Raw genomic sequence first — 141,619 nt, 5'->3', positions numbered from 1 at the left:
GGGCTCTGTGCTGACAGCTCAGAGCCTGGAGCCTGTTTCAGATTCTGGGTCTCCTTCTCTCTCTGACCCTCCCCCATTCATGCTCTGTCTCTCTCTGTCTCAAAAATAAATAAACGTTTGGGGCGCCTGGGTGGCTCAGTCGGTTAAGCGGCCGACTTCGGCTCAGGTCATGATCTCACAGTCTGTGCGTTCGAGCCCCGCGTCGGGCTCTGTGCTGACAGCTCAGAGCCTGGAGCCTGCTTCCGATTCTGTGTCTCCCCCTCTCTCTGACCCTCCCCCGTTCATGCTCTGTCTCTCTCTGTCTCAAAAATAAATAAATGTTAAAAAAAAAAAAATTAAAAAAAAAATAAATAAATAAACGTTAAAAAAAAACAGAAACAGAGAAAACAAACAAAAAACACATTAGCATGGCAGACTTACACTCTAACATATCAATAATGATCTTAAATGTAAATGATCTAAATTCATCAATTAAGACACATTGGCAGAGTGGATTAAAAACATGACCAAATACCATGCTAGAGGGGCACTTGGGTGGCTCAGTTAGGTAAGCTACCAACTCTTGGTTTCAGCTCAAATCATGAGCTCATGGTTTGTGAGATCGAGACCCACGTCGGGCTCTGTGCTGACTGCTCGAAGCCTGCTTAGGATTCTCTCTCCTTCTCTTTCTGCCCTTCCCCCACTCACACTTATGCTCATGTGCTCTCTCTCAAAATAAATCAGTAAGAAAAACTTAAAAAAACAACAACAAATAACATGCTAGAATAAAGAACTCCCAAAAGTCAACAATAAAAAAAACAAGCAATCCCATTAGAAAATGGGCAAAAGGTATGAAGAGACATTTCACTGAATGGGATATGCAGTGGCAAATAAGCCACGAGATGTTCAGCCCCATCGTCCATTAGGGAAATTAATATTGAAACCACAAAGAGCTATCACTGCACACCTGTCAGAATGGCTACGATCAAACACACAAGAAACAACAGGTGTTAGCGAGTACCTGGAGAAAGGGACCCCCTCCTGAACTGTTGGGCATGCAAACTGGTGCATCTACTGTGGAAAAGAGTATGGAGGTTCCTGAAAAAGTTAAAAACAGAACTACTCTACCATCCTGCAATCACACTACTGGGTATTTACCCCCCAAATACAAAAACACTGGGGCACCTGGGTGGCTCAGTCAGTTAGGTGTCCAACTTCGGCTCAGGTTACGATCTCACAGTTGGTGAGTTCGAGCCCCACGTTGGACTCTGTGCTGACGGCTAAGAGCCTGGAGCCCGCTTCGGATTCTGTGTCTCCCTCTCTCTCTCTGCCCCTCCCCTGCTTGCGCTCTGTGTCTCTGTCTTTTAAAACTGAATAAATGTCAAAAAAAGTTTTTTATTTTGTTTAATGTTTATTTATTTTTGAGAGAGAGAGGCAGTATGAGCGGGGGAGGGGCAGAGAGACAGGGGGACACACAGAATCCGAAGCGGGCTCCAGGCTCTGAGCTGTCAGCACAGAGCCCGATGAGGGGCTCGAACCCATGAACTATGAGATCATGACCTGAGCCGAAGTCGGCCACTTAACCGACTGAACCACCCAGGTGCGCCCCCCCCAATTTTTTTAATAACTCTTATAGACTAAAGATGAAGACAATGAAAGCCTTTTTCTCCCTTACCAACTTGGAAGTTTTGATGCCAAAATAGCATGTATTTCCAGGTGCTGTGGCTTCCCCCTATTCAATTAATGCCCTGGCATGGTTCTGGTTTGGGTGGTGATTAGTTTAATTGCTTCTTGTATGGCATTTTCTTCCTCTACGTCTCACTGCTTTTAAAACTGAAGATATTTGGGGCGACTGGGTGGCTCAGTCGGTTGAGCTTCCGACTTTGGCTCAGGTCATGATCTCACGGTCTGTGAGTTCGAGCCCCACGTTGGGCTCTGTGCTGACCGCTCAGAGCCTGGAGTCTGTTTCGGATTCTGTGTCCCCTCTCTCTCTGACCCTCCCCCATTCATGCTCTGTCTCTCTCTGTCTCAAAAATAAATAAACATTAAAAAAAAAACTTAAGATATTTAAAGGGTTCTGAGATTTTCCCTCGATTAAAAGTTTTCACTATTTTTTCTATATGCTATTTTTGACAAATTCTGATAAGTTTCAGATATTTCTAGGGTATCTAGTAGTTATTTGGGGAAAAAACAAACATTTGTTATCTATCTTACTCCTTATGCCACAAGAAATTCCTTCTGGATAGAAGCTTTAAATGCTAAAAACAAAACAACACAATACAAACCCAGACAAACCTAAAGAAAAAAAAAAGACATTGGGAGTATTAAATTAAAACAAAGGCAAATACATGTTTTTAAAACTCAGGTTTGAATCCAGGTTCTTTTTTTTAAGTTTATTTATTTATTTTGAGAGAGAAAAAACACAAATGGGGGAGGGGCACAGAGAGAGGGAAAGAGAGAGAATCCCACTGTTAGCGCAGAGCCCCATGTGGGGCTCGAACTCACGAATCATGAAATCATGACCTGAGCCGAAGTCGGATGCTCAACCGACTGAGCCAGCCAGGCACCCCAAAGGTGAATATTTTTATAACTGACAAATCAGATGTCATGAAAGAAAAAGAATTGACAAATTAAACCTCCTAAAAATATAATTGTGTATGCTTCTGAACATTTTGCTATTCTTATACCAACATATTTTTTTTTTTACCAAAAATGAGTTCAGTGAATGCTTATTGCTTTGCAATTTATTTTTATTCACTTGGCAATAAAATAATGGTGTCTTTCCAAAGTAGTGCCTTTGTTTTAATGGGTGTATAAGTATCTCATTATATTGAAATCGAGAATGTATTCTCTTTCATATTCTTCTCTTTTGTAAATGTCTTAACTGACTAGGTTATAGGAGAAGCAAAGAATAAGCCTACACCAATATTTATAATGCCTAGAGATTCTTTTCAAAGGGTTTCAAAGCACCTAATCCAATGTTTTTTTGTGACATCCTCTGTTCCAGTGTGTGACTGGACATAAGTGATTCTGGAAAAAAAAATGGTGAGTCACAGGACATATATTTTTTTTTCACCACTCCCAGGTGGACATGAATCTTAATATTAAAAAAAAACAATAGTAATTAAGATTCTGAAGACAATAAAGTTATGGATGTTGGAAAATTGAATCGTTTTTGATGAGGGAAACAAAGGCATTGTAGATTAAATTAAAATCTCCTCACAGCTTGCAGCCCACTGAGAGACACTGGAAATGTGCAGAGCGTGACCTTCCTAGAGGAACTCATGGCTGCCTTAGTGCCTTAATGTTTATATTTTATTAACAACTAAAAGTAACTTTATCTTAACAGCTGAAAGCCTTGCATCAAAATTCCTTGGAGACTTACTTGATCACTATTCCCCCTCCCTCCACAAACTTAAAATTACACCATCAGTCACTCCTCACAACTGCAGTGCAGCTATTTCTGCCCACGGGGTCCTGTCCCTGTGATATAATAAAATCACTTTTTGCACCAAAAACGGCTCAAGAATTCTTTCTTATCCATTTGCTCATGAACCCCACTTTAAATTTCATCAGTTTTGCTTTCCAGAGCGATGATAAAGATGTGCCATTTTAGTTATTAACTTTAAAAAATAGGGGCGCGTGGGTAGCTCAGTCAGTTGAGCATCCAGCTCCTGATTTTGGCTCAGGTCTGGATCCCAGGGTTGTGGGTTCGAGCCTCTCGTCGGGCTCTGTACTGACAGCTCAGAGCCTGGAGCCTGCTTCGGATTCTGTGTGTCTCTCTCTCTCTGCCCCTCCCCTGCTTGCACTCTGTCTCTCTCACTCTCAAAAATAAATTAAAAACAACAACAACAACAAAATAAGAAATTTTCCCTTACACCCTCCGTGGCCTGTTTCCTTCCAGAAAATTCCGTGGACAGGATTTTGCACATAGCCCGGTAGAGGGCCCTGTGTTCTGAGCCACAATCAGGCATATGTAGGAGACACTGCAGACCCAGTTAGGACGGAAATCAGGAATGAGGGCTTCTAACCTCCCACATTCCACCCACAGGGCTATCAGTTTCCATTTACAGCTGTTCAGGCATGTAATATAAGAGCTTAGGAGAAACACATTCAAAAGGAATACATCACAATGGTAAAGGATGGTTATTACTGATGAGATGATGGCTGATTTTGCCACATTCTTTTATTTTCCTGATTTTAATGGTAGCACATGTATTTTGTTTTGAATATTCCACTTTCAAAAAGAAAATACAGAAGAAAGAAAAAACAAGAGACAGGAAGTAAATATATGCTTATCAAAAAGATTCAAAACATTTAGACCCACTTTTTAAAAAACTTATTAAAAGCATTTTTAGAACAGTATAAAATAACGTAGGGGCACCTGGGTGGCTCAGTCGGCTAATTGTCTGACTTCGGCTCAGGTCATGATCTCGCAGTCTGTGAGTTCTAGCCCCACATCAGGCTCTGTGATGACAGCTCAGAGCCTGGAGCCTGCTTCGGATTCTGTGTCTCCTTCTCTCTTTCTGCCCCTCCCCTGGCTCTGTCTCTCTCTCAAAAATAAATAAACATTAAACAAAATTTTAAGTAACATACATGAGAATGACCCATTTAACCTTTATCTAATTGGTCATTTTTATCCTTTCAGCAAAAAAAGTGGAAGAATTGACTTATGTGAAGAAGGCACGGATCATGTTTCCAGAAACAAATTTTATCTTGATCTCAAGGAGGAAAAAACTGTGATGACTTTCTGTCATTCAAGTATATTTTGAATTAAAGGGTCATTTGTGTATTTATTCCACAAATATTGAGAGATTACTTTTATGTACCAGGCATTTTTCATTCCATAAACTTCCTCCCCACCCCCACCCCCAATAGGTTTTCCTGCCTAATCTAGATCACAAGCCCTTCTCATTAGGAAACTAGCATGGTTACTATTTTCATTCCGTCTGGTAGATCTTTGTCTCCCCAACCCCACCTGTCACTTGGGTAAGGCCCCTTCTTTCCTTAGTTCTTCAAGTATTTTTCATGGAGAACTTCTCGTCCTCCCACCACAACTGGCTTCTGCCTGTGGGGCAGTCCCATCCTCAGGACCCCTGGATGGGCGCCTTCATCAGACTCTTGCAGACACCAGGTTTTCCGCTTAACTGTGGGGACCAGGAAGGAAGGCCAGGAAACCCCTGAGCCAAATCTGCTGACATGGAAGTCCCCTGTATGCAGAAGTGGACTGTACTTAAAGATTAAGTAGGTTTGTAAACATTCTCTAGTTTCAAGCCAGGGTTATTTCCTCTTTCCCATCATATTTTATTTTACATTTTTAAATGTTTATTTCGAAATTATTTTATTTGTTTACTTTTTAATGTTTTATTTATTTTTGAGACAGACAGACAGAGTGCGAGCAGGGGAGGGGCAGAGAGGGAGATAGAGGATCTGAATGAATCAGGCTCTCCACTGAGAGCTGAGAGCCCAATGCAGGGCTCAAGTCACGATGAAATCATGACCTGAACCGAAGTCGGAAGCTTAATCGACTGAGCCACCCAGGTGCCCCTACTCGGAAATGATTTTAAATTTAACAGAAAACTTGCAAGAATAGTACATAGACACTTTTATGATGAATAGGATATTTTGTAGACTCAAACCCCTCCCATCCATTTAATATTCGTTGATTACTCTTGCCTAAATTAAGAATGATTGAAAGCGGAGATTTTCTTTCTTTTTTAAAATGTTTATTTATTTATTTTGGGGAGAGAGAGCGTGAGAGAGCACACAAATAGGGGAGGGGCAGAGAGAGAGGGATACAGAGAATCTGAAGCAGGTTGTAGGCTCTGAGCTGTCAGCACAGAGCCTGACTTGGGGCTTGAACCCACAAGCTGTGAGATCATGACCTGAGCCGAAGTTGAATGCTTAACCAACTGAGCCACCCAGGCGCCCCTGAAAGTGGTGGTTTTCTAACTCTATCAATTTTTTTTCTACATTTACTAATTGTATTCTACTGTAAGGCACCTGGTATAGATTAAAAAGTTTGCATCCTTCCAAAATTCCTATGTTGAAAATCTAATAACCAAGGTGACGGTGTTAGAAGGTGGGGCCTTTGGGAAGGGATTAGGTCATGATGGTGGAGCCCTCATGAATGGGATACAAGTGACCCAGATAGCTCCCTCTCCCCTTCTACCAAGTGAAGACAGTGATAAGTTGGCAGTTTGCTTCCTGGAAGAAGGCCTTCACCAGAACCGCGCCATGCAGGCACCCTGATCTTAGACTTCCTGCCTCTAGAAGTGTGAGAAATAAATTTCTGTTGTTTCTAAGCCACCCGTTCTGTGGTATTTTGTAATCGCAGCCCAAACAAACTAACATAGCACCCTTATTTATCCATTTGTGCCTGTATGTTGTACATGTGTGTGTATGCACTTATTATGAGTACAGGTTCATGGATTCTTATTAAAATGGTTATAATCTGTTACTAAGCATTTATTTTGATACTCCAATGATCCCATTTTTGGCCAGTGGAAGCCCCTGCAAGCTGGCTTTTGTGTCCTTTTGACATGTCTCCATCAGTGAGCACATCCTTACTTAATTGCACAAAAATGTGTTCCAAGTTCATGTGTTTTCCCTGCCCTGATTCCTTCTAACGGGGAATAAAATTTAAAAACCAAGATTTGTCTGCATTTTAAAGTTTTTCATTTATGGTTTGTCAATTATAACTTACATTTTCCTTTTAACAGTTAATATTGAGTATTATTTTCCTTTTTTTAAATTTTTTATTTTTTTAAGTTTATTTTTGAGAGAGAGAGAGAGCACAAGCAGGGGAAGGGCAGAGAGAGAGGGAGAGAGAGAATCCCAAGCAGGCTCCACACTGACAGTGCAGAGCCTGATGTGGGGCTCAAACTCATGAGCCATGAGGTTGTGACCTGATCCAAAATCAAGAGTTGGACGCTTAACCAACTGAGCCACTCAGGCACCCCAATATTGAGTATTTTTGAAGCAAATCATTTTAAATGTAAACACTTTTATTCCATTATCATTTTATTTATATTGTGACAGAATATGTTAAAACCCTGTACACCTATTTCAGGGGTGCTGGGTGGCTCAGTCGGTTAAGCGTCTGACTTCAGCTCAGGTCATGATCTCATGGTGAGATCGAGCCCTGCATCGGGCTCTGTGCTGACAGCTCAGAGCCTGGAGCCTGCTTCAGATACTGTGTCTCCCTCTTTCTCTGCCCCTCCTCTGCTTGTGCTCTCTCTCTCTCTCTCAAAACTAAATAAACATTAAAAAAATTTTAAATCAACCCACCTATGTTGGTCCAAAGGTACACACTTTCAGTTATAAGATGAATAATTTCTGCGGATGTAACATACAGCATGCTGATTATGGTTAATAATACTGTATTATATACCTGAAATTTGCTAAAAGAATAAATCTGAAGTGTTCTCACTACAAAAAGATGATAATTATGGAAGGTGATGGATATGTCCAATAGCTTCATTGTTGTAATCATGTCATAATGTATAGGTATATCAAATCATTATACTGTACATTTTAAATATATGTGATTTTTATGGTCAATTATACCTCAATAAGGCTAGAAAAAAATCCCCAACTCACCTAATGGTGGATACTCTGATGTGGCGTCTAGATGTTCCTTTAAGCAATAACTTGTGGCCCCAGCTGCTGGGAGCGCTGGGAGCATAATCTTTAGCCACCAGCCCTTGCAAGGGTGGCCACAGTTGCAGAGGGACACCTAGCACGAGGCCATGCTCTCTCTCGGTCCACACCCAGTCACTGACTGATGAGGAGGTAGAAAGCCCTGGCTATCTTCAGCCCAGCTCTGGAAATCTCTGATTGGCCACCCTCCATCCAGAGCTTTCCTACATGATCAGCCAAGGCTGTCCAAGGGACTGCACATAACATCTCAACTTGCCCTGTTGTCCAATCTGGCCTCTCCCCCATTGCTTCCATGTGCACTGATGCCAAGAACATTCCCGAATAAACAGTCTGAACACTAAACTCCATTGCAGGGCCTGCGTATTAGAAAACCCGATCTGCAATATCACCTTTCTACCTTGTAGCCTACACTGTCAGATTTTAAAGGAAATGACAAACATTGTGACTATCTGGTCAGATGGATGAGTCTTTGGCTGCAAGGTATATGGTTTCAACAAACTTCTGTGTATGATATAGTTAATATTATGTGTCTAGATTGCACCTCAAGCTGCAAAGCTTCAGCCTACTGTGAAATGTGTGCCTTTTGAACGAAGATGTAAATGGAAAAAAATCCATTAACCCAGTTTAGATTTTTATTAGTGTGTACAAATCCTAAGGCACAGAGACTGTTGGATTCAACATGAAAATCTGTCTCCTAATTGTGAAAAAAAAAAAATTAGTGCTCTAGAAATGTAAGGATTTTATCTGAATTAAAACTTCATATTGAGGGGCACCTGGCTGTCTCAGTCGGTAGAGCATGTGACTCTTGATATCAGGGTTGTGAGTTCGAGCCCCACGTTGAGTGTAGAGATGACTTAAAATCCTTAAGCGATAACCCTCATATTAATGATAAAAATGTCTTTCACCATCCTGGCCTTTTTCGTTTCTTTTTCTAAAATTTTTTTTCAATGTTTATTTTTGAGCGACAGAGACAGAGCGTGAGTGGGGGAGGGGCAGAGAAAGAGGGAGATAGAATTGGAAGCAAGCTCCAGGCTGAGTTGTCAGCACAGAGCCTGATGTGGGGCTCTCGCGAACCGCGAGATCATGACCTGAGCCGAAGTCAGGTGCTTAACCGACTGAGCCTCCCAGGTGCCCCTTTTTTTTTTCTTTTGTGTCACATAAAACTTAAAATTAATCTGAATAGAAACATTTTGGGGCGCCTGGGTGGCTCAGTCGGTTTAGCATCCAACTTAGGCTCAGGTCATGATCTTGCTGTTCAAGAGTTTGAGCCCCGCATCTGGCTCTGTGCTGAGAGCTCAGAGCCTGGAGCCTGCTTCTGATTCTGTGTCTCCCTCTCTTGCCGCCCCTCCCCTGCTCATGCTCTAGCTCTCTCTCTCTGAAAAATAAAGAAACATTAAAAAAAATTGTTTTAATCTGAATAGAAACATGTTATATCAATAAAATATTTGCATCTTCTTGAAATATAATTTTAGTACAATATAAATTCAATATAAATGATACGTATTTAGTTCAATATAAATATATATTAAAAAATATAAATTTGGTGGTGCTTGGTTGGCTCAGTCGGTTAAGCATCTTACGACCTCACGGTTTGTGAGTTCGAACCCCGTGTTGGGTTCTACGCTGACAGTGCAGAGCCTGCTTGGGACTCTTTTTCTGCCTCTCTCTCTGCCTCTGTTTCTCTCTCTCTCTCTCTAAAATAAATGAACATTTAAAAAATATATATATATACATATATTTATAAATTTTTAGTACAAGTCTCTGTTGAAATCTTTCAATAATGCCACTAGAGGGCCTACATTGTAGGAAACTCTTGATACCATAAAGGTTGCTAGGTTTAGCAATTGCTGGTTTTGAGAGCTTTAACAGCTTTTTAAAAAATATTTTATTTTTATTTATTTATTCAAAAAAATTTTAAATGTTTATTTATTTTTGAATGACAGAGAGAACACAGCGTGAGCTGGGTCAAGGCAGAGAGAGAGGGAGACACAGAATCCGAAACAGGCTCCAGGCTTGGAGCTGTCAGCACAGAGCCCGATGGGGGGCTCGAAGTCACTGACTGTGAGATCATGACCTGAGCTGAAGTTGGATGCTTAACCGACTGAGCCACCCTAATATTTAATTTTTTTTTAATTTTTATTACTTTTTTATTTTGAGAGACAGAGGGAGAACAAGAGGGGAAGGGGCAGAGAGAGGGAGAGAGAGAGAATCCCAAGCATGCTCCTGTCAGTGTGAATCCTGATGTGGGGCTCGAACCCACAAACTGTGAGATCATGACCTGAGCCAAAACCAAGAGTCAGACGCTTAACTGACTGAGCCACCCAGGCACCCCAACAGCTTTAAAATAGAAAATAACTAGCGTGAAGACAGCAAGGAAGTGAGGGAGAGATGTAGAAAGGCAGACTGTGACAATGAAGCATGAGGCGATGATGGGTTACAGGAAGGATCTTAAATGTCCTAGGGCCTAACTGTCCCCATATTGCTCTTCAGAATTATGAAGTGCCATTTCCCATGGGAACTCAAAATTCTTCTTTCTTTTTTCTTTTTTTTTTAGTGAGAATATCAATGATCTTTATTTCTCTCTTGTACTTTACTATACTTTCTGAATTTTTCTTTAAAAAAAATTTTTTTATGTTTATTTATTTTTGACAGAGAGACAGAGAGAGAGAGAGACAGAGCATGAGCGGGAGAGGGTCAGAGAGAGGGAGACACAGAATCTGAAACAGTCTCCAGGCCCTGAGCTGTTAGCACAGAGCCCCACGCGGGGCTCGAACTCACAGACCGAGAGATCATGACCTGAGCCGAACTTGGACGCTCAACCGACTGAGCCACCCAGGTGCCCCTGAATTTTTCTAATAGTACATTTAAGAAAGTCTTTTTAATGTTTATTTTATTGTTATTTTTAATGTTTACTTATTGATTTTGAGACAGAGAGAGCGGGGGAGGGGCAGAGAGAGGGAGAGAAAGAATCCCAAGCAGGCTTCCTGCTGTCAGCATGGAGCACGACACAGAGCTCAGACCCATGAACCATGTGATCATGACCTGAGCCAAAACCAAGAGTTGGATGCTTAACTGAGTGAATCACCCAGGCGCCCCTATTTTTTTTTTTTTTGATAGAGGGAGAGAGTGTATGTGGATGCTTGTGCACGCACGCAGGCAAGAGCAGAGGAGGGGCAGAGAGAGAGGGAGAGAGAATCCCAGTCAGAGAGAGATAGCCCCACCACAGGGGGACTCAATCATATGAAGAGATCATGACCTGAACTGAAATCAAGAGTCCATGGCTAGGGGCACCTGGGTGGCTCTGTGAGCGTCTGACTTCGGCTCAGATCATGATCTTCCAGTGCTTGAGTTCGAGTCCCACGTCGAGCTCTGTGCTGACAGCTCAGAGCCTGGAGCCTGCTTTGGATTCTGTGTCTCCCTCTGTCTCTGCCCCTCCCCTGTTCATGCTGTCTCTCTCTCTCTCTTTCTCAAAAATAAATAAATGTTAGTAAATTTTTTTTAATTAAAAAAAAAAAGAGTCCATGGCTTAACCAACTGAACCATCCAGGCACCTCTATTTTTTTTAACTTTTTATTTTAATTACAGTGTAGTTAACATATGGTGTTATGAGTTTCAAGTGTACAATATAGTGATTCAACACTTCCATACATCACCCAGTGCTCGTCACAACTGCACTCTTTAATCCCAATCACCTATTTAACCCATCCCCCCACCCACCTCCCCTCTGGTAACCATCAGTTTGTTCTCTATAGTTAAAAGTCTGTTTCCTGGTTTGTCTTTCTCTCTCTCTTTCTTTTCCCTTTGCTCATTTGTTTTGTTTCTTAAATTCCACATATGAGTAAAATCACATGTATTTGTCTTTCTCTGCCTGACTTATTTCTCTTAGCCTTATACTGTCTAGCTCCGTCCATGTTGTCGCAAATGGCAAGATCTCATTCTTTTTTATGGCTGAATAGTATTCTGTTATATATACATACATATATATATATATATATATATATATATATATATATATACCACCTCTTTATCCATTCATCAGTCGACAGATGCTTGGGCTGCTTCTATATCTGGGCTATTATAAATAATGGTGCTATAAACATTGGGATGCGTGTATCCCTTTGAATTAGTGTTTTTGTATTCTTTGGGTAAATACCTAGTAGTTCGATCATAGGGCAGTTCTACTTTTAACATTTTGAGGAACCTCCATACTGTTTTCCTTAGCGGCTGCACCAGTTTGCATTCCCACCAACAGTGCATGAGTGGGGAAGTCAAACTTTGAAAGAGAAAATGTTAAGAGAAACTCATCCTTCTGTGGCATTCTCAAGACCTTTGGCACCATATGTTTTTAGCATCAATTAAAATTCTTCTAATGTTGGAGCGCCTGGGTGGCTCAGTCAGTTAAACATCCAACTTCAGCTCAGGTCATGATCTCACAGTTTGTGAGTTCGAGCCCCGCGTCGGGCTCTGTGCTGACAGCTCAGAGCCTGGAGCCTGCTTCGGATTCTGTGTCTCCCTCTCTCTCTGCCTCTCCCCACCCTTTCAAAAATAAATAAACATTTAAAAAATAATAAAATAAAATTATTCTAATGTTACAATACAAATTACACTGTTAAGAGCAATACTGGGCATAAAGGAGTAGACATGGGCTTAGAGACCTAGGCTGGGCCCTGCTGAGAAAGGCATGTCTAGGTCTCCTCATTCTGTCCCTGGCAAGTTCAGCTTCCTCATCTGTGGGACCAAGGAGGGAAGGAAAGGGGTGTGATTTTCTCACTCCTCTTTGCCAGCCTCTGCCTGGACTGGTCTCAAGTTTGGACATCTCACTACATTAATGCTACAAGACACCTCTTTTCCTTCTCTGTTGGAAAAGGGTGCCCATGAGAGAGAATGATACTTAGACTAGAAAAATAGGCATCAGCTATAAAATTGTAAAGATTTTCAAGTGAGTGTGCATTTTTTTATATTGTATTTATTTTTGAGAGAGCACAAGCTGGGGAAAGGGCAGAGAGAGAGGGACAGAGGATCTGTGAGCCCGATGTGGGGCTTGAACTCACGAACTGCGAGATGATGACCTGAGCCAATGTCAGGTGCTCAACTGACTGAGCCACCCAGGTGCCCCTAAATGAGTATGCATTTGTGAGCACCAAAAACTTGTTGGTTTTTTTTTAACGATTTCCTGAAAGAACCACTGATAAAAAGGCATTTTGCCTAGTTTCCTTCTGTGTCTTTTGATAATATCATCTTTGCTCGTGTAGTTATTGAGAACATGAATCTGAAACAGAAATGTGTAATCTAAAGGAAAGAGATGTTCCCAGATCCCCATTCGTGGATGAGAAATATGGTGTATCAGTCTTTTGGAGCTTCCATAACAAAATACCACAGACTGAGTGGCTTACACAACAGAAATTTATCTCTCACAGTTATGGAGGCTGGAAGTCCAAGATCAAGGTGCTATCAAAGTAGGTTTCATTCTGAGACCTCTTCTCTTGGCTTGTAGGTGGCAGCCATCTCATTGTGGGCTCACATGACCTCTTCTTTGTGAAGGAGGAGAGAAGGAAGCTGGAAAGGAGGGAGGGAGAGGGAGAAGAGTCGAGTTGGGTGGTGGGGAGAGGGAGGGAGAGAGGGAGAGAGAGAGAAAGAGAGAGGATGAGTGCATGAGTACTTTCTGGTGTTTCTTCCTATCAGAACACTAATCCATCAGGTCAGGACCCAATGCTTATGACCTAATTTAACCTTAGTTAGTCCGTTATAGACCCCATCTCTAAATACAGCCACACTGGGGGTTACAGTTTCAACACATAAATTTTGAGGGGACACAACATTCAGTCCATAACATACAGCGAAGATGCCTTCATTCTCTTCTGTAAATAAGTTGAATGTAATAGAGGTGCTTGTTCTCCCTCTCTCTTTTTAAATGTTTATTTATTTATTTTTGAGAGAGACAGAGTGTGAGCAGGGGAGGGGCAGAGAGAGGAGACACAGAACCTGAAGCAGGCTCCGAGCTGCCAGCCCAGAGCCCGATGTGGGCCTTGAACCCACAAGGAACCGTGACATCATGACCTGAGCCAACGTCAGATGCTTAACCAACTGAGCCACCCAGGTGCCCCTAGATGTTCTTGTTCTCTATAAATATATTGGTAAATCTCTTTAAATATTAAAGCCGATGATGGAATACTCCACAATATGGGAAAAAGGTTTCAGAAGGTTCAGAGAATATTCCTTCTACACCTAAAGATTTCGATTTCCTATAAAATAGCTGACAGAAAGATTTTATTTTTAAGTAATCTCTGTATCTAACGTCTGGCTTGAACTCACAACCCCGAGATCAAAAGTCACACACTCTACTGACTGAGACAGCCAGGCGCCCCTAGGCTGTTTCTATGTCAAGCCCTTAGCTGTGCACTCAGAATTAAATCCAGGGATGACAGACAGGTCTTCTCAAGAGGAAGGATGTTCTCTGTACAGAAACTATTGCCAGTGTGTGTGGGGTGGGGGGGGGGGGGGACAGTTTCAGGGAAACGGCAGCTTTTAAAGAGGCTCTGGCCAGAGTTATATCATTGTTTTGGGAAAAGCACCCAAGTCCTTGGTTTGGGGGATTGTGTGGAGTCATTAAGAAAAGGAGCAGACACTTCTATTTCCAACCAAGATGAAGTAACAGGGAATAAATATAACCTCCCATCTGAAAGAACCAAAAAATCCCAGACAATATAAATAAAACAATGGTTTTTAAGATACTGGACATCACGCAATGAAGGACAGTAATCCCTGAGAAACAGGAAATAAACAAGGACAGCCCTGTGATTGCCCCTGGCTTACTGTCTTAAGAGTTTCCAGACCCAGTAAAAGGCCAGGGAATGAGATAGAGACCAGTGGGCTCCTTGAGTCGAGGGATCTCCTGGTTGTGACAGTATACTATAATTTTGCAAGATGTTTCCATTGGGGGAAATTTTTAAAAGGGAACACGGATCTCTCTGTATTATTTCTTACAATTGCATTTGAACCTACCATTATCTCAAAATGAAAAGCTTAAAAAAAAACCTTAACTTTAAAAGTAGGAGAAATGGGGGCACCTGGGTGGCTCAGTTGGTTAAGTGTCTGACTCTTGCTACCGGCTCAGATCATAATCTCACAGTTCGTGGGTTCGAGCCCTGTGTTGGGCTCTGCACTGATAGTGTGGAGTCGGCTTGCAATTCTCTGTCTCCCTCTCTCTTTCTGCCGTTCCCAAACTTGTGCTCTTGCTCTCTCTCTCTCAAATAAACATTAAAAAAAATAGGATCTGAAAGCATTAAAAAGTTGCTTTCAGATATACAAAAGCTGGAAGAATTCATCACCAACAGACCTTCAGTACAAGAAATGTTAAAGGATGGATGTCCTTCAGACAGAAGGCAAATGATACCAGATAGAAATCAGGACCCACACAAAGGAATGAAGAGCACTGGAATCGATAACTATATAGGTAAATAAACAAGATTTTGCATAGGTAAATCTCTTTAAAATGTTCCTTTAAGCTTTTTAAATTTTTTTTAGCATTTATTTACTTTCGAGAGACAGAGAGACAGAGTGCAAGTGGGGGAGGGGCAGAGAGAGAGGGAGACACAGAATCCGAAGCAGGCTTCAGGCTCTGAGCTGTCAGCACAGAGTCCAACACAGGGCTCAAACCCACAAACCGTGAGATCATGACCTAAGCCGAAGTCAGATGCTTAACCTACTGAGCAACCCAGGTGCCCCTCCTTTAATCTCTTTACAAGATAATTGCCTGTTTAAAAATAATCATGATTGGGGCGCCTGGGTGGCGCAGTCGGTTAAGCGTCCGACTTCAGCCAGGTCACGATCTCGCGGTCCGTGAGTTCGAGCCCCGCGTCAGGCTCTGGACTGATGGCTCGGAGCCTGGAGCCTGTTTCCGATTCTGTGTCTCCCTCTCTCTCTGCCCCTCCCCCGTTCATGCTCTGTCTCTCTCTGTCCCAAAAATAAATAAAAAACGTTGAAAAAAAAAATTAAAAAAAAAAAATAATCATGATAACATGTTCTGGGGTTTATAACATAGGTAAAAATATAATGCATGACAAGAGCATAAATCTCAAGAGGGGAGAAAGAGAGGTATACTATGTGAGGTTCTTGTACTATATATGAAGTGGTATATTGTCACTCAGATGTAGATTATGATAAGTTAAAGGTTTATTATAGAGCCTAAAGCAATCACTAAAATAACAGAGTTACAGCTCAGAGGTCCACAAAAGAGATAACATAGAATAATCATAACAATACTCAATCCAAAAGATGGCAGGAAAAAAGAGAAAAAGGGCACAAAGAACAGATAGAACAAAAAGAAAATAAATAGCAAGATGATAGATTTGAACTGGACCAGGGCAATAATCACACTGAATATAAATGGCCTAAACACCCAAATTAAAGGGCACAGATTTCCAGATTAGATGAAAAGACAAGATACTACTGTATGCTTCCTACAAGAAACACACTTTAAATATAAAACCAGAAACAGGTTAAAAGTAAAAGAATGGAAACATATACACTGTGCTAACACTAGTGAAAAGAAAGCTAGAGTGACTATCTAAAAATCTCACAGTGTAGATTCCAGAGCAAAGGACATATCACAGCAAAGGTCATTACATAATGATAAAGTAGCCAAGTAATCAAGAGAACATAACACTCCTAAACATTCATTCACCTAATAACTGTGGATCAAAATACACGAAACCAAAACTTGTCTAACCACAAGGAAAATCGGAAATTTCAATACCCCGCTTTCAAAAGCTGATAGAACAGATAGGCAGAAAATCAGCAATGATATAGTAGATGTGAACAACACTGTATGGTCAGCACAGGCTGCCAAACAAAATACCACAGACTGGGTGACTTAACAGAAATTTCTTTTCCCACAGTTCTGGAGACTGGAAGTCCAAGATCAAGGTGTTGGCAGAGTTGACTTCGCCTGTGGCTTCTCTCCTTGGCTTGTGGATGGCTGCCTTATCGCTATGTCCTCACTCGGCCTTTTTTTCTTTGTGTGGTCATTCTGTGGTATCTCTTCCTCTTCTTACAAGGACATTGGTCTTTTTGGATTACGGCCCCACCCTTATGGCCTCATTGAACCTTAATGACCTCTTTAAAGGCCCTATCAGCAAATATAGTCACATTGGTGGTTAGGGCTTCTCCATAGGATTTGGGAGGGACTATGATTCAGTTTGTAATAACACTACTAACCAATTTGACCTGGTTTACCTTTATAGTCCAGCCAACAACAGAAGAATACACATTCCTCTCAAATGTACATTACATTACCAATGTATAGAACATATTTGGGGCCATAAAACAAGAATTAAAGTCGTACAAAGTATACTCCCTGACCAAAATGAAATTGGATTAGAAACCAATAACAGGTGAATCCCCTATCATAGCCAGAGACTTCAACAACCCTCTCTCAGAAATGAACAGATCCAGTGGACAGAGACCAGTAACAGAAAGATCCTTGGAAAATCCCCAAATATCTGGAAACAAACTAGCACACTTCTAAATAGATGCAAAAATTCTAAACAAAATTTTGGCAAATCAAATTCTGTAATATATTAAAATGATAATACATTATAACCACGTGGGGTTTATCCCAGAAATGTAGAATTGGATTAGCATTTCAAAATCAATTAATGGGGGCACCTGGGTGGCTCAGTTGGTTAAGCAATCAGCTCTTAATTTTGGCTCCAGTCGTGATCTCCCGGTTCTTGAGTTCCAGCCCTGCATGGGGCTCTGTGCTGAGCTTGGAGCCTGGTTGGCATTATTTGTCTCCCTCTCTCTCTGCCCCTCCCCCACTCATGCCTTTTCTCTCTCTCTCTCTAAATATTAGACGTTAAAAAAAAAAGACAGTCAATGGAATTCATCACAATAACGACAATAACAAACTAAAAGAGAAAACCATATGGTCATCTGAATAGATGCAGAAAATCATTTCACAAAATTAACACCCATTTTGATAAAAACTCTCAGAAAATTAGGATAAAAGGGAACTTTATCAATCTTCTGAAGGGTACCTTCCTTTATTTATTTATTTATTTATTTATTTATTTATTTATTTTTGAAAGAGTGAGGGGGAGAAAGAGAGAATTCCTCTGAGGTGCAGAGAGAGAGGGAGAGAGAATGCAAAGGCCAGGGCAGGCTCAAGCTCACCCAAAGTGGGGCTCGAGCTCACCAACAGTGAGATCATGACCTGAGCCAAAGTCGGATGCTCAATGAACTGAGCCACCCAGGTACCCCCTAATGGGTATCTTCGAAAAGGAAAAGAAAAGAAGGAAAGGAGTAGACCATAGCACTGGTGGAGTTGGTTACTTACAGGCCCCCAGAATGGCTAAACCATCTGTCAGTGCTGGGACAGAGCCTTCTGAAATGAAACGAGCCTCCAGGGCATCTGAGTGACTTCAACTCTTGATTTCAGCTCAGGTCACCATCTCACAGTTTGTGAGCTCGGACTCTGTGCTGACAGCTGTGGAGCCTGCTTGGGATTCTTGCTCTCCCTCTCTCTCTCTCTTTGCTCCTCCCATTCACTCTCTCTCTCTCTCTGCCCCTCCCGTGCTCGTGCATTCTCTCTCTCTCTCTCTCTCTCCCATGCACTTGCGCAAAATAAATCAATAAACATTGGGAAAAAAAGAAACTAGCCTTCATATTGGATTCTTTGGAATGTATGTTTAATCTGTTGTTCTCCTGTCAGCGTCCTTGAACTTGGGTCATACAAATTCTGCCAAGGGACAAAGATCTTTGCTTTAATACTTTAATACTATCAGTGATGATGATAGTGATAACTGGAATAGCTAGTAATTACTGCTTAGTCATTATGTATTGGGCACTGTGTAAAGTTTGATATAGATTAGTTCACAGAGTCTTACAACCTTATGACAGAAGTACTTAAAAAATATTAACGATAAGGCTGAGACACATGGTGAGAGGGAACAGCTTGTCCAAGGTCACACAGATACATAGCAGGACATGGGGATACTCTCACACTCTAACTAGACAAGTGGTTAAGTCCTAAGGCATTCTAGGTAATTCTAGAATTGATTTTCTCAGACCACATGACCATACATAATATTTACATAGGTGGCATAAAAACTATGAGGAATTCTTTTATATTTACAAAGGGCTATATATAATATGCATATTGTATCAAGAATGATACAGTAAAGGGGTGCTTGGGTGGCTTGGTCGGTTGGGTGGCTGACTTCGGCTCAGATCAGGATCTCACAGCTCATGGGTTCAAACCCTGCATCGGGCTCTGTGCTGACAGCTCAGAGCCTGGAGCCTGCTTCAGATTCTGTGTCTCCCTCTCTCTCTGTCCCTCCCCTGCTCATGTTCTGTCTCTCTTTTTCTCTCTCAAAAATAAATATTAAAAAAATTATATATATATATATATGATATAGCAAAGACCACATGTGGGTCATTTTAATTAATGAAATAATGAGAATTTACTTGGAGTACATTTGTCTGAAATCTCATTTACAATGCTTTTTTTAAAATTTTTTTTTAACATTTATTTATTTTTGAGACAGAGAAAGACAGAGCATGAACAGGGGAGGGTCAGAGAGAGGGAGACACAGAATCTGAAACAGGCTCCAGGCTCTGAGCTGTCAGCACAGAGCCCAACGCGGGGCTCGAACTCACAGCCCTCACGGACCACCAGATCATGACCTGAGCTGAAGTCGGCCACTTAACGGACTGAGCCACCCAGGCGCCCCTGCAATGCTTTTTAAAAAATGTTTATTTACACTGGGCGCCTGGGTGGCTCAGTTGGTTGAGCATCTGGCTTTGGCTCAGGTCATGATCTCACAGTTTGTGGGTTCGAGCCCCGCATTGGGCTCTGTGCTGACAGCTCAGAGCCTGGAGCCTGCCTCGAATTGTGTCTCTCTCTCTCTCTGTTCCTCCCCCACTCACGCTCTGTCTCTCTCTCCTTCAAAAATAAATAAAAACATTTTAAAAAATTTAAAAAAAATGTTTATTTATAGAGACAAAGAGACAGAGTGTGAGTGGGGAAGGGGCAGAGAGGGAGGGAGACAGAATCCAAAGCAGGCTCCAGACTCAGAACTGTCAGTACAGAGCCCGATGCAGGGCTCCAACTAATGAACCCCAAGGTCATGACCTGAGCCGAAGTCAGACGCCCAGCTGACCCGACCATCCAGGCGCCCCTACAAAGGTTTTATAAATTGACTAGAAATTTATTAAATATGTGTGACGTAAACCAACAGGTATTAAGCTTTTTTTCCCCCCACCTATGATAGGCCTGTTAAGTCAGTGTATATGGGCTTGAAATAAATGTGTTAACCTTGAGAAAATTTTTAGCAGATGTGTTTGTGATGAAATCCAAAGTAGACACTTCAGAATCACTTCCTTTGGGGAAATTACTTTTGTTTGTTTGTTCAGTTAATTAATTAAAAATTTAAAAATAATTGCTGACCATATTAAATTGTGATCCATACCAAGGAGGGCCAGAGGTGTATGTCACTGTCCATGACACGTGAAGGTGGTTCCATTGCTCAGTTTGTAGGCTTATATTGATCCTTTTACCTGACCTAAATATTTTCATACCTGAGTTTTGTTTTATTTCTAAGAAACAAGCACACTCAACAAAGGATTTCCTCATCAGAGTAAAATTTTAATAACAATTACAGGACTGTTACTTGGTTTAATTATTTTTTCCCCTTTATCGTGAAATAATTGACTATTTTTTTCCTCATCTGATCCTTGGATTTGGAGATAGAAAATATGCAAACTTGCACGTTTGTTTAATTTTATGAAAACATGGAAATGTCATACGTAGCACATCATGAACTTAAATTCTTTAAACGAAAGAATCCTGTGTTGGTTTAACGGTGTGTTTTTCATCAATTTGGATCATAGGGATAGCAAATTCAAATCACTGCTCAATGCATTTTGTTAGGAAAGACTTTTTAATAAGGAAAATCCATGTTAAAATACTGTTTTGGTTCCCATGTGAATTTCCCACACTTCTTACCCCTGGGTTGTATATTAAAAATCTCTTCAAGGAATGTTCAGAAGTGGAAACTTCCACACTCTGCTTTAGATAGAACGATTACAGCCGCATTGCCCCTAATTTGAAAGTAACATTAAGTTGCGGGTTTGCAGCTAGAGACTAGCTCGCATCACCTCCCATTGGCTGGGATGGCCCAAAGCCCACCCCCTGTGAGTAGCTATTGGTTTGCCAGTGGCTCCTCAGCGTCTGGAAGTCCCCTGTCTTCTCGCTCCTAAACGCTAGGGTTGAGGTAGAGTCTATCAATGCTCGCGGCATCCCCAAACCCTGCCTCCACTGCATTGCCATTGGCAGATCTCGACGCCTGGGGCCAGGAGCGCAGAGTGGGTCCTTGCAGACCGCCCGTGGCCCAGCAGAGCCGAGGGTTGAAGGTTCTGAGTTAGGCTTGTGGGGCGCCCTGCTAAGTCTTGGTCCTCAGTGAAATGTGTATGCACAGTCTTCTCTTCCAAAATGGGTAGCTGAGAGGGAGGCATTGCTATTGGGCCCCAGAGGTGGCATTTAACAGGTGGCGGCTGCGGGGGGGTGTAGGGGGCAAGGGTGTTGGCGTTGGGAAATGTGAGCGGCAGGTTCTAGAGTGGGCTTCAGGCATGCAGGACTGCTGGGGTGGATCCAAGATTCCTTAAGGAGGTGTCCTTGGCCTGCACCCTGTTCAGCAGTTTTTTTATCAAACTTGAATTCCTGGACTGAGTTCTTCTCAGTCCCTCCAGTTAGAGCAGCATGAACCTCAGTTTGCTTAGCTGGAAAATGGGTAGCATTACAACCGCAGTTGGTGAACCCTTAAGATTTTAGATATTTTTTAGACACGTTTCTAAGAATTTAAAATCAACAGTAATGAAAACCAACAACCACTTTAGAATCTTTTAAAAATTTCTAGGTGGGTAATTTTGAGGGAAATGTCAGAAAACCATAACCAGCTAGCTCAGCTTTTAATTTTTGTTTTAATACATGGTGCTTCGGATGGTTTTATTTTTATTTAAAAACAATTGTTAATGTTTATTTATTTTTGAGAGACAGAGAAAGAATGAGCAGGGGAGGGGCAGAGAGAGAGGGAGACACAGAATCCGATGCAGTCTCCAGCCTCTGAGCTGTCAGCACAGAGCCCAACGCGGGGTTCGAACCCATGAAACGTGAGATCATGACCTGAGCCAGTTAGACACTTAACCGACTGAGTCACCCAGGTGCTCCTCTGATGGTTTTAATACGGTGATGATGGTGGATGTTAAAAACCCAAATCACTTTAAAGGCCTTCATGGCTTGTCAGGTACTTGGCTGAAGTCATCCCAATTGGGACGGGTTTGAAGTGAAGTCCTTGGGAGAGAAAGGATTGCCCTTCCACTATCCACCCCTTCCCCCTCCCCCCGCCCCCACCTGGCACGTGTGCAGTGAGTTTATGGCAGCGGGATTTTGTTCATTTTTTTGCAAACCTTGTGCAACACAGCCAGAGAAGTCTGTCTTCAAATACTGCCTAGAAATAAAAAATTTTAAACAAATAAAATAATATGTAATTGAATAATATTTAAGTTAATTGAAATTTAAAATGTATTCCCCCAACCGCTCAAATTGTTTTTAGTTGGAGTGAGTGTTTGGAGCCCTTCACTTGAGCTCCTACAGTTGTTCTTGACCTCATGTGGCTCTGAGGTGGCCGCCAGGGCTCTTGCACTGAGAAATGGAGATTTGGGGTCCAGGGATTCAATTTTGGAAACAAGAATTAAAAAATGTTTTCTCTAACCAATAAGAATTTGTAAGAAATCAAGATGTTTGGAACTATGTTTGAAGCCATTGTTTTGCCATGCATTTTTATGAAGTATATTTTACACACAATAAAACGTCCCCAGTTTCAGTATAGAGTTCAATGAGTTTTAACAAATGCGTACTGAACAGTCCAATCACCTCCCAAAGTTCCTTCATGCCCTTCCCAGTTATTCTCCCCCAGACAACTAGCCTGAATTCCCTCATTATAGATTAGTTTTGCCTTAGAATTTCATACAAATGGAGTAACAAACAGTATTTCTCCTTCGAGTCTGGATTCTTTCGCTTAACCCTATGTCTATGAGATTCCCTTTCATTGCTGAGTAGTATTCCGTGATCCCATTGTTGTGTTTCTTGTCAATTCTTCTGTTATGGGACACCTGGGCTGTTTCCATTTTTTCGTTATTATGAATCAAACTAATGTGAACATCTTAGTGCAAGTTTTTGTGTGGACATATTTCAATAGCATGCTGTGGACGGCTCACTAGAGCCGATTTTGTAAATCTCTTCTCAACTCTTGTTCGGTGAGGTCATTATTAGTAGCTTGAAATAAGCCATGGTGGGATTATTTACACCATAGTTGGCAATGCTACAAATTAGAGATTTTTTTTTTCTTTTCCTGGAAAGCTGGTTGTTAAACATTTACCAGCACATCACTGGACATATGTTTTTATATCTTTGGAGTAAGTACCTAGGAGTGAGATTGTTAGACTGCATGGTATGTCTGTTTGACGTTATAGGAAGCTTCGAATAAACATTAAAGCAGGCTGCGATGCGCAGTTCCAGCGATGCGCTAAAGAGCTTGCGAAGACAGAAAGTAACCTCATCCTTTTATACAGCCAGGCAGATATAACCCGTTACATACATGTTCCCCAAAACGACAATAACTTGTCCTCAAGTAAGAGAACTGACAGCACCATTTGCTACACATAGTTCATCTCAAATTCATGTGGAGTTCGGGGTAGCCATCTGCCTTTACCCAAAGGAAAAATAAAACACAGATCTCTTTGACAAGCAGGTAACAAGTTTGAGCCAGGAGCCTAGGTCAAATTCCTACGGAGACGTGGAGATAAGGGTGCTAGACTCATTGATGTTTACATTTCAAAGAGATGGCTCCAAGGCCCTCAAGAACAACATTCCTGGGTAGTAAAGTTGGCAAGAGGCCTAAGTGGCTTTTTAAAAGATTTACATACATTTGGAAGAGACGGAGAAACAATTTTACAAACTTCCTAAAGGAAATGCTCTAAGAAAGGGGAGGGTGGAAAGCCTCGTTCACTTTTGACACCAGGAAAAATTCAACTCTTAAAAATTTTTTTACCCTACAATACCTTCACGTGTCTCTGCTCTGTACCCCATTCCAGGTCCACACTTCCTTCGCCTCTACACCTGGCTATCTATGACTAATCTCTCAAAATCCTTACCAACTCCATTCCTACAGTAAGCCGCCCAAAACAGCAGGCCGCTCCTCCTAGAGCCAGACCCTGCAGCTCCGGCCACACTAGAGCCCCGCCGTTATCAAAAGGTGTGACTACAAGTGTCTTAGAATTGGAAAACGTTGCAGTTAAGTGGTCTGATTCCAACTCATTTCAAAGACGGCAACACTGAGACACAGGAAAATCCCAAATGGGTACCAAGGACTCCAGTCACTGGCCAAAAAAAGGCACTTAAGGATTGCCTGGCCAGATTCAGGAACCCTCAAAGCAGAAAAAAAAAATTCCTGCTTTATTCCACCACGGCACGATTGGGGTTAAAGTACACAGCACGCAGGTCCCCACCCGACTGCGCCTGCGCGAGCCCAGACATGTGAATTTGCCCCAGACCCTGACGTTTCAGGCAGCCCCTCCTAATCCGGAACAGGACCCACATTCCGCCGGTCCTGCCTTGACAGGCGTGACCCTAATCCAATAAGAATTGAGGGCTGAATCCTGTGGAGCCAATGGCCAAAGTCCGAGGGGCCGTGGAGGCGGACTCTTCGAGGAAACAAGAAGACAGGCCCAAGATGGAGGCGGCGGTGGCCGTAGCGGCGTGACAGGTGAGGGCGGGCCCGGTGGGGTTAGGTTTCTGGAGCGACCGCCGGGCACGGGCAGGGAGCCGGGACCGAAGGCTCAGCTCCAGGATGGCTTCGCCTGGGCCCCGGCGCCCCACGCCCGGAACCGGAGGAGTGGTTTGACCCGGGGCGAGACCATCGTCGACAGCGGGGGGGGGGGGTGGGGTAGACAGGAATAGGGGTGTGTGGCTGCGGGGGATGGTTTCGCCCGTCGCGTGTGGCAGCGCGCCTGCGCAGAGCTGGAAAGCCCTTGGTAGGCGGGGCCGGGCTGAATGGGGCCTGGGTTGTGGCGTGGTGCCCGGACTCCCTCTAAACCTCCTTGAGGTCTCTTGGTGACCCTTCCTTGCAGACAACGGGGTGTACTTGGAGATGTCGTTCACTAGTCGCTCCCCTTATTCTGGATCAATGTCTGACCCACTGGAAGAATGTTTGAGGATTCCCCCTTTACTCTTGAAACCCACCGCAGCCTCCTTCCATTATCACCAGTAATATGTCTGTGACCCCTTCATTAATTAGGGGGGATTTTAGAGCCCCCCACCCCCGTTTTACCCCTGTTTATCTCACCTTTACCGTGTTGAGTAACGCACCATTATCCTCCATTCACCCCATGACAATGTCCGGTGACCTCCATTTCCGTTCTTCTCCCCCTTACCGTCCCTGCAGCATAGTGTCTGCTGAGTCCCTATGAACTCCCCATCACAGTCTGGTGACTTCCATTAGCCACATAATGCAGTGTTTGAGAGCCTACCTTCCGTTACAGCCCGGGGCTTAGGGATTCCTGCAGTGCCCTTTTGAACACTCTTTTGGTGCAGTTCCCATTGCCCCTAAGCTAAGGGCGGTATCTGATCTTCTGTTTGTTTCCCATCGCCTCTGTCATCACAGTATCTGGTAACCACCCTTTGTCCATTAAAAAGCCAGGACAGCCTGTTCAAGTCCTTTATGTACCTGACACGCCCCATTGCTGTGTGGTTTGACTTGATTGTTGGCCCCCAGCAGAGACTGGGTACTCCTGTGCCCTCCAGGACTGAGTGTGCTGCCTCTCATTGTGTCCTTACTGTCCCCTCCTCTCCACCCTCGGCCCTTAAGAGTGAGACAAACAACAGGAGAGGCTGAGCAGAGGAGGGACTGGATGAGTTCAGGGTGTTTAATAGGATCCCTTGGGCTGTTGTGTGATTAGGCGACAGGGGGTGATGTGGAGCCTGGAGATTGAATTTTTTTTCCTCCCCTGCCACTTTGCTTCCAGACTGTCATTACTGGACCTCTGAATCCCTCCTGTGTTCTAGGAGCCCCATGGCACCTGCCCAGCCCCGCCTCAGTCCGTCTTGACAAAGTCTTAGGCTCCATGGAGCCACCACGGGGCCCCCCTGCCAACGGGGCCGAGCCGTCCCGGGCAGTGGGCACTGTCAAAGTGTACCTGCCCAACAAGCAACGCACGGTGGTGAGTGTGGCAGGGGCAAAGCTGGCAGGGGGTGGGGATGGACCCCGTTGTAAGTCTTGGTTCAGAAGGGTGGCTCGGGATGGGAGGAGGCTTTAACAGAGGCGTGGGGGAAAGTTGGCTGGGGCCCGTGTTGGGCACTGACCCGCCCATCTGCACACACAAACACACACACAGGTGACTGTCCGGGATGGCATGAGTGTCTACGACTCTCTAGACAAGGCCCTCAAGGTACGGGGTCTTAATCAGGATTGCTGTGTGGTCTACCGGCTGATTGAGGGGTAAGTGTGCCACCCCCACTTCACCTCCCTCTGCTGGGCGCCCAGCCTCCCATTTCTGAGAGCCGCCTGACTCCTTCCCTCGGTCCTGCAGTTCCCATTAGTCTTCCCTTAGCTCAGTGAGTCCACTAAGAGTGCCTCCAGCTCCAGTTTCATACCTTCATTAGTTCATTGGCCTTTAAAGTCAGAGCAGCTCCTCTCGACTTAGCCTCCAAGTCCTCACCCTGCTCCCATGCCTCCTCCCAGAATTCATCTGTTTTGTTCTTTCACCATTTCATCCATTTGTCAGCTCTCTGCTGCCTCCGTTTCCCTGTTCTCTCTCTGTCTGCCGCGAGGGGCCGTGCTGGCCTTCTGTTTATCCCTGTGTCCTGGGGTGCCTTACTTTTTTTTTGTTATTCAACTCACACATGGCTTTTCATTTGTTGTTTCAGTGCCTCATCAGCCACTTTTTCAGGGGCTTGCTGAGCACTTCTGAGATTTGCTGTTTATTCACTGTCTTATTTGCTCCTCACCTTGTGGTTGAGAGCATGGACTCTTCTGGGGCACCTGGGTGGCTCAGTCAGTTGAGCGTCCCGACTCTTGATTTTGGCTCGGGTCATGATTTCAGGGCTGTGGGATCGAGCCCCACGTTGGGCTCCATGCTGAGCATGGAGACTGCTTAAGATCCTCTCTCTCTTCCTCTGCCCCTCTCCCCCACTCATGCACACACTCTCTCTAAAAAAAAATCTTTAAAGAGCATGGGCTCTTCACACTGTCCTGCCACTCACAATCCTTTGTGGCCTTGGGCAAGTCACTTTTTCCTCTCAGTCTCAGTTTCCTCATATGTAAAATGGGGACTGGGAGAGTAACTAGCTCCTAGAGTTGCCACAATGAAATTTAAACATGTCAGATATTACTCTATGGATGGTAGGCTTGGAGGGACTTTTGGGGGTTCCCTGCCTTCCACCGTCCCTGTCCACCCTCTCACTCCCTTCCATGCCCCCTGCAGGCGAAAGACAGTCACTGCTTGGGACACAGCCATTGCCCCCCTGGATGGAGAGGAGCTCATCGTAGAGGTCCTTGAAGATGTGCCACTGACCATGCACAATTTTGTGAGTGTGGAGTGGATGGTGGGGGAAGACTGTGGGCATGGGGCAGGGAGAGTCCTTGACCAGGCCTCAACCTTCCCTGCTCTGTGGCAGCAGGTACGGAAGACGTTCTTCAGCCTGGCATTCTGTGACTTCTGCCTTAAGTTTCTGTTCCATGGCTTCCGCTGCCAAACCTGTGGCTACAAGTTCCACCAGCACTGTTCCTCCAAGGTCCCCACAGTCTGTGTTGACATGAGTACCAACCGCCGACAGTGAGCCTGGCCTGGGTTGGGTTGGGGAATGGGGAGGACAGAGGCCACAAGCTCTTATAGACATTTGACCCTTGTCCTCTTGCTGTACACCCTTAATGCCCTCAAGGGTCTACCACAGTGTCCAGGATTTGTCCGGAGGCTCCAGACAGCACGAGGCTCCCTCGAACCGCCCCCTGAATGAGCCGCTAACCCCTCAGGGTCCCAGGTAGGGATGCCTATAGCTGAACGCCTGTTGTCAGGAGAAAAAGATCTGGAGGCCTTTGTAGACCACAAGCCATGCTTCATTCATTTGTTTATTTGACAAACATTTATTGAGTACCTACACCTGTGAGTAAGGGCATGGACCTTGGGCAAGTTACCCGATCTCTCTGGGCCTTAGTTTTCTCATCTACAAAGAGGAGATAATAATACTTTTTACCACATAGGGTTCTGGTGAGGATTTAAATGTGTTAAGACACATCCACTGCTTAGGACAAGATCTGCTACAGAATAAGAAGTCCTTATTAATTATAAATACATATATGAAGCATCTAACTATTTTGTTAATTCTTGGAGTATAACCATTCTCAAGCCTTTCCATTTTGAAATACATATTATTTTACCATAAATTCCATTTTATTTCTCCTTTATGTTAAGTATTATAATACTGTAGTATTTCTATATTAAAGTATATTATTCTAAGATAGTGTAAGTTCATAAAACATGCATTTTATCTGTTTATGTATTTTAGAATGTCTGTATTTGTACGGTATGCTATAAATACATCATCGTGTTCTACTTACACTACCGTCATATAACGTAAAATACACATTTTTACATAATATAAAATAGTAAAGTTAGGGCATTGTGTTATTTTTAATTATGGGTATATGTGGATTAATTGCCTATAAATTTCATTTCAGGATAGTGAAAGGAACATTTTAAAATGTGTTTGTAAGGTTTCAATATATATATAACATACATCTTTATGTATTGACACACACCTATGTATAACATATACAGCTGACCCTTGAACAACATGGGTTTGAACTGTGTGGGTCCACTTGTGGATTTTTTACATACAGTACTATAAATGCATTTCTCTTTCTTGTGATTTTTTCTTTTCTTTTTTTTTTTTTTAAAGAGAGAGAAGGGTACAAGTGAGTGAGGGGCAGAGAGAGAGAGAATCCCAGAAGGGGCAGAGTGAGAGAAAGAGAGAGAGAAGCGGGGCTCAAGCTCACCCGACATGGGGCTCGAACTCACAAACCGTGAGATCATGACCTGAGTCGAAGTCAGATGCTTAATGAATGACTGAGCCACCCAGGCACCCTTCTTATGATTTTCTTAAAAACGTTTTCTTTCTCTCCTTTTAAAAAAAATGTTGATTTATTTATTTTGAGAGAGAGAGAGAGTGCAGGAGGGGCAGAGAGAGAACCTTAAGCAGGCTCTGCGCTGTCAGTGCAGAGCCTGACGCAGGGCTCCATCTCACAAACCGTGAGACCGTGACCCGAGCCCGAGTCAGGCACTTAACCCGCTGAGCCACCCAGGTGCCCCCAAAACACTTTCTTTTCTTTAGCTTACTTTGCTCTGTAAATCTATTGTAAGACTACAGGATATACCATATAGAACATACACACTTTGTGTTAATTGTTTATGTTCTTGGTAAGGCTTCTGGTCAAAGGTAGGCTCTCAGTAATTAAGTTTTGGGGGAGTCAGAAGTTATACGTGGGTGTTCACCTGGGCAGGGATCTGGTGCCTCTAACCTCTGCATTGTTCAAGGGTCAACTGTATGACGTTATTATAATATATATATTTGGAAACATCGGCATTTTGAATACAGCTAATGTGTTGTGCATTATGTAATGATATATTTGAATAGTATGCATGGTTATAAAATATTATATATTGCTCTTTCCCCCACTATCTGTGTGGCTTGCTGTCTCTCCTTAGGTCTTTACTCAGATGTTACGTCAGAGAAGCCTTTCCAGACACCCTACTAGGGCCACTTTCTGTCTCCTCATGTTGCTTTATTTTTCTCTTTTCTGCCCCTGTCAGCAGTGGGCATATTAAATATTCTTGGGTTGTTACGGCGCTCTGTCCGTACTGGAACATCAGTCCCACGAGGGCAAGAACTTTTACGTGCTGTGCCCACAGTTTTCCTTCCACCAGCTCTAATGGTATCTGGCACAGGGTAGGCATTCAACAAGTGTTTCTTGAGGAAGTGAATCGTGATCACGTTGACTTACTCTGAGCTAGACCTACCTATACTGGGGTGGGGGGCGGCTTTACTTGTTCCCTTGTTGGGCCGACAGTGATTTCACAGGCTTTCCCCTGCCAGCTCCCGCACCCAGCACCGCGACCCTGAGCACTTTCCCTTCCCCGCCCCTGCCAACGCCCCACTCCAGCGCATCCGCTCCACATCCACTCCCAACGTGCACATGGTCAGCACCACGGCCCCCATGGACTCCAGCCTCCTCCAGGTTGGTGGTGCGGGTGTCAGTCACGGAGGGCACCGGGCGGAGGGGGGAGCCGTTCCGGTTGGCTCCCCTGTCCCCTCTCTGAGTCCCGTCCCTCTTCCTCCAGCTCACTGCCCAGAGTTTCAGCACCGATGGTGAGTCTGCCCCCCCACAGCCCTTCCGCTTGTGCCCCCCCCCAACCACACTCCACATGCCTCCACTCACATCCCTTCCACAACCGCAGCTGCTGGTAGTAGAGGCGGTGGCGATGGAGCCCCCCGGGGGAGCCCCAGCCCCAGCGTGCCCTCGGGGAGGAAGTCCCCACATTCCAAATCCCCATCGGAGCAGCGTGAGCCACGGGAGCGGAAGTCCTTGGCTGATGACAAGAAGAAAGTGGTAAGCTCCCGGGGAACCTTTGGTGGGGGCGCCACAGGCTGAGTGTTGAGGGAAGCGGGCAGGCCCCTGAGATGCCGCCGTGTGGCCCACAGAAGAATCTGGGGTACCGGGACTCGGGCTATTACTGGGAGGTGCCGCCCAGCGAGGTGCAGCTGCTGAAGAGGATCGGGACGGGCTCGTTTGGCACCGTGTTTCGCGGGCGGTGGCATGGCGACGTGGCCGTGAAGGTGCTCAAGGTGGCCCAACCCACAGCGGAGCAGGCGCAGGCCTTCAAGAACGAGATGCAGGTGCTCAGGTGAGATTGCACTCGTGTGGGGGCGGCGGGGCAGCTCTGGCCCCTCCCTGGGGAAAGGCCGGGCTTGGGGCACTTCCCGCACAGCACCCGTGTTTGTGTTGTGTTATAACCATAATCGGAAGTTGTTTCTCATCCGGGCCGTCCCTTTCCCCTCTGGGAAGTGGGTATGGGTAGAGCACAGATGAAGATAGTATTGTTTGTGTTGGGGTTGATACTGATATTAATTAACGTCTCTGCCTGCAAACCGTGGGTCTTGTCATTCGCCTGCTGTGAAATGGGTGTGGCAGCAGGCCAGGACCTCAGTCTTACTGTGTGCCCTTCCATTAATAGCATAGTGTCAACCACATTGCCAGGAAGGCTTGCGTCCCTCCTTCCCCTCTGTGTCTGCTGTATCGTTTGTGGGACGCTTACCGTGTTGCGTTCCTGTTATTAATTACAGCAATGCCGTAATTGAAAGAGCAGTATTATTTAACTGTAATGGTGACCGTAATTTAATCGTGGAGTAATTAACGATTGTAGTTGCTCTCCTTAATCTGTCTTTAATGCGATATTAATTAATTGGCACTGAGAAACCCCGGGGTTCCTTTTCTGCCTATCTAGTTGCTACCACTCCTGGGGTTGCTGGCGTGGACTTTCCCTCTGACAAATGGGCACAACTGTGTCACAGAGTTGACGTTATCAGAATTTCTTGTGCTATCTTAATAGTTATCCTCATTACAGATGCTGCAGTAAGAAAACTTTTATTCTCTGTTCCTCCCTGTGAAATTACTTGAGCACGCTCTAAATTTGCATTATGTCAATATTTTAACCATAATCCGCCCACTGTGAGGAATGCTCACGTCCTCTATCATCCACTGCGACGTGAGCAAAATGGCAGAGCATCGTTGATGTTGTGTGCGTTTGTGTTACTGTTACTACTGTGGTTACTACTTACTTCTATAAGGAATGATGGTTTTTCTTCTAAATCAGAGGGGATCTGTTCATCTGTGACAGAGCTTCTGTGAGGTAGACTCAGGTACCCAGTAGCAATAACAACAAGGACAGTGACATTTTCAGGGTGCTTACGCATTAGGTGCTCTTCTAAGTGCCTTACAGATTATTTACTAATTACTCTTCCCAGCTTCCCTATAAGGCAGCTAATCTAATTATCACAGTTTGGAAGTTGAGGAAAATGACCACAGAGAGGTTAAGTGTCCTCCCTGAGGTTGCACAGTGAGTACCTGGGGGAGCCTGGATTGGAACACAGACTCTGATCTGAGTCCTAACCCAAAGCTCTTTACCTTGAAGCCTCTCGTGGTGATTAACAGGACATAGTCACATGTCACTGGTATTTTTACCGGCATTTATCGGTATTACGACGATACATCGATGAAGAAGGTTGGCATTCCCCTTTCTTGTCTGTAGAGTGGTCACAGGCCCAGGTCATGGTCAAGGTCAGAGGTTGGCAGGTGTTGATGATGGAGAGCCACTGGTCGGCAGAGGGGCGGGGTCAGTAATTGCTCCCTGCTGCTTTTGTTGGGAGACTTGGATGAGGAAGCTTGGGATGTAAGCCCCTGGGGTGGGATCGTAGCCCATGAAACATATGTCACAAAGGCACTGAAGCTGGCCACAGCCTGGCCCTGAGCCTCCTGAAAGACAGGGTGGAAATGATGACAGAAGGCAGCAGTGAACAGCACCACTCCTGATGCTCAGAAAGTCAGTGACAGTTGCTCTTTTTTCCTTCCTGTCCTGGTACCACCTTCCCTGCCTGCAGGAAGACGCGTCATGTCAACATCTTGCTGTTCATGGGCTTCATGACCCGGCCGGGATTTGCCATCATCACACAGTGGTGTGAGGGCTCCAGCCTGTACCACCACCTACATGTGGCCGACACACGCTTCGACATGGTCCAGCTCATTGACGTGGCCCGGCAGACTGCCCAGGGCATGGAGTGAGCCTCTTGGCCTGGGGACAAAGGGAGGGGGCTGGCAGGCTTGGGGTGGGGAGATGAGGTCACCCCCAGCCAATTTGCCGCCTGCTTCCATCCCTACAGCTACCTCCATGCCAAGAACATCATCCACCGAGATCTCAAGTCTAACAGTATCTGCCTGTCCCTGTCTAAGGGCTTGGGTGGGGTGGGGGCTTAGAGGGATGGCTCTTGTTGGGGGGCCTTCTGGAGATGCATAGGGAGGGGCATGTGTCACGTGGCTTAATAGGGGCTTTAATGGGGCTCTCTTGGTCAGGGTTCAAAGTTGCGACTGGTTCAGGTGCTGTTCCTGGGGACTTTGGTCAGGGTCTAAAGTATGGCAGCTGTGGAGGACATTACAGGGAGTTCTGATCAGGGTCATGGGAGTGGCAGTTATGGGTGCCACTCGAGGGGCTTCCTGGCCGGGAGTCACAGGGGGGCCAAGGTAGGGAGCACTAATTGGAGTTCCCAGCCCGAGTCAAGATTGTGGCTAGTTTGTGTGATATTGGGGGGCTTCTGGTCAGGGTCAGAGGCACGAGTGTGGAGGCATCAGTGGGAACCTCCCAGTCAGGATGAGAGATGTGGCTATTGGGAGCTCCTGTAGTGGCCCTTGACCCTGGTGGACATCTTCCTACACGAGGGGCTCACAGTGAAGATTGGTGACTTTGGCCTGGCCACGGTGAAGACACGGTGGAGCGGGGCCCAGCCCTTGGAACAGCCCTCGGGCTCTGTGCTATGGATGGTGAGTTTGGCCAGGCTGGACTGGGGCCATATAGGGACATGGGTTGCTGGGCCACGATGTGAGGAGCTGAGTGGGAATGGGGATACTTGTGCCAGATGTGGTGTCTAGACTGCTCATGTTTTTACCTTGTGAGGGTGTTCCCAGTTGTACCCAGTGTGGCTAGTGGGATCTGGGACTCTGGCCAGCCATTTTCTGGCCTCCATGATCCCCCTGCCTGGTCTGGTCTGCCCTATCGAAGGCGGCTGAGGTGATCCGTATGCAGGACCCGAACCCCTACAGCTTCCAGTCGGATGTCTACGCCTACGGGGTTGTGCTCTATGAGCTCATGACAGGCTCGCTGCCTTACAGCCACATTGGCAGCCGTGACCAGGTGAGCCCCACACCTTACCCATAATCTCTCAGGGAAGGGAGTCCCCTCAGCCTCTAAACCTTAGACTTCCTCCTTGTAAAGACCAAGAATGCCACACTTCCCCCAGAAACCCAAAGTCTTCTGGGCTGAGAACTCCCAGAATTCTCTGGTCTTCCCTAGTCAGAATCCTCTCCTCCCCTGTACATCTATCAGCCTCTGGGTCCTTGAAGTCCAGAATCTCTTGAATCCCCTATACCCAGGATCCCACAGGGCCCCCGAGTACCCAGAAGCCCTCTGGAACTCTAGATACCTACAGTCCTCTGGCCTCAGTGCTCAAAATCCCCCAAGTCCCCAAAAGCCCAGAATTCGGTTTCTGCCTGTCACAGAAGCCATCTGTGCTTTTGGAATACTCACAGATACCCACAGTCATTCAGGCCTTGGGCATCTAGCAGGCCTTTGGGGCCCTGGAACCCATGATGTTTTAGGCCTGGACTGTCACAGTTTTCCCAGGTCTAAAGTGTGGAATCTTCCAGGACCTCTGAAATTGGGGATCCTCTAGGCTCCAAGCCCTGAGCACTCACAGTCCTACAGGATGCATGGACCCATAGTCCCTCTAGCACCCAGACACCTAGAGAAATACGAACTCCTGAGATTTAGAGTCACTTAGCTCCCTCCAGACCCAGAACTTTATGTTTCCCCTGACCCAGTACTTTCTGGGCTTCTAAGCCCCCTAGAAACCTGTGAGCCAAGGGATACCTACAATTCTTGACTTCTGAGCGTAAATTCTGTTCTGCAAGCAGAGAATCCTTGTCTTCAGAGACACAGTCCCAAGTCCTCAGAGACCCAGAATCCTTGCATCTACAAGATACCCACAGTCCTCAGACCCGAATACCCAGAGTACCCTAGTTTCCCAAAAAGGAGCCTCCAAAGCCCCTTGAGACCCAGAATTCCCTCAGCCTCTCAGCTCAGACCCCCAGATCACCGCATTCCTGCCCCCCCCCCCCCAGATTATCTTCATGGTGGGCCGTGGCTATCTGTCCCCGGACCTCAGCAAAATCTCCAGCAACTGCCCTAAGGCCATGCGGCGCCTGCTGTCTGACTGCCTCAAGTTCCAGCGAGAGGAACGTCCCCTCTTCCCCCAGGTGGGCCGGGTAGGCGGCCGGACACACTGGGGAGGGCAAGTCTGAGGAGGAGGGAGACTCCCAGGGTCAGTGGGAACGGTGCACCTTCAAGGGTCAGGAGTGTATGATGTGTGTACTTCCCCCATTAGGCCGGGGTTTGTGGGTGTCGGGGTGCCCGTGTGGCTCTGGACACCTCCTCTAACCTGCCCCTGCCCCCAGATCCTGGCCACGATTGAGCTGCTGCAGCGGTCACTCCCCAAGATTGAGCGGAGTGCCTCCGAACCCTCCTTGCACCGCACCCAGGCTGATGAGTTGCCTGCCTGCCTCCTCAGCGCGGCCCGCCTTGTGCCTTAGGCCCTGCCCCCAGCCGCCAGGGAACCAATCTCAGCCTGCCACACCAAGGAGCTCTGCCCACCAGCCAATCAATGTTGTTTCTGCCCTGATACTGCCTCAGGATCCCCCATCCCCGTCCTGGGAGAGGAGAGGGTCCCCGTGTGCTTTTCCAGTTCCTCTGGAATTGGGCCCCCCCCACCAAAGACCGAGACCCCTGCTTCCTCCATAATTTGGTTTCCTCTTGGCTTTGGGGATACTTCTAAATTTGGGAGCTCTTCTGTATCCAATGGCTGGGATTTGTGGCAGGGATTCCACTCAGAACCTCTGGAATTTGTGCCTGATGTGCCTTCCACTGGATTTTGGGGTCCCCAGCACCCCATGTGGATTTGGGGGGTCCCCTCTGTGTCTTCCCCGCCATTCAAGGACTCCCCTATTCACCAAGAAGCACAGAATTCTGCTGGGCCTTTGCTTGTTTATTTTGCTTCCCGACTCTTCTCATGGGGTTCAGAGCCGCTGAAGGGTGGGGGTGAGTCCAGGCAAGGAGTGGTTGAGGGGGGAAGTGCGGACCACACAAACAGCGCCACTGCACGCATCACCACAGGCGGCACGATGAACGAGGACCACATATGCCAAGCACGGCACAAGAGGAGGCCACGTCAGTCACAGACACAGACATCACGGCAAAGGTGGGGAAGCAGAGGACCACTGGCCCTCCATGTGCAAAGGATTCTGGGAAGATGGGTGGAGTTTGCATATTTAGAGATAGCTGTCAGAGGCAGGAAAGTGGGAGTGTGGGTCCCTGGGGAACAGAAGGGTCCTAGCAGTGGGAGGACCTCCCGATGTGATTAGTGGGGTTGAGGGGTGGTTAAGAGACATCCTTGCAGGGCTGGAGAATGGCATCTGAAGAGGTGGAACTCCAGAGATGTGAGATCCCTGAAAAGGGGCTCCAAGGTAGGGGTTTCTTTGGGATCTAGGAAATCTTGATGGGGAACAAGGTGTCCTTGAGAGATCTGGGACCAGGAGTATGGTTTCCCAGGATTTTCAGGGTTCCAGGAGGGGACTCAGTAGTGTTAGGGCCAGAACGTGTTCCCTGGTGTTTGGGAGCTTCTGGGAAGGAAAGTGCACTCTTGGGGGGGGGGGGTCAGGAGTAGAGGTTTTCAGGAATTTGGAGGTTCTAAAACTGAAAAAAAAGTCTTGAGGTGGCCGAGAGTGGCCTTTTATAGGGACTCGGGAATTCCAAAGTGAGAATTGGATGTAGGACCAGGAGTGCGGTCTCCCCAGGGACTTGGGCATTCTGCAGAGTGAGAAGAGGGGTCTGGGCAGACCAGGAGAGGACTTCTCAAGGGATCTGGAGATTCCAAAAGTGAGAAATGGATTCAGGGCCCAGAGAGGGGTTGCCCAGGAGGAATTAAGGGTTCTCAGGGTGGGGTGTCAGTCGGAGAAGAGGCTGGCGAAAGACTTCCTCAGGCTGCGGATGGTCTCAGCTTTCACCTCGTCCTGGCTAAGGCTGGGCCTGGGCGGGGCTGGCTCTGGAAGGTTGAAGGCATTGGTCAGAGACTGGGATTTGCTAGAGAGAGACAAGGTGGAGGCATGGGAGGAAGGGGGTGGGGAGGAAGGGAGGAAGGGGAGAGAAACACAATGTTACCCCAGGCCCGGCCCAGCCCTGCCCCTCTAGTCCTGGGGCTGTGCCTGTGACCCTCCCACCCACCAGCACAGGCCTGGACCCTGATGGATTCTCAGGTGGAGTGGGGGAGCCCTGGGCCAGACTGGGAGGACTTGGATCCAAGGTGAAGTCTGGGCTTAGTGGGAGGAGTCTTGGCCTGCACCTTCTCCAAATTGCAGACTAGACTGGGAGGATGTAAAGCTGAAGATTGGCAGGGAGCCTCCCAGTCTTCGTGAGGAGTCGGGGAGGGAGTGTGGTGGGGTTTGCACCGAGGACAGGCTAGTGTGGGTGGAGGGCAATCTAAGGGGGAGCATTTGGATGTGGTGGGGAGGACTTCTGAGCTCAGGCTGGGGTGGGGGCAGTCTGGAGTGGACCAGAAGAGGCAGAGAGCACCGTGTGATGATTTGGGAGGAGACTGAAATGGCCCAGAAGGGAGGCTAGACTGTAGGAAAAGCATGAGGACAAGCTGGAAAGAGCGGGAAGTGATAGAGCGGGGCTGTGAGTAGGCCAGGAAGAGTCTGGGGGTTCGGCTGGGAGGAGTCCAGTTGGGTAGGAGAAGGGTGCGTTTTGCTGCGAAGGCTCCAGTGCAGTGCGGCTGGGTGGAGGATTTGATGGGCAGGGTCAGTCAGCAAGGTGCCTGGGGGGCTGGGGGAGGGGCTTTCCCAGGGGCCTAGTGGGAAGACTGTGAACTGAAAAGGGGTTTTTCTGGGGTTCTGCCACAAATGTCTGGGATGGAGGGCAGGAGCCTCCGTGAAGTGGGGCGGCGGTGTGTGTGTGTGTGTGTGTATACGTTGGATGAGGTTCTGTCCAGACTGAAGATCGAACTCTTGGGACTCCTGTATAGGACCTGGGTCCGAGGAGCCTGGGAGCTGGGGCCACTCTTCTGGTGCAGGAGCCTGTTTTGTGAGCAGCAAGGCGAGGGCTGCCGTGGGGTCCTCTTACTTGAGCTGGGGGTGCGGAGGTCCCCCGGCAGTGGCGGTGGCGGGTGGCGGCACGTCCTGGCTGGGTTTCTGGGCCAGCTGTGGCTTGGTGGGTCGTCCAGCAGGGCCCGGGCCACTGGGCCGAGGCTGCTGCGTGGTGGGTGGCCCGGTGCGGGGCATGGGACCCGCCTGGCTGGCCTGTCGTGTGGGGCCGGCAGGGCCTGGGGGTTTCTGGGGTGGGCCCTGGCGCTGCTGACCACTCGGTGGGGCCCCTGAGGCCTTTGGTGGAGCCTGACCGGAGACAGATGTCTGACGCGTAGCCTGTGGGGGGCCCGCCTGGCGCTGGGGAGATGGGGAGGCGGGTGGGCGGGCTGCTGGAGGTGCCCCGGGGCCTCCTGCCACTGGCCGAGATTGGCGGCCTTGACCCTGGGTCAGTGGTGGGGCCTGGGACGCAGGCTGCTGGGGTGCTGATGTGGGACTTGGTAGGCGCTGGGGCAGGGGACTGCCAGCTGGGGGTCCGAGGCCCGAAAGGTGCTGCTGGCCCTGCGGGGGCGGGCGCTGCTGCAACGGGGGTCCCTGGCGTTGGGGGCCCGGGCCGGGCTGTGGAGGGCCACCTGAGGGACAGAAAGAGTGCAATGTGAGAGGTGGGGGGTGGGGGTTGCCAGTACAGTCAGGGCCCAGGAAGCCGGCCCCTCACTTACCCTGTGGTGGGGGTCGTTGCTGAGCTGGAGGTCCTGAGGGCTGCTGGGAGGTCTGGCGGCCCAAGGGCGGGGCCCCTGGGGACGGAGTCTGCGGCAGAGGAGTGGAGCAGGAGAGGTTAAAAATAGTTACCGGCCAGCCAGAGCATCAGCCAATCAAAATGACACGGGCTCCCACTGTGCTGGGTGTTGACGCGTCTGTGGCTGAGCTGAGGGGATATCAAGCTGGGGAGGGGGGAGCTCTTTGGGGGGGAAGGGTTGGGAGGCACTCGGGGAAGTCAGGGTAGCAGCCATTTTATCAATTTTTACGAGCAATTGGTAATTGCCGCCACACATGTGCACTGCCAGTGCCCTTTGCCTGCTGACTATCAGCTCTGTGGCAGCATGACCGAGGGTTGGCCTGGCAGCCACTAGCCCCCCTCTGGCCAGCTCCGCCCTCGCTCAGCACCAGGGGCCTGACCTGGCCGTGGGAGCCCCTGCCGGGGGAGGCATCCCGCTGCCGCTGCCTGGGCAGGGCCTGGGCCATCTTGTTGACCACAAGCTCTACGATGAGCTGCTTGTCTTCATCTTGGTGGTCCCCGATGAGTGGCATGGAGGAGCCCACCACCTGGGGGAGGGAAACGGATCCGGTGAGGAGAGCGGCAGGAAGTGCATGGGAGGGTGACAGCCACCGAGCACCCTTAAGCTGGGGAAAGGCACGGGCTGGTGCCAAGGAAAGATTCAGTTTGAGAAGCACCAGCTTTGCAGTGCGATGAAGGCTTGTCTTTTACAAGGTACAGGACAGCTCCTGAAGGGAGCCTACAGCTTAGAGCACAGCTCCACAAATTAGGGCCCGCGGGCCAAATCCAGCCCAGACGCCTGTCTTTGGCCCCTAGAGCCAAGGATGGGTTTTACATTTTTTGATGGTAGGTAAGAGAACAAAAGAAGATCTTGTGATATGTGAAAATATACATTTCAATTTTTATATCCCGACAGTTTTAGGGGAGCGTTTGTTTTGTACGTATTGTCTTCGGCTGCTTTTGCAGAGAAGCTGCAACAGAGACTGTATGGCCCACACAGCCTAAAATGTGCACTGTCTGGACCTTGACCGAAAACATTTGCCAATCCCTGCTTTACAGTTTGCTAGGTGTTCTGTCATTTACAAAGAACTTCGTGGTGGCTATAGTACTTTATAGTTTACAAAGCTCCTTGTCCTTTTCAAGGGACTAGGGGATATATGGTATGTTTAGACTTTAGAAAAGTGCTTTGCATGGGCGCCACTGTTTACAAAATGCCTCACCGTGTAGAAAGCGCTCCAATTTTCAAGGCATTTTATGGTTTCCAAATTGCCTTACCGTTTGCCAGGGGCACTGCTGTGTACAAACAGATTTAGAATTTTGCGAGTGCTTTGCTTTAGGAACAAGAACCTCCCAGTTTACAGAGCTCCTTTCTTATAGTTTTATTTTTCTTTTAACGTTTATTCTTATTTTTGAGAGACAGAGCAGGAGGAAGGGAGGGGCAGAGAGAGAGGGAGACAGAATCGGAAGCACGCTCCAGGCTCTTAGCTGTCAGCACAGAGTCCGACGTGGGGCTCGAACTCACAGACTGCAAGATCATGACCCGAGCCGAAGTTGGACACTTAACCGACTGAGTCACGTGGGCGCCCCAATATACTTTGTAAAGCACTCGGCTGTTCCTCAAGCACCTCCTAATTTATGAGGTACTTTACAGTTCACAGAGTGCCTTTATAGCAACCTGGGCCATGGAGAGCTTCATGGCTTATGGAACGATGCTGCCATGCACCTGCCCCACCCCGTACCCCTACCAATTCCTGGGTGCTCCCACCTCAATGATGTGATCCCTTCCATCCTTGCCATGCAGTGCTTCCACTGCGCAGATGTCCAGTCCCCCAAAAATCTCGGAGCACGTATCCACCCACAGCTTGTACCTGCCGAGATGTGGGGCAAGGAAGCCTGTCAGTGCCCGGCCGGCCTGCGTAGCCATGCTTCCCCCCTAGCGTCCCCTCCCTCTGAGTCCAGGCCACCCCCACCTGTCAGACATGGCGATCTGCTCGAGCATGGCAGAGCCGGTGTTGGTCTTCCAGTTTCCTGACACTGACGTCCTCCTGGGGGGACAAGACGAGAGAGGACAGAAGCTCAGGGAAGCCCAGGTTGCACAGGGCAGGGGGCCCCTACTCAGGCCTCGGCCTCTCCACTCACATATAGGCTTTGTAGTTCTGCCCAATTTTCTGGACGCGCACGTCATATTTGGCATCAATGAAGGGCTCAGCAGTGGCATATGTCTTGGTCAGTGCCACGACGCTCGCGATGTCCTGGAAGTCGTGCTGGTTGTCCACTTTGACCTGTAGGAGTGGGGCGGGGATCAGGACCTGATTAGGACAAGGTGGCAGCGGGCGGGGGGGGGGGGGTGTCCCGGGGCGGGGGCATGGACGTAAATGACACGGGTGAGCCAAGTACGTACAAATTCAGTGGATACGCCAAGACACTCGGGCATGCATAATTCTGGGGGTCCTAGTTTTTACACGTACACAGCAGACACACAGGTGGGGATATGCAACTTTGAACATACTAAAAACAATTGAGTTGTCCACTTTAAATGGGTAAGTTGTATGGTAGGTGGGTTATATCCCAGTAAATCTGTGGAAAAACTGTGTGTATATATGGCCTATGTGTACGGGTACCGCAACACACAATCGGTTGTATACACGATATACAAGCATACACATTACAAGTCTGCTTTCTACGCAAACAGAGACAAAATCAGGTGGACGGAATGCACACAGGACCCCAAGACGCTTGAACATAAAAGATTATATAGCGTGTGTTCAACACAGGGGCATGTGTATACACAAACACAATGCTGGCTACATGAACAAAGTAACAGGACGCATAAACCTGGTTGAATGTATGACAAACTCTAAGAATGTGAGGGAAAAAAATCCAAAAAGACAAAGACACCCCAGGACACACAATCACACAGAATTACTGGAGTGCTTTGAATACGCAATATACGTATGCACCATGCCAGGAGCACGCACCATTTCCAAACACACACACCTACACACCCCATCTGGGGACTCACCTTGCCCATCCCGGAGTGTGCATGCCCCATCTTCACAACCACAGGGTACGTCGTGCTGCTGAGCTGGTAGGGCGGAAAGGCAGAGCAGGGTCAGGGCAGGAGGGCCATCACAGGGGTGGTGGTGGGGGGCTGAGGGAAGCCCGTTCTGTGGGAGCCACATTAGAAGCCATTTCCCAGAAGAGGCGAGTCAGGGACAGTCAGCAGCGGGGGTCACACACACACACATACACACACACGTTTCTGTGCCCAGAATTGAACTCAGAGCCCTGCCTGCCTGTCCCTCCCTCCACTACTCTCAAGTCCCAGACATCCCGCCTCTGCTTTCCCGGGCAGAGGCATGGGATAGGGGTGGGGGTGGGGGACTTTTCCGGAAAAGGGAAAGTTTGTTTTTATAATGAGTGGATGATAGAGAAGTGAGTGTGTGCATGTGCATGCACGGGGGTGTGGTGGCAAGCATGTAGTAACCGGATCCCTCAGCCAGGCCTCGTGTGTAAGCATCGTCCGTGCACAGAAGCGACCCGGAGGCACGCACACAAACCCTCAGAACTCAGATCTACACAACCAAGCCCAGAGATTGCCAAGTAGGTTGAGACCCACGAGATGGAAAGACACACAACCAACGCAGGCTCAGTCAGAGCACACCTTGCTCTCCGGCTGCAGAGGTCCACACATTCAGCCAGCCAGGCACTTCTGGCCAGCCTCTGCCCAGCAGCACACGCTTTGGGGCACACACACACAGCCCCTTTCCTGGGACCTACACAGCATGAAGGATTGCCCATGCAGTACAGAGACCACCCTCAGAGGCACAGCCACGGAGCGCACAGGCACACACAACCCCGACAGGCACACACGACAGAACTGGGCACGTACTCACACCCAACACTCACAGACACACCCGCGACACTCCCGGGCACACGCACGAGGAAGACCCACGCCACATATAGAGGTACACACTCCTAGGTCGTCACATAACCACCAAGACTCAGCACAGAGAGCCGCACCAGACGGGGAGGGGGGGGGCACACCCAAAGTACATCTAGGGACGCGCACACACAACGCGCCTTGCCACCCATACAAACGGAGAGGCGCACACACAGCCAGGGACACCCAGAGTCTTCCTAAGTGTAGGCACTTCCGGGTGTGTGCGTGCACACGCACACTCACACGTCCAGGTGTGGGGATGCCTCAGGCCTCCCGCGACCCCGGGGGCGGGCAGGGGCTCGGGTTGGGCAAGCTGCGCGCACACGGCCGCGCCGCCCCCTCCGCTGTCCCGCGGGGTAGAGAGAGGGCATTCCCGGAGGGGCTGCCCGGGCGGCGGCGGTTCCCGGTTCCCGACAGGCACAGGAAGCCCGCAGGCTCAGGGTGACCGATTGACCTTCAGGCCTCACCCTCTCTCCGCACCCCCACCTTCCTCATTTCCCAAATGACTGGCGTCATCACGGGTCCCCCGAGAGGCACCGCGTTGGGAAGGGGGCTGCGGTGATCCTCTCGTTAGCGTTCCGGGGCAGCAGCGCAGAGGCAGCGCTTGACGTTAACACTCGGGCACACACACAACTCAGGAACACCACCTCCACAATTACATGCGCAACTTAGACCCGCTCTGCAGAAGCAGAGGTACAACTCCCAGGAGCGACACAAAACACACAGGTGCGCAACACTAGGGGCGCACACACAGTTCTCAGAGGCAGACACAGAGCAGAGCTGCGCGCAAGTGCACATGCGCGCACAGGCCCCCACCTCGAGGTCTCTAGGCCCCTCTTTTCTTGTTTTTAAATTTTATTAAATTTTTTAATGTTTATTTTTTAGAGAGTGTGTGTGAGCAAAGGAGGGGCAGAGAGAGAGGGAGACACAGAATCCAAAGCAGACTCCAGGCTCTGAGCTGTCAGCACAGAGCCCCACACGGGGCTCGAACTCACGAACCCAGGGATCATGACCTGAGTGGAAGTCGAATGCTTCACCGACTGAGCCACCCAGGCCAGGCCCCTCTTCTCACAAACCCTCCTTGTTTCCTCTGGACTTGAGCCTGAACGCAACCCCGTGTGTATGTGCGCGACTATGCCCGCACAGCGTGCATGCTGGGAGCTTTGCACTCCAGGATCCCCTGGAGAGCCCTAGGTTTGCATCTTGGCCTCGCCTCTTCCTAAAGCCATGTGGAAGCCCGGGTCAGGTCGCCTAACCTTCTCTGGGCCTCAGTTTCCTGATCTGCACAAAGGGCACCAGGAGGCCCAAGCACTTGGCACGTGGTGGAGATGGCCGGGCATCCACACTGCACACCCAGCCGGCCCCACGGCCCCCACACCCATGCAATGTCCCCCAGGGGCTGCACATCCGGATACATCTCCGCGAAACCCCACCGGTTTCAAAACCCGCACTATGACCCGGATGCACAGAACCCCTCACGTGTAGACAGTCGGCCACACTCGCTGCTGACTCAGGCTTGAGAGAGCTGGCATCCGAAGCAGGGTCAGTGAGGGGCTGCAGCAGGGTTTTCCCTTCCCGCACGGCTCCCACTGGCCGAGCTCTGACTTACTCAACCCCTGCCTCGTTCACTCTCCCTCCCCACTTTCACAACCGGCGGCTCCAAATTCCTGGTTTACTCCCCCTCCCCCCTCTGCCCCCCCCCCCCCCCCCTGCCGGACGGGCCGTTTCTTCATTCTCATTCCTGGGTAGGTCACTCGACCCCTCAGCGTGTCTGGGTTTCCTCATCGGCATCAGGAGATACGCCAAGTCCCTAAGTCACAGGCAAATTGTGAGGAACAGATTGCTTACTTCAGGAAAAGCGCTGAGCCCTGTTTTCTGGCACACAGGAAGCCGCCCTCCTCAAAAAGTGTTGGCTACTGCTATTGGTACTGGGTCAGCATCCCTTGGCCAGCCGACATGAATTACCAAGGTGGCAATCGGGACTGACTGAGATGAAGTGCTCACAAAGGTTCCAGAACGCTGTTCGGTACCCACAGTACTGGGGGGGGGGGGCGGGTGTCGTTTTTGTGGGGGTGGTGCTGGTGACTGGGCTAACCTCCCTGAGTTAAGCAAGCTTCGTTAGCAAGGGGGCCATGAGGACTGAAAGAATTTACACAAGGAATATAGGACACAGCGCACAGCACCATCACTGTTATCATTGGTCTGCCTTCCTCAACCAACAAAGGATGTTAATTAGCCCTTAGAGCCCTTTCCCAGGACCCCAGGGAAGATTCAGGCAGCATCTGGAAGCTGGTGGGCAGGGATTGCCTCACCACCCCCCCCCCACCCCCCACCCCCCACCCCCCCGCCCCGCCCCAGAGGTGTGGGAGGGGTGGTGGGGAAGGGGCAGGGCAGGATGGGAGGGGATCCGTTTTCTACTGACTCACAGCCCTCTTTCACCACCAGTGAGCCGCCCCCCCCCCCTCCACCGTAATGCTCACTAATTCACTGGCACTTTCCCCACAGGTCAGGGCCGTGCCATGGCTGGGGTGAGATCCTGGCACCAGTTAACCTAGGTTCAAATCCCAGCCATGCCCGGTGATCCTCGGAAGGTTCTTCAATCCCTCTATGCCTCATAGTTCCTCATCTGTAAAAATGGGACTAATACCGGTACCCATCTCGGAGGTTTACTGTGAGCTCTAAGTGAGAAAAAATATGCTGAGTGCCTGGGACACAGTTGGTGCTGTATAAATGCTATTTATTTACCTATGTGTTTATTTTTTCAAGGATTTTATTTTTAAGCAATCTCTACACCCAACGTGGGGCTTGAACTCACAACCCCGACTAAGATTAAGAGTTGCAGGCTCCACCGACTGAGCCAGCCAGGCGCCCCAAGTCTGTGTTTTTTGTGAGGGGTTAACATCCAGGCTCTGGCTCCAGGCCACCTGAGTTCAAATGCCAGTTCTGCTGCTTATTAACTGTGATCTTGGATACGTCACTTAACCTCTCAGTGCCTCAGTTGCCCCCCTTGTATTCCTCCTCCTCTCACTTGCCTTACTCTCTCCACTGCTTCTACCTAATTTGTTTCCTCTCTGCCTCCCTCACCCCTTCACCAGACTGTCAGAACTACCAAAGAGAGGGATTTGTGTGTGTGCCTGGCACACAGTAGGTGCACAAGACATGCTTACTAAAAGGATGGACTAACTCAGGCTTCGGCCACGGGGATTTTGGGGGACGTAGGTGATGGGGTAGACTTTGGAGAGAGTTTGGAGACTTCAGGGAATTGCCCTGAGTGTTGGGGTGGGGGCTAGGGAGTAGTCCTGCCTCTAAGCCCTCCCCAGAGGCTGCCTGGAAGGACTAGTGTCGGACGATGGATGGATTGACAGACGGACAAGCGTGGAGATGGGGGCGGGTGGCCAGGGCGAGGCCCAGCGGGAGGGAGAGGAGGAGGGCGCATCTCCTTTTCGGCAGCCCTTGCTTGGCCCGCCCCTTGGCCTCCACGGAGGGTGGGCGGATGAGTAATGCATCCAGGAAGCCTGGAGGCCTGTGGTTTCCGCACCACTGCCACCCCCCGCCCCTCTCGTGGACATTTATCCTCCGCTGCTCAGGCCCTGCCACTGTCGCCTCAGACCCAGCGCCTGGAGAGATCCACCAGAGGTAGGCAGGGGCCCGGGAGGCCCTCGGGACCTGAAGCTTGGCGGGAGCTTTCCTGCGGGACGTCTGGCCGCTCAGCCTGGCCAGCGGGTACCAGGACTCTGGGCTGGTTCAGGGGAGGAGGGCGGGAGTGGGGGGGTGGTGGTGGTGCTGGAACTTCTCCCCCAATTCCCACACTCCAGACTCCTTGGAACCCCGATCTCTATCCCGGACTCCTCCAAACCCATGAGCCCCCTAATATCACAGCTGCCTCCCAGGCTGCCAACTCCCCTAAATTCCCTCACTGCCCCCCCAACCCTCCTAAATCCCCAACTCCACGACTTTCCCTGCTCCCAAATCCCTCAGGCACCCCAACCCCTGAAGCCTCCAAACTCTCTGAACCCCCAACCTCCTCCGGACTCCTCAGCTTCTCTCCACTCCCCCCATCTCACTATGCACAACCCTGAAACCCCAAACTCCCCTGGCTCCCTGAACCCCAAATTCCTCACCCCCAGCTTCTCGACCTTCTGACTTCCCAACGTCCCTAAATCCTGCAAACCCTCTGCCCCCTTATTCTGCAAACACCACAGCCTTGTAGCCCGCCCCCCTGCCCCCCCCCCCCCCGACTCTCCCAATCTGTGAAATTGCATGAGCTCCACAAGTCCTAGACTCTCCCGACCCCCGACCCTCTGCCCTCTCAGCTCCTCTGGGCTCCAAGATCCCCACCCCCCCTTAAAATCTCCACTGCCCCCCCCCAACCCCTCAAGCCCAGAGTACGGAGGCTTAATCCCGTTCCAGGCTGGGGAGGGCGCTGCCCACCTCGCAGAGGACCGCTGACCCCTCCTCTCCACCCTGCAGAACTCACCATGGCACCCTTGGCGCCCCTGGCCTCCTGCATCCTGTTGTTGCTGTGGCTGGCAGCCCCCCAGCCGGGCCTGTACCTGTGCCCCACTCCACCCGCAGACTGCCTTCTGCAGCTCGGACTTCAGTAAGTGTGCCCCACTCTGCCCGCACAGTCTGTGCGTTTGCTTTTGGGGGGTTCACAGTGGTGCCGACCCCTGGAACAAATCCACTCAGCCTGCACTGACTCTGCTTTAGCCGCACCGGCATCCTTGTGCTTCCTTGATTACTCTGAGCCCAATCCCACCTCCGGGGGCCTGTGTACTGGCAGCTTCCTCTGCCTGGTACACCCTCCCCCCACACCCCAGGTATCTACATGGGTGGCGGCCTCCTATGTCAGGATGGCCTTCCCTGTTCAAAATTTATATATATATGTATACATATATATACATATATGTGTGTGTGTATATATATATATATACACACACACACACATATAAAGTTTATTTATTTATTTTGAGAGAGAGAGAGAGAAGGAGCAGGGGGAGGCCAGAGAAAGAGGGAGAGAGAGAATCCCAGCACGGAGGCTGACTAGGGTTCGAACTCACCAATGGTGAGATCATGACCTTTGCCGAAACCAAGAGCCAGTCACGTAACCAACGGAGCCACCCGGGTGCCCCCCTCCCTGTTCAGGATTTTAACCCCTGTCCCCTAGTACCCCCTGATCGCCATGTCTGAAATTCCTCATCGCACTAAATACTTTGTAACATTCCATGTACGTATTATTTCGCTTGTGTTTAGCCTCCTTCTGGTTGGAATGTGAGCTCCACAAGAGGGGGGGGGGGAGGTTCTGTGTTTTGTTCACTGTTGTGTTCCTAACACCCAGAACAGTGCCTGGCACACAGCAGGCTCTGGAATATTTGTTGAGTGAATGAACACATGATGAATATATGAAAAAGGCTTTAAGCAGCGCCTGGCAAAGAGTAGTCGCTCAATATACCAATCAAATCAATTAACCGGTGTGTAAATAGCTTAGTGAGCTGACATCTAGCGATCCCTATTTAAGTATGTGCTTCGCCGGTATTAGTATTGTGATTATTTTATTTTATTGGCTCCTGCAGTCCATTTGACTCGTCTCTCCCCCCTCCTCTCCTGCAGTCATCAGGGCCAAGTTCGTGGGGACCGCAGAAGTCAACCAGACTGCCTTAAGCCAGCGTTATGAGATCAAGATGACCAAGGTATCCCTCCTGCCCTTTTCCCAGCAGTTCCTAACTTCTTCCTTCCCGTCAAAGTAAAAGCCAAGGGCCACCGGTTTGTCGAGGAAGTTGGCTGTGATGTCAGGATGCTCTACGACTTCAGGGAAGAACGTGGAGGGGGAGGAATATAGCAGTAAAAGAGATTCTTCCCCTCACCTATCGACAGATGTTCAAAGGGTTCAGCGCCTTGGGGGATGCCTCTGACATCCGGTTCGTCTACACCCCCACCGCGGAGAGCGTCTGCGGATACTTCCACAGGTCCCAGAACCGCAGCGAGGAGTTTCTCATCGCCGGTGAGGCCCCGCCCCCTCGTCCTGTGCCACGCCGGCCCGTCCCTCTGACGCCGCCTGGCGCCGCGAGGGGGCGAGGCTCGGAGGGACTGGTCCCAGTTGAAATGGGAACCGCCCCAATTTCAGCCTATCGGAAGGCGGCGGGGGGGGGGGGGGCTTTTGCCCAGCGGGGGTCTGTGCGCCCGGGACGCCAATCAGGCGCCGCCCTCCCCTCCCCCCCCCCCTCCCCGCCGACGCCGGCCCAGCTGATCAGCTGCTGCCTCTTGCCCCCTGCCCCCCAGGAAAACTGCGGAACGGACACCTGCACATCAATACCTGCAGTTACGTGGTTCCCTGGAACAGTCTGAGTTCCTCTCAGCGCCGGGGCTTCACCAAGACCTATGCTGCTGGCTGCGAAGAATGCACCGTGAGTACCTGGGCCCTGCCCGCCACCTGGAGAGCGGTCCTTGGGTTCTTACCCAAACCCTGGCTTCTTTCTTGCTTCTCCTGACCATTCCTTGTCCGTATGGCTGCTCCCCAAACCCTAGTGCTGTCCCTGATCTCTCTTGCTGGTCCCCCGAAACCTGAGACTGGAAATTCTGGTTCTTCTTTGCTCTGTGTCTCGTACCTGGGGATTCGCTGTTCCCTGGACTTTCTGGCTGCTTCCTGTCCCTCTAAATCCCCCTTGGGACTATTTTCTAGTCCCTCTGTCTATTCTTGACCCCCCAGGGATTGTTTCTTGGTTCCCTAGAATGTTCTCCAGGAACCCAAAGCGCCGATCCCCCAACCCACTGACTCCTCCCCAGCACATCTGATTATTTCTCTGTAGCTCTGACTGCTCCGTACACAAGGGTGTGTTACATTGCCCTTCCAACCATTCCAAGGCTATTTTCTGGTGGCCCTGAATGTCCTCTGATCCCAGTGACTGTGCGTCTGAGCCCCATGGCTCTATCCTATGCCTGTGCCCCACTGGCCAGCTGTTCCCCGCCACTACTGCCGCTTGTTCCCTATCCTATGGAATAGTTTCCCTGGAAAACTGTCTGACCGCCCCCCCCCCCCCCCCATGACTGTTCTCCAGCCACCATTCCAGGAAACTGATCAGTTCCCTGGATTACCATCACCTTGCCAAGCCCAATGCCTGTTCCTCCAATGGGAGGGGCTGTTCTCAAGTCTCTCCCCAGGTGGGGCAACAGGTCTCCCTAGGCAGCCCAGTGTTGAAAACTGAGTAGGGGCGGGAGGCGAAGCCCTCAGAGATGTGCCTCCCTCCCCTCCTCTAGGTATTTTCCTGTTCATCCATCCCCTGCAAACTGCAGAATGACACTCACTGCTTGTGGACAGACCAGTTCCTCATAGGCACTGACAAGGGTTTCCAGAGCCGCCACCTTGCCTGCCTGCCTAGAGAGCCAGGGATATGCACCTGGCAGTCCCTGAGGACCCGGATGGCCTGAATCTGGCCCCCAGCGGAAGCTGAAGCCTGCACAGTGTTCACCCCATTTCCCACTCCTGTCTTTCTTTATCCCAAACAATGAAATAAACAACTACCATCCAGCAGGCAGTGTCCCCGTGTAATGTGTGGGAACAAAGCCATGTCACTGATGACCCGGTGGGAGCACCCTGGGACCAATGCCAAGGGAGTGGGGGATGCGAAATCGGCTTTGTATATTTGTACGTAAAATTTGAGGTACTGATGGGGCGCCTGGGTGGCTCACTTAGTTGGGTATCCGGCTTCGGCTCAGGTCACGATCTCACGGTTCGTGGGTTCGAGCCCTGTGTTGGGCTCTGTGCTGACAGCTCAGAGCCTGGAACCTGCTTCGGATTCTGGGTCTCCCTCTCTCTCTGCCCCTCCCCCACTCAGGCTCTGTCTCTCTCTCTCTCTCTCTCTCTCTCTTTCTCGAGAATAAAAAACATTTAAAAAAATTGAGGTGGGGCGCCTGGGTGGCTCAGTCGGTTAAGCGTCCGACTTCGGCTCAGGTCATGATCTCGAGGTCCGTGAGTTCAAGCCCCGCGTCGGGCTCTGTGCTGACAGCTCAGAGCCTGGAGCCTGTTTCAGATTCTGTGTCTCCCTCTCTCTGACCCTCCCCCGTTCATGCTTGGTCTCTCTCTGTCTCAAAAATAAATAAACGTTAAAAAAAATAAAATAAAAAAAAATTGAGGTACTGGTAATAATCGTCTACCTTGGCATTAGCATTGGCAATCTTTAACATCAGTACTGGCCATTCAACCTGCATCATCAACCACAATTCACTGGACAATCTCTCTGCTCGGTACTTTGGAACATTTTACTAGACCAATTTATACTTCCTATTTGCACAAGGCTCTCTAGAAAATTATCCCACTACTGACAGATCACCGTCTCACTGGCAAATTCCTCTGTTCACAAATCCCTTCCAGTTGACGAGCTCATTGACAGATGTCTTATCAATTGGCCAACGGAACGGCTCTTGTCCCTTGGGCACTGTCCTGATGTCATTGAGGAGGATGTCCTGTCCCATCCAGATCTGTAGGTGTTACTGTCCACACCTTTGGCTTTTTACTGTGAGTCTGACTGGAGTGAAAGAGGAAACCTCCAGGGGGGCTCAGGGCCCCCACAATACCCCTCCCAGCCAGGGACTCTGGAAGAAGGGGTAGCTCTGGCTTCCCCCGGCCACCCCATGGCCTGTGGGAGATTCCTTGGAAGTGGCTGTTTGCGGAATAGGAGGGATGAGGAGAAGGTGCGATCTGGAGATCCCCAAGCTCTGTCCTTCTCCCCCTTCCCCTACCTCTCCTCCCCTCACTCTGACCACCTCTGAAGGAAATACCGACAGCAGTGAAGTGCAGGTGGGGTTCAAAATGGGGACCAACCACATGTGTCAGCCCATCCCTCACCCCCCACGTACCTCCTCCTACACAGCTGTTCCCTCACCAAAGCTGGGGGCTCTAGACCCAAACCTCACCTTTCTGGTTCATCCTCCCCCATAAAAGCTGAGTGACAGACTTTTCCCCAGCACATCTGATTATTGTTCTGCAGCTCTGACTGCCCCCCACATGAGGCTGTGTTACGTTGCCCTTCTGACTATTCCAAGTCTTAGGCCTTCCTGCTTCCAAGCCTCCCTGGGCCCTTCCCCATCCCTGGCTCCTGTCCCCTCCACTCCAAAGATCCTCACTCGAGTGAGGCCCCTGGGAACCACAATTTCAGACTGGTGCAAACATTTAACAGAACACTCAAGTGTCCTGTCAGCCTCGATCTGCTTGAAAAAGATCCCAATGCATCTTTGGTGAAGGAGAGGACCCCCAAATTCCCTCCTGTCAGACTACACTCCGCTCCTAACAAGAAGAAGCCAGGTCTCCTCCAGGGAATTCTGGGTCAGCAAGCTGGATCCCCGGATCCTCTGGCACTCCTGGGAGATTCCCCCAGGGCCCAAGTATGTCCTAGATCGGGATGGGTAGACTTCGGGGTGCCTGGGTGACTCATTTGGTTAAGTGTCCGACTTTAGCTCAGGTCACAATCTCGTGGTTTGTGGGTTTGAGCCCTGCGTCGGGCTCTGTGCTGACAACTCGGAGCCTGGAACTTGTTTCAGATTCTGTGTCTCCCCTTCTCTCTGCCCCTCCCCCACTCAAGCTCTGTCTCTCTCACTCTTAAATATGAAGAAATGTTTAAAAATTTTTTACAAAGGATGGGTAGATTTTGAGCACTCAGGGCCTATCTGCCTGTGCAGGGGACACCCACTGCAGTGACAATTTCTACCTGAACATCTACATCTTGGGTATGCCCTGGGAGGATCTAAACCCTGTCTGCTAAAAGGGGCAAATGGCAGCCTTCTCGGATGGGTTTGACTGTAAGGGCCCTGGTGGCCCTTGTCGCTATTGGCTCAGCAGCTCCTACCAGTTTACCAAATTCTAGTATCAGCTCCCTGCATTGCTATGCTGTTGTTCCCTGACCCCAGGACCCATTTCCTGAGCCCTCAGCTATTTTAATCCCTGGGAGGAAGGTGAAGCAGAAGGAGGCAGTGGAAAAGGATGGAGCCCAGTGTGGAGGCCATTCTCCTGCCGACCTGCCGACCTGCCCACCTGCAGGTGGTGCCCTGGATAGAGACATCAATGCTTTGTGGACAGGGCTGACCACCAGGCCCTACTGAGGCCAGAACAGCATATGAGGCCTCCTCCCGCAGACCCTGGCAGGAGCTCCTGGCAGGATATCTGTAGTCCTGGGGTCACTACATCCCCCCTTCACTCTTCTAGAAAATCCACTATGGGGCGCCTGGGTGGCTCAGTCGGTTAAGTGTCCGACTCTTGGTTTTGGCTCAGGTCATGATCTCACACTGTGAGTTTGAGCCTCGCACCGGACTCTGCGCTGACAGTGCGAAGCCTGCTTCAGATTCTCTCTCTCTCTCTCTCTCTCCCTCCCTCGCTGCCCCCCCCCCCCGCCCCGTTCGTGCTCTCTCTCTCTTTCAAAAATAAATAAGTAAACATTTGAAAACAAAAGATTTTAAGGGGAGCCTGGGTGGCTCCGTCGGTTGAGCGTCTGACTTTGGCTCAGGTCATGATCTCACGGTTCACGAGTTCAAGCCCCATGTCGCGCTCTGTGCTGACAGCTCAGAGCCTGGAGCCTACTTCAGATTCTGTGTCTCCCTCTCTCTCTGCCCTTCCCCCATTCATTCTCTCTCTCTCTCTCTCTCTCAAAAATAAACAAACATTAAAAAATTAAAAAAAAAAAGGATTTTAAAAAAGTTCACTAAAGTGAGTGAGTTACCCCCCTCCCCCCCACTCCAGCATTCCATGTATCTGGGTGTGAATTTCCCCTTGGGAGAGACTGATGGCTGAGAGAAAGCACATGGGGGAAGTGTGATAGCCTTGTGACACGTGCAGCATGGGGGGGGGTCGCAGCATGGGGGGGGCGGTACAGCTCAGTGGGTAGCCTGGGGGCCAGCCCTTCCCTCACCTGAGGCTCAAAACTTCTCCGTGAAAAATGGGCCTCACAGTCCCTACCCAGAATCCTTCTGAGGTCTGTGCTAGGTTTGGAGGATGATTAAAGGGTGTGTTTGCCCCTTGGGTACTTTTTCAGGTCAAAACACGAAACTCTCATAATAACTCCATGTGAAATCTTTCTAACAGTGACTTCATTTCTAGCCCGGCCATGTGTAGTGGTTAAGAACATGAATGCTGGAGCCAGGTCATTTGCAATTCAGATCCTGCCCCTTCCATGTACTGGGTCTGTGTCTTTGGGGGAATCACATTACCCCTTTGTGCCTCAGTTTCCACATCTGTAAAACAGGGATAAAAAGAATGCCTAACTCGCAGGGACAATGTGAACATTAAATGAGGGAGTACATGTAAAATGTACTGGGCACGTAGCACTTACAAGTATTAGTTAGTAGTAGTAGTATGATAAATGTCATTTAATGTAAAGCTTTAGTAGTGATAATTTGTATCAGTATTGATTATTTACAATATTGGAAATAATGTATAATACCAGTAATACTAATTTAATGCACTCTGGAAACCTTAGTTTAACTCGTGATACTGATAATCCCCCCAGAGATGTTACAAATATTTAATATGCTCATTTGTAATGTTTTTCTTATCACTCTGAAGCTTATATACTTCTTCCCGGTGCACAAGTCTCCCCAACTGAAAAATACCGATGCTTTAAAAGATTTCTAAGAAAACCACTCTTCCCCAGTGATAATGTTCCCCACTATGAAGTCCTTACTGTGGATGACGAATCACCATACTTACAAATCTCTTCTGTTCCCAGGAATGCAGGTGACAAATTTCTAAGGTTAACTCTTTCCTTGGAAGAGTTCCCTCTCCTCACTGTACAAGTCCCCTCTTTCACAAATACCCCATAACAAATACCTCTGTTGAACTACCTACCACCTTATTCATAAATATCCCATTGACATATCCCCATGGATGGTCTCCATTAACAAATCTCCCCATTCAAAAATACCTAGCGGCAATCTATCACCCACTGATGGATCCCACTGACAAATATCTCTCTTCATAATTACCCACCATTTGCATATCCCCTACTGACCACTCAGTTGACAAATCTATTTATAAATGTCTTTCTATGACATAATTCCCACTGACAATCTTTTTTTAAAAGATTTTATTTTAACTAATCTCTATGCCTAACATGGGGCTTGAACTTACAACCCAGAGATCAAGAGTCGCATGCTCCACTGATTGAGCCAGCCAGACACCCCCCTCCCATTGACAATCTTTATTGACAAATCTCCCTATTCCTTTATCTAGACCCACTGACATATCTCCCCATTCAGACATGTGCATCGAAATTCCCCCATTGATAAACTCCCTTGTCAAATCTTCCCATTCAGAAATACCCACCATTGATATCAATGATAAGCCCATTTAAAAATCTTTCCATTCATTGAAACACACCCCTCCATATAGCCCCTATTGGTCGACCCTCATTGAAATCTCCCCATTGAAATTTCCCTATCCTTAGATATGTCTAATTGGAAAATCCCCTTGCTGGAACAGCTCCCAATCTATTACTATATTACGGTATTACCATATATGATCACATATCTCTTCCCACCCCCCAGTGACAGATGAAGAGGTAGATTTCTTTTCCTTTTTTTTAAGCTTTTAAAAAAAATTTTAAATAATCTCTACACTCAATGTGGGGCTTGAACTCACAACCCCGGGATTAAGAGTTGCATGCTCCACTGACTGAGCCAGCCAGGTGCCCCAAATGAAGAAGTAGATTTCTATAATAAGACCAGCCCTTTCTCTTCTCAATAGTGACTGACACCTATGTCTCACTGTCCAGCCCTGGACACTTCCTATACAGTACTGGTGAAATCTGAAGACCACCTCTTATCACACTGTAGAGCTCCCACCAAAGGAAACAATTAGGACACAAGTTGCCTTTCAGTGTGGGAATGAAGGCGGAGATTTTTTTAAAAAGGGAAGATAGGTTGAAAGTCTGTATAAGAAGCCATTAGAACCTCAGATACACTCCCGAACTCCTAATCCCCACTCCAGTAGAAGGAACTGAAAGAATAAAATAGAGGGTTCATGTGGGCAGGAATGCCCAGACTGTATGTACTACCTGTTGTTGACTATCTACCACTGGGGGCCTCATGCTGAACCTTTGTGGAGAGCTACAGCTCTGATGGATGGAGGTGGCCATTGGCCAGCGGCCCAGACTCAGTGTCCTTTCCTCCCACATTGGGGGCCTCCCCATGACCCCAGGCCCCTGGAAAGCAGTAGTGTTAGACAGGAGCTTCCCGAATCCTCTCCTGATTGGGGGGAGCTGGGCCAGAGAAAGATCACTCTTTCTTTTTAAAGTTTATTTTTTTTGAGGGGGAGCAGGGGCAGAGAGAGAGGGTGTGAGAGAGAATCCCAAGCAGGCTCTGTGCTGTCAGTGTGAAGCCTGATGTGGGGCTTGAACTCACGAACCATGAGGTCATGACCTGAGCCAGTCAGACACTCAATGGAGCCACCCAGGCATCCCAATATTTTTTCTTTTTCTTTTGTTTTTTGTAAGCTCTATGCCCAACATGGGGCTTGAACTCACAACCCTGAGATCAAGGGTCACACACTCCACTGGCTGAACCAGCCAGGTGCCCCTCATTCATTTTTTTTAAAGATCACTCCTCAACTCTCCCCCCACGTATGCTTCTCAAGCTCCTGCCATGAATCCTGCCTTCCTGCTGGTCACTGCTTTGCTCCTGGCTGTCTGTGACCACCCTTGGGCAAGCCTTCAGATGCTACCATCCACACCCCCATGCTATTTATTGTAACTCAGACATGGATAAGTCTAGGCAGGCTTCCAACCAGGGGCTCACAGCGAGGTTCCAGAAGGGTAGATAAAAACCCCTGAGGTGGTAGAACCTGCAGGGGAGTTGCTCTGCAAATTTTTTTTTCAGGAATCTTAGGGATGGGGGAAATCTTACCTGAACCCAAAAGGGCTTCCTGACACATTTCTCCCATCCCTAGTTCTCATGGCTTAATTCCTGGGGCTCATCCTCCTCATTGAGACTATGAGGCCTCATGAGTTCAAATCATGTAGGTACTTTGCCCACGTCTTCCTCATACCTGTCTCCCCACCAAAATACAAGCCCCTGACCCTGCTCTGGCTGAGGAAATGGGGTGGGTCTCTGAGACCCAAAAGCTACTGATATGATACTAAGATCCCATCCCCTCACCCCATAAATGCTCCTCAGTTTCAGTGTCCCTCTCCCTTTCCTCACTTCACAGACAATCAAGGTTCCTAAAGAGATTTTGAACCTCTGCTTCATAGAAGTACCAGAATATAAAGAACGATGTGGTTATATCTATCTGCATGCCCACCAAGAACAGCTGTGGGGATATTCATGAGTCTCTACCCTGCATGGACTCCTCATCTTCAAGCTTCTCCCCATATCAGCCCTGGAACAAGGTATCCCCTCCCCAGGGTATTTTCTCACAAGTGCTCCCCCCTCCCCAGGATACTGTGCTCCTCGTTTAGGCCAATCACAGCAAATTCTGTCCTCAACCCATACTGTCCTGAATCTTCAGGATTGACCACTTGTGGGTCACAGTTAGTCCTAGCCAAGGGACATCTGGTCACACTTTACTGACCCCCAAGAGTCAGGCATGACATCTGTCCCTTCTAGGCTCTTTGAGGGATGGGAACTTGCACTTCAAGAAATGAGTGGTGTATCCTTGGAAGGGGCTCAGAGGGGAGCATATCAGGGAGGCTTCCTGAATATCTGCAGGAAAGGGGGTCACTGGGCTCTGAGTGTGCCTCTCACGGATGCCTGCAGCCATAGCCCCACTCTTCCCTGTTCGGTGCTCTCCGTCCCCTCTGCCATCCCCTGATCCTTTGCCAGGTTCCCCATTCCCTGCCCCCCTGGTCCTTCCCCATGTTCCCTATCCCTCTCTCCCTGTTCCTGCTCCCTCTCCTTGCTCTCTTCTTTCCACCCTGCTCCCTGCTCCTCCCCTGTTTCCTCACCGTGAGCTATTCCCTTTCACTGTTCCCCGGCCCCTCCGCCCATTCTTAGTGCCTACTACTCTTCTCTCCCAGGACCGAAAGCCACGAGAAGAAGCATGGGGAGCAGTGTTCTGCCCAACCACATCTACATGCTTCCCTACGTAAATCCCAACCTTGTGCAGTGTCCATGGAGGGACACCTGTTGATTTGAACATGGGCAAGAACATGACGCCAGGAACTTGGCTGCCTTCCCTGGTGACCCAGTATCTGCTGTTGAACCCTCAAGTACAGTAGCCTTGGACCTGGACTTCTACTCGGCCACAGTGAGTTGGGGACTCTCCACCTTGTAAGCCTCTTCAAGTCCCACCGGCTTCCCACAACTGTCCCCTCAAGCCTCCCCAAAAGACCGTCACCTTCCAACTGTGCTGGGGATCTATTTGGTCATGTAGTGTTTCTTTAAAAAAAGTTTTTATGTTTATTTATTTTTGAGAGAGAGGGAGAGGCAGAGTGTGAGCAGGGGAGGGGCAGAGAGAGAGGGAGACACAATTCGAAGCAGGCTCCAGGCTCCGAGCTGTCAGCACAGAGCCCGACGCGGGGCTTGAACTCACGAACTGTGAGCTCATGACCTGAGCCGAAGTCGGATGCTTCACCAACTGAGCCACCCAGGCGCCCCTGGTCATGTAGTGTTTCTTGATCTGGATGCAGGCGATGGGAACGTGTTCGCTTTGGGAAAATTTAAGGAGCTGCACACTTGTGATGTGTCTGCTTTTCTGGACTTGTTATATCTCAGTGAAATTGGCCCCTCAAAAGAAAACTCCCCACATTATTAACACATCTCCCGTGTCCCTCCCTTCACTTCCTCACTCCCTCATGCCCTCTCCCTTTTCACACAACCTCCCCATCCCTGACACTGTTGATTCTCACTCCCAAGCACCCTCTCTTTCCCCACTGCACAGGGACCATGAATCCTGAGCCCAGAGAAGGGACTGGATCCAGAGAGGTCTTGGGGTAGGACTTCATCTGTTCCATTGTGAGCCCTCTATAAATACTTGCCGAGCCCTGAGTCAGCTGGAGTGTAGGCAGCAAGGGAGGGGAGGTCCCTATTCCTGCAGCAGCCCCCACCGCTAGGTCCGCTTGACCAAAAATCAGATCACTCCGCTATAGGGAAGCTGGGGTTAAAAGAAGTCAGGGCTGTGCTTAACAGAGTCCTCCCGTGTGCCCCATCCCTGACAGGTGACTATTTAGAGATGCTGAGCTGAGCAGCCCTGAGGATTCCTGGTGGCCTGCAGCCTGGATGGGAAGAGACAGGGTAGCAGAGCCAAAGTCTCGATATGTGCCTCCCACCACGTGATAGAGGATGGGTAACCTTCCAACCAGTGCCTCGAAGTACAGGGTGGGAGCAGACAGCTGCCACAAATCCAGGCGTGGCGTTTGCGGCTTCATGCCGCACAGTGGGGTGGGGGACAAACGAGGAAATGTGAGCGGCAAGCTGGCCTGCGGGAAGTCTAATGCCTGTGCCCCCACCCGCCACCGTCACCCACCATTAGCTCTGTCTTCTTCCTGGCCTCTTGAGTCATGTTCTTTCTGTCCCTGACAAAAATAGCCTCTACACGGCCACAGAACAGCCACGGGGTGTGACTGCCCTACTAGACATTGGTAGTTAATGAGAAAATATAGTTATTAAAATAGTACTGCATTGGTACAGGTATAGAGAAAGTGACCAGTGGACTGGAACGGTGTCCAGAACCTGCTCCAGAAATACATGAGATTTTAGTGTATGACAGAGAAATTTGAAACTGGATCTCAACCTACTTCATACTTTATACAAAAATCAGTTCCAGGAGCACCCGGGTGGCTCAATCGGTTCAGCAACCGACTTCGGCTCAGGTCACGATCTCAGGGTTCATGAGTTCGAGCCCCGTGGTGGGCTCTATGCTGAGGGCTTGGAGCCTGGAGCCTGCTTCAGATTCTGTGTCTCCCTCTGTCTCTCTGCCCCTCCCCTGGCTCACGCTCTATCTCTGTCTCTCAAAAATAAATAAACATTAAAAAAAGAGAAAATTCCAAAGAGCACACAGAATAAAGATGTTTGTAAAAGTGCTAAAAAAAAAAAGAGAAAAATCCATTTCACAACGAGGGAAAATTTGAATGTCAAAAACAAAGCTTGCCACTTTTACCATCCACACATTTCCATATGTATATGGGTCTATATACGGACTTTTAATTTTTCTTCCTTTAGTCTGTCAGACTGTCTATTCATGTGTCAGCATCATACTGTTTAAATTAGAAAACCTTCATAAAATGTTTCCTGGCAGAGGCATTAGACTCCCTGTGGGCTGTGAGGTCTAATTCCACACCCCCCGCCCCCAACTCATAGCTTTTCTTTTTTTTTTTTTTATGTGGATATTCTCGCATGTTTGCATTTCCATATGAACTTCACTATCAACTTTCATCAGTTGCAGATAAAAGCTTATAGGTATATTTTGGGGGATGACATTGAATTTATGAATTAACACCTGAGAAGGGAAACTGACATCTTTATGATACTAATTCATCCTATCCAAGAACAAGGAATGTCTTTGCATTTGTGTAAGTCTACCTTTGTGTCTTTCAAGAGTGTTTTAAGCTTTTCCTCATGTAAGTTTGCATTACCCCTTGCAGACTTTATCCTGAAGTATTTTATCTTTCATTTGTTATCATAAATGGGGTTTTCTCTTCTATTATGCATTATATCTGGTTGTGTCTATGGAAACTAATTTCTGTTTTTAATGTTTTTATTTATTTTTGAGAGAGAGAGAGAGTGCGCGCGCGTGCTCATATGAGTGGGGGAGGGGCAAAAAGAGGGAGATGGGGATCTGAAGCGGGCTCTGTGCTGACAGCAGAGAGCCCTACGTGGGGCTCGACTCATGAACCATGAGATCATGACCTGAGCTGAAGTTGGACGCTTAACCGACTGAGCCACCCAGGCGCCCCTGAAAACTAATTTCTATATGTTGATTTTGTATTCTATTATATTACTGAATTCTTTATTGTTTAAATTAGTTTATTATTGGTTCTCTTGGGGATTTCCAGGGATACTATTGATATTGTCATAAATAGAGATATTTTTGTGCCCTTTTTACCCATTCTTACATCTATAATTATTTTTTCTAGCCTAACTGCATTGGTCTAATACCTCCAAGTACAGTGTTGAAAAGGAGAGGAGACAGCAGGCATCTGCCTTGTTCCTGATCTTAGTGGAAATGCCTTCCATGTTGTCCCATTCAGTTGATGGTAACTTTAGGACTGACATATATAAATTTTATCATGTTAAGAAGTTGTCATGGCACCTGGGTGGCTCAGTCGGTTAAGTGTCCGACTCTTGCTTTGGGCTCATGTCCTGGTTTCACCATTCGTGAGTTTGAATCCCGCATCAGGCTCTGTGCTGACAGCACAGGGCCTGCAGGGAATTCTCTGTCTCCCTCTCTCTCTGCCTTTCTCACTCTCTCAAAAATAAATAAATAAACATTAAAAAAATGAGTTATCAGTTGATTTCTATTTTTGAATGATTTTATCATTTTGTCAAAGCCTTTTAAAATATCTATGGAAATGATTGTATGATTTTCTCATTAGATCTATTAATATGTTGCATTATATTAACAAATCACCTATAAAGAACCATCCTTGCATTGCCAGAAGGAAACTCACTTGCTTGGTTATGCTACATAATTTTCTTACTGTAGTTTTGAATTCATTTGCTAATATTTCATTTAGGATTTTTGCATTGATATTCACTAGTGAATATGTGTGCATGATTTTTTGTGTGCAGTCAATGTGATAATTGTTTTAGAAAAACCATGTAGAAGTTTCTTCTCCTCTTCTGTTCTCTGGAACAATTTATTTGTCTTTGGGATTGACTGCTCTTTAACAGTTTGGTAGAATTCTCCTGTGAAACCATCTGGGCCTGATGCTTTCTTATGAAGTAGTTCCTTACTCAGTTTCTCTATTTCTTTTATAGAAATTGGTCTGTTAAGCTCTAATGGGGTCAATTTTGGTAAACTGTGTATCCCTAGAAAATTATCCATTTCATTTAGATTTTAAATTTTATCTGTTATATGCCTTTTTATATTTTGACTTTTGGAATCATGCTAATGTCTTATATTTAAGCCACAGATAGGGAAAAAAACCTAAAATTTACTACAAGGAGAAACAAATTATATTTGAAATAAAATGAATAATGTAATCATGCTGAATGAACAATAAAATGAGCTAAACCAAGAAACTTTTGAATACAGTATTTTGACTGTATGTCCTCATCTAAAGACCTAAAAAGGGCCAACAAATTTCAAGCTCTACCTTACTGTTTGTTTTTCATAGTGGTATGGATGTTGAAATTCTAAAAATACATCTCTATATTGTAGGATTGAACAAATGAGTAGACACATTGATGATATTGGAGGCTAGGGTTCATGCTGTTATAGAAGAAAAATATAGAATGAGGGAAAGCTAAAAGGAACCCTGTGATGTGTTGGATTAGAATTGGAGGTATCAGTATGAACACATGAAATTATATATATATATATATATATATATATATATATATATAATATATTCATATATAACATATTCATATATATTTCCCAGCACTATCTAATGACAAGGCTTAGAAGTAAAGATATTCCGATATCAATGAGTACATCTAGCTCCCATATCTTGGCTTTGAAATACTATTATATTAGGGCTGGGAAAGAAAAAGGTATGTCTGGAGGTGATATCAGTGGCCTATAAAAATCCTCTCTTTCATAAAAGCAATGAGAATAGTAGCAAAAATTGTCAAAATTATTTTTTTCAGAACTCTAGAAAGTGACCAAAGGTTTATAACAATTCAGGAGGCACCTAGTCAAGAAAAATGGCTGAAACTCAGGAAGAACAGTAAGCTTTGTAGCATCTGAACTTTCCCTGTTCCCATCCTCTTCTCCACACCTCCACAACGGCCTTGAAAATCAACAGCCTTGCAATCCTGATGAAAACCAGCAGCCTAGCAGACACAGGAGGAGGCACAACAGGGTTGGAGCTTCCTCCCAAGTTCCATTCCTAGAGAACTATCTTCATTTAACTTGTCTTGGCACTTTCCTAGAAAACTCCATTCATGGGGCTTGTCTACTTGATTTGACTCAGAGTTCACCTAGTGTGAACAGCTTTCCCTGGGGGTTCTTTTCAAAAACAATGAGTAGCAATTGTTTAACACAGCAATGCTTAAGGCGGAGATTATAGTTAGGACAAACAACAAGCTGACCAAAAAAACCTAACAGGAAAAGTTGGGTAATGAGATATCCATAAGAGGCTTTGAAAAGCTCTGACATTCCTAGGAGTCTAGAAAGCCACAAATATGACTAAGCTGTGTGCCGGCTCAGGATCTCTGACTGACCTTGAGGCTCTGCAAAATCAGGAAGTAAAGGCTAAGGCAAGGTTGTAAATAGCCTGCCAGAGCGTTGAAGGCCTGCTCTGAACGTGCACACAGGACCCATCAGCAAAAGCTCAGAGACTTAATGGTTCTAGGTGTTTTTTTTTTTTACTTTTTGAACATTTTTTAGTTTTATTTTTTGGAAGACAGAGACAGAGCACGAGCAGGGAAGGGCAGAGAGACAGAGAGGGAGACACAGAATCTGAAGCAGGCTTCAGGCTCTGAGCTGTCAGCACAGAGCCTGACATGGAGCTTGAAGCCAGGGACACGAGATCATGACCTGAGCTGAAGTTGGACCCTCAACTGACTGAGCCACCCAGGCGCCCTGATGGCTCTAGGTGTTTAAAGAAATATCTGCTATTAATTACCTGACCCCTAAGCTAATGGAGTAGAGACTTCTTCGGCCATGTAGGACAAAGAATACAACCTTTATGGAACCAGTTCAGGAATGTCACTAAAAAAACAAAGAGCAAGAAAAACAAACCCTGGAGTTGGGGTGAGAATCTGATTTTCAGAGCTGCCGTACTATATTATTTATAATGTTAATTTTCAACAGAAACTCATGAGACGTGCAAAGAAACAATAAAGTATGACCCAAACAGAGAAAGATAAAATATCCAACAGACATTGTCCCTACGGAAACCCAGATATTGGAATCAATAGACAGACTATAAATCAACTAATTAAAATATTTTCAAAAGACTAAAAGGAATCATGTCTGAAGAACTAAATAAATGTATGAGAATGAAGTTCTAACAAATAGACTATCGGTAAAAAGGTAGAATTTATCAAATGATAGAATTCCAGAAGTGAAAAACACAATAACTGAAATAAAAATTCACTACAGGGGCGCCTGGGTGGCTCAGTCGGTTGAGTGTCCAACTCTTGGTTTCGGCTCAGGTCATGATTTCACGGTTTGTGAGGTTGAGCCCTGCGTTGGGCTCTGGACTTGGGTTTCTCTTTCTTTCCCTCTCTCTCTGCCCCTCCCCCCCAACTCTCTCTCTCAAAAATAAATAAACTTAAAAAAAATTCACTAGAGGGGCTCAACGGTAGATTCGAGCTGCCAGAGGGAAGAATCAATGAATCGGAAGGTAGGTCAACTGAGATAATCCAATCTGAGGAACTGAAAGAAAAAAAAAATAAACAAAATGAACACTTCAGGGGCCTGGGGAACACCTTCAAACATATAAACTCACACTTAACGGGAGTCCCAAAAGGAGACAGTAGAGAGAAAAGTGCAATAAAGAATATTAAAAGGAATAATGGCTGAAAAACTCCCACATTTAAGGGAAAATACTAACCTACATATCCAAGAAATTCACTGAACTTCAAGTAGGATAGAATCATAGAGATCTACATCTAGACACATCATAAACAAACTTATGAAAGCCAAAGACAAAGAGGGAATCTTGAAGGTAGTAAGAGGGAAGTGACCCATCCCATACAGGTGACCCTCAGTAAGATCAGCAGCTGATTTCTCATCAGAAACCTTGGAAACCAGAAGGTGGTGGGACAACATATGCAAAGCACCGAAAGAAAAAGACCATCATGTAAGGATTCTATGTTGTCCCAAACAACAGTTCAAAAATGAAGGAGAAATGAAGACATTTGCAGATAAACAAAAAGTGAGATCGTTCATTACTAGGACACTTCTATAGGAAATACTAAGAGGGTCCTTCAGGTTGCAGTGAAATGTCACTAAGCAGTAACTTGAACCCAAATGAAATAAAGAGCACCTGTAAAGGTAAGTACATAGGTAAATACAAAAGACAGTGTGAATGCATGCTTTGTTTGTAACACTTAACATCCATCTAATTTAAAAGACAACTGCGGCAAGCAATAATTGTAAGTCTGTATTTGTGGACACATGATGTGTAAAGATGTAATTTATGTTAGCACAATGGAAGAGTGAGAGACTAAACTTATTTAAAAAATTTTTTTAATGTTTATTTATTTTTGAGAGAGACAGAGCGTGAGTGGGGGAGGGGCAGAGAGAGAGGGAGACACAGAAGGGAGAAGCAGGCTCCAGGCTCTGAGCTGTCAGCACAGAGCCCGACCCAGGGCTCAAACCCACCAACTGTGAGATCATGACCTGAGCCGAAGTCGGATGCTTAACCGACTGAGCCACCCAGGCACCCCGAGACTAAACCTATAAAGAGGAAACTTTTAAAATATTTTTTATTAAAAAAATTTTTAATGTTTATTTTTTAGAAAGAGTGTGAGTGGGGGACAGGGAGAGGGAGAGAGAGAGAGAGAGAGAGAAAGAGAGAGAGAGAGACAGACAGAATCCGAAGCAGGCTCCAGGCTCTGAGCTGTCAGCACAGAGCCTGACGCAGGGCTCAAACTCATGAACCATGAGATCAGGACCTGAGCTGAAGGAGGACGTTTAACCAACTGAGCCACCCAGGTGCCCTTTCAATGCTTCACTTTAAATGATGGAGAAAACAGCTAGACAGAGAATCAACAAAGAAAGAGAAGGTCCAACTAGACCTAATGGACATCTAAAGAACACTCCACCCTACAACAGCAGAATACACGTTCTTCTCAAGTGCACAAAACCAGAAAACAAGTCTCAATAAATGTAAAAGTACTGAATCATACAAAGTATGTTCTCTGACCACAACTGAATGAAATTAGAAACTATTAACAGAAAAAAAATATTGGGGAATTCCACAAACAGGTGGAAAGTAAACTGTTCCTAAATAACCAATGGGTCAAGGAAGAAATCACTGGGGGAATTAGAAGAGACTTTGAGATGAATGAGAAAAACACAATGTATCAAAAGTTAAGGTATGCGGCCAAAGTGATGCTTATAGGGAATGTCATAGCTTTTTAAATGTTTGTTTGTTTGTTTGTTTATTTATTTATTTTGAGAGAGAGAGAGAGAGAGCAGGGGAGGGGTACAGAGAGAGGGAGAGAAAATGCCAAGCAGCCTCCACTCTGTCAGCGCAGAGCCCATCATGGGGCTCAAACCCCTGAAACATGAGATCATGACCTGAGCCAAAATCAAGAGTCAGACACTTAACCATCTGAGCCACCCAGGCCTCCCAAGGGGATTTCATAGTTCTAAATGTGTGTATTTAAAAAGAAGAGAGATAGCAAATCAATAACCCATTCTTCTATCTTCAGAAATTAGATAAATTAAGCCCAGAGCAAGAAGAAGGAAACAAGTAATAAAGATTAATACTTATTCTTGTCAAGCTATTCTAAAAAATAGAAGAAGAGTGAAAGCTTCCAAATTCATTCTATGAGGCCAGCATTACCCTGATACCAAAACCAGGCAAAGACACAATAAACTACAGAACTATAGGCCAGTATCTCTGATGAACATAGATGCAAAAATTCTCAACAAAATATTAGCAAACCGAATCTAGCAATACATTAAAAAACTCATTTACCACAATCAAGTGGGATTTATTCCAGGGATGCAAGGGTAATTCAATATTCACAAATCAATGTGATACATCACATCAACAAGAGAAAGGATAAAAACCATACGATCATCTCAATGGATGAAAAGCATTTGACCGAGTACAACATCCATTCGTGATAACAAGTCTCAGCAAAGTAGGTTTAGAGGGAACATGCCTCAACATAATAAAGGCCATCTATGAAAAACCTACACCTCACATCATACTCAATGGGGAAAAACTGAGAGCTTTTCCTCTAAGATCAGGAACAAGACAAGAATGTCCACTCTCACCACTTTTATTTAACATAGTACTGGAAGTGCTAGCCACAGTAATCAGACAAAAAAAAAAAGGCATCCAAATTAGTAAGGAAGAAGTAAAAATTTCACTGTTTGCAGATGACATGATACTATACAGAAAAAAACCTTCAAGACTCCACCAATAAAACTACTAGAACTGATAGCTGAATCCAGTAAAGTCACAGGATACAAAATTAATACATAGAAATCTGTTGCATTTCTTTTTTTTTTTAATTTTTTAATTTTTTATTTAAAAAAAATTTTTTTTTAACGTTTATTTATTTTTGAGACAGAGAGAGACAGAGCATGAACGGGGGAGGGTCAGAGAGAGGGAGACACAGAATCTGAAACAGGCTCCAGGCTCTGAGCTGTCAGCACAGAGCCCGACGCGGGGCTCGAACTCACGGACCGTGAGATCATGACCTGAGCCGAAGTCGGCCGCTTAACCGACTGAGCCACCCAGGCGCCCCAAAATCTGTTGCATTTCTACACACTAACAATGAAGTAGCAGAAAGAGAAATTAAGAAATTAAGAGAGGTGCCCGGGTGGCTCAGGTGGTTAAGCGTCTGACTTCGGCTCAGGTCATGATCTCCAGTTTGTGATTTGAACCACGCGTCAGGGCTCACTGCTATCAGAGCACTGTCAGTGCGGAGTCCACATCGGATCCTCTGTCTCCCTCTCTCTCTGCCCCTCCCCTGTATGCTCTCTCTTCTCTTCTCTCCCTCTCTCTCTCAAAAATAAACATTGAAAAAAGAAATTAAGAGAGATTAATAATCCAATTTATAATTGCATCAAAAATAATAAAATACCCAGGAATAAACTTACCCAAGGAAGTGAAAGACCTACACTCTGAAAACTATAAAACACTGATGAAAGAAATTGAAAATGACACAAGCAAATGGAAAGATATTCTGTGCTCATAGGTTGGGAGAACCGATATTGTGAAAATGTCCATACTACCCAAAGCAATCTACAGATTTAATGTAATCCCTATCAAAATACCAACAGCATTCTCCACAGAATTAGAACAAATAATCCCAAATTTGTATGGAACCACAAAAGACCCCAAATAGCCAAAGCGGCTTTGAAAAAGAAGAACAAAACTGGAAAAATCACAATCTCAGATTTAAAGATACACTACAAAGCTGTAGTAATGAAAACAGTATGGTCCTGGCACAAAAATAGACACATAGGTTAATGGGACAGAATAGAGGCCAGAAATAAACCCATGCTTACATGATGAATTAATCTATGAGAAAGGAGGCAAGAATATACAACAGGGAAAAGACAATTTCTTTTTTTTTTTAATTTTTTTTAACGTTTATTTATTTTTGAGACAGAGAGAGACAGAGCATGAACAGGTGAGGAGCAGAGAGAGAGGGAGACACAGAATCTGAAACAGGCTCCAGGCTCTGAGCTGTCAGCACAGAGCCCGACGCGGGGCTCAAACTCACGGACCGTGAGATCATGACCTGAGCCGAAGTCCGACGCTTAACCAACCGAGCCACCCAGGCGCCCCAAAGACAATTTCTTCAACAAATGGTGCTGGCCAAACTGGACAGCTATATGCAAAAGAATGAAACTGGACCACTTTTTTAGACCATGTACAAAAATAAACCCAGAATGGATTAAAGACCTAAATGTGAGACCTGAAACCATAAAATTCCTAGAAGCAAACATTGGCAATAATTCCTTTGACATCAGCCATAGAAAAAATTTTCTAGATATGTCTCCTTGGGCAAGAGAAACAAAAGCAAAATTAAACTATTGGGACTACACCAAAATAAAAAGCTTTTGCATAGCAAAAGGAACCACCAATTAAACAAATAAGCAACCTACTGAATGGGAGAAGATATTTGCAAGTGAGTAGGGGTTAATCTGATAAGGGGTTTATGTCCAAAATATGTAAAGAACTTATACAACTCAACACCAAAAAGCCCACAAATAATCCAATTAAAAGTCGGCAGAGGACCTGAATAGACATTTTTCCAAAGAAGACATCCAGATGGCCAACAGACACATGAAAAGATGCTCAACATTACTAATCATCAGGGAAGTGCAAATTAAAACCAGAATGAGGTATCACCCTACACCTGTCAGATGGCTAAAATCAAAAACACAAGAAATAACAATTGTTGGCAAGGATACGGAGAGAAAGAAACCCTCAAGCACTGTCGGTGGGAATGCAAATTGATGCAGCCACTGTTGAAAACAGTATGGAGGCTCTTCAAAAAATTAAAAGTAGAATTATCACGTGATCCAGTAATTCCATTACTGGGTATTTACCCAAAGAAAATGAAAACGCTAATTCAAAAAGATATACGCATCCCTATGTTTATTGTAGCATTATTTACACTACCAAGATATAGAAGCAACCCAAGCGCCCATCGACTGATGAATGGATAAAGATGTGGGATATATACACAATGGAATACTACTTGGCCATAGAAAATAATGAAATCTTGCCATTGGCAACAACATGGATGGAGCTAGAGAGTATCATGCCAAGTGAAATAAGTCAGAGAAAGACAAATACCATATGATTTCACTCATATGTGGGATTTAAAAAACAAAACAAAGAATAAAAGAGACAAAAAGACCTAGACTCTTTTTGATTTTTTTTAAGTTTATTTATTTTGAGAGAGAAAGCAGGGGAGGGCCAGAGAGAGAGGGTGAGAGAGAGAATCCCAAGCAGGCTCCGCGCTGCCAGCGTGGAGCCCCATGTGGGGCTTGAACCCACCAGCGGTGAGAGCATGACCTGAGCCAAAACCAAGAGTTGGGTGTTCGACCGACTGAGCCACCCAGGTGCTCCTAAAAAACCCCCTTAGGCTCTTAAATATACAGAACAAACTGGTAAGTTGCCAGAGGGGAGGTGGGTGGGGGAATGGGTAAAATGGGTAAAGGGGATTAAGAGTACACTTATCTTGATGAGTACTGAGAAAGGTATAGAATTGTTGAATCATTATATTGTACACCTGAAACTAATATAACATTATGTTAATTATACTTCAATAAAAAATAAATAATAAAGATTACAGTGGAAATAAGTTGAAATAGAGAATAGAAAAACCATACAGAAACCAAAATCTGATTCTTTGAAAAGATCAACAAAACTGACAAACCTTTAGATTAAGAAGGACAAGAGAGAAAACTATTAAATAAGGAATGAGGGGCGCCTCCTGGGTAGCTCAGCTGGTTAAGTATCCAACTCTGGATGTCGGCTCAGGGCATGATCTCATGGTTCGTGGGATTGAGCCCCACATCATGCTCTGTGCTGACAGTGTGGAGCCTGCTTGGGATTCTCTCTCTCCCTCTCTCTCTCTCTCTGCCCCTCCCCACTCCTCAAAATAACTAAATAAACTTAAAAAAAATAAGGAATGAAAGAGGGACATAACTACTAACCTTACAGAAATGAAAATAATTTGAAGAGAGTACTATGAATAATTATATGCCAACAAATTAGAAAATCTAGATGAAGAGGACAAATTCCTAGAAAGGCACAAACTACCAAAACTAAAGAGGAACTGAAAAATCTGAATAATGCTATAAGAAATGAAGAGATTGAATGAGTAATAAAGAAACTGCCTACAAAGAAATGCCCAGGACTAGATGTCTTCACCGGTGCATTCTACAAATATTTAAAAAGAATTAACACCAATCTTTCACAGCTCTTCCCCAAAATAGAAGAGAAGGGAACACTGTCCATCTCATTCTGTGAGGCTACTATTACCCTGATGCCCAAACCAGACAAAGATGTCATAAGAAAACTACGGATCAATATCCTTTATGATTACAGATATCATAATTCTCAATAACATACTAACAAACTGAGTCCTAAAAAGGATTATACACCAGACCAAGTGAGATTTGGTCCAGGTATGCAAATGTGGCTCAACTTGCACGGAACTCTAGTCATGTAATACACCATATTCATAGAATAAAGGGGAAAAAAACCCTACATGATCATATCAATAAATAGAGAAAAGACATTTGAGAAAGTTCAACATCGTTTCATGATAAAAACACTCAACAAACTAAGAATAGGAGGGAACTTTGTCAACACTTAGGTAGCAGTTAATATATACCAGATGCACTGTTCTTTTAAAAAAATTTTTTAACGTTTATTTATTTTTGAGAGAGAGAGAGGGAGAGGGACAGAGTGTGAGCAGGGGAAGGGCAGAGAGAGAGGGAGACACAGAATCCGAAGCAGGCTTCAGCAAGCAGTGGGGTTTGAACTCCTGGACCACAAGATCATGACCTGAGCCGAAGTCGAGTGCTTAACCGACTGAGCCACCCAAGTGCCCCCAGATGCACTGTTCTAACGATTTTAATTCTCACGCCAACTCTGTGAGGCAGGAACTATTATTACCCACATTTTGCAGATGGGTAAACTGAGGCACAGAGCATTAAGTAATATTTCCTATGTTAGGAAGCTAGTAAGTTGTAGATCTAGGATTCCAATATAGAAATTCTGGCTAGACTCCATGCTCTCACCCACAGTCAGCTATCCTGTCTCTCAAAGAATGTGGAATAATAATAATGACAAACAAATTGAGTTTCCTGACAACTAATGATTTGATTTTCATCTGTAAGTAAACTTAATTCATAACACTGTTAACTTATATCAGTAACCATAATTTGTAATACCAATAAGAATTTTAAATAGTAAATCCAATGTTTATTTAGCCAAGTTGGTTATTTAACCAATGTTGGGTCAATATTGATATTTAACTGTAAATTTAATTCACAAAAGTGGTGATAATTATTTGCCTAAGCAAACATAATTTATAATGCTGCTAAAAGTTTGCAAAATTCGTTGTAAAATTTGATGGCATCAGTAATGGTGATTCAATTTCTATGTGTGATGAAAATCTGATCCATAACTGTGGCACTCACAATTTATATTAGTAATTGTTACTTTAATATCAGTAAATATTCCTAATATAAACTGGAGTGTTAACCATATTAATGATGATTTCTATTAGAAACTATCAGATAGTTACTTGTAATTTCTATTAGTAATCTTAATGTGTAATATTGGCAATAATTTATAATAATATTTTACAACATACTAATGGTTTAATTTCTCACATGAAAATCTTAATTTGTAACACTGGTAATAAACTGTAATATTAGTTATAATATTTGATATTATTAATGATAATGTAATTTCTATGAAGTATAATATAATTCAAAACAGAGACTTATAATTTATATTAGAGCATAACTTCTAATATGACAATAATTTATAATAATAGTTATAATCTCTGATGACACAGTAATGATTATTCAATTTCCATTAAGAACTATAATTTGATTCATAACATTGGTACTCAGAATTTACATCAATAACAATAATTTGTAGTGAGTTGTAATATTAATGATTATATTTTATGATAATAGTAACCAACAATTCAATAGCTATTTGTAAACAATTTAAGTAGTAGTTTTTTAAATGTTTATTTATTTTTGAGAGAGAGAGAGAGAGACTGCATGTGAGCAGGGGAGGGGCAGAGAGTGAGGGAGACACAGAATCCGAAGCAGGCTCCAGGCCCCGAGCTGTCAGCACAGGGCCCGACGCGGGGCTCGAACTCACGAACCACAAACCGTGAGATCATGACCTGAGCCCAAGTGGGACACTTAACCGGCTGCGCCAACCAGGCACCCGGGTCTTTGTAAACAATTTAATTTGTAACAATGCCACTGATAATTTGATTGCCGCTCCTAATCTGGAACATTGGTCACATTTCTATCAGGAAGCACATTTGACAATATTAGTAACAATGACTTGCTTTCTATACGTAGTAGAATCTGATTCATTGCAGTAGATCTGTCCATTTACATTAGAAGTCAATGTTTAATACTGGCGATAAGAGATACTATAAGTAACAGGATCAATGATGTAAATAGCCCTTGTAAGCACATAAGTAAATTCGTGGTATTAATAAATCCTGTTGCGAAGCAACTTCACTCTCCACATGCACACACTGGCCGCACTGGCTGCCAGCACCCCATTGGTAACATGACGCTTCTCCCTCCAGCCCATCCTACTCCCCCAGACTCACCATCTCCTTGTGATTGGGGTAGAAGGTCTGATCGATTAGAGGGAATTCCTCTGTCCCCAGTTTCTTGTGCAGTCGAACCATCTGGGCGAACTATGAGAGAGTCAGGAGAGATGGGTCAGCAAACCTTTCACCTGGACAGTCGCCAAGCTGGGATTCCAAGCTTCCCAACTTTCTCAGCACCCCCAGCGCATGGTGGTTTTGAGCTCCTGCGTGCACGCATGCATGAGGCAGTCCCTCTGCCAGTAGCACCCTATCTGTCACTTACCACCCAGGGCTTGTCACAGAAGTTGTAGACAGAATGCAAAGAGTTAACGCTGGGGATTCCAGCGTACTGCAGCCCAATGACCAAACTGCGGTAGTCTCCGTTCCGAGCCATGCTGAAGGCGTGCTGGCGGATCAGCACAAAGTCCGGCTTCAGAGACCTGGGGTGGCAGGGGTAGAAGTGTCCAGGGTACCCCCAAGAGCTCCCCATCACCCTCAGAACAAAAACCAACTTTCTAAATCTCCACAGCTCCTAGAAATGGCAAGGAAAAGTGCCTTCTCACCCCAGCACACATGCACAAGCTGTTTTCTCTGGCACAGGCACCCTTTCTGCCCTTTCCCCATCTGGCGACCCCCCGTTAAGCCTTTCCTACCTGCTCCTCTCCTTGCCAAGGTCACCTAGCAGCCTACCCACTCAGCTCTGACAGCTCCCTGGTCACAATCTCTCAGACTATTAGCTGTCTTCAAAGGATGTTGCCCAGAATAAATTCCAGCCTCAGGGCCCCTACACTGGCTGTTCCCTCTGCCTGAAACATTTCCCCGCTAGATACGCCCACATAGCTCTCCTTCACCTCCTTTGGGTCTTTCCTCAAATGTCTCTCACAATATTGGTCTGCCTTATCCAAATTGCAGAGCCCCTCTGTCATCCAACAATCCCTTTGCTGCTATATATTTTTTCTTAGCACCTTTACATTTTCTTTTATTTTCATGTTTGTTTATTTTTAAGAGAGAGCATGCGCGCGCAAGCAGGGAAGGGGCAGAGAGAGGGGGACAGAGGATCCAAAGCCGTCAGCATAGATGCGGGCCTAGAGCTTGCGAACTGCAAGATTGTGAGCTGAGCTGGAGTTGGAAGCTCAACCGACTGAGCCACCAGGTGCTCCCCACCTTTACGTTTTCTTATTTGTCTATTGTACGTATCCCACAGTCGAATATAAGCTTCCTGAGGGCAGAGGGTTTCGGGGGGGGGCTTTTTTTGGGATCTGTACATGCTCAAGGAATATTTGCTGATTTAGGGGCGCCTGGGTGGCTCAGTTGGTTAAGTGTCCGATTTCAGCTCACGTCATGATCTCACAGTTTGTGGGTTTGAGCCCCACCTCGGGCTCTCTGCTATCGGCACAGAACCTTCTTCTGATCCCCTCTCTCCCTAACTCGCATGCTCTCTCTCCCTCTCTCAAAACTAAATAAACCTCAAGAAAGAAAGAGAAATATTTGCTGATTTAATAACTAAAACGTTTGGCTTGTGGTCTGCTAGGATCCTTGGCTCTGCAGAAGAGAAGTTATCTTCCCACATGCTGTACCTAATTTTTTTAATTGACATATAACATTGTATAAGTTTAAGGCATAAAACAGGTTTCACACACACACACACACACACTGTATATATATATATATATATGTATATATATATATATATATATATATGTATATACATATATATATGTATATATATACACACACACATATATGTTTATTTATATATTTATGTTTATTTTTGAGAGACAGAGACAGAACACAAGCAGGGAAGGCCAGAAAGAGAGAGGGGGGAGACACAGAATCCGAAGCAGGCTCCATGCTCCAAGCTGTCAGCACAGAGCCTGATGCGGGGCTCGAACCCACCAGCTGTGAGATCATGACCTGAGCTGGAGTTGGACGTTCAACCAACTGAGCCACCCAGGTGCCCCAACACGCTTATATATTGTAATATGGTTGCCATTGTAGGGCTATTTAGCACTTCCATCATGTCACACAATTATCATTTCCTTTTTGTGGTGGGAATAATTAAGATCTAGTTTCTTAGTAACTTTGATAATTTTGATACAGTATTGTTATCTTTATTCACTGTACTGTGCACTATATCGCCAGGGCTTAATTATCTACCAGTTGCAAGTTTCTAGCCTTAAAAAGCTCTCCTATTCTACCCCCACTCAGCCTCTGGTAACCACTACTTTACTCCCTGTTTTTAAGAGTTTGGCTTTTTTAGATTACACAGACAACAGGTAATCATACAGTATTTGTCTTTCTCTGTCTGATTAATCTCACTTAGCATAATGCCCCCGAGGTCCATTCATGTTGTTGAAATGGCAAGATTTCCTTCTTTCTCATGGGTAAGTAATATTTCATAGTATATGCAGACCACATCTTCTTTATCCATTCATTCACTAATGGGCACTTAAGTTGTTTCCGTATCTTGGCTACTGTAATATAGCTAAGTTCTTGCTCACAGAAAAATGGGTGGGGAGGTGGGGGCTTCTCCCTCAGCTCTAAGGGAGTTCTTATTCTTCTCCCATAACTCCAAATTAACCTTTCTATACTTACCGCACGACCTTCACCCCATTCCGAAGAACTTCCATGTCCACAGAGAATCCACCATTGGCGTGAGCCACGAGGTTGAGATCAGAGAATTCAGCCTAGGAAAGAGAAAAAAAAATGGTGATTCAGCCACGTCACATGAAAATGACCATCCAGTTTTCAATCTACAGCTGACCCCCAGCTCCATCCGCCCCAACTAACCTGTTCTACTTTAATGTCAATTTCTCCATGGATCTTTTTCCCTTTGAAGTATTTTGCCCTGGAGAGGAAAAGCAGAGCACATCCGTCAGTCTCAGGAAGACAAAACCCAGGCCAGTCCTTTGACCCTTTTACCCCTCCAGTGCTACTAGAGAAACCATAACGTGCTTCACGATTGTTGAAACACTTTGAAAAGCTCAACAGCGCTTTATGAACGATAAAGCGTGTGGTAATCCTCACGGAGGTATGTCAGTGTCAAAGGACGAGGCGAACTGTAAAAATAAGTCCTTAAACTGCAAGTGGCAGGCAGGCCCTCCTCAGAGTATGGTCTGCTCATCACATTGCTACCGTAAGTGTTTTTGAGAAAAGTTTTGCAAAATTAGGAGTGCTTTGTAAGCTGTAACACACTTGGAACTTGCACGGAGGTTCGTAAATGGCAAAAAAAAAAAAACCCTTAGAGAATGCATAATACATGAAGTGTGCCGGGCTATGTCTCAGCGCCTGTGTCTGCTCGTGTGGCCTGAAGCGTCTCTCTGCTCTCTGGCCCTTTCCTGCGGAGGGGCACATTTGCCACGTGTGGCTGTGTGCTATGAGGGACGCAACGGTGGGGGGCAGCTATACAAAAAAGGAGGAGCAGATTGAGGGTGCAGGCTGGCGGTGGTTCTAAGAAGCCAGAGCCAGCAATGATGGGGGTGGGGAGGGATGCAGCTGAGGACAAGGGGAAGCCATAGGAGGGAAGAGGGGTAGGAGCAGCAGTAGAGGGATCATGAACTGCCATGTCACTGTCCCTGGGCCCAACCTCAGCTGTGCTTGATTTCCAGTGGCGTCCTCGCCCAGGCCCAGGATTCCTGCTTGACAGGCTTCTCTGCCCATGGAAGCTCATCTCCAGTCATACAAGATGGATGAGGAAAGGAGCCACTTTCGGGGTTACCTATGTGCACACATTCAGGGTCTCTGACGCACAGCACAAGCAGGCCCTAGTGACTTCACTGACATACCCCAAAGACCCCAAGCACGGCCGTTTTCTCCTCTCCCTCTCCCTCCCTCCCAACCTCTCTCTCCCTCTGTCTCTCTCTCGCACACACACGCACGCACACACACTCCATTACTGACACTGTCCCCTCGCAAGTGTTGGAAGAGAATTTCTCTGAGACCTGCACATTTTTCATTTATAAAATAATGATGAGTGTAGACTATATCACTGTCTTTCAAACTTTGTTTTGACCATAAGCATAGTGAATACTGTGGCACTCTGCTCAGATCTCCTCTTCAGGGCCAATGCACCCTGGATGTCAGCTGCTAACAGCTTATGGCTATGTCCCGCTGAGAACTGGCTTCTGTCATAGTGAACTTGGCCTTGGCCAAGGTTACACCTACTTCAGGCAGCCCGTGTCTTATATCTGGTTTATGAGTGAGTACAAAGGCTGGCCTCTTTGCCTCAGCAGAGGCTGACTCTGAAAGACCATCCCAGCCCCAGAGGTCCCCCTAGGATCAGCTGAGGCCTCTGATGCAGCTGTATTGTGTACCAGCTTCTCCTTCTGCCCAACCCTGCCTCCTCACAGGTATTGCTTCCAAAGGCACTCCCCAGTAAGCCTCCTGCATATAAATACCTGCCTCGAAATCTCTTTCCAGAGAACACAACCTAAGACTGTGGGCCAGAGATGTGAAACTACAGAAAGGACTCTGCAGCAGGTCTGGGCTGTGGTGCAAGCAGGATGCCACTTGAACCATATGATCGGGCGGATCCCATGATGCCAGAGGTGTCAGTAATGGGAAAAGATGCAGCGTGGGGTTTATTCTCATGAGTGTGGGTCCCTGGGCTTTGGGGGTAGCAGTGACTTTTACTGGTGGTGAACTGTAATGAGGTACTGGGGGAGGGGGATGTTATCAGTTGGTGAAATATCCCTGATACTTGAGAGGTGCGAGGGAGATGGTAACCAGGCTGGGGTGATGATTTGCTAAACACCATTGATCGGCTGAAGAAAGATCTGACATGTTCAGGGTGAATAATCACTGATTCAAAGCACAATGTGAAAGCCCGAGGATCCCCTTGGCTACATTTAAAGGGACCCTAATCTTCTGCAACTAGAGGGCAGACAGAGGGGAAGACCAGGCTTTGGACATAATCATAAGTGTAGCAGAACTTCAGAAAAGGTTGAATTCTCAGGCCCAGGACACCTCCTATACCACGTTCAGGGTCCTAATGGGACAAGAGTGAAGCCCTGAAACTTGAGGTGGGGCTATCTGGGAAGACGCATGTAACACCTTGAACTTATTGATTCACCTGAACCCACTGGGCCTGCAGAAGTAGCCCATTCCTCCTTGTTAGAATATAAACCTTCCTTCTACTTGAAGATAATACAGAGACCTCAAATGAAGCAGGTCCCTTATGAAACAAAGCTTGCCCTTTTCAGAATCTATCCCCTCCCCCTCTTAGCAACCAGATCAATAAGCAGGGTCAAGTCCTAGCACATCCGAATGGAGAAGTTCTAAGCTTGCAAAGGAAGGAAAGAAATAATACTTAGAGGCTGAAAAATCTGGCCAATATGTGTTGGCAGGAGTAAAAGTGCATGACACTGGGTCGTAAGGACAATGGACCAAAGAGGTGGAACATGAAGTTGGACAACTTAAAAGGACCACTGTGTCCTTAAAAGGACCGGCAAGGACTCTAGGAGATGCTGCTGATACACTGTTGGATGACTTGTGGAAGGCTGGAGAGAACAATGGTCCACACCAAGTGACGCAGAAATGCCAAATCTTCCATGGAGGATTGTGGAGGAAAGGATCAAAGGATTCAAAGAAGCAGACATGTTAGAGAAGATATACTATGTAAGTCTAGAAAACTCATCCACTGACTATGTTCTATGGGAGGGCCCAGAGGATATACCCAACTTAAAAAATCAATAAGGAATATGCTAGTGAGAGTAGCACGACCCATGCTGAGAAGCACGGTAGCGTTAAGGTAATAAATGAGGACCTGTCTCAGGTTCTGCTCACAGTGGGTCCGCTGGGTCCACAGGTCCATCCAGTGGTCACTTCTTCGCTTCACAAATGCATAATTAAAATGGACAGTCTTGGGGGCTCCTGGGTGGCTCATGTGGTTAAGCATCCACCTCTTTTGATATTGGCTCAGGTCATGATCTCACGGTTTGTGAAATCGAGCCCCGCATCGGGCTCTGCACTGGCAGTGCGGAGCCTGCTTGGGATTCTCTGTCTCTCTCCCTCTCTTTGCCTGTCCCCCCTCTTTTCTCACTCTCTCTCTCTCCCCCCCCAAAATAAGTAAACAAACATTAAAAAAAATAAAATAAAATGGACACGTCTGTAGTTGTTGGAACCCCTTCATGGGTTCCTTGGCTTGTGGGGTAAGAGTTATTGTGGTGGGGAAGTCCAAATGGATGCCTCTGAAACTACACACCCCTCCCCTGATCAAATCAGCAAACCAAAGATAATATTATATCTATCCTAAGGGTGATGGTGCAAACTAGTCCTAGTGCGGCAGGTGGCCACTGACTTAGTGAATGCACTCTTTTCTATTCTGATCAGAAAAGAGGATCAGAAACATTTCGCATTCACATGGGACTGACAGCAATATTTGTTTATGGCCTCGCCATAGGGCTCTGCTACCTTTCTCATCCTGCATCGTCATATAGTCCAGAGGGACTGGACCGTCTGGACATCCCACAGAATATCACACTGGACTACTCTATCAATTACATCATATTTATTTGGCAAGATGAGCAAGGCATGATTAGCACCCTGTCTTGCCAAGACACAGGCACTCCAGAGGGTAGGGGATAAACCCTACAAAGACCCAGGGGCCTGCCACCTTAGTAAAACTTTTAGGGACACAGTGGTCCAAGGCCTGCCAGGACAGCCCCTCCAAATGATGGGGCGAACATTGCATCTTGCACCTCCCACCATAAGGAAAAAAAGCACAACACTTAGTAGGTCTCTTCAGGTTCTAGAGGCAGCATATCCCACACCTGTAAATACTGCTCTGATTCATTTTTCAGATGCAGCATAAGGTTGCCTCCCTTGAATGGGGGCTGGAGCCGAAAGGGCTGTGCGGCAGGTCCAGGCTGAGGTGCCAGCAGTCCTTCCACTTAGGCCACATGATCTGGCAGATCCTACCATACTGGAGGTGTCGGTGGTGGGAAGAGATGCAGTGTGGAGCTTCTGGGAAGTTTGAGTGGGAGGCCCCTGGGGTTCTGGAGCAAGGCCATGCCATCTGCAGCACAGAATTACGTGACTTTTGAGAAACGATTCCGGGTGCGGTACTGGGCCCTGGTAGAGACAGAATGCTTGACTATGGGGTACCAGGTGATTATGCACCCAGGTGCTTATTAAGGGCTGGGTCTTGCCAGGCCCACCAAGTAATTAAGTCAGGTGGATCCAGCAGTTGGGATCAAGCTCAGGCAGGACTGAGCAGGTAATCTAGCGCCTCCCTCAGCTCACGAGGGAACCCCTTACGACCAGCTGATGAAGGAAGGAAGAAAAAGCCTAAGCTTGGTTCTCGGGCGGACTGGCTTGGTATGTGGGGAGAAGCCCAAAACGGACAGCGGCTGTACTACAGCCCCACTCAAGAGTGGTCCTGAAAGACAGTGGCAGAGCTCCCAGTGGGCAGAGCTTTGGGCTGTGCGCCCGGTAGTCTACTTAACAGGGAAAGAGAAGTGGGCCAAGATTAGAATATATATTCGCTGATGGGCACTGGAGGATGGCTTGGCTGATCAGAGGCCTTGAAGGAAAAATATTAGAAGATCAGGACAAGGAGTATCAAGCCAAGTGAAATGAGTCCGTCAGAGAAAGACAAATATGTGATTTCACTCATACTGTGGAGTTTAGGAAACAAAACAAAGGAGCAGAGGGAAGAAAAGTGGGGGGGAGAGAGAGAGAGAGAGAGAGAGAGAGGCAAACCAAGAAACAGACTCTTAATTATAGAGAACAAACTGATGGTTATCAGAAGGGAGGTGGGTGGGGGGATGGGTGAAATAGGTGATGAGCACTGGGTGATGTATGGAAGTATTGAATCACTACGTTGTAGACCTGAAAGTAATTTAAATAAAAACTGAAAAAAAAAAAGATCAGGACAAAGAAGTCTGGGACACAGAAACGTGGGTGGACACATGGGGGTGGACATGGGAGGGGGCAAAAAGTGAGGAGTGAAGATCTTTGCATTGTGTGTTAACACCCACCAGACGGCATCCACAATGGAAGTGGCACTGAACCACCAGGTAGACAGAATGAGTCAGCCAGATGATGTCAGCCAGCCTCTCAAATCAGCCACCGCAGTGCTAGCAGATGGGCACATGAATGAAGTAGCAACATTAGCAGAGATAGAGGCTATAAGTGGGACCTACCGCGCTATTGCCGAGGGTCCAATCTTCCAGCAACAGAGACCACCACTGAGTCCCTGACATGGTGCCTTCCCTTAAGAAGACCAACTGGCCACATTGAGGCCAGCCGACTACTTCGGGCGCCTTCCACCCTGGAAAGACTAATGATTCATTTGGACTGGAATATTCTATATGTGGGTTTGCCTTTCCTGACGGCAGGACCATAGCCAGTATCCCTGTCCAAGGACTTACACAACGTTTGATTCACCAGTATGAGATCTCTCGTAACACTGCATCAAACCGAAGGGCACACTTTACAGCAAAAAAGGTGCCAAATGGGCCCATGACCGTGGAATCAACTAATGACGTTATATACCACACCACCTGGAAGGTGCTGGCCTGAAACAACTTGTTGCGGCCACTGCTAAGATCCTAGCTTGGAAATGATACCACGAAAGAATGGGGCACCATCCTCTAAAACACCCGAAATCGACAACCCATCGTTTGTGCTGTGTTCCCAATGGGTAGAATAGGCGGGTCCGGGAACTCAGAGGTGAAAGTAGGAGAGGCCCAGCTTACCATCAGTCCCAGTGATCCACTTTTGGAATGTGTGCTTCCTGTTCCCTCAAGGCTCTGCAAGGTTAGAGGTCCTGGTTCTCCAAGGGGTAACATGCTACCAGGGGACACGGCAAGAATTCTATTACATTCTAAGCTATGGATGCCACCTGGACACTTCAGGTTTCACATGCCAAACGGATATGAAGAGGAATGTATCACTGTCTTCGCAGGGGTACATGACCTTGAACATCAGGAGGAGGTAGGGCTGCTATTGCACAGTGGGGGCAGGGAGGAATATGCATGGCACCCAGGTGATCCACTTAGGCATCTGTTGGTACTCCTTGTATGACTTTGATGGCAAATGAACAAGTACAGCAGCCACAGCCTTGGAAGGGCATGGGGACCAAGGGCTCAGGGATCCCTCGAGGATGAAGGGATGAATCACTCATCGGGTAAGCCACTGAGACCAAGAGGGGTGCTAGCTTGGGGTGAGGGGAACCTAGAATGTGTCGCAGAAGAAGGAGACCAATGCATATCATTTATTTATGCCACTTTTATCACGTGCAGCAGTGGGGGCTGTCGTTCATCCCACTAACCGTGTTCTTTCAAGCTTCCCCCAGGAAACAAGACCAATTACAGTCCTGTTCCCAGGCTGCAATGCTGTTCCCAGACAGGGTAAACTTACTCTAAGAAGCAAGTGAATCTGAGCAGTGCAAGGAGTAGACTCTGTGCTCCCCCCAGAACCTCACGCCTCCCACCTGCACCTTCAGGCCTACTCATCTCTCTCCAGGCTTCTGGGAATATGTGCTACTGATGGCCCCCAGTGCTGTCCCTCACTGGGAGTTGGCCTCCGCAGGAGGGATTTGCCTTCCCCATGATTATGCCTCCTTCCAGGGGGCAGCCTGTGGCTAATGGTTGACTGATGTAAGAATACAAAAGCCTGGATACCCCGCCCCAATTGGGGTAACTCTGAAGGGTCATTCTAGCTGCAGAGCTCCCCCAGAGGACTGGCTGAGGCTTCTGTTGTGGCTGCATCATCGCTCAACCTTTCCTTCTGCTAAATCCTGTTCCCTCACTCCTCCCCCGCAACAGGTGTTGTTCCCAAGAGCTCTCCCCAAGAAGACTGCACACAAACCTCAGAGTCTCAGGGCCTGCTTCCAGGGAAGTCTAAGAAAAGAAGCCACAGTAAGAGATATAGTTTATATAACCCACTATATACATAGATACACAATAACCTGACCTATATATGTAATTTATATTATATGACATCTGTAATATGTTATACAGCAAATATAGTATGGCTTATATAATATATAACATATAATATATTTCATATCACATACTATGTGTATATGTACCTAGAAAGTATATAAATATACATATATAATTGGAATGAAAGCTTTAGTAAATTACCTTTACTGTGTGCAATGGAGTCTGATATTTCCTACTCTATTCTATTCCATTTCATGAAGAAAAACATACATATATATATATATGTATTATATACTATAAACCTATTATATAGCAAATGTATTATATAGTATATGTCACATATAATATATGGTATACATTACTGATTATATTTCTTGGAGTAACAGTTACACTAAATAATAATAATTGCACTTACAATGTGTAACATATTCTTGTTATGTTCTATTTTCATTTACACTGATTCATGAAGAAAATGAAATGCTGGTCACAAGCCAACAGGTGAGCCACAGTTTGAAAAAACACTGAACCAAATTATCTCTAAAAAGAGGAGATGAGTCTCAACTCAGAGTTCGCAACTTTAAGCCACAGAGGATTTGAGACCCAGGAGAGAATGAGAGGGGTGAGGTTTGGTGGGAAAGTTGTCAGACTCTATCTAAGTGTACAATCCATTACAGACTTTGCACAACTCCTCCTTTATTCCAGGCTGGAGTGCGGATGGTACTCGCTATGCCTGCAGGTTGGTGACGCAGAGGTCTCTGTTTGCCACGTGGAGCCTGATGTACACGGGATCTTTGTCCATCCCATCCCATCTATAGAAGACACTAAATAAACATTTGCTAGATTGACTGGAAGAAAAGACTAGCGCAGCTGCTGGGGGTGTTCTGAGACACAGAAGGAGAAGGGAAGAACCTTTCACTGAATTCAGCAGGTGCTCAATGAATGCTTGTTGGAGTTGTGATTATGGAAAGGGGGAGGGTCTTGTCAGTATCCAGGAGACAATTGGTAAATGTTCAATTGGATGAAGGAAAACACGGCAAAGAACCTTCTTGGGAGTGTAGGAGTGGAGAAGGGAAGTCTAAAGGACGGTGGTTATCAATATACAGCAGGGGTCCCATTAAGGTTTGTTGACTTCAGTGGAGCAAAGTTAGCCAGGAAGATGGCTTCTGTGTGAGTGGGTGTTGGTGAAGGAATTAGAGCATGTGTTTAAGAACTGCTTTATGGATTGATGGAGCAAAGAGGATGTGGTTTTTTGAAAAGAATACAGTAAGAGATTAATAAATGCTTTTCGGATTAATTGGTTGGGGAAGAGCAGGTGGGAAGATGGCTACTAAGTGGGGGAAGGGACCTAGCCAGAATACAGTAGGTGCACATTATGAGCTTTCAGGATTGCCTAGTGTCAAAGGCAGGATGGAGATTGTTGAAGGGCGAATTGGGGCTACAAGGGGGGGAGGGAAAGAGGCACTGAATATAGGGTTCTTAGTATACAGTAAGTGCTCATTAAACAATTGTGGGCTTGAATGGACGAAAAGGCAAAAAGAATACAGCTGGTGGTTGGGGTTAGAAGGAAATGGCACTGAAGGAGAGTTCTTCCTGGTATATAGTAATGCTAAATGAATGCCTCCCACATTCTGACACATGGAAAGTATGCAATAAATATCTGTAGAATGAATAAATGGCTTTGAATAGAGGGAAAGGCTGCTGGGTAAAGGCTCCTGGGGTGGAGGGGTGATCTCAATAAATTTATATTGAAGTAGACCCCTGGAGAGAGAGCTCTTGAGACGGGGCAGCAACTTCCAGACTTGGAAAGGGGATGTTGAGAATGGCCCTTATACAGTAGGAACTCAATAAGTGTTTACTGGCTTAAATAGAAGAAAGACCCTTTGGGGGTATGGACTTGAGATTGGGAGAGGGAATCCTAGGGACCCCGAGGGGAGTGGGAAAAGAGTAATCCTTATAAACTGGGCTCTAGATTTATCAAAAGAAAGAACTCTAGCTAGAGGCTTTATGACTGGCACAGGTTCTACTAAGGGTAAGGAAGAGGTATCTACTCCCTCCACAAAACAGTAACTGCACATATGCTCACCAGATCCACTAAAAGAAAAAGATTCTGGGAAGAAGGTGTGAACATAGAGCACACAGATGGCACTCTATAAATGCTCACAGGAGCCATTGGAGGAAAAGGCACCTGGGGGAAGGTGATTAGAATCGAGCACCTGGCAGGGGATAAATAAATGCTCACTGGATCCATGAAAAGAAAAGGTCTTTGCGGGGGCGGGGGTTGGGATGGGCATACAATCATTGGATTCACTGGAGGAAAAGTCTTTTGTGGAAGGGAATGGGGATGCAGAAGATTGGTCCATGTAATGTTGATTCTCTATCCGTGATATAAAAGGCTTTTGGGGAGAGGGCACAGAATCAGGTACACAGTGGTGCTCCACAAATGCTCCAAGGAGTGATTAAAAAGAAAAGGTCTCTGGAAAGAGGATTGAAATGATGCATACAACAAGTGCTAGATACCTGATCACTGTATTAATGGGAGGTAAGCCTTTATGGAGAAGGTTGGGCCATGCAGAAGGTGTTCAACACATGCAGACTGAAGCCACTGGGGAAAGGGTTTGGGGATGGGGTAAACAGTAGGCACTCAATAAATGCTTGCTGAATATACTGGAGGAAAAAAGCTTTAGAGTAGGCTCACACAGCAGGCAGGTGATAAATGCTAGGTGGGTTCACCAAAGGAAAGGTCTTTGAAGTAGCCTGAGAATGGAGGCTAAATGAGGCACTCAATCAATGCCTTCTAGATCCATCGTAGGAAAAGGATTTAGGGGAGAGTCTGAAGATGAGTCACACACAGAAGGTTAAAAATGCTTAGGGGACTCATTTGAGCAAAATACGTTCGAGAAAGGGGTTTGGAGATAGGGCATGCATCAGGCACTTAATAAATGCGTCCTAGATCCTTGGGAGAAAGCCCTTGGAGAGGGGGCTTGGAGTTGGGACACACAGAAGGCATTCAATAAAGGCTCACAGGGCCCATTAAAGGCAACACTTTTCGTGAGACCATGGGATGGGATACGCAGCAGGCAATCGATGTTCACTGAATAGCTTAAAAGGTCTTTGGGGAGAGGGCTGGGGTGGGGCACATACCACACTCTGGATACATGTTCACAAGACCTATTAGAGAGAAGTCCTTCAGGCAAGGTTTGAGGGGGACAAGACACATAGCAAGCTCTCAATGTACGTTCACAAAATTCATGGAAGTCAAAGGCTTTGGGGAAGCGCTCCCGATAAGGCACACTGCAGGTACTTGATAAATGCTCACAGGGTCCATTAAAGGACAAGACCTTTGGGGTGAGGGTTGGGGGGACAGGGAACATTTGGCTCTCGAATGCTCACAGGATATATTCAAGCCAAGGCTTTTGGGAAGGAGGTACACAGCAGGCGCCCGATAACTGCTCCCTGTATGGAGCGAGAAGGCCTGGGTGGGGGGCAAGGATGGGGCACACAGGAAGCGCCCAGCATAATAATTTAAAGGAAGAAGGTTTGGGCAAGGGGGCCAGATGTCTGGCACACAAGCGGCGCTTGATTAAGTGCTCATCGTGGAACGATCTGGGGACCCAGGCCCGCGGGAAGACGTCCGCAGCAGTGGCTTACCAGTCGGTGTGGGGCTCGTCGATGACCAGCAGCACCCTGGCGGCAGCGCCCCCACGACCTGCGCCCCCAGAGCCGCCGCCCACCTGCTCGCTGAAGGTGGCAGCCGCGGCCGCCGTGGTCTGCTTGACCGCGTTGGACAGCGACGAGAAGAAGCCACCACCCCCCGAAGACCCAGGGCTAGGGGCAGCCGGAGAGGCCACAGGGGCAGACACGGAGGCTCTCTCGGCAGTGGCAGTCGCGGAACCGGGTGTGGCTCCGGGGCTGGGGGCAGCAGGCGGCGGCGGGGGTGGCTGCGGGCGCTGCAGGTCTGTCATGTACCCATTTGGCAGATTGGCCATGAAGTTGCTGTCCGACAGGCGGCGCCGCAGGTAGTTCATGGCTGCGGCGCGGGGCAGGGGGTCCTAGGAGCAGTCTGGTCAGGAGCCGCGGGGGCGGACCGCGCGGGGCCCAGGAGCACAGCTGCGCTCTCAGGCACGACGCGACTCTTCGGTTGCCCGCTGCAGACTGAGGCAGGGCCGAGTCGCCGCCGCCGCAGCGCGGATGGTCGCGCCCGTACCCCCCTATCTCGCGCCCCGCATGGTGCTGTCCAGCTGGGCCAGCGGCGGCGCGGACGCGACCAAGGCGACCAGGAAGGGGAGTTTGTGAAGGAGCGGCGAGTGACGTCAGCGCGCCTTCAGTGCTGGGGCGGCGGTGGCGCGCGCCGGCAGGCGGGGGCGAAGGAGCTGTCCGTGGTGCTGAAGGCGGCAGTGCGCACGCGCCACGCCGCAACCTGTTTCCCCTCCCCCTCGTCCGAACGGGGATGCGCAATTTGGGGAGTGGGGGCGGGGTAGGTACTTGTTAGGAGGATTGGGGGTGAGTGGCCTGGCAAGACCCCCCACCCCGCCTCATTCTGGTCTTCGCACCCAGTCTCAGCCACACGCAGGATTCTCGGCAGATACTCAATTTCCAGTGTTGATGTTCACTACACAAGTCATGTTGGGGGGGGGGGGGGTGGCGGTGAGGTGGGAATGGAAGAACGCGCAGAGACTCAAAAGTAGAGAAATAACCTCACCGCGACGGGTGGGGGCCACACGCAGTACCTTGGAGGTGGGGGGGAGATTAACTTCCCATATCCATACAGGCTCAGCTAGGCAGGCAGAGGATGCGGGGGCGGCATCGACAGCATCAGATAGGCAGACTTGGACACTTGGGTGGGGTACACACCCTTGCAGGGGCCTGGAGGCACACAAGAATGACACAAACGTGGGGAAACATATGGACACACACAAAAGTAAAGAAACACACGGAGGCACGTACAGAGAACCCACCGATCTAGGTCTGTAGGCATACACAAGCCCAGGGTAACACACATGTGCATGCATGCATACATGCACGCATATCCGCCTATACACACAGTCACCACACTGACACACAGAGACCCAGAGAAATGCACACGAACATGCACACCCAGACAAATTACATACCCATAGATGATCGTGATAAACCTAGATCTGCCACACAGACACATCACCTGAAGCTCTAGCTCCCCACCCCGTGGCCCTACACACACACACACACACACACACACACACACACACACACACACTCAGTCTATATGTCCCCATCCCTCTGCCCTGGACAAGCCAAAAACCACCATAACCACCTGGTATCATCGGTGCCCATCGTCTCCCCTGGACCAGAGAACTTTCCACAGACTTTTCCTAGGGTATGCACACAGTAGGTGCCAAATAATGTTTGCCACATGAGCAAATGACCTTTATAGTCCAGGCAGAGGTGGGCTGTGGAAGCCATCCTGTCAGCTCCTGTAGGATCCTGACTACAGTGAAAGCACAAATCCATTTAAAAGCAATCATTTGTTGACAGCACCCAATGCTTAACTAAGGTATTGTCTCATCCAACCCTCACAACAATCCTGTGGGGTGGGAAACATTGCTACTTTACAGATGAAGGAATCCAAAACTCCAGTTCATTCCCAAAGGGCCATATTGACTTTGTGATCCATGCATTTCTTAAATAGAATGTGCTAGAAAGATGTGCCAGTGTGGCTGGAACAAAGTGAGCAAGGGAGTTTGTGGCAGGAGATGGCGTCAGACTGCTTAGCAGGGACCAGACTGAGCAGGTTCTTGTGGGCCGCAGGGAGTGATGGGGGTGGACCAAGTGAGGTGGAAGAAGATATGGTAAGAAATAGGCAGATTTGGAGTCTCTTCTGCCTGCAGGATTTTCGGTTGAATCATCCACCCGTTCTTCATTTGTTCATTCTTTATTCACTAAATCCTTGGCCTGTTTAAACAAGGTAGTGATGGGGTGGAGCCTAGAGTCAGAGTGCTTGAAGTTCAAACTAGACCTCCACCATACCCTTGGGAAAGTGACTTAACCCCTCTGAGACTTGGTTTCCTCATCTGTCAAAATGATCAACTGACCCACCTGTAAGGGGGTGTGTGTGTTGGTGGGAGACGACCTCTATATTTTCGCATGTGCTGTGGCTTCTGCCAGGAATGTCCTTTACCTCTCTCTCTCAAGGATATCTTTGGCCAAGGTCTCCAGGAAGTCCCCTCGTCCAGGACTCAGATTCCATCTCTTCTTCCCCTAGCCTCCCAAAGTCTTCAGGTCAAATTCTTCTTCTACTCCCTCCTCCGTGCCAGGCAGCCTCAGTCTCACTCCTGGGTCTTTTCTTTGGCTATTCCTTCCCTGTCTTTCCTGGATGCTCTGTCTGCATTCCATCTCCCAGTGTCCCCCAGATGGGGAACTCCCCATTAGTCAGGTAATTTCCCAACATGTAGAGGTATGTGTTTCCCAGTTTTTTGCTCAATAACTGAAGTAAACAGGCTGTGTGCTGGACCCGTGGTGGCCTCTCCGGGGGACAGGAGCAGGTGCAGGTCTACAGATCTTTCTGGCTCATCTCAGGGCCAGAAGTCAGGGAACTTAGGAATCTGTCTCCAGACTGCGTCTTCCTGGGGCCCCCATTCCTAGGTTTCTACTATTCATGGCCCCCAGCATAATTCCCTTTCTCTAGGTGGCTCGATTCCCAGAAATACATGTTTTCTAGATTGTTTTACAGAAGAATGAGGATTCCCCTCAAGAGTGTCTCAACTCCCTGAGGCAGAGGTAAGGCTCCACTGCACTGTCTCCATCTTCTCCAGCAGGAATGAATGAACCGAAGGGGTTCCAGGAATGATTTTCTTTGTTGTGCATTGGTGAGCAATGACCCTGAGACACACACACCTGACATATGTTCATAATCAGTATCGTACCCGCGTTTATAATGCACACTCGCACATATCCATGGCACATTAATGCACATGTACATGCGTGCATGTGCACACACACACACATCTATAATTCAGATTGTTATGGCGCACACATGGCTGTAACTTTAAATGCATTCTGCATACACTCAATACATCCTTAATTCTTGCCCAGACCCATAGGTCTGCATATCATACATACACAAAGATATGTCTCATAATGCACAAACTTCCACTTTCTTGTAAACACAGACCTCTCATACCCTGTGGTAGCGACCAGAATCACTCACTTCAGCTCAGTCTTCCCAAGATGACCAAAAATTCATCAACTTTGTCTTTACTTCCACCCATCAACTGACCTATTTTACAGAGGGAAATCGACCCAGAGAAAGTAGCACCCTGACAGACTCCAGGTGTCATGAATCTTTCATCTGAACCCTTTCACAGAGGGGTCCCTCCACTCACAGCACACATGGGGCTTCAAATGTTCAGCCTACTCTCTTTCTGTGCTTCAATTTACTCCTTTGTAAATGGGAATGATGATAATATTGACCCTCTTAGGTTTGTTGTGGATTAAATGAATTCATGATGCTATGCAGTCTTAAAACACTAACCAGGCACACTAGGTATTAGCTAATTCCACAGTTATGATTATTCTTAGGATTTGTCTCATCACAAGGGGCTCAGAATTCAGTAAATGCGAATTGGTGCAAAATCGAATGAGCAAATGTTAACAGTATTAGTGCCTGGGTTTGTTCCCTTCATTGTGGAGACACGTGCCGTTCTGACTCTTCTCTATTCTCCATGATGTCCAGCGCTATTGTTAGTATACAGTAGGCGTTGATAAGTGTTGAATAAATGTTCAAACGAAAGGATCACATATTCTGACTTTGTTCCCTCGCTCAGATGTCCTCTCCTTCTACCAGCCCTCCTCCACCCCAGATGCCCAGACTTAGTTCTAGTATACAGTAGACGCTATCAAGTGTTGAATGAATGTACAAATACCAAAGGAATCTGTGTCTGGGTTTGTCCCGGGGGCTCCTTCTGGCAGATGCTGACTCTAGCTTCTGTTTGCTCCTGCCCCAGCTCAGAGCACCTCACAGGCACTTCCTCGGTCCACCCCCGGCCATCCCCCCACTTGCGGTCTCGCGGAGCTATTTCGTCTCTGCTAATTGTGGCATTGGAGCAGGGCTGTTGGGAGTGGGTGGGTGCAGGTGTTCGAGCGGCGGGGTGCCAACCACAGGCATGCCTCTGCCGCCTTTGCCGCGGTTCAACGCCGAATTAACGCGGAACCGCCAGCCGAGAGGCTCTGGCGGGTGGAAACCTGGACACGTCGGCCAATCAGAAAGTGCCTGCCAGGGCGAGTAGCCAACCAGGAAACCCGTAACGCGGAGCTCTGCAGAGGAACGTGCTGTACTGGCCAAGGGCGCTGCAGAAGGCGGAAGGGGGGGGGGGGGGGTGCGCGCAGACGCTGGGATCAAGACGGCCACGAAGGGACCGATACTCGCCTTCGCTCCTGCCAAACTATGGCCAGAGCGGAATATACTGTTTTCCACAACAAGCCGCTGCTACTCTGCCCGTGCTGTGCCCTTTGGCTTAGAAGATGGTATTGCCCCACTCCTGGGGAAGAGATCCGTTTATTGAAGTTTGGGAGGTCCGGGGGTCAGAGTGGGAGAGAGAGGTGTTAGAGCTTCTCATCCTCAGGGTCTATGCATTCAGGCACGTGTAGACAGGGCCGTTTCTCCTCCACCACCGCCTTCTGCCCCTGCAGCATCTCGCACAGTGTTGATGGCTTCCCCCAGAAGGTCACGTTCTTCTCACCCTGACCTTCGACCACGGTAACGGTGGGCCTGGGGCATTAGAGGGGAATGGAGGGGAGAAGCTCAAGGAAGGCAAGAATGCATTCAACAAATTCTTATTGAGTGCCTACTGTGTGCCCAACACTATTTTCTGGCTATGAGATATCGGGCAATTTCTGTATCTTCCCTCTGCTCATCTGAAACATGGGAATAATTGGCATAATGATAATACCCACCTTACTGGGCTGAGTGAGGATAACTGAGTTAATTTAGATAAAATGCTCAGAGTGCTGTCTCGTACACAGTAAGTGCTCAATAAATGCTGGTAATTGTTCCTTATTGACAAGAGTTACCCTCTCATACCTTCCAAATCCTTTACGTCTCTCTCTATTGCCCACTGGAAAAGACGCCAGATGCCTTGCCCTGGTATTCGAGACCTTGCTTTTGGGCCCACATGCCTGCCCCAAGCCAACCTCTCTCTCTTCCATTTCATCTGGACTTAGTCCCACATCCAGAATGGTCTTTGCCTGGCTTATTCCTCCCACAAGGCAAGCACTCCATTCATCTGCTCTCACTCCAGTCCCCTCATTCAAATCCATTCGTTTCCCCACTCTGTCAAGTGCTTTCTGCCTCCACTCAACACCTCTAACTCCTTTTCAAGATCCCCTAGAAACCCCAGAGCCAGAGACCAGTTCCCAGATGGCAGGCCTTCCATGAGTTGAGAATGGCCCACTCAATCTAGTGGCTTGGTGTATCTGGAAATACAGAAGGGATGAGTGGGCGTTTTAACCCTCTCCAACACCTGGGCCACCAGGAAACACTTCGGGCGGCTGGTCACCTATGTCCAGGACTCTGCTCACACAGTCCTGACACTGGGAATGCCCCTCCTGCCAGGGGAGACCCGATAAGCTTCCTGGGCCTGGGTCAAGATGGCAGCCCCTTATCCATGCCCCAACTGTTCCACATTTGCCTTCTGTCAGGGCCCTGCTGACCTGGATCCTTTGGGGGACCCAAGGGACCTGGGTTCTGTGGGCCTATGATTGTTGCCAAAAAGGCCTTCAAGTGCCTTGGGGCAGTGAGACGTTGAGTGAGATGTGGGTGGCTGAAGGAATGAATAACTGAATGAAGGCTTGAGTGACAGAAGGAGCAAATGGAAGCATGGGTAACCGAGAGAGTGAGAGCACACGGTCACAGGAAGGACTGGGGGAATGGGGGAATGGCTGAGTGACTGAATGAGAGGCTCAGAGGGCACAGAGGCTACCAATTCTCCCCTCAGTATTCTCTTTCTCGGCTGCTTCCTTAGTTTCTCTCCTCTTCCTGCAGGTGAGAGGTGGCAATTGTCAGGGCAGGCACCTTAGACCCAGGAGTGGACGCCCTGGTTGCAGGGAGCTGAGCAGACTCTCCCACCCCCTCCTGGGCACACTGTGCCCCCTCACTTACCGGAACTTGGGGAGCGGGGCTGTGCAGAGGCGCTGGCGGGTTTGTACAGGGTTGGGTTTACACGGGGGCATGCACAGCCCCCAGCTACTCCACTCCGACCACGAGCCTTTCCCTGCAAGGAGTCAGAATGAGAGGTCTCAGTGGGGTGGGAAATGAGAGAGAGAGAGAGAGAGGTGGCAGGGACATGGGGTCCACGGTAGAGTCAGAACCGCCCCCTTCACTGCATGGGCGGCCCCAGCCTCACAGGCTCGTCCGCAGGGGCACTCACAGGGGCAGCGCTGGATGTTATAGCAGTGACGGATGTCTTGTTGCTCCCCGATGCACCGCTGCCCGTCAAACTTGCGGCCCTTGCAGCTCCGAGTGCGTGTCTGCTGGCCAGGGATCTCCTCACAGCTGATAGTTTTTATGTTCCGACGGGAGCAGGGGCTCCACTGCCCCCAGGGCCCCCACTCTCCGTTCACTGCAGAGACAGGGGCAACCAGAGAAGGGGGCCAGTGAAGGGATCCAGAGGAAGGAATGAAGACTGGGGGAAGGAGCGGGGGTGAGCAGATGTGTGGATGGGGGATCAGGGGTGGGACTGAGGCACCAGGGCCAGGAATGGGGGAGTCAGAGGCAGGAACAAGGCGTTAGTAGCAGGAACTGGGCAGCAGAGATGGGTGAGGGCTAAGGCATGGCGACAATACATCTTGAGGTACTGACCTGGGCAGGGCTCGGCTGTGTTGCAGATTAAGGTCCGGACGTTATCACCAGCACAGAAGGGGCCCCCATGCTGGGGCTTAGGGTGATCACATGTCCGTCGTTCCAGGATCTGGCCCAGGCCACAGGTCACAGGGCAGGGGCTTATAGGGCTCCATGGTCCCCAGCCACCAGCCACTGTTGGGGTGGGGGATGAAGTGAGAAGAAAGTCCACCTCAATCTTCCCCTCAGCCCCTAGACCCTCGAGGCAGACGAACGAAGCCCCAGTGAAGAGCTCCATGGTCACGTGGCCTAGGATCTCTATCCCCTGAAATGGCAGAGTGTCTGTGCCCGAGTCAAGAACAGTGTCAGAGGCCTCATCCCTGTGTACCTGGGCAGGGTGGCAGGCCGGGGCAGGTCTGCTGTTCACTGTCTGGCCCCGGGCAGGGATTTCCAGGAGGCTCCTTGGACGGCTTAGGTGCAGAACACGTGCGGCTTCGTATCTCCACAGGTTTGCTGGGTCCACCGTGGCAGGAACCCGAGCAGGGGCCCCAGGGACCCCAGGCAGCCCAGGCCCCGTGTACTGTGGTGGGACAGGGCGGGGGGATGCTAAGTGTGGTCATGCATGCTGAAGTCCTCCAGCCCTGGCGGTTCCCTGCTGGAACCCCCAGACCCACCCCAGGTGCCTGCATCAGTGCCCTGTGGTTGCCTTCACTCACTGGGGCAGGCCTTCTGGGTGTCGCAGGGTTCTGATTCCTGTGGCTTTCCTGGGCAGTGGCCCCCACACTTGGGGGTGGGGTGATCACATGTTCGCTGACGGGTCCGGGTCCCTTTGGAACAGGTGACAGAGCAAGCCATCCAGGGACCCCAGTTGGACCAGCCACCCATCTCTGTGGGATAGAAGGGAGGGGGACAGGATGGAAATGGGGGCATTATGCGGGGGTCCTTGCTTCCTCACGTGCCCCACATCCTCTGCCACACTTGGTGCAACATCATTGCTCCTCCGGACTCTTGCAGTAGCCTTCACACCGGTCCCCTCTGCTTCAGCCCTCACCACATACAATCTGCCCTCCTCCTGACAGTGAGAGGGATGTCACAAGCCAAGTCCACTCACGTTCCCCGTCTGCCCACGACCACAGAATAAAAGCCAGCATCCTTAGCCTAGCCCACAAGGATCAGTTCCCCTTTGATGTCGCCTCCCACAACTCTCCTCCAGCCACACCGGCCTGTTCCTTAGTGCCTCACACACATCAGGCACAGTCCTGCCCTTAGGGCCTCTGCCCTGATCGTTCCCAGGGTCGCCTGCCTTGGGGATCCTCCTCACCAGGACAGCACGGGTGGTCCTCACAGGCCTGCAGCTCCCACTCGAGGGTCCCAGGCTCAACCTTCTCAGAGCACTGCCCATCCCAGCCTATGCAGCGCCGGTGCCGTAACTGGGATCCCTTAGTGCAGGTCACCGAGCAGGGGGCCCACGCAGACCACGGTGACCATTGTGGAGGCCTGCAGAGAGGAGCACATATGTCTCATCCTGGCTGGAGCTGGCAAGGATGATGTACTGGACTACAGAGTGTGGGCAGGCACAGGGCAGGGGTGCGGGCTGAGTGTATGTGGAATGGATTGGTCAGAGTACCTACCTCTTTAGGGATGCCAGGGATTAAATGGGAAGAGGAGGGCACGCAGTAAGCACTTAACGATATCATTGACGTTCACGATCAGGGACCTGGAACCCTTTGAGGTCCCCCAAAGATAGTGCCAGGCATGCAGTAAGCAAATATAAGGACTAGGGGCCCAGACCTGCTGTCAGAAACCTGCCAGGCGACCACCGTACATGATAGCTGGTAAACAGGAAGTGCTTCATAAACAGGAGCTATTAACCCAGTGAGCTTAGAGACCTGGTCAGAAATACCCCAGATCTATCCCCAACTCCCTGCACAGCATAATACTAAACTGATGTGAACTGCTGACACGACTAGGGGCCCAGAGCTGCCTTCAAAACTCCCCAAGCTCCCCTTCCATAGGGTGTATCTAGGATATACAGTAAACTGTTAGAAAACATGTTTGGCATACAGTAAGGGTTCAATACATGTAGGCTGGCATCATGATTGGGAGACTAGAGACACCCTCATAAATCCTCCAGCTACCCATGACCTCTGCAATGCATCCAGTGTGTGGGAGTACTCAACGAATAACGTGAAGTGTCATCATAACTAGGGGCTAATCAGGAGCCTGGAGCTGCCCTCACAATTCCCCAAACTCTCCCACCCCCACGACACATCTGTATACAGTAAGCATTCAGTATGAGCTGAAATCACAATTAGGGGATGTGAGCTACCTTCAGAATACCTGAGCTGTACTCCACCCACGATGCTTCCAGTATGCAGGAAGTGCTCAATAACCAAGCTATGGCAGTGGTTCTCAACCCGGGGTGGTTTTGCCCCCGGGCGGGGGGACAATTGGCAATGTCTGGAGACAGTTTGGTTGTCGCGATTGGCTGGGGGAGTTGCTACTGGCATCAAGTGGGAGGACAGGGAGGCTCCAGAGTACAGGTTTTGCAATGCACAGGTCAGCTCCCTACAACAAAGAATGTTCCGGCCCCAAATGTCAACAGAGGCTGAGAACCTCTGGGCTGTGGTCCTGATCAGGGCCTTGGAGTCGCCCTTGGAAATCCCAGAGGAGCAAAGGCCCCAGTTGTGGGTGGCCTCTCCTGCAACCCCCGTGCCCCCTCACCTGCATGCTTGGCACAGCTTGCTGCCAGGCTTCTGGAAGGCGTAGGCAGGGTTGAGGCAGCAATCATTCACACTGACACCTCCCCCCAGGAGGCCCGTGCACTTGCCTGTGGCTTCCTCATACTGGGTGAAGCACAGTACAGGGTCTGAGCCTGGAACAGGGTTGGGGGGGGGGCACGGTCAGGGCTGTCATGGGCCCCGGGCACCCCAGGGCGCCCTCACCCACTCACCTGTGGCTGGCAGCAGGGCGAGCAGCAGCGGCAGCGGCAGCAGTGGTAGCAACCGAGGGGCCTGTGCTCGGGCGGGCATGTTGAGCACTGCACCCCAGCAGCTCTGCCCTCCGCCAGAGAGGAGGCCTGGCTTTGTATGGGCTGACCCGGCTCTGGAATCAGTGGGAAAGAGGAACCGGGCCAGGAGGAACTGGGAGGGGGAGGGCAGTTGGGGGGGAGGGGAGAGTGTCGTGCAGGGTCCCGGAAGCTTCAACCTCTTTCCTGTCACCTCTTCCCCTGGAGGCCTCCTGCTCTGCTCTCCCCTCCCTACTTCCTGCCTCACTCTTGGTCCGGTTTTGCTCCTCACTGTATCCCCAGCACCCGCACCCTGCCCAGCAACCCTTGAGTACTCAGTCAGTGCTCCCTGGTCACATCCTTACTGAGAAGAAATGGAGCATACACTTGCTATCTGGGTGACCTTGGGTAAGTCACTTGAACCTCTCCGAGCCTCAGTTTCTCCAACGGTAAAAAGCAGTCTGTACCACAACGATAGTGTCAACCTCAAGTGGGGGTTGGACGACGGGAAATGAGTGTAGGGTGCTCAGTGTGTCCCTCCTCATTGGATCGAGGTAATTGCTTCATCCTCCTCTTTCCTGAAAGTGAGGTTCCCTGTGGTCAGCATGGGGAAGGGCGGTCAGCACAGGGAAGTGAGAAGGGGAAGTGAAAGTATGGGAAAAAGGGTGTGGGAGTGAAGTGGGACTATCCACTGTCCCAGGTGGGGGCAGCTGGGGCCTGGGGAGGGGGTGGATGGGAGGGACCGAGCTTGACCACGATCCATCGAGTAACTGGGGTGGGTAACAAGCCCCGCCCTGAGCCTGTATCACGGAGTTTGTTGCAAAGACTGGGACTTTCAGATTCTTAAAAGTCCTTAGAACAGTGCCTGGCATACAGTAGGTGCTGCTTGTTAAATACATTCACTCAACGTGTATTGAGCATCTATTGGGGGTCAGATGCTGTTCTTGGCACTCGATGGAGCAGAGCATAAGATGGCCCCAAATCCTGGCCCTCTAGGGGCTTACGCTCTAAAAGAGGAGACAAACAAAAAAGGTCATCTCCCTCACAGAGGCTTTCTCTAGCTACCCTTTTGTATGGCACTCCTGTCACTCTGTAGCCCAGGGGCTCTCAAACCTTAGTGTGCATCAGAATTATCTGGAAGATCTGTTGAATCACAGATTGCTGGGCCCCACCTGTTTCTGATTCTGTAGGTGTGGGGTAGGACTCAAGAATGTACATTTCTAGGGGTGCCTGGGTGGCTCAGTCAGTTAAGCATCCGACTTTGGCTCAGGTCATGATCTTGTGGTTCGTGAGCTCAAGCCCCACATTGGGCTCCACACTGATAGCGCAGAGCCTGCTTGGAATTCTCTCTCTCCTTCTGTCTCTCTCAAAATAAATAAATAAACTTAAAAAAGGTTAAAAAAAAAGAATATAGATTTCTAGGGATGCCTGGGTGGCTCAGTCAAACATCCGATTCTTGATTTCAGCTCATGTCATGATCTCATGATTTGTGAGATTGAGCCCCGTGTTGGGCTTTGCACTGTCAGTGCAGAGTCTGCTTGGAATTCTCTCTTTCTTTGCCCCTCCCCTGCTCACGCTCTCTCTCAAAATAAATAAACATTAAAACAAAAAGAATGTGCATTTCTACCAGGCTCCCAGGTGACACTGATGCTGCTGGTCTGGGGACTACACTTTAAGAACCATTCTAGTCACTGAAACCTCTTTCTTTGTAGGTCTCATCTATAAAAACAATTCTGCATGCTCCTTCTTTTACTGTTAATAATTAAGTCCTCTTCAGCCCCTTGTTGATGCAGGTAAAACTGAGCTCCACGGACCTGCTCTTTTCTTTTTTCTCATAAGCCCTGATGAGTGAAACTCCAGAGCCCACTTTAAGAACAGGAAGTTCTTTAATTAACAAAAAAGAGTCTGGGGTGCCTGGGTGGCTCAGTCAGTAAAGCATCTGACTTCGGCTCAGGTCATGATCTCCAGGGTTCGTGAATTTGAGCCCTGCGTTGGGCTCTGTGCTGACAGCTCAGAGCCTGGAGCCTGCTTTGGATTCTGTGTCTCCCTCTCTCTGCTCCTCCCCTACATGTGCTGTCTCTCTCTCTCAAAAATACATCAACATTAAAAAAAGTCTAAGAAAGTTAGGAAGGCCGGGTGTCATTTCCTCTGCATTCATGGAGGGAGAGGTACCATTCTGCAAATTAAAACAAGGTAATAGAATTTGATCGGGTCAGGTGTTAAAAGAGAACTTTTGCAAGGATGTTGGTCTTGTGTTATGGGTGATATGTTGACATTTGTATCCGTTACAGATGTACTGTTTCCTGAGAACATAAGCCTGTCTTTGAAAGTATGCTTTGAACAAAGGGATCTTGCTAAGATTCCAAGACTCAAACATCAGCGCGGTGTTAATCCTGCAGAAACAAACTCCCCAAGAAACCTGTGATTCTGGTTGGCTGTTTTATCTAATCACCCGTTGCCCTGGTAATAATGATAGAATTGATAGTTCCTTTGTGCCTAAACTGTATACTCCTAGGACTCCCTGTGGAAGAGGGGTGTTGGTGCTTCCATCTTCTCCCACGTTTGGCAATAAAATGGCTCTGCAGATTTATTATTTCAACGGAGTGAGAGATTCTTGTCTCACGTCATTATTGCACTGCCGCCTGATATGATGTATTTATCTGTTTCTTTCTTGTCCATCACCATCACCCTCACTAAAATGCCTGCTCTCCAAAGGGCAGGGATTTGTGCCTGGCTTGGTAACTGCTGTGGCCGCAGGGCTCAATAAACAGGCGCCGAATGAATAAATATGTGAAATCAACAAGACTCTAGAGATTCTGACAAGTGCGATGAAACAGAGTCTGGGCTGGTGGTAAAAATGTGGGCATCGCCGCTGAGGGGATAAGTAGAGTCTCAAGGGCCGGCACTGGAGCAGACTTCCAGGAGACCTCACCTTGTGCCAGGTAAAACCCCGGGAACTCCAGCGTTTCAAGTTTTGGAGAACTGGGAGAAGCCAGCGCAGGGGACAGAAGAGACAGGACCCGTAGAGGAAGTGACTTTCTCCCAGGCCTGGCATATTTGCTCCGTGGTCTCTCATACAGTCTCATTTGGCCTTGGTCATTTTCTCTCACCTTTTTTTTTTTTTTAAACACAGTTACACACAGTTCTGGATCTCTAGTCTCTACTAGAGTGTCTTAGGAGCAGGGCTCATTTACATATTTGGTCTCACAGCCTCTCAGACTTTCCTTCACACACTCAGGGAGTCATTTTCTCTGTCATGGATTCCTGGTCTCCTACAAACAGCTTCTCTCTCTCTCTCTCTCTCTCTCTCTCTCTCTCACACACACACACACACACACACACACACGTCTTACAGCCTCCCTCATTTGGCCAGTACCACCACCATGTCCTCTTACAGGTTTTTCACATGCACACAACGCAGTCACGCCTTTAGATGTTTCTACCACTTAGTCACATATCAGAATAGTCACTGATTTATAGCTCCTGCTGGTCTTTCATGAACTTTCTTGCACACAGACGAAATCGCCATCTCTCCTACCTCTTCTCACCCAAGCCCCCATCCATCTCACACAGCCACAGTCGCCGATGGTAGCTAAGGTGCACACGCATGCAGTCATACGGTATCTCAGACACTGTGTCAGTCACCTCGTGTCACGTTTCTTCTCCAGCGGCGTTCAGTATACCCAGTCCTGATTTACAGCCTTTAACAGTCTCTTGCAAGGAGGTTCACATACACTCACACCATCTGTATCTCAGATGCTGTCTCGGTCACCTGTTCACTGTCACGGTCATGTTTCTTCAGTCAGCCTCTGCCATCTGTAGTCACCAATTCTCAACTGCTATGAGGCTCTCAGTGTCACACACACACACACACACACACACACACACACACACACACACACACACACACAGGGTCTCTCATGGCCTTGGTCCTTCACACCATCTTTCCTTAGCAGGGACACTTGAACACAGCTACAGCCTTGCCCGCTTCTCCCACATACCAATCCCATGGCCTCCCAGGGCCTCATTTTCTGATTTTCACACACATTAAAACCTCTAACTAGGGGCACCTGGGTGGCTCAGTGGCTTAAGTGTCCGACTTCGGCTGAGGCCGTGGTCTCACGGTTTGTGAGTTCGAGCCCCACACTGGGCTCTCTGCTGTCAGTGCAGAGCCCACTTCAGATCCTCTGTCCCCTTCTCTCTCTGCCCCTCCCCAGTTTGTTCTCTTTCTCTAAATAAATACACTTAAAAAAATATTTTAAAGAATCCCTCTGATTAAAGTCCCACATGAGATGTTTCACAGACTCGCTCACACACTGCTGGGCTGTTGATTCTCTCTCACACAGTGCCGTGTACCTTCTCGGCTCTCACTCACAAACACTTATGTGGTCTCTCGTACTGTTTCAGTCACTCGGCCTCGCCATCATTTTCTCTCCTGCTGTCACAGTCCCCCCTGAGCCTCTGGGCTAGACTGGAGTAGAAACTGTAATCAATCTTCCACTCGTCTCAGGTATACACACACACACACACACACACACACACACACACACACAGCACACGTACACATGCACATGCACACTTTGCAGCCTCACGCTTCCCTGGCCAGAGCCATCTTTTCTCAGGTGCTCAGTCTTTGCTAGTCTCACACGAACAGTGTCGACACACGCAATCACGCGTTCCTGGATCTCGTGTCTCAGGCACCCATCTGGCCTCACAGCCATTTTCTCCTCGTACCATCGACTTTCCCCACAAGGCTGCCATGGCTTCAGTTGCTACCACAGCCTTGCGTGAAGTTTCACACACAAACCATCTCCCGGTCATCTGCTTATTTACAGTGAAGTGTCTCTGACCATCTCCACTGCACCTTCGTGCCCGTACAGGCTCACACATCGTTTTGGTCACTCGGTCTGTCTCGCTCACCATCATCAGCCTGTCAGTGTCGGGGGTGTGGCCCCCGCTACCTTTGCCTAAACAGGACTTCACACACACCTCCGGTCTCTTGCACAGTACCTTAATCAGTCATTCCGTCCCACAGTGATTTTCTGCCACACAGCCATAACTTCTCACATAGACACGATGTCGCTTGTGGTTACAGCCACCACTCTCTCATACACGGTTTCACACGCATGTATGCACGATCACAGCTCTCCACACTTGCTCTCTTCTTCACACATGTGGTCACCGATCTGCAGTCTCTCTGACACACACCGCCATGCTACCTCTCATAGTCAATTTCACACCCTCACCGCCCTTCATACAAACTCCTGCCTATCACAGTCAGTCCCAATGGCTTCAGGGAAAAACGGCTAGCAGACTCCAACATCACCTTTAAAAATATATATTTACAGGAACAATTCCCCATTCTCTGGGACTCTTAGAAAAAAAAAAAAAGATCCATTTTTTTGGGGAAGTAAAACAAACGGTGGAGACAGGTGTAGCACCGTCCCCCAAATCACCAACCCCCAGGTCCCCAGGCCCGGGCTGGACCGGTGCTTACAGGAGGTGAGCCCAGGAGTCTTTTGAACCCACCCTCCTCCTCCAGCCTGGAATTAAGATAGGATAGGCTTTATGCCCCCCATTCCTCCCTCCCAACTCCAGGGACACTTAAAGGGTCCTTTGTACCCGCCCGCAGGAAATTGGGGGGCTGGGAGGGAGGGAGCTGAAAATACAGGTTTGGTATCAAAAATAAACACTTGGGGGTGGCAGGAAGATTCCCCCCCAAATCCCTTCCTTCCCACCCACCCCATCTCAGATATAGGAAGAGATGCTCCCCTCTCCCCTATTGAAAAGCCCTGTTTAAAAATAGATTATACTATCAAAATGGCAAGGGGTGGGGGACAAGGAGACCTGGAGTACTGGCTGGAGGGGCCCCCCAGACGGGGACCACTCCCCCCAAAAAAACCCTCCATTGGGAGGTAACAGGCAGGACCCCAGGAGTTTGGCAGACACAGGAATGGCTTCTCAGGGGGAGAAGAACAAAAGGAGCATTTCTCCCTGGCCAAAAAGATGGTATCTGAGAGGCTGGGGAAGTGGAAAATCCTGTTTCAAGGGTGTGAGACTTCCTCGGCCAAGACTCCCAAACCGTTAAACGGCACAAATTCTTCCTGGACCCTTGGGTATGGCCAGGAATAATAAACTACAATAAGCTACCTCTTCTACCCACACCCCCAAATGGAGACAGGGCTCCCTCAGCTTCCCAAGGGCCGGCTGAGAAATAAATAAAGAAAAGGTCCTTCTCAAGCCAGACCCCGATTATCTCATCTTAGGGGAAAAATGCGGAGATGGGGGAGATGTCCTCACCACCCCCCTAAAAGGGTTGGGCCAGACTCCTCCCAGTGGCCTTCAAAAAATAAATAAATAAACCGCCCCCACCATTGCAGTAGGAGACGTGTAAGGGCGGCCACTGGGGAACTGACCAAGAAGAGAGAAGTTGTTGTGTTTCCTGTGGAAGGGTTATTGAGTGATCCTTCCTAAGAATCCCTACCCTACCACGACTAGAGCACAAGTCTGTCAGCTGAACTATGTTTCTCCTTGAGACGGCTGGCTGGAGAGAAGTTCAGGGCCATGGATGGAGTGACCCCAGAAGGGAGTGGTGGCGGTGGTGATGGTAGTCATGGCTTCTGGGGCCCTGGGGAGAGCACCACGGGGGTTGAGAGGCCATCCACGCTGATGGAAGGGATGTGCACCTGGGCGCTGCCACTGGACGGAAACTGGGGACAGAAATAGGGAAAGGTCAGGGATGGGGACCATGCCAGGGTCTCTCACCCTCTCCGAGATGGGGGAAGGGGATCCTACCTGGAAGGAGAGCTTGGCTGGGCTACGGGGTGCAATGGGACTCAGGGTGCTCCAGAAGTGAATGCTGGGGGGCAGCGAGCTTGGCGTCAGCAGCACCGGGGTCTGTGGGGGAAGGGGTGGGTGGAACGCAAGTGAACACAGGGCAGGTGTGGGAAAATGGAAGGAACTTGGCTCCAGCCCCACCAGATTTCCCACTCGGACTTCTGAGATTATCTTCCCAAACTGCACAGGCTTACACCCTAACTACTAAGGTCAAGCCCAGGACACCTCTCCAATGTTATACAGACCACCCCTCCCAACTCCTGAGAGCCCACCTCCAGCTTCTCTGGGCAAGACCACCTACAAGACCCCATCCACATGCCGTTTTCAACCTCCTAAGTCACCAACCCATCAGCTTAGGATCAACCTCCAACTCTTACATCCCACTCAACCATATACCTCACAGGAAACCCGCTAAGGAAATCCCAGACCAAAAAGCCCCACGCAGGTTCCTCAACCCATGCCCCAACCCACCAAACAGTTCCCGCACAAAGCCTCTCGATCCCGGCCCACAAAACTCCCCACACCAGCCCTTCATTCGGACAGCCCAACCCAAGGCACTGGAGACTAGTGGGCCTTGCGTTAATCAAGCCCCGTCCCTCCAGCCTGGGGTCTCAGTGCAGCCAATCCGGCTCGAAGGCCCCACCCTCCCGCTCATTCAGAGAAACCACACTGGCTCTCGCAGTCTAGCTCCTCCCTCGCTCGCCCCACCCCTGCACAGGCACTCACCAATGTGTGCGTAGGTAGCAGGGACGGGGTCAGCGCTGGCCCCGGCGCCTGCAGCCCGGAGCCAGTTCCCGATCCTGGAGTCCGCTCGGGTCCTGGCCCACCCAGCAGGCTCGGGCTGAGTGGAAGCTCCAGGTCCCGGGGCTTCCGGCCCTTCTGGGGCTGGGCGATCTCCGTGTTGGAAGCAGTGGAAGCCGCGAGACCGCCGACCTGCGCTGTTGTCTCCATGACGACCGCGGGCAGCCGGGCCGGCCCACCCTCCGCAGGAGGAACTTCCGGCCCGGCCTTAGTGGCTTCCTGCACAAACCCCGCCTCCCCACCGACAGTGGCTTCCACCTCTTCCTTGGGCCCGTCCACTTTCACTTCGGGGGGCAGTGGCCTGCCCAACCCGGGATCCACATTCATCTCTTCTGATTTAGGGTTCTGGGCCTCGGGTGGGGTCAGGATGACCTGAGAGAGGAGGGCGGGCGGGCAGAGGGGGTGCATAAGGATTGCTGGGCTAGCGAAGCCAAGGACTTCTCTTGGAAAGCAGGACTTTGTAGCAGGGGGCATGATCGCACATCAAGGCAGGTACATCGACAAGACGTGGGGCTTTGCCAAGGATGTGGGGCTTCTTCTGGGGCAGCGTCTCTCCAGGGACAGGGCTGCCCCTCAGGGTGGGCTTCCCGGGGACACTGCCCCCATTCATGAAAGCAGTGGTTCTCAAAAATTTGCTTTATGGATTAGCAGCATGTGCCTCACCTGGAAACTAGTTAAAAATACAAATTCTCGCGCTCAACCCCAGATCCACAGAACCAGAAACTGGGGAGTGGGCCCCAGCAATCGAGTTTAAAAAGCCCTCCAGGTGATTCTGATGAACGCTAAGGTGAGAGAGTCTATGCGTTAAGCAAATAAATTCGGGCACCTTGTGTAGCTTCATACTTGCATAGCTCTCCTCCCCAACCCCTTCTCCCAGGGAACTTCTGTGTCCCTCCTTCCACCATATCTAAGTAGGATGTTTATGCTCCTTCTCCCACCAGCCCGCCTCCTCATTTGGGAACTGTATATCCTCCCTCTTACTGAATTTCTATATTCCAGTTCTTACCTGCAGAGGCAGGCCAGCCTCCTCAGCCTCCAGGCAGGCCTCCAGGGGGCTTGGACTGGTGCTCCTGCTCCCAGAAGGGGGCACTGCAGCTCCTGCAGGGGCGGTGTTGGAGAGCACTGAGGCAGGCCGAGAATGAGGGGGCGGCTGTGGCTGTGGCTGCAGGGACTGGATGGTGAAGGTGGAATAGAGGCCTGAGCGCATGTACTCATTCCGGCTGCTGCGCGCCAAGCCACCCGGGCCTGCCATGCCTGCACCCTTGGGTGTGCCTGGTTTCCCAGAGGCTGTGTCCCCGGGGACAGTGTGTACAGCGGTGGGGGCCACATTTGCCACAGTGGAGGTGATCGACACCTCAGGCTGGGGCGGGCAGTCCTCAGTGGAGCACCTCGCGACCTCGGGGTAGGACACAAACTTGTAGACGAACTTCTGGCCGCTCACTTTGCGGATGATGTTCTGGGAAGGGAGGAGACAGGATAGAGGGCCTTAGAGGAGAGGGCCAGAGTTGGGGGGGGTACGGATGGAGGGTGGAGGGGTGCATCTCCCAGGGTCTTTCTTGCCCCTCTCCTGTCTTTTTACATATATGCCATCCCACCTCTGTGTCTGCCCCTGCATGGGTCCCCCCTCCCAGCCTTTCACCCGCGTCTTTCCCGATTTGGGGGCTCCTCCCTTCTCCTTCAGTTTCTACCTCTCTTCCCCATCATGATTTCCTTCTCTGTATTCTCCCCAGTTTCTCCCCTCTCTCTCCTCTCCCTTCCACAACTCTTCCTTTAGTCTACTGCCGTTCTCCCCCTTCCCCTGTCTCCCCTCCGGGTCTCCTTCCCATCAATCGTCCTCCGAGTCTCCCTGTCACTTCTCATCGCCATCCATCTGCACCCCGCGCCCGCCCCCAACTCAGAGACATACACCCACACCCTGAGGCACCTTTCCACAAGGGGCCCACCTAGGGGAGTCGGTGCAGGAGCAGGCTCCAGGAACCAGGGGTGTCTGGGGGGCTAAAAGGGCCAGGCCTTGCGGGGGTGGCTGCCAAGACAGTGTTGGGAGTGTAGCTGATGCAGTAAGGCAGGAAAACGAAGTAACTGATGTAAATATTGGAAGAGACTAAATTAATATAGAAGAATGTGGTGAGGAATTGCTGATATGGAGAATTATGTAAAGCCATTGATACAGAAGTACAACAGGGCAACATCACTAGGGAGAAAAGGCTGAGGAGCCTCACTCTTTTTGTTTTGGGCTTTTTTTTTTGCTTGTCACAGTTTATTTCTTTTTTAAAAATGTTTATTTATTTGAGTGAGAGAGAGCGAGCGAGCGAGCGCTAGCAGGGAAGGGGCAGAGAGAGAGCTCGGAGACACAGAATCTGAAGCAGGCTCCAGGCTCTGAGCTGTCAGCACAGAGCCTGACGTGGGGCTTGGACTCATGAACCTCGAGATGATGACCTAAGCCAAAATTGGACGCTTAACCGACTGAGCCACCCAGGTGCCCCTCACAGTTTATTTCTTGACTGAGCTGTAACTGAGGAGCCCCATTCTTAATACTGTGGTAGACTTTAAAGCTAAGGCCGTCAGAAAATGGAGTGACTGACAGCAAGTAGATAAGAGCATTAAAATACTGGTGTAAATATTGGGGGGAATCTCAAGGCTGGCTGGGTAGATCACAGACCACGTCTGAGATATTTCAGGGTAGGTCGGGAGGATCTCAGGGATGTTGTGGTGGCCTCATTAATATTGTTTTGGAGGCTTCAGCTAAAGGAATAAAATATGAAAAATGGAATAAATGCTATAAATAATTAAGGGTGGGCAGCATAGGTCCAGGGCTGTCCTGGGGGACAAGAGGCATGTGGGGGGCACTCGGGCACCTTAGAGACCTCTTAATCCTGGTCAGGTATGTCACAGGGTGGGTCTGTGTTTCTCATAAAAGGAATGAAGAGGGGTATTCATTAATATTGTTTTGGAAGTTTCAGATAAAGAAGAAAATGAAAAAACTGGTAAATTGTGGGGGAGGGGAAACACAGCACCGGTGTGGGAGTCTGAAAGGGTAAGGAAAAGGTAAAATTTTAGCTATAGGAATAGATGATAAAATAATAAACACTGGGGTGGACCAGTGTTGCTCTGGGAATGCAAGAGAATGGGGTGTGCGGCTGGCATTATACATGTTGTTTTGGAGGTTCAGCTAAAGGAATGAGAGAAGAATTGATAAAAATGTTCAGTATCCCAGAGGATGAGGTACAGAAAGGTTGGTATAATACTGTCATGGAGATTTTGATGCTAGGAATAAGAATATTCTGGAATAAGAGCGGATTATGAAATAACTGAGGAAGCCCAGGACTGGTCCAGTTCCAGAAGACAGGATGAGGAAGAGTCATTTTTAATGGTGTTTTCAAACATTTTTAGCTGTAAGACAAGAAACGAAATGTTGTGTGGGGGGTGGTGGGGTAGGGGTCAGTATTAACACTGCTGTGAAGGTTTCAGCCAAAGCGGTAGCCCAAAGGAAATACCTGAGCTAAATGTTTGGGGTGCCCAACACCAGCGTGAGAGTATCAGAGAACGGGGTAGGAAATAGTAAATTTTGTTTTCAAATTTACAGCTCCGACAAGTAAGGCAAAAAAATGAAATGATTGACGCAAATGTCGGCAGTTCCCGGTCCTGGCCTCCGAGGCCTTACCTTGTCGTAGTAGTACCGCAGGGCCCGGCTGAGCTTGTCGTAATTCATGTTGGTCTTGTTCTTACGCAGCCCCCACAGCCGGGCCACCTCCTCGGCATCCACCAGCTTGAACTCACCGCCATCCCGGGAGGTCCAGGAGATGATGTGGCCGTTGCCTTGTTCTCTCAGCAGCTGCAGCAGAAACTGCCACAGCGTCACAGAGGGGTCCATCGCTGGGGGAGTGCTCACGCCATCCCAGGGGTACCTGGAGGGCAGACGGCTCAGAGCTGAGAGGCTGTGAACGCAGAAGGAGGCAAAGGTCAGCAGGAGGAGGATTTCTTTTCTCGCCATCTTGGCTCCACCGCTGTCCCCAAAGCCCACCATCATTCCCTAAACCCCCTCAGACTAAATTCTAAGCTCCTCGGCCTGGCTTTGGATGATCCCTCATAATGGTAGGAGACTTTGGGGGACACGAGGATGGTGTGAATGAATTTTGCATGTGGAGCAAATGTGAATCTTTGGGGGCCAGAGGGCAGACTGTGGTAGGCAAAATAATGCCCCTCTCAAAAAGTGTCCACATGCTGGGATGCCTGGGGGGCTCAGTCGGTTAAGGGTCCGACTCTTGATCTCGGCTCAGGTCACAATCTCATGGTTCGTGAGTTGGAGCCCCGCGTCGCATTCTATGCTGACAGCGCAAAGCCTACTTGGGATTCTCTTTCCCTCTCTGCTCCTTCCCTGCTTGTTCTCTCTCTCTCTTTCAAAAATAAATAAAATAAACTTTAAAACAAAAAAAAGGGAAAAAAATGTCTACCTCCTACTCTCTGGAACCTAGGAGTATATTATGTTACACGGCAAAAGGAACTTTGCAGATGAGCTTAAGGTTATAGGAATTCCCTCTTCTCTGCAGGGGATACGTTTCAAGACCCCCAGTGGATGCCTGAAACTGTGGACAGCACCAAACCCTATATATACTATGTTTGTTTCCTATACATATACACACAGGATAAAGTTTAATTTATAAATCGGGCACACTAGGAGATTAACAAAAATAACTGATAATAAAATAGAACAATTATGGCAATATACTATATAATAAAAGTTATGGGACTGTGCTCTCTCTTCTCAATATCTTATTGTTCTGAACTCACCCTTCTTGTGATGATGTGAGATGACAGAATACTTACACAATGAGATGAAGCGCGGTGAATGATGTAGGTGTTGTGACATAGCGTTAGGCTACCACTGTAAGGAAACAAGAGCCCTTAACCCTACAACCTCAAGGAACTGAATTCTGCCAGCAACCTGAGTGAGCAGGAACCAGATGGTCCCCTGGAGCCTCCAGAAAGGAATGCAGCCATGCCCACACCTGGGTTTGGGCCTGGACTTCTGACCTCTGGAGTGCCGACATAATAATGTACATTGTTTTAAGCAGCTGGGTTTGTGATAGTTTGTTACAGCCAGGGTGGAAAACTAGTATAATGCCCTTCACCTGAACGTTTTCATTTGTATCCTCCACCACATCAAACATCAAGTTTTCCAGGAGGTTCCTTCCACTAGCCCCTCGTAAAAGCTGTTCACTCTGTGTGGGGCTCCCTTCTGCCTACAAGTCTCTCCCATCATTCGAGTCCCAGCCACAGGAGCCTTGCCTTTCTGAAGCCTTCCTGAAACTCAATGTCTGCCCTCTCCTGTCTCTCTACTACACATTCCTTGGGCCTGTTACTGTCCCTGTATGTTCTCCTTCTTGAGAACAGCAATAGCCAACGTTTATTAGGTTCATAACACTTGGCTGGCATTGTTCCAATCAGGCAATATGGCCTAACAGACAACCGCTCAGGTTCAAGAGCCAGATTGCCAGGATCGGAATCCTGGTTCTGCTACTCATTAGTGGTGTGGCCCTGGGCATATTCTTTAACCTCCTTGTGCCTCAATTTTCCCATCTGTGAAATAGGGATAATAATAATACCGAGTTCACAGAGTTACTGTACAGATTAAATATAATGTGCCTGGAGTACGATAAGCTTTTAATAGCTATTAGTTCCTAATGTGTTCCTGATTCCTTACCTACTATTCCAAAATCCAAAAAGCTCTAACAACAGAAAACTTTATAAGCCTTTGGGTGGCAAAACCAGATTTGAAGTGAACAGGGCCCTCTCTGGTCTTTATTGATCCTCACTCAGTGTGACTGTTCGTACATTTTGCTACAGCGGTGTTATGTAACATCTTGTATGTGCACCTTGTTGCCTTTCTAAAATCTGAAAAATGTGCAATTCTGAAACACATCTGGCCCCCAAGGGTTTTGGATAAGGGCATGTAGACCTGTACTGCTATTTTTATAGGTACTGACTCATTTATCTTTCATCACAACTCTGGAAAGTAGGTGCTCTTTATTATCACTAATTTACAGGGGAGGAAGCTGAGGCACAAAATGTCCAAGTGACGTGTACAGGCCACAGAGCCTAAGTGGCACAGCCAGGATTCGGACGCACGCAGTCAGATTCCAGTTGTCTAAGCCTTTAAACCCTTAGGCTAAACTGCCCCCACACTGCTTCTTCAGCACATCCTGTGGAGAACAGGACCACCCCTGCCCACCACCCCAGAACTGCCCTCTGCTGAGGGTGAACTGGAAATAAACATGGCGCTTCCTATTTATTCTCAAGGAATGAGCTTTCATCAATCACCTGTTCACTGGCTGGGATTGTTGGGTTCAGAAGACCTTCCAAACCAGGTTTCCAAGAACCTTCCTCTATTATTTATAGCTTGATTCTTTAATCTGTAATGAAATATACAGTATGAGCCTCTCAGGTCTGAGCTGTTTTGAAACTCATTTGGCGGACATGATTTTAGGCTATTATACAAGTCACAGAGCCATGAAGTGTCCACATTTGAGAGTCCTGTCATCAGAGGCTTCACTGGGTTTATTTCAAAGACCTGCCTGTTTCAGAGGCACAAAGAATTCAGTGTGACTCCTGGTGGTGGAGACAGGCAATTTTACCAGTTCCTCTTTCATTCGCGCTAGAACCTATCAATTAAGGTGAAATCCAACCTACCAATTAAAGTGAAATCCGACAGTTTGCTTCAAGCCTCAACAGCACACAGGGTTTTCTATTTTGTTTATCGTATTTCCCACTTGACCCCTAATGAGAGTCCTAGTAATTTGCCTACCTCAAATGTGTTTACTTCTCTTCACCTCATTCATTTAACAAGCATTTATTTAAAAAAAATTTTTTTTAAATGTTTATTTTTGAGAGGGAGAGAACGAGTGGGGGAGGGGCACAGAGGATCTGAAGCAGGTGCTGCACTGACAGCCTCATGCGGGGCTCGAACTCACGAACCATGACATCATGACCTGAGTCAAAGTCGGACTCTTAACCAACTGAGCCACCCAGGCGTCCCTAGCAAGCATTTATTGAGCGCCAGGTGCTGGGGATATGGCAGTGAACAGACAAAAATCCCTGCTCTAGTGGAATTCACACTGTGGTGGGGAAGACAGATAAGAAACAAGATAAATGAGTACAAAAATATGTCAGATGGTGAGAAGAGCTATGGGAAGAAAATGAAGCAGGGAAAGGAGTTGTTATTTTTGAAAGGGTAGCCAGGGGAGGGTAGGCACTGAGCAGCTGACATTTGAGCAAAGGCCTGAATGAGACGAGAGTGTCAGGTTTGTGATGACCCCGGGAGCAGGTCGATCCAGGCAGAGGACACGGGGACACAGCCAGGGTGAACGACCCTGAGGCTGGAGCAGTGCTGGGCAGGTCAGAGGAAGAGAAAGGAGTCTGGCAAGGTCAGAGAGGAGGGAGTAAGGGCACAAAAAGTGGTAGGAGGTGAGAACAGAGGGGCTAAGGGGGGCCAGACTGAGTGAGGCTTTTTCGGGCCCTGCAAGGACTGAGTGAGAGGAGAGCCACAAGAGGGCTGTGAACAGAGGCGTAAGAGGCTGTGACTTGGATTTTAACAGGATCCTTCTGGCTGTTGTGAAGAGACCAACTGTAGGGATAGGAGAGGCTACTGCAATAGTCCAAGTGAGAGATGGTGGCGGTGGCGGTGGCAGTGGAACTGGGGAGGGGTGGCTGAGTTCTGGACAAAATGTGAAAACCGAGTGAACAGGATTTGCTGACAAAAAGGATGGGGGTGGGTGAGAGAGGCATCATCAAGGGTGATTCTAGGTTTGTGGCCTGATCGCCTGGAACGATGGAGCTAGGACCAACTGTGATGGGAGCGCTGCAGGAGAGCAGGTTTTGAGGCGAGACTGGGAGGTCAATTTTGGAGATCGTCTCAGAGGCCTTTTAGACACCTATATGTATGCTATGAATAATAATATTGATTTTAAAAATAGTCCTACAGTGCTGGCTGTGTGCCGCATATCATTTAAATCACTTGACTCAATCATCAAAGCAACACTGTGGGGTGGGCATTATCTCGATCCTCCCATTTTCCAGATGAGGAAATAGAGGTGGAGTTTGCCGGCTTGCCCCAAATCACGCAGCCGGAAGCTGGCAGAGCTGGGGTTCAAACCCAGGCAGTTTGGCTCCAGGCAGTGATCCCAGCACTTTACAACACCAGTTCTCTTTGACAAGAGACAGAAGGGGAAGACCCTAGAGGGTGACAGGGATGGTATTTTTACACAGGGTGAGCAGGGAGGGTCCCCTCCTGAAGGGGGGGAGGGAGCAAGCCATGCTGACCTCTGTGGGAAGGGTCTTTGTACACAGACTGCTGTACACAGACTCTAAGGTGGCCACAAGTTTGGCACACTACATCACGGGCACCGTGAGTTCATCCAGGTCCCACCTCTGAGGATATGAATGTGCCCTTCCCTCTTCTCACACCTGATAAACCCTTTATTCTACTATCATCAAGTTCCAGTATCTCCCAGGCAGAATTAAAATTCTTCCTCTGTGTGAGCCAATGTGACGAACAACCTGTCTGCTCTCGCAAATCTGTTCTTCTCTCTGGGTCTTCGGTCTCATACTCCTCTGCCCTGTTCTAGCTGTGTGACCTTGAGCAAGTTACTTAACCTCTCTGGGTCTGTTTCTGCAACTGTAAAATATCCTCAAAAGATACTATTCTCAAAGGCTTTTGTGAGGATTAAATGGCAATATATGTAAAGGACTTAGAAAACTATCTCTGGCATGTGGGAGACACCCAACAAATGTTAGCTCTTAGCTTGTGTATCAAGCTAAGATACACAGCCACCCCTCTCCACTTCTCCTCCCCCCCCCCCCCCCCCACCTTATATATCACCATGGCCTATACCATCTGGCTCTTATCACCACTCTGACCTTGCCTCCTGCCTTCTCCCTCCACTCTCCTCCAGCCACACTGGCCTCCTGCGTGTTTCTTCTGTTTTTAATGTTTATTTTTGAGAGAGTGCGAGTTGGGGGGTGGGGAGACAGAGAATCCCAAGCAGGCTCCGTGTGGTCAGTGCAAGCCCGATGTGGGGCTCGATCTCACGAACTGGGTTCGATGCTTTACCGACTGAGTTACCCAGGTGCCCCATCCTCCTTCAGGTTTCTTTCTTCTTTTTTTTTTTTTAATGTTTATTTATTTTTGAGAGAGAGACAAGAGTGCAAGCAGGGGAGGGGCAGAGAGAGAGGGAGACACAGAATCTGAAGCAAGCTCAAGGCTCTGAGCTGTCAGGATGCGGGACTCAAACCCATGAACTGTGAGATCATGACCTGAGCCAGAGTCGGACGCTTAACTGACTGAGCCACCCAGGTGCCTCCTCCTTCATGTTTCTTGAACCCTCTAGGCACAATCTGACCTGAGGGCCTTTGCACCGGCTGTTCCTTCTGCCTGGTACACTCTTCCCCTGGACATTATGGCTCCCTCCCTGACCTCCTTCAGGCCTTAATTCAAGAGTCACCTTCTAAATGAGGCCTGCCCGGTGCCTAAGATTTCAACCACCCCCATACTCTATCCTTGTCTTCCCTACTTCATTTTTCCCCCTTGGTGCTTGTCTAACATACTAGATCTAATTTTACTTACTGTTTTATTTATATAGTCCATCTCACCCACTTTTAGCAAGCGTCTGCTCCACAAGGGCAGGAATTTCTGCCTGTTCTGTTCCCTCCCGTATCCCCAGCACCTAGAAGAGTGCCTGGTACTCAGTAGGTGCTAAGTGTTTGCTGAATGAACAATCCCAACTAGCTTCTTAACGAGCTCTCATATGCCCTCATCATCTCTATCTTCCTCCCCGCCACCCTGATTCGTCTGAAATTATATTTTTCACATTCATTCATGCAACACATTCTTATTGAGCACCTACTATATACTAGGTATATTTACCCAGCAGTAAATAAGCAGACAAAAATTGTAAGCCCTTATGGGACTCCCGTTCTAATGGGGAGAGACAATAAACACAATCAACTGGTAAAGTGCACAGTGTATCTGATAGTGATAAGGGGCAAAAGGATCAATAAAGCAGAGAAGGGACTTGAGTCCTGCTAAGTATGCAGGTTCAGATGGTCAGGGATGGGCTGACATTTGAACAGAGCTCTGAAAGGAATCATGGCGAGATCAGGGCTACAGTGTTCCAGGCAGGAAATATAACGAACACAAAGGCCCTGAGGCTGGATCACATCTGATGTGTTTGAGGATGAGTGAGGAGCTCACTGTGGCTGGAACAGAGCTGAGAGGACAAGGTGCAGGAGGTGAGGCCAGACAGGTTACTTGTTTTATTGACTCCCGGGCATTCTTTACACTGGAGGGGAGTCTAGCTCTGATTTCTCCGTTTTACAAATAAGGAATTGGGTGCAGGGAGGAAGTGGTTAAATCACTCAGGTCACAGAGCTGCTGGGATTGGGGGTGGATGGGTGCTGACACAAGGTGTGGAATGGAGGCAGCTCTGCAGGCAGGGGGAACAGCAAAAACAAAAGCTTGGAGATGAGAAGTCATTCGGTTTTTAAGGAGCGGGGTCTCACATGAGACGGGGTGAGGTGAGAGAGGGGAGCCTCAAAAATTATTTTGTGTTGAGGGGTCACCTAACTGGGGACTTACGTCTGAATAAGGTATTGAACCCTTATGCCGAACTTTCCTCACTACCTGTCTCATAGGGTGATGGTGAGGATTAAATGAGCTCATTAATATACAGCCCCTTGCCAGGTCCCTAGTAGGTGCTCAATAAATGTTGGCTACTAATGGCATTATCACTATCTTTAACGTATCCATTTATTGGAATGAGACCGAATGTCTTAGTGGTTAATGATGTATATGAGGGGGTGTGTTCTAGAGTGAAAAACACCTGGGTTCAACAGGCACACAGGGTGATCCAATATTAAGAAAGAAGGATGGTAGGGGTGGGGGAGAAGGCCACGGACTGATCCACCACAAGGAAAGGGAGAAGATAAAAGCACCTCCTGCGGGAGGGATTACAAAGCTCTGGACTCAGGGGAGGGTATGGGGGTGTGTGCCTGAATGCAAGCACATGGGTGACAGGAAGGCCAATGAACAGATCCACTGCAAAGGTGGGGGTGGGGGGAGTGCAAAGGCTCATCTAATTTACTGGGGGCAAGGGAAGCAGAAAGGCACACAGACTGCACAACAGTAGAGGAGAAAAGCCATCACACAGACTGATTAAAAGAACGGAACGAGGCCATGGACTGGGCTACTGAAAATGGGGCGATAAAAAGCACTAAACTGACCCACTATTAAAAGGAAGGGAGAAGCCCAAGGACCGGAGCTACAGTCTACAAAAAAAGGAGGACAGGGCAATGGGCTGATAACTAGGGGGATGTGAATACAAGCCTTTAGACTGATCCACAGTAAAAAAAAGATGTGTCAGAGAGCCATGGACTGATGCGCTGGGGGACTGGAGGAGGCAGGAATACAACTTCACAGATTAACTCACTGTTAAAGGGGGTGGGGGGGTGCACAACGCCACGGATTGATTCACTACAAGGAACAGGAGTGGTGGAACAAACAAGGCCACAGACGGGGTCCTTGAAAGTTCAGGACAGGCGAAATAAGAACACTCAGGTGCACCTACTGTCAAGGAGTCGGACAATGCCAGAGACTGCTCCCCTCTAAGTGGGGGTGGGGGCAAGACCGTGGGCGAGTCCACTGTAAGGTGGGGTGGGGAGAAATATAAGCACGCAGACCGATCCATTATCAAACAGGAAGGGGGGTCAGGCCACGGTCAGCTCCACTACAAGGGGCGAAGGGAGGGGACAATACCACAGGCAGGTCCACCAGCCGTGGAGGTGGCGGTGGGCAGTCGAACACAGGCAGGCCACGGGCCAAGCCACATCCCTCGCGCGGGGGCGGGAAGGATACGTGGGGTCACGGACTGGCCCTCCACCCTCCAGGCCCCGGGCTCACCTGTGTGTAGCGCAGTGGCAGTGTTGGCAGCTCCGGGGGGCGGGGGCTCCATGCGCAGCCCCACCGCCCCCCAGGCCCGGGCTCCGAGGCGGCGGCGGTGGTGGCGGTGGTGGCGGCGGCGGCGGCGGCGGCAGCAGCTAGAAGCCGCCCCTGCGTTTCCTCACCGCTCACGTGGGACTACTGAGGAGGGGCCGAGCATTCTGCCGCTCGTTGATTGGACAGAACACCGAGGATCGACCGCGCGGCTTCCAAGGCTGGGGAGGCAGGCCCTGCCCCACAGAGCTACGCCGTGATTGGCCCAAGGGGAATTGATGGAACGCAGATGGCCGCCTGGGTTCCGAGGGGGCGTGCCAGGCCTCTCGGGTGCTTCACGCTAATTGGCTCAAGACTGACAGCCGTGGGCGATTGACAAGATCCTGGGGGCGCCTGCCTCACATTGATTGGCCTATATGGAAGACAGCCTCCGAGGATAGGGGCCGATGGACCCTGCTTTCTGCTAATTGGTGGATGAGGGACTCCTAGACAGCTGCCAAAACACCAACGGGGCGGTGCTGCACTCCACGCTGCTCAGCGGAAGCTGGACTTGTATGGAAGTGGGCGTAGCAGCCGCCTGGAAGGGGGTCGGGCCAGGGCTGTGCGTAGGTGGGCACGGTAACTCTATAGTGATTGGCTAGAAAAGACGAGTTTAGAAGGGGACCGAGATAGGAGGGCTGGACAGCCGCCAGGCACGCAAAGGGACGTTGAGTGGTGGAAACTAAATGCCTACGAGGGTAGCGTCGAGCAGCAGCCAGTTATAAACGGGCAGAACCTGGCTCTGCATTGATTGGCGGAAGCTGGACTCAACCTAGAATAGGGGCCGGACCAGGGAGGGAGGGATTCGGCTTTGTGCCCATTGGTGGAACTGGAACTATTTAGAAGCGGGGTGAGGCCAAGGTTTAGCCGAGACGGGCGTGGGTGTAATCTAAGGTACCCCAGTAATGATTAGGGTGTGGGAGAGGGGCAAAACTTAGGGCCAGGAATGAGTGTCTTGGGAACAAACCTCCACCTTGAACGGGCCCATTCTCTATGATAATTCAAAGAGTTATGTCCAGGAAAAGAAACAGAAAGAAGAGCCAGGTGGGGGGCCCAGGTTGCCAAGGCGACAGAAGATAGGGCAGAGCAGAAAGTCAAGTGGCAAATGCTGCTAGGCAACAGGCTAGAGGCGGGACTTCAGGGGTGCTTTAAAGGTTTCACACGGAGACTGGATCTCTGGGCCTCCTGATAACTTTGTGCTTTAGAAACAGGGCACTTGAGCAAACAGCAGGGGTTGAGGTGGGGAAAGAAGGGCCATGTGACTCAAAGGCATTCAGGCTCTTTAATGTCTGGGGAGGCAGGGAAGAAGTCAATGGTGAGGTGTCTCCGGGAAATTCTGCAGGCCTTGCAGCTCTCTAAGCCCCTGAAAAAAGAGGACAGAAGAGATTGAACAGAGACTGGGTCCAGGCACCATCCCAGGCTTGCTCTGACCTCCCCTCCCTCAGAGCCAGCCTGGCTCCAGCTTGGCTCCAGCTTAGAGAGAAAGATGGTCTTTCTCGTCCCTGGCTCTCTCCCTTCCTCAGGTCACCACCCTGAACACATTCGGAGACAGAGTCTGGGAGTGGGGTGAGCTGCTCTCACCTCTAGCAACATGTGGATATGGGCCTTGATATTCATGGAGTCCTTGGTGAGGCTGTCGCTGAGCCTGGAGAAAAGAAATAAGAAAGGGCGAAGTGGGCCCCACTTAGGCTCATGAGGATGCTGCTTCCTCATCACTTCAAGAACTACCTGTGTCCTGGATGACTTCCATGTGGCAGGTGGAACCTACTGCCTCACCTGCTCCTATGTGGAGATACCCTGCCACCACCTGGACTGCACTGATTCAGAGACATTTATTGAATCCCCTACTCTATGCCAGGCACTTTTAGGGACTGGGGAGAGAACAACAAACGCAACAAACACAAATCTCAGCCTTATGGAGCTTGAGTTCTCATTAAGAGGGACAAATGGTGGAATGACATACAGAGTGTGTCGGATGGCTATAAGTAAAATGAAAAAGTCAAATGATAAGAGACGATAAGGAGTGTGGGAGTGGGGCTACAATTCTAATTAGAGTACTTACAAATGACTGTACTGAGAAACATTTGACTAAAGACTTAAAGTGGACCACGTGGATCTATGGAAGATGAATGTTCTGGACACAAGGGCCAACACATGCAAAGGTGTGAGTGTACCTGGCATGTCTGAAGGACAGCAACGAGGCCAGTGTGGCTGGAGAAGAATAAGCGAAGGGGGACTGTAGGAGGGGAGGTCAGAGAAGTAAGCCACAATCGTGTAAAACCCACCAGGCCATGGTAAGGACTCTGACTTTTACTCTAAGTGAGATGGGAGCCAAGGGAGGCTTGTGATCAGAGAAGGAATGTGAACCGACTAGGGTTTAAGAGGATTCACCTGGCCGCTTTGTGGAGGACTGGGGATAAGGAAAGCTAGTGTGGGAGCAGGAAGTCCAGTGAGAAGGCTACTGTAATAGTCCAGGTGAGAGATGGAGACTCAGACCGCAGTGGCAGCAGCTTAAGTGATGAGAAGTGACTGGATTTGGAACATACTTGGAAGGTAGGGTCAACAGGATTTAGCAAAGGTTGGATATCAGGTGTAAGAGGACTCAAAGAAGATGCCAAAGCCTAAGCCTGGAAGCTTAACTGGGCCTAACTGGGAAGCTGGAGTTGTCTGAAACCACTCTGGCTCTTGACTACGGAGTTACATAAACCAGTCAATTCCTTATATCTTAATGTTTGTTTATTTTTGACAGAGAGAGAGACAGACAGAGAGAGCATGAGCAGGGGAGGGGCAGAGAGAGAGGGAGACACAGAATCCAAAGCAGGCTCCAGGTTCCGAGCTGTCAGCACAGAGCCCGCCGCAGGGCTTGAACTCACAGCGAGATCATGACCTGAGCCGAAGTCTGACGTTCAACTGACTGAGCCACCCAGGTGCCCCTCAATTCCTTATATCTTAGAAGCCAACTGGGATAAGTCTCACTCAAAAGAATCCTAACTGATACCAAAGGTCAAGGAAGGCCCTTTTGAAGAATGAAGAATGAGTAAGAGTTAAACAGTAAGAGGGTCTTTTCCCCCCAAAAGGCCAAGAGGCAGGAAAGAGCTTTTGGAAGAGCTGTTCAGGAAGTCAGAGTGTTAGGAATTAAGTGAATGGTGGACAGAAAGTCCAAGATAAGGTCCAAGAAGTAGGAAGGGGCTAGATCACGCAGGGTCTTGATACTGTGATAAGGAGAAATATGGATTTTATTGTGCTGAGCTATCACAGAAGTCAATTTTAGGCAAATTAAATACAGTAAGAAAAGTATAACAACATAGAATGTTGAATTGGAAAAAAAACAGTATTGTAAACCCATTTGTATATCAATGTCTCCCAAATTTATATTTTCAGTCCAGACCCCTCTCCTGAACTCCAGCCTTGGGGGTTTTAACCACATCTTCAAAAACTTCCAATGTTAAACAAGCACCCCATGCTTAACAGGTCCTAGACTGAACTCCTGATCTTCCCCATCCAAATCTTCCCCTTCTCTATCTTCTCCCTCTCAGATAATGGCAACTGCATCCTTCCAGTTATTCAGCCCAAAACTCTTATACCCCACATCCTATCAGGCATTCTATTTAAAATTACAATCGCTCCATCCCAGGCAATGTGTCTTTTCCTTTCACTATTAAAGTATAATTGGTACAGAACAGAGTTTCAGGGGTACAACAATGAGTCAATATTTATACACATTGTGAAATGATCACCACAATAATACTAACCCTAACCTGTTACCATACAAAGTTACAAAAAAAAGTTTTCCCAGTGTTTCTTCTCTCCATTCCATGCTTTTCTCTGTAGCATAGTCAACCTGTGTGACATACTGTATCATTTACTTATTTTTTATTATCTGGCTCCCCTGACTAGATAAGCTGTGTAAGGGCAGAGAACAGATTGGTCTGCTTTGTGCCCTGCTGTATCCCTAGGAACCGAACAGTGCATGGCACATAGTAGTCACCCAATGTACGTTGAATAAATAATTAACTACTCTGTTCAAAGGAACCTGAAGTCCTCAGAAGATGGTTGAGTCTATGTTTAAAGACAAGAAATAGGGGTGCCTGGGTAGTTTAGTCGGTTCAGTGTCTGACTCTTGATTTCTGCTCAGGTCATGATCCAAGGGTCGCAGGATCAGACCCTGCGTTGGGCTTTGTGCTCAGTGTGGAGCCTGCTTAAGATTCTCCCTCTCTCTCTCTCTCCCTCTGACCCTCTCCCTGACTCCTGGCACTATTTAAAAAAAAACACAAAAAAAGACAAGAAATAAATGAAGCCTGGTATTGTTGTCAGAGAGCAAGAATGCTTTCAAGAATATCTGGGGTAGGGGCCCCTGGGTGACTCAGTCAGTTAAGCATCCAGCTCTCGATTTTGGCTCAGGTCATGATCTCATGGTTTTGTGAGTTTGAGCCCTATGTTGGTCTTTGTGCTGACAGCCTGTTTGGGATTCTCCCTCTTTCTGTTCTTCCCCTGCTCATGCTCTCTGTCTCTGTCTCTCTAAATAAATAAATAAATAACTAAATAAATAAATAAATAATTAAAATTTAAAAAATAAAAAAAACTAAAATAAACTCACAAAAAACATATTAAAAAAAATATCTGGGGTGGTACTCAAAGAACAGAGCAGTGAACCTGATCAGATTCTAAGGGCAATTTGAACATCAATGAAAATAACAAAATTAGTTAATGGTACAAGCTTAGTCTATGAAAGACTATGAGTTGCAACATTTTTTAAAAAGGAGAAAAATACAAAGTCTACCAAATGCTAGTTGTAACACAAATGGAAGATGTTTATTTTTTTGCTACTGATTTAAATATGTAAGGCAGTGTTAATGGTAAAATAGTTATTCTGTCTCTCCTTTTTAAATTAATTAATTAATTATTTATTTATTTTTAAAGTTTGAGACTGAGTGAGTAGAGGAGGGGCAGAGAGAGAGGGAGAAAGAGGGAATCCCGAGCAGGTTACACACTGTCAACGTGGAGCCCAACACAGGGCTTGAACCCATGAACTATGAATGAGATCATGACCTGAGTCAAAACCAAGAGTCAGACATTTAACCGACTGAGCCACCCAGGTGCCCGCCCCAAATTCTTTTTTTTTTTTTTAAAGATTTTATTTATATTTTTATTTTATTTAAAAAAAAATTTTTTTTAATGTTTATTTTTGAGACAGAGAGAGACAGAGCATGAACGGGGGAGGGTCAAAGAGAGGGAGACACAGAATCTGAAATAGGCTCCAGGCTCTGAGCTGTCAGCACAGAGCCCGACGCGGGGCTTGAACTCACTGACCGCGAGATCATGACCTGAGCCGAAGTCAGCCGCTCAACCGACTGAGCCACCCAGGCGCCCCAAAAGATTTTATTTTTAAGCAATCTCTATACCCAATATGGGGCTCAAACCCACAACCCTGAGATCAAGAGTTGCATGCCCCACTAACTGAGCCAGCCGGGCACCCCTATTCTCTGTCTCTTCTATAGTTACACGTCTCTTTATGATGTGGATGTGTATTCTTTTCTGTGTAATCAAGAAGAATATACACAAAGATAAGATCCTCCCACTCCCCCCAAAATAATACTAAGAATAGGAAGGACTGACAGGCCATTTGGTTACATAAAAAAACAGAGGGGGTGTGGAGAGGGGAAGTTAGTTCAAAGTGAGTTGCAAGTAAAAAAGTCTTTTCAAAATGAGAGTGAACTACCCCACAAATTTTCATCTCCTAGAAAGATTAAACTTCTAGAAGCCTTACTAATTACAATAAACTAATAAATGATTCAATCACATTTCTCATCACAATAACCAACCAGGCACTGACAATATATTTATTAAAAATTTTTTAAAAATGTTTATTTATTTTTGAGAGAGAAAAAGAGAGGAAGAGCAGGGGATGGGCGGTAAGGGGGCGGGGGGAGTCCCAAGCAGGCTCTGCGCTGACAGTGGAGGGCTCGGTCCCACAAACCATGGGATCATGACCTGAGCCGAAATCAAGAGCTGGACTCAACCAAATGAGTCACCCAGGTGCCCCAGGTACATTTTGGGGGAAAGACAGCAAGTCTCAAAAAAATTAAAATCTACCTGAAGGCTCAGGAATCCTGTGACATACAAAGGAAAGCTTTGTTATAAATAAAACAAATGGATGTGGTCTAAATGACCAGTAGTTCAGAACTGTGTTGGCCCATGAAAGCAGCCCCTTGACCCCTCCACCAATTGGTCTGATCACTAAGATTAAGAAATCTCAGCAGGTCTGAGGCTCTTTTGGGTCTACTAACACCGAAACCCTGGAAAGGTTTGAAAAGAGAAGAATCACTAAAACCACAAGAGAGGCAATGCTGGAAGAAATGAATGTAGGAATAAATATAACCCAGAAGGAATTTTAGATGAGTGGTATTCACTCTTGTGAGATGATATTAATCTAAATGCATTGCTCAGTGTCCCCTCTCTTGGCAATTCTGCTACATGGCTGTCACAGTGGTCCTCTTGCCAGGAAGGCTCTTCCCCAGATAGCCCCTGGGAGGCCTTCCTTAGCTACATTTCAAACCTCTCATCCACACTCCCAATTTCCCTTCCCTGCACAAAGCCTTAAACTCAATTGGAGCCCATACTTTCTCCCCACATTACCTCCCTGCTGCCATCACCAGAAATCTGCTTCAATCCCCACTTCAATCTGTTTCCAACATACCCTTTTTAAAAAAAAAAAAAAAAAAGTTTGTTTATTTTTGAGAGAGAGAAAGAGTGCGAGCTGGGGAAGGTCAGAGAAAGAGGGAGACACAGAATTTGAAGCAGTCTCCAGGCTCTGAGCTGTCAGCACAGAGCCCAACGCGGGGCTCGAACTCACTGCAAGATCAGGACCTGAGCTGAAGTCGGACACTCAACCGACTGAGCCACGCAGGCGCCCCTCCAACATTCGACAGACACAGAATGCCTACTTCATGCCATGTACTATTCTGGTCACTTGGGGGTATGGACAAAATATCTCCCTTTGTTAAGCTTACATCCTAATGGGCAAAGGCAATGAATTTTAGAAAGAAGTAAAATTACACAGTAAACATTGAGAGGTCATAAGTAGAACAAGGGAGGGGAATGAGGAGAGCCAGGGGTCGTGATTTGACAGTTAGGCTACGGAAGTCCTCATTGAGGAGGTGACATTTGAGAAAGACTTAAACTGAGTTAGGGGAAAGGAAGCCAGGCGTGTACCTGGGGAAAGAGTGTTACAGGCAGAAAGCACAGTCACTGCAGTCAGGTGGGCTTGTTCTGAGGGTGTTTAAAGAAGCCTGGGAAGGTCAGTGTGGTGAGAGCACAGTGGATGAGCAGACAACTTAGGAGGAGGTGAAGTCAGAGATAGTTTGTTTTACTGTTACTGATTTATAGGCCAAAACCTCCTGGATCTGGTCAAAATTAGGCCTTCAAAAAACCCTTCTGTCTGCCTCCCCGCCACCAAGTATGGAGCCTGGCATACAGCAGATAGCCAATAAATGTTTGTGTGGATGGACAATACAAAGAGCATTTATTGAGTGCTTACTATGTACTATACTTGGGGCTCAGCTTTGTATCTCCACTGTCCTCAGCCCTAGCCTTGAGGAGGAGGGGAGATGGGCCCTGAAGTATCATCCCAGGCAGCCATGGGGAAAGGGAGAAGGGTGTTGCAAATGGTGGTATTTTAGACACTATCCTCATAGAATGGACTTACTCTGTGAGGAGGTTGCTCTTACGATCAATGAACTTGAGGGCTTCTGCCAGGGTCAACTCCAGGAAAAAACCATATCCAAGGGCCACATAGATTCGTGAAGTGTCTGGGCTGAGGAAACAATGGTTAGAGGAAGAGCGGGATGTCCTTATCACTGCATACTATACAGTTTATTAGAGAGGGTTTTTTTTTTTAATCCCCTCCTCCCACCTTCCCCAAATTGAAGCTCTGGGAGGGCAGGGATTTTGTCCTATTTGATTTACTGTCACATCCCCAGCACTTAGCACAGTGTCTGGTAAATAGCAAATAGTCAAAAAAATATCTGTTGAATGAAGAGGGGAGCTGAACCCTGTGGGCTCATAGGGGCAGGTAGACACTCACACAACTGTGTCAACGAAGAAGTTACAGCCCAAATCCACCTGCATATATAACTCCGAGGGCTTAGCTTCCTGTGGGGCCAGGGAAAAAGAGGTAGGGGTCAGTGGTCAACTTTTAGGTCAGCTGACAGGTTTTGGTCTGGGGTCTCTCCTCCCATCCCCCTCCCTTGTCCACATACACCAAAATGGTACCAAACCTTGGTGTCTTTACCTGAAGTCGCTCAATGACATTTCTCAGTTGAAGGTATTTGGCCAGCTGCTCATATACCTTGTCACGATGGTCCAGGACTTTTCTGATGGGACAAGAGGAGAATGGTGACCAACAGGAAGCCCTGGCCCTCTCAGAATACCTCACAGTATGACCCTCTGAGACCCTCATGTCACCATGCCCTAAAGAAGCATTTTAGTGCAGAAGTGAAGGTTTGGATTGTGAGTCAGACTGCTTGGGTTTGAATCTAGGCTCTCTTTTTTGACTAGTCGTGTGACTTTGGCAAGTAAGTAACCTCTTTAGGACCCAATTTACCTACCTATAAAATAGGGATGACAATTATTACCTCAGAGTCATAAAGAGAATTACATGAGCGTTTACTATAAAGTACTTATAGGGGTGTCTGGGTGGCTCAGTGGGTTAAGCACCTGACTCTTGATTTGGGCTCAGGTCATGATCTCACAGTCGTGAGACTGGGCCCCAAGTTGGCTGCCCACTGAGCGTGGAGCCTGTTGGGGATACTCTGCCCCTCTGCTGCTTGCACACTCTCTCTCAAAAATAACATAAAAAGAGCACTTAAAATAGTGCCTGCCAAATAGTAAGATCTATGTATGTATTAGTTAATATTTATTAGTATTATTATTAAAAAAATTTTTAATGTTTACTTTAGTTTTGAGAGGGAGAGAGAGAGAGAGAGAGAGAGAGAGAGAGAGAGAACATGAGCAGGGGAGGGGCACAGAGAGAGAGAGAGAGAGAGAGAGAGAGAGAGAGAACTGTAGGTAGGTGGGATCCAGGCTCTGCGTTGTCAGCATAGAACCTGAGGTGGGCCTCGAACTCACAAACTGTGAGATCATGACCTGAGCCGAAGTCAGATGCTCAAGGACCCAGCCACCAAGGCGCCCCTATTTCTTAGTATTGTTATCACACTGCCAATGCCTCTTTCCAATCAGAATGTCCCATTCTCTAGAAAATTCCTCCATCTCTTTTAGGATGTTTAAGGTCCTATTTCTGAATACTCTATTTCCTACTCAGACTAGTAAGGATAGTAATAATTTTTCATGCTCATTGAGCCTGTAGTATCCATATTAAATTCTTTACAAGGAATGAACACAATGAAAACTCAAAACAACCCCGAGGAAGGTCCCATCAACTTTCCCATATCACAGATAAGAAAACTGAGGCACAAAAAGGCGAGACGGGGTACACCGTCTTCACAGGATGGAGAAAAGGCCAAGCGAAGGATTTGAACCCAAAAACTACCGGTTTGGAGCCCAACTCGGCCCGAGATGGGAGGCTGCACATGCGCGGACACACCCTCTGCTAAGACCGCCACATCCCAGTCCAGTCGCACCCCGGATGTCGTCGCCCCTCCTTCCCCGCTCGATGGGCGCACGGGGCCGACCTCCGAACGTCTTCCCCACCAATCAGAAGGCTAGGCCCTGACTTCAAACGCCCCGCCTCCCCACGTGGAACGTTCCAAACGCCCGGCCCTCCACACTGTCACTCACCGCAGGTCCCGCTGCAGCACGTCGCAGATGAAGGCCTCATAGCGCAGCACTTTCTCCCCTGTGGATTCCAGCGCCCGCCGTTTAGGGGGCGTCGCCATGATGGGCTCCTGAGGAATGTGAGGGGGGGGGGCAGACCACGTTGATCACTCAGTTTGGCCTCAAGCACGGTACATCTGCACCCCCTCAACAGCCGAAGTGGGCTCGTCCGACTCCTGCCAGGGGTTCTGCCTTCAGCCCCTCCCAACTCTGGGACCTTGCCACCCAGGGACACCCAAACGCGGCCCTCACCTTAGAGCCGCCGGCAATAAGAACAGTTGCTATAAACCGCGGCTTCCGGGTGGCGCGGGTGAATGACGTACGCTAAGGGCGAGGGCCAACCAAATAGCCAGGTGGGGAGGGGCCGCTCTGAAGGGATGAAAACCGCCGAAGCAGAGGCGAGAGGGGCGGGGCTTTAGGGAATCCGGTGAGAGTACTAGACAGCAGCGTGTGGGAACAGGGATGCGCGCGGAGCCTGTGGGGACCGCGCGTGGCTCGCGGGGGCGGGCCTTAATGGGATTTGGCGGGTTCTGGGTGAGGCGGGGCGTGCAGGTGGAGGTAGAGAGAGAGTAAAGCGTTTGGTATTTAAAAGTCAGAGCTTCGGAAGCAGCCAGACAAGAATTGATTTTGGTTCTGGTTTGTAAAAAGGAGAGAGTACATCCCTGTGATCTATCGCCGTGGATTTGATTCTTCACACGGGAGATTTGGGTTTGGCTCCCGGTAATGGGGATGGATGTGAGCATTAAAAAAATTTTAAATGGAGACAGAGGTCCTAAAATTCATCTTTGGTAACTCCGGCTTTGCAGCTCGCAATTCCATAACCAGGATCCGAGCAGATACTGACAACACACTATGTCTATTACTTCATTTAGTAGAGGCGTCAAGTGGCGGGTCGCTGAAGTCCTCTGCTCGAGATCAGCTACTCTGTAGTTAGAAATAGTTCCAATGTCTTTATTTAAATGTGTAAACTTTTTATTCATTCGTATGCGCTGAAGCTAATGAATTTATTTTTCTATGTTCGATTTTCAAATAATAGCATCAAACCCAGCAAGTTCAGGCTGAGCCTGAAGGAGAACCCACATGCCAGATCCCTCAAATGCTACTCCCGCCTCAGGGCGCCTGGGTGGCGCAGTCGGTTAAGCGTCCGACTTCAGCCAGGTCACGATCTCGCGGTCCGTGAGTTCGAGCCCCGCGTCAGGCTCTGGGCTGATGGCTCGGAGCCTGGAGCCTGTTTCCGATTCTGTGTCTCCCTCTCTCTCTGCCCCTCCCCCGTTCATGCTCTGTCTCTCTCTGTCCCAAAAATAAATAAAAAACGTTGAAAAAAAAAATTAAAAAAAAAAAATGCTACTCCCGCCTATAGGGCCTAGAGCACTCACCCCTACCAGGGAAGACTTCTCAGATACTTTGTGGGTTTCATGTGTAAAAGCAAGTTTTTCTTTCAAATGCTCAAAACCTAAGTTTTCTTTGTTCTTAGAACATGATTGTAAAAGAAATGTGATTTTAAAAAAATACGAAATTTTATAGAATGTCAATTACTCAATACATGTAAAAGATAAATGAGCAGGACATTAAACAGAGTGCACTTAGTTATGGATACCCTACCCCTCCCCCCCATCTCCCTGGACATAAATGAACTCATCCGCTGATTGGCAGATGAGCTACATTTGCTGACATCCTGGCCCGCTACCCTAAAAGGGTTAGCTTTCTGCCACACCAGCAAAGACTCTCAGGACTCACGGTTCACACTCTGGGCTGGGAATCCATCCTGGGGAACAAGGTAAGCAGACGCTGACACAGCTGGGCCAGTATGGCCTTAGTCCCCTCCAGAGGTGTCCACCCTGAACATCGCAGCATTTATAGAAGGTGGTCATTGGCTAGTCTGCAGAAGCTGCTTGAAATAGGCAAGAGGATGTTCACATTTAGGACATGACTCTGCACTGGAGTCAACATTCTCCCAGGCAGGTGCTCCACCAAGCACATCATCCACTTTTTCAGCTTTGGATACTTTGTTTTGTTACCTTGCAGGTGATGTTGTGCAGGTAGGGGCAGGTGTTGCAGGCGAAGCGGCGGGAGCACTGTCCCTCCTCCACGATCAGCCCATTCCTCTAGTCCGGGCGGAAGAGCCAAGGGAACGTGCTAAAAAAAAATTGTTTTTTCTAAATCTTCTCTTGTTACATATAGTTAAAGTTGCATTTGGTGTGGTTGAAACAGACTCCAGGTAGTTAGACAACTATTACTGAGTTAATCTACAGTATATTCCTGTGGGGTAAAAAAGGGTGTTATACTTATCATCTTTATTTAACACAAAAGAACACAGAGTTCTGATGAGCTGGAGATGGGTCTCTGCAAATCTATTAAGTTACATTTCACAGAAACGTTTTTTTACTTTTTCAAAACATGTTTCCAACTTTATTTTTACATTTCAAACCTACAGAAAAGCTGGCAGTGAACACCCATATAGCCTGCATTTAGACTCGCCAAATGTTAATATTTGACCGTATTTGCTTTCTCTGTTTCCAGACTCAGCAATAATTATTGACATGACTACATAGAATTCCACGTTTTAGACGACCTCAGATTAAAAAAAAATTCTAACATTTATTTATTTTTGATAGAGAGAGAGAGAGCGAGCAAGCACGGGCGTGAGCGGGGGAGGGGCAGAGAGAGAGGGAGACACAGAATCCAAAGCAAGTTCCAGGCTCTGAGCTGTCAGCACAGAGCCCAACAGGATGGCCTCAGATTTTTGAGCCACTCCTATGTTATTGGATGTTTGGATGTGTCCAGTTTTTTTCTGTGGTTAACACCCAGGATGGGATAACAGTCTTTGCTTTCATATTTTTGTATAATACCATGATTATTTCCTCATGATAAATCTCTAAAAGTAAAATTATTGATCTAAAGGATGTCACTGCATTGTAAACCAAGTATTGACAATTGTACACATATTTCCAGTAACAAACTTCCTTATCTAAGCTCTACATCATTGGTTTGCTGACCTTTGATGTTTTTCTACAGCCTGCAGTCTAAGAACACTGGTTTCACTTTTTTAAATTCTTGAAGAAAGTAAAAAGAATATTTTGTGACATGTGAAAATTCTATAAAATTCAAGTTTCAGTGTCCAATAATAAAGTTTTATTGGAACACAGCTATACTCATGTCTGTGGATGCTTTCATGCTTCTAGTGGTAGACTAGTTGCCAAAGAGACCATATGGCCTGAAAACCCTAAAGTATTTACTATCTGGCCTTTTATTTTTTTTAATGCTTATTTATTTATTTTGAGAGGGGGAGAGAGAGCCAGAGAGAGAGAGGAAGAGAAAGAATCCCAAGCAGGCTCTGCGCTGTTAGTGTATATAGTCTGACGTGAGGCTCGATCTCATGAACGGTGAGATCATGACCTGAGCCTAAATGAAGAGCTGGACGCTTAACCGACTGAGCCACCCAGGCGCCCCACTATCTGGCCTTTTATAGGAAAAGTTTGCCAACCTCAATCATGTCAGCTCTATACAACCATGTTAATCACCAATACGTATGCTGGAGCTCTAAGTATGTGGGCCTACCAAGCTTCAACTGGTGACCTCTCACCTGGCTTACGGATACGGGTGTTTTCAGGCTGGTGCTTCTGGGAGGTATGAGGCCGACACTGTCTGTCATCTCCATTTGTATTTTCTCTCCCTCCCAGCCAACCTCCTGCCCACAAGCCTCCCCCAGCTTTGACTTAGAGATCTCTGTCTTGCCCTTACCTAGGAAGAGCAAGAAATGACTGAGGCCCAGATGAATTAGGGCTAAACTCTTGATTCACTGCCTCCTTTATTTTCCACTGGGTATTTGGAACCCGTTAAGAATACATCTCATAAAATTGAAAAATAAAGGTAGGCTCACAAAAAGTATAAAGCAAGTAGAAAATTAACGTCAGGGGAAATTGGGATGTAGGTATGAAATTCACTTCCGTGCTTAGCTGTGAATTTGTCTCTAATCTTCCTACAGCAGTAGCAAAAAGGGAAATGAGGTTAGTTATGTGACGGGTATTGCCCACGAGGAAAAAGCATACCAGTTCATTGGCAGAAGGATATATTTCATGCCATTCACCAGGAAACAATAAAATTAGAACTCTCCCTCACTTCCTACACTAAAATAAATTCCAGGTGGATTAAAGATTTAAATGTAAAAATGGAACCATCAGTGTGCTAGAAGGAAAAAATGGGAGAACATTTTTTATTATTATCTTAGAGTGAAGTCCCTTCTAGTCATGACATAAAATTCGGAAGTCATGAGAGAATATATTGACACACTGTGTTCATAAATTTTTTTGTTGCTTAGAAATATTTTATTTTACATAGACTTATCAGACCATAGACTAATGTTAATAGCATCATTATTCTATGCAATTTAAAAATACATATAAATATACTGTATATCTAAAGTGATTAATTTAACCAGTTCCCTGTGTAGACATTTAAATTATTTAGTTTTCCTGTATCAGAAACCATAAACATGCTTTTGGCTAATCTCTATGTATGAGTCTAATTTTTTTATTAATTTTTTAATGTTTATTTAATTTCAAGAGAAAGAGACAGAGCAGGAGTGGGGGAGGGGCAGAGAGAGAGGGAGACACAGAATCCAAATCAGGCTCCAGGCTCTGAGCTGTCAGCACAGAGCCCGATCTGGGGCTCGAACCCACGAACCGCGAGATCATGACATGAGCCAAAGTTGGCTGCTTAACCATCTGAGCCACCCAGGGGCCCCTATGAGTCTAATTTTTAAAACGTTTTTTATTATGGACTCTTTCAAACATATACAAAAGGGTAAGGAAAAGTGTAATAAATCCCCATGAATCCATCATTTAGCTTCAAGAATTATCAACATACAGCAATCTCATCTCATTTATACCATTCCATTGTCCTCTCTCACTTATTGAAGCAAATCTCAGATATGATACCATTTTATCCTTAGATAATTCAGTGTGTACTTCTAAAAGATAAGCACTCTTTATAAAAACTGTGGTTGTCTCATGTTTAAACCATATGTGTGTTGTAGAAAAAATTGGGAATAGTAGATAACTGTGTTAGTTTTCCATTGCTGTGTAACAATTTACCCATCGTGTTCATAAAATTAACGTATGCAGGGTTAACCTTAAAAACCCTGAGGCCAAATGGCAGATTGCAAAAACAAAAACAAAAACCATTTGCAACGGATGCAGTCAATGGCTGGTTAATTAATACGTAAAGTACTACAAATCTATACAAAAGCCCAACAATTTAGAAGAAACAAGACAGACACAATTCACAGATATGCAAATCACTTTTGAATACATGAAAATGTGTTCATGCTCGATCATAATAGAGAAATGCAAAATAAAACATGTGAAATGCTGTTTTTCATCTACAGGGTGGAAAAGAACAGAAGGGTTTGTAATATACTGTTGGTGTCACAGCTTAAGTTCTTCAGGAAGCAGATACTGACATGGGGGTTAGAAGTCCAGGTCTACAGGGCATCCGTGAAAGAGAAAGGGGCAAAGCAGGATTGAGCGGAGGGACGTTCAGACCATGATGCCAACCTGACAAACATGGAGTTCAACATGGATCTCAACATGGAGCTCCAGAGCAAAGATTGCCCGTTAGGGGAGTCCCACCTAGTCCTTTGAATCTCCTCATTGCTCGGTCATTGCCTAGAGACAGCTCTGAAGATAGCTGGACCCTGGTGTGAGAGCTGAGGTGAAGCCCAGTGGAGCTAACTGGAGACTGACTCTCAAGCAACCCCGCTTCTCACAGCTGGGCCCTGAGCCCTTCCCTGAAGAGGAATCTGAGAAGCTCCTCTCCACGTTGGCTGCGGTTGACAGGTATGCGGGGAGGCTAATACTGTTACATACTTGGGGAGTAAATACAGAAGTACTTTTTAAAAATTTTACCTTTCTTGGGGCCCCTGGGTGGCTCGGTCAGTTAGGCAGCCGACTTCGGCTCAGGTCATGATCTCACAGTCTGTGGGTTCGAGCCCTGCATCGGGCTCTGTGCTGGCAGCTTGGAGCCTGGATCCTGCTTCCGATTCTGTGTCTCCCTCTCTCTCTCTGCCCCTCCCCTGCTTGCTCTCTGTCTCTTTCTCAAATAATAGACATTAAAAAATATTTTTTTAATTTTACTTTTCTTTATTGTGGTGAAACACACGTACTATAAAATTTACCATTTTAGCCATTTTTAAGTTTACTTCAGCGGCATTAAGTACGTTCACATTTTTGTGCACCCATCACCACCATCTGTCCCCAGAACTTTTTCATCTGGAATATCCTTTACCAGTTTAAAGTATACTTACTTTTTGATCTATGAATTCTGCTTCTGGGAATTCATCTTACAGGTATATTAACACCATTATGTATCAAAGTATTACCGGAGCACGCATGGCAGCGTTGTGTGTATAGCAAAATACTGGAAACAACCCAAGTGTCCATGAATAGTGGATGGGTCTAATTAATTAAGGTACATCTATACAAAAGAACATGAACAATTTGCCAGAAAGTTGTGATCCGGTGCCTGGATGTACCTAACAACATGACCTCAAAATAATACGTTTTTAAAAATAAAATTCTTTTTAAAAAAAATTTTTTTTTAATGTTTATTTATTTTTGAGACAGAGAGAGACAGAGCATGAACAGGGGAGGGGCAGAGAGAGAGGGAGACACAGAATCGGAAACAGGCTCCAGGCTCTGAGCTGTCAGCACAGAGCCCGACGTGGGGCTCGAACTCACGGACCGTGAGATCATGACCTGAGCCAAAGTCGGATGCTTAACCGACCGAGCCACCCAGGCGCCCCTAAAAATAAAATTCTAAAATGTCTTTTACTAGTTCTTGTCAGCCAGGTCACCTAGCAAAAACTTCTCTCTGTCTTTGTTTCTCTAGGAGCATATTTTTGTTTCATTAAAATTTTTTTTCTTGTTTAAAAATAATTACAGCTTCACCAGGATTTGGAAAGATAGCACAGGGAATTCCTGTACACACTTTGCCCGGTTTCCTATAGTGGTTAAATCGTATATAACTATAGTACAGTGTCAAACAAAGGAAGCTATCTGACATCAGCCCAATGTGTGTGTGTAGCTCTGTGCTCTTTTTTACTATGGGTGCACATTCGATGAACCTCTACTACAATGCAGAAATATCCTCTCACTGTAATGATCTGCCTCATGCTACCCTTTTGTAGTCACCCCTACCCCTCTTCCCGCTATCCCTAACTCCTCACAGCCACTACTCTGTTTTCCATGTCATAATTTTCTATACTTTATAATTCCTATAAGTTTGTCATTTTGAGCATGTTTTATAAATAGAATTATACAGTATGTGTCCTTTTGAGATGCACTCTTTTTTTTTTCTTCTCACTCAGCTCAACACTCCGGAGATCCATCTAAGTTGCAGGTATTAATAGTTTCTTCCTTTTATTGCTGAGTAGTATTCCACGGTGTGGATGTATCACAGTGTATTTAACCATTCACGTAGTCCTCACTTGGACATTTAGGGTGTTTCAAATTTTTGGCTAGTACAAACAAGGCTGCTATGAACGATTGTGTACAGGTTTTGTGTGGACTTAAGTTTCCGTGTCTGTAGGATTAATGTCCAGGAGCGCAACTGTTGGGCTGCAGGAGAAGTGTATGTTGAATTTCTTTAAGAAAATGTCAAACTATTTCCTAGAGTGTCTGTACCACTTTACATTCCCATCAGCAATGCATGAGAGATCTAATATCTCCTCACCCTCACTAGCATTTGGTGTTGTCACTGTTTTTTTAATCTGTTCTAATAGATGTGTAGTGATATCTCATTGTGGTCTTAGTTTTTATTTCCCTAATGGCTAATGATATAGAACACATTTTTATGGGCGCATTTTACCTATGTATATCATCTCCAAAAAATTATTTTGGGGGCGCCTGGGTGGCTCAGTCGGTTAAGTGTCAGGACTTCGGCTCAGGTCATGATCGCGCAGTTCGTGGGTTCGAGCCCCGCGTTGGGCTCTGTGCTGACAGCTCAGAGCCTGGAGCCTGCTTCGGATTCCATGTCTCCCTCTCTCTCTGCCCCTCCCCCGTTCATGCTCTGTCTCTCTCTGTCTCAAAAATAAATAAAAGTTTAAAAAAATATTTTTTTTAATTTTTAGAGAGGGAGTGTGTGTGTGTGGGGGGGGAGGGGCAGGGAGGGAGAGAGAGAGAGAGAGAGAGAGAGAGAGAGAGAGAATCCCAAGCAGGCTCTGCACTGAGTGGGGCTCGATTCCACTACCATGGGATCATGACCTGAGCCAAAATCAAGAGTTGGATGCTTAACCAACTGAGCCCCCCAGGCAACCCTGTATGTCATCTTTAAATTTTTTTTAATGTTTATTTATTTTTGAGAGAGAGAGACAGAGCATGAGCAGGGGAGGAGCAGAGAGAGAGAGGGAGACACAGAATCCGAAGCAGGCTCCAGGCTCTGAGCTGTCAGCACAGAGCCCGACGCAGGGCTTGAACTCACGAATCGTGAGATCATGACCTGAGCTGAAGCCGGATGCTTAACTGACTGAGCCACCCAGGCACCCCCTGTATGTCATCTTTAATGAAATGTCTCTTCATGTCCTTTGCTTATTTATACATTATATCAATGGAATAATACAGTATGTTACCTTTTGGGATGGATTTTTTCACTCAGAAGTCCCTAGAGGTTCATCCAAGTTGTTGTATCAGTAGTTCAATCCTCTTTATTGCTGAGTAGTGTTCCATGGTGTGTATGACCATAGTTTAACCATTCACCTGTTGTAGAACATTTGGGTTGGTTACTATAAACATCAGGGGACAGGTTTTTATGTGGACATAAATTTTCATGTCTCTGGAATAAACACCCAAGAGTAAAGTTGCTGGATCCATGTTTAGTTTTATAAGAAACTGCCAAACTGTTTTCCAGAGTGGCTGTATCATTTTACAGTCCCACCAGCAATGTATAAGTGACCCAGTTTCTCTGCATCCTCCCTAGCATTTGGTGTTGTCACTATTTTTTAAAATTTAATCATTCAGCTAGGTGTGTGCTGATATCTCATCATGGCCTTAGTTTGCATTTCTCTGATAGCCAGTAATATGGAACGTATTGTCACATGCTTGTTTGTTATCTGTATATCCTTTTTGGTGAAATGTCTTTTTACATCCTTTGCTCATCCTTTTCTAATTGGATTGGTTTTTTCCCCCTTTCTTAAAAACCTTTACTCTGAGACATCATGGAAAAATCTGACAGGTACACATGGAAAAGTAAGACATGATCACAGTTAAAAGTGAAGACAATCTAACCAGAAAGGTTTAATGACTGTCAGCTAATGTTGAAGCTAAAGTTCTGAGTGTGACATGCTTTGGGACTGAGAGAAATGGTAATTAGTATTCCTCTCCTTCCTCTTCACCCTCTCCTTCAGTAGAATCCACACCAACCTCCTCATAATCCTTCTCAAGGGCAGCCATGTCCTCACGGGCCTCAGAAAACTCTCCTTCCTCTATGCGCTTACCCACATACCAGTGAACAAAGGCATGCTTGGCATACATCAGGTCAAACTTGTAGTCCAGGTGAGTCCAGGCCTCAGCGATGGCTATGCTGTTGCTTAGCATGCACACAGCTCGCTGTACTTTGGCCAGGTCTCCGCCAGGTACCACAGTGAGAGGCTGGTAATCAATGCCAACTTTGAAGCCAGTGGGACACCAGTCTACAAATTGGATGCTGCACTTGGTCTTGATAGTGGCAATGGCAGCACTGACATCTTTGGGAACCATGTCGCCATGGTGCAACAGGCAGCAAGCCATATATTTACCATGGGGAGCGTCATATTTCACCACCTGATTGGCTGGCCCAAAGCATGCAGGTGTTCATGGTAGACTTCTCAGCAGAGATGACAGGGGCATATGTGGCCAGAGGGAAGTGGATGTGGGGATAGGGCACCCGGTTGGTTTGGAATTCTGTTAGATGAACATTCAGGCCTCCATCAAATCTAAGGGAAGCAGTGATGGAAGACATAATCTGGCTAATAAGGCAGTTAAGGTTAGTGTAGGTTGCACGTTCAATACTGAGGTTTCTAAAACAGATGTCATAGATGGCCTCATTGTCTACCATAAAGGCACAATCAGAGGGCTCCAGGGTGGTATGGGTAGTGAGGATGGAGTTGTAGGGCTCAATCACAGGAGTGGAAACCTGGGGGGCTGGGTAAGTGGAGAACTCCAGCTTGGATTTCTTGCCATAATCGATGGAGAGATATTCCATGAGCAGGGATGTGAACCCGGAACCAGTTTCCCCTCCAAACCTGTGGAAAAACCAAGAAGCCCTGAAGACCTGTGCACTGGTAGGCCAATATCCGAATTTGGTCCAAGACAAGGTCAATGATCATTTACCTTGATCACTGATCCTTGCCAGTGGTGTAGTACCCTCAAGCATAGTTATTGGCGGCATCTCCCTTCCCTGTGGTGAGCTGCTCAGGGTGGAAGAGCTGGCGGTAGATGCCAGTGAGAACTTCATCAATGATTGTGGGTTCCAGGTCTACAAACACTGCCCTGGACACATGCTTGCCAGCACCCGGCTCACTGAAGAAGGTGTTGAAGGAGTCATCTCCCCCAGGGGTCTTGTCACTTCGCATCTGGCCATCGGACTGGATGCAGTGTTCCAGGCAATAGAGCTTCCAGCAGGCATTGCCCATCTGGACACCAGCCTGGTGAACGTGGATGGAAGTGCACTCACACATAGTGGCTATGGGTTAGCAGGCGCAGGAGACAGGAGTAGACACTGGGTCCCAGATACTGTCCTTGACGGGCTAAGAGTCAAGGTAAGTAATGCACTAGTTTGTTTGTTTGTTTTTTAACTGTTGAGTTTTGAGAATTCTTTGTATACGCTAGATACAGGTCTTCTGTCATATATTTGGTTTGCAAGGATTTTCTCCTAGTCTTTTTGTTCCTTTTTAAAAGGATATTTTTTCTTTAATTTAATTTTGATGGCTGAGCAGAGAGAGGGGGACAGAGGATCTGAAGCCAGCTCTGCACTGACACCAGGGAGCCTGAGGCGGGGCTCAGACTCACGAACCATGAGATCACCACCTGAGCCGAAGTCTGACGGTTAACTGACTGAGCCACCCAGGTGCCCCTCTTTTTGTTCTTTTAAACAAAGCAACAGGTTTTAATTTTGAAGTCCAATTTATTGATTGCTTTTTCTTTTTTGGATCATGGTTTTAGTGTCATGTCTTCACAAAACTCCCATGATTTTTTCCCATGTTTTCCTCTAAAAGTTTTGTAGTTTTATGTTTAAATTTACAATGTTTTTTAATATTCTTTTTTTTAAGTTTGTTTATTTTGAGAGAGACAGAGCGCGAGCGGGAGAGGGACGGAGAGAGAGGGAGACACAGGACTCAAAGTGGGTTCCAGGCTCTGTGCACAGAGCCCGATGTGGGTCTCGAATTCACAAAACTGCGAGATCATGACCTGAGCTGAAGTTGGACGCTCAACCGACTGAGCCACCCAGATGCCCCATGTGACTTCAGGTGTTCTGTCTTCCTTTCTGATGTTTTGCAATGTATATTATAAATTGTAGACAGTATTTCAATTTGTGGTCTTAAAAATGAATTGTAATTTCTTTCATTTTTGTATTTTGTCATCTGTAATGGTTATACACAAATACTTCTTTAAGTTATTTTTATTTCTGTTTTTGTTAGTTATGTTTGAAACTAAGCGCTACAAAAAAAAATTAGCAGTCCATCCAAAACTTGCTTTTAAAAAAAGTCTGCCAATATACTCCTTTGAAAATTTGACTTTGTTAAGTGATTTTTAAAAATCAGTTTTTGTGAGAGCATAAAAATAGCAATCATTTGATTTTATAAAGTAAAATATTTCAGATTACCGCCAAACAACGTTCAAAAGCAAATTTGTTTATGGATAATACAAAAGGGTTATTTAGAATCATGGACATATAGGGCAGTGACCACCGGGTATAATACATAGTAGAAAGATATGGTTACTGAACTATTAATTAGTCTGCTGAATTCATGCTAATCAAACTGAATTATCAATATATCTTTATAACTGGGTTCTAATAGATAATGGGCATAATTTAGTTAAGTACTATACAGAATGTTAATAATGAAGCTAAATATTTAATGTATGGATTTATATATTCTGAACAATTCTCTATGGCCCTTTCTCTGTAAAAGGATGAGAGAGTATACATTTTAGGCTTTGAGAACCATCAAAAGACATAGAATGACTGAATGGATGAAAAAAGCAAGACCCATCTATGTGCAGCCTACAAGAGACTCATTTCAGACTGAAAGACATCTGCAGATTGAAAGTGAGGGGATGGAGAAATATCTATCGTGTAAATGGATGTTAAAAGAAAGCTGGGGTTGCAATACTTATCTCAGACAAAATAGACTTTAAAACAAAGACTTTACAAGAGACAAAGAAGGACACTATATAATAATAAAGGGGACAATCCAACAAGAAGATATAACACTTGTAAAGATTTATGCATCCAACATGGGAGGACCCAAATACATAAAAACAGTTAATAACAAACATAAAAGAACTAACTTATAGTAATACAAAAATAATAGGAGACTTTAACACCCCACTTACGTCAATGGACAGATACTCCAAACAGAAAATGAAAAAGGAAACAGTGGCTTTGAATGACGCACTGGACCAGATGGATCTAATAGATATATTCAGAACATTCCATCCTAAAACAGCAGAAGACACATTGTTTTCAAGTGCACTTGGAACATTTTCCAGAATAGATAACATGTGAGGCCACAAAACAAGTCTCAACAAACTAAAAAAAATCAAAGTCATAATGGAGAAACATGTGGAAAAGACTTAGAAGCAATAGTCAGTGCAGTGGCATTGAGAATTCCTAGTGTCCGGAGGGGAGCCTATATATATATCATTGCCCACTAAGAGCAATCAGGGATCCTTTGCAAAATGAGTGATTTTAGGACTGTAGAAAGAAATGTGTGAGATGATATCAGACCATCTTGTTATTCCAGCTAGCCAGCAAGTTTTCAAAAGCTACTATAGTCATGTCAAAAGAACTCAGAAACCAAATGAAGAAGCTTCCACTGGTGAAAGATGGGACAATTTGAACATCATTAGGGATAACTGCAATGGTTTGAAGCACATTGAATATGTTTAAATCTAAGAGTTCATATTGATACAAAAACAACTCTTAGGTCACATTTGGAGATGCTCGTAAACCAGTTCATTAATTTAAAATTTGCTTAAATAAAGAGGAAGAATCAAACATTTATTCTGCTGTTCTCGTATGATTTTTTTTTTACCAAAGATAAAGATAACAGAATAATTGATGAGAGAAGAGTTTTCTTAATAAAGGTGTTTTTCTAACAAGTGAAGAAGAGTGATAGAAAATCATTACTTTGCGAACCATTTTGAGTTAGTGTAACTAGGCAATAACCACCAGTTACTGATAAAATCACAAAAAATGACAATCTAACATCCCAACCTGATGAAAGCACATTGGTCACACCACCTCTGAAGCATTTGTGACAAAAAGTTGAATCAGAATCTTATCAATAGATCAATTTACCAGAAATGTAGAAAACAGAGGAACATGTGAACTAACACCATGGGATGCATTTGGAAATTCATTCCAAGTACATTAATTTTGAACTTCTTCAAGACTATCTCTTCTCATCAACAAATACATGCAAGGAGGGATAAAAGAGGTGGGTAAGTACTATAGATTAAGAAATGTAAGAAAGCTATCAACCAACCAGAATGTGAGAGCCTTATCTGTATCGTGATTCAAACAATTCACTTAAAAATGTGTGATACATGGAACACCTGGGTAGTTCAGTCAGTTAAGTGTCTAAGAGTTTGGCTCAAGTCAGAATCTCGCGGTTCATGAGTTTGAGCCCTGCATAGGGCTGTCTGCACAGAACCCACTTCAGATTCTGTCTCCCTCTCTTTCTGCCCCTCCCCCGCTTGTGCATGCATGCACTCTCTCTTTCCGTCTCTCAAAAATGGATGAACATTAAAAAAGACTATGATACACTTGGGGAGATTTGAACACTGGATATTTGCTGTTAAGCTGGAATTGTAAAATTTTTAAGTGTGATAATGATATTATAGTCATTATTTTCAAAGACATCCTTATGTGGGGGAGTAACATTAAATACACATGGTGTCTGGAATTTGCTTTGAAATAATCCAGGGAAAAGCAAGCAGGGATATAGAAAAAAAGTCCACACCTTGTATCGGTTTCCAGTCATAACAGTTTCCTCCCTTTTTATTTATTTTATTTTATTTTATTTTATTTTATTTTATTTTATTTATTTTTTTCCTCTCTTTTTAAAATGAAATTGATTTCGTGGAGAATTCTGGTCATTGGCTCTGTAGAATGTTCCACAACCTGGATTCAATTGACTTTTTTTCATCATGGAGCCTTCTTTGTTTTTTAACATTTATTTATTTTTTGAGAGACAGAGATAGAGCATGAGTTGGGGAGGGGAAGAGAGAGAGGTAGACACAGAATCCGATGCAGGCTCCAGGTTCTGAGCTGACAGCACAGACCCTGACACAGGGGTCGAACCCACGAACCAGAAGATCATGACCTGAGCCGAAGTTGGACGTTTAACTGACTGAGCCACCCAGGTGCCCCCATCATGAAGTCGTCTAATTTGATTTCCCATTATTCGTATTTCATGTAAATGTGACCTATATCTGGATGCTGGATTAAATTTAGGTTCAATTTTTTTTTTTTGTGGTCATTCTTCATAGGTGGTGTTGTGTGCTTCCCATTGCCATGTATTCTTGTTGACAGACATAACGTCTATCATCTGATCTTTAGTGATGCTAAGATTGATATGCAGATTCAGGTGATACCAACTAGGTCTTGAGTTAATGGGTAATTGTTTACAATATTCTATAAATGTTTTAAAGTAAATGTTACCTGTAGTTATTTCTCCCTTTTCATTCTATTTTCAGGATGCCTTTTCTCTCCTTTTTTTTTCCTAATTAGCTTTGGTACATGTTTACCTTATTAAATTTTTCAAAGAATCAGAATGAGCTCATTGTTCTTTAAAATATATTTTATGGTTGGAGCGCCTGGGTGGCTCAGTCGGTTGAGTGTCCGACTCTTGATATCTGCTCAGGTCGTGGTTTTGCAGTCGTGGGATTGAGCCCCGCATCGGGCTCCATACTGAGCATAGAGCCTGCTTGGGATACTCTCTCTCTCTGCCTCCCCTCTCTCTGCCCCACCCTCAAAATAAATAAATAAACATTTAAAATATTTTTATGATCGTGGAGAAAATAGTACAATGACTCCACCTTGTACTTACCATCCAGCTTCAATAGATATCAACCTTTTGCCAGTATTTGAGCTGAATTGTTTTTTAAAAAAACAAACCTTTAATTTGGAATCATTTTAGATTTACAAAAAAGGTGCAAAGATAGTAGGAAGAGTTTCTGTATAACCCTTGCTCAATTTCCTCCATTATTCAAGATCTTACATTTCCATGGTATATTTTTTGAAAATGAAGAAATAGTGACACATTGCTATTAATGAAACTCTACACTTTATTTGGATCTCACCAGTTTTTCCCATTAATGTCCTTTTTCTGTTCTAGAATCCAGTCCAGGTACCATACTGCATTTAGTTGTCATGTCTCCTCAGTCTCCTCTGGTCTGTGACAGTCTCTCACTCCCTCCTTGTTTTTTGTGACCTTGGCAGTCTTGAGGAGTACTGGCCAGGTATCCTGTAGAATGTCCCCCAGTCTGGGTATGTCTGATGTTTTTCTCTTGATTATACTAGATTATGAGTATGAGGAGAGGGATAACAGTAGAAGGTATTTTTGGCATGATGACTCTTTAAACACATATTGTCCTGCCTCCCTCCATCTTGGAAGAAGACTCAAGTTCTG

General features: G+C 47.3%; 6 protein-coding genes and 1 pseudogene across 11 annotated transcripts; 2 read left to right on the top strand and 5 right to left on the bottom strand.

The window, feature by feature from the left end:
• Positions 1-24,332: 24,332 nt before the first annotated feature.
• ARAF (A-Raf proto-oncogene, serine/threonine kinase) lies at positions 24,333-35,608 on the top strand. 3 transcript variants are annotated; one of them, XM_053891667.1, is made up of 16 exons: positions 24,333-24,464; positions 25,723-25,917; positions 26,092-26,195; positions 27,181-27,283; positions 27,377-27,531; positions 27,638-27,736; positions 29,849-29,990; positions 30,094-30,121; positions 30,211-30,362; positions 30,455-30,657; positions 32,411-32,587; positions 32,690-32,750; positions 33,240-33,344; positions 33,583-33,714; positions 34,701-34,835; positions 35,034-35,608. In XM_053891667.1, the coding sequence occupies exons 2-16, from the start codon at positions 25,822-25,824 to the stop codon at positions 35,166-35,168; spliced, it is 1,827 nt and encodes a 608-aa protein (XP_053747642.1). In that variant the 5' UTR covers positions 24,333-24,464; positions 25,723-25,821; the 3' UTR covers positions 35,169-35,608. The 3 variants fall into 3 exon arrangements, with proteins under 3 accessions (XP_053747642.1, XP_019273129.1, XP_019273131.1); XM_019417584.2 differs by having other exon boundaries at positions 24,334-24,464; positions 32,690-32,736; positions 33,226-33,344; XM_019417586.2 differs by having other exon boundaries at positions 24,358-24,464; positions 25,763-25,917; positions 32,690-32,736; positions 33,226-33,344.
• Positions 35,600-86,608, bottom strand: SYN1 (synapsin I). 2 transcript variants are annotated; one of them, XM_053891665.1, is made up of 13 exons: positions 86,068-86,608; positions 75,320-75,377; positions 75,125-75,216; positions 72,813-72,969; positions 72,548-72,637; positions 41,510-41,572; positions 40,627-40,769; positions 40,458-40,532; positions 40,253-40,355; positions 38,889-39,035; positions 38,432-38,519; positions 37,753-38,344; positions 35,600-36,714 (listed from the first exon to the last, which is right to left on the bottom strand). In XM_053891665.1, exons 1-13 carry the CDS (start codon positions 86,442-86,444, stop codon positions 36,579-36,581), a joined length of 2,121 nt encoding a protein of 706 aa, XP_053747640.1. In that variant the 5' UTR covers positions 86,445-86,608; the 3' UTR covers positions 35,600-36,578. The 2 variants fall into 2 exon arrangements, with proteins under 2 accessions (XP_053747640.1, XP_053747641.1); XM_053891666.1 differs by having other exon boundaries at positions 35,600-36,676; positions 86,068-86,607.
• On the top strand, positions 46,901-49,958 carry TIMP1 (TIMP metallopeptidase inhibitor 1). The gene is given in 6 exon segments (XM_019417605.2): positions 46,901-46,965; positions 46,967-47,030; positions 48,041-48,120; positions 48,305-48,431; positions 48,710-48,834; positions 49,685-49,958. Coding segments are annotated over 6 exon segments (624 nt in total). The 5' UTR covers positions 46,901-46,908; the 3' UTR covers positions 49,856-49,958.
• Positions 86,609-90,930: 4,322 nt separating the features above from the next.
• Positions 90,931-96,343, bottom strand: CFP (complement factor properdin). The gene is made up of 9 exons (XM_019417600.2): positions 96,183-96,343; positions 95,954-96,104; positions 94,551-94,726; positions 93,946-94,116; positions 93,618-93,809; positions 93,251-93,424; positions 92,820-93,011; positions 92,552-92,663; positions 90,931-91,162 (listed from the first exon to the last, which is right to left on the bottom strand). The coding sequence occupies exons 1-9, from the start codon at positions 96,259-96,261 to the stop codon at positions 90,997-90,999; spliced, it is 1,413 nt and encodes a 470-aa protein (XP_019273145.2). The 5' UTR covers positions 96,262-96,343; the 3' UTR covers positions 90,931-90,996.
• Positions 96,344-101,558: 5,215 nt separating this feature from the next.
• Positions 101,559-115,994, bottom strand: ELK1 (ETS transcription factor ELK1). 2 transcript variants are annotated; one of them, XM_019417602.2, is made up of 7 exons: positions 115,825-115,994; positions 108,699-108,756; positions 107,536-107,809; positions 104,881-105,330; positions 103,800-104,246; positions 103,032-103,133; positions 101,559-102,946 (listed from the first exon to the last, which is right to left on the bottom strand). In XM_019417602.2, the coding sequence occupies exons 3-7, from the start codon at positions 107,743-107,745 to the stop codon at positions 102,848-102,850; spliced, it is 1,308 nt and encodes a 435-aa protein (XP_019273147.1). In that variant the 5' UTR covers positions 107,746-107,809; positions 108,699-108,756; positions 115,825-115,994; the 3' UTR covers positions 101,559-102,847. The 2 variants fall into 2 exon arrangements, with proteins under 2 accessions (XP_019273147.1, XP_019273146.1); XM_019417601.2 differs by lacking the exon at positions 108,699-108,756 and having other exon boundaries at positions 115,825-115,993.
• Positions 115,995-117,158: 1,164 nt separating this feature from the next.
• On the bottom strand, positions 117,159-126,104 carry UXT (ubiquitously expressed prefoldin like chaperone). 2 transcript variants are annotated; one of them, XM_019417611.2, is made up of 7 exons: positions 125,980-126,102; positions 125,692-125,798; positions 124,187-124,268; positions 123,980-124,047; positions 123,602-123,709; positions 117,478-117,541; positions 117,160-117,259 (listed from the first exon to the last, which is right to left on the bottom strand). In XM_019417611.2, exons 2-7 carry the CDS (start codon positions 125,787-125,789, stop codon positions 117,206-117,208), a joined length of 474 nt encoding a protein of 157 aa, XP_019273156.1. In that variant the 5' UTR covers positions 125,790-125,798; positions 125,980-126,102; the 3' UTR covers positions 117,160-117,205. The 2 variants fall into 2 exon arrangements, with proteins under 2 accessions (XP_019273157.1, XP_019273156.1); XM_019417612.2 differs by lacking the exon at positions 117,478-117,541 and having other exon boundaries at positions 117,159-117,259; positions 125,980-126,104.
• An 8,926-nt stretch (positions 126,105-135,030) lies between these two features.
• LOC109248160 (tubulin alpha chain-like) lies at positions 135,031-136,438 on the bottom strand (annotated as a pseudogene).
• Positions 136,439-141,619: the final 5,181 nt, after the last annotated feature.

The sequence above is a fragment of the Panthera pardus genome, unplaced genomic scaffold (genome assembly GCF_024362965.1).
Source record: "Panthera pardus isolate Hobbes unplaced genomic scaffold, ASM2436296v1 HiC_scaffold_27, whole genome shotgun sequence".
NCBI lineage: Eukaryota > Metazoa > Chordata > Mammalia > Carnivora > Felidae > Panthera > Panthera pardus.
The sequence above is the reverse complement of the archived record's forward strand: the minus strand, read 5'-3'. Positions and strand labels throughout refer to the sequence as shown.

Coding starts and splice junctions, on each gene's coding strand:
- ARAF (XM_053891667.1), top strand. CDS start 25,822: ATGGAGCCACCACGGGGCCCCCCTGCCAACGGGGCCGAGCCGTCCCGG. Junction 27,532..27,637: donor ATGAGTACCAACCGCCGACA/GTGAGCCTGGCC, acceptor AATGCCCTCAAG/GGTCTACCACAGTGTCCAGG. Junction 32,588..32,689: donor CAGACTGCCCAGGGCATGGA/GTGAGCCTCTTG, acceptor CCATCCCTACAG/CTACCTCCATGCCAAGAACA.
- SYN1 (XM_053891665.1), bottom strand. CDS start 86,444: ATGAACTACCTGCGGCGCCGCCTGTCGGACAGCAACTTCATGGCCAAT. Junction 41,573..72,547: donor ACCCCAATCACAAGGAGATG/GTGAGTCTGGGG, acceptor CCGCCCTACCAG/CTCAGCAGCACGACGTACCC. Junction 40,533..40,626: donor CAGAACTACAAAGCCTATAT/GTGAGTGGAGAG, acceptor TTGTCCCCCCAG/GAGGACGTCAGTGTCAGGAA.
- CFP (XM_019417600.2), bottom strand. CDS start 96,261: ATGCCCGCCCGAGCACAGGCCCCTCGGTTGCTACCACTGCTGCCGCTG. Junction 93,810..93,945: donor CACCCAGAAGGCCTGCCCCA/GTGAGTGAAGGC, acceptor GTCCCACCACAG/TACACGGGGCCTGGGCTGCC. Junction 93,012..93,250: donor CACAGCCGAGCCCTGCCCAG/GTCAGTACCTCA, acceptor CTGTCTCTGCAG/TGAACGGAGAGTGGGGGCCC.
- ELK1 (XM_019417602.2), bottom strand. CDS start 107,745: ATGGACCCCTCTGTGACGCTGTGGCAGTTTCTGCTGCAGCTGCTGAGA. Junction 104,247..104,880: donor AGGCTGGCCTGCCTCTGCAG/GTAAGAACTGGA, acceptor CTCCTCTCTCAG/GTCATCCTGACCCCACCCGA. Junction 102,947..103,031: donor CAGCCAAGCTCTCCTTCCAG/GTAGGATCCCCT, acceptor TTCTGTCCCCAG/TTTCCGTCCAGTGGCAGCGC.
- UXT (XM_019417611.2), bottom strand. CDS start 125,789: ATGGCGACGCCCCCTAAACGGCGGGCGCTGGAATCCACAGGGGAGAAA. Junction 124,048..124,186: donor ATGTCATTGAGCGACTTCAG/GTAAAGACACCA, acceptor CTGGCCCCACAG/GAAGCTAAGCCCTCGGAGTT. Junction 117,260..117,477: donor ATATCCACATGTTGCTAGAG/GTGAGAGCAGCT, acceptor CTCTTTTTTCAG/GGGCTTAGAGAGCTGCAAGG.